This window comes from Cryptomeria japonica, chromosome 11 (assembly GCF_030272615.1).
Source record: "Cryptomeria japonica chromosome 11, Sugi_1.0, whole genome shotgun sequence".
Classification (NCBI taxonomy): domain Eukaryota; kingdom Viridiplantae; phylum Streptophyta; class Pinopsida; order Cupressales; family Cupressaceae; genus Cryptomeria; species Cryptomeria japonica.
This window is the reverse complement of record NC_081415.1, coordinates 482,500,163-482,644,341: the sequence shown is the minus strand read 5'-3', so window position 1 is coordinate 482,644,341 and position 144,179 is coordinate 482,500,163.

The window sequence follows — 144,179 nt, the reverse complement described above, 5'->3', positions numbered from 1 at the left end:
CCTAACCCAGATTAGTTCTTAACATGACTTATTGTAAAGATTTAACAGGCTTGGCTCCTAACAGGGAGAAGTTCGAAAGAGTTCAGATAGCTATCCTTGTGAGTCCCATCTCATTGTGGTTTTTACCTATTTGGGTTTTCCATGTATAAATATTTGTGTCAAGTGGTGAATGCTTTTGTGGTTATGATCTTATTTTGTTGATTTGGTTAATTTCTGATAAGGCATGTTAAGTAGAAGAATTGAGAGATGAATATTGTGAGTTATGATTAAACATTGTTGATATTTACAAGATTGAAGTTGTTTACTATTAAATTTTTTATAACAGTTAAACCTGTTGATGTCAAGTATTCTTATGAATATTGATCTTGACTGAGATATGTTTACTTTGTTTGACTGAGTTTGAGTTTGGGAACTTTCTATCAGTTTTTCAATATACTTATTCACCCCCCCCCTCTCAGTAATCTGTCGGATACTTATCCTTTCATCATACCATCACCCTAAACCATAAACCTTGAACTTTGACAGAGGGCAAAATAAATCCAGAATGACCAACATTTTGACTCAAACATAAAAATTCTGTTCAATCATTTTTAGGACTATCAATAGCTCTAGTTGGGGATGTTCATTGCTCAGGAATGAAATGAGAATCCAAAATATTTTGTGAAGTAGACCATTGGAGAGCAAACCAAAAAGAAGTTACCTGGATAGGGCAACTTCAACAGAAAGGAAACTATACTACTTATTTATAAAACTTAACTAATGCTCAGGGATAATAACTACTTTAAGAAAAGTAGAGCTTCAAAAATTGTCCATGAACAGGAAATTCAAGAGTATCACCATTTGTATCTTGGAGTAAATACAAATCTTCTCCCTACATGCTTTGGACCAGATATGGGCCTAGCCAAATGGCATCAAACTTGCCATGTTTTCCCTTGTCTTCTAATCTGGCATTCCACATCAGAACCAAATGAGTAATTTTAAAAGTTCTTGTAGTTGTTCTTTTGTCATACAGGTTTTTAACCTGCATATGTAATTTTGCATTCTTGGTATTAGATTCTCTTCTAGTTTCATCTAGTTCCATTAAAGCCAAAATCCCCAACTGCATGTCATCATCTATATCATTGTCACAAGTTTGGACAAACTTATACATTTCCATCAAGTTATTTTAGGGTAACCTTGCATGCATACCATACACCAAATAAAAAGGTTCACATCCAATTTCTTTCTTAACTATTACCCTGTTTGCCTAAACTACTAATCTTAGCTTTGAATCCCAAGCCTTCTTATTTTTCTCTAGGATTCTTTTGATAATCTTCATCAAGCTCTTATTGCTTGATTCAACTTTCCCATTTCCTTGTGGGTGGTAAGGTGATGAGTATGAGATTTGGATACCATATTTGTTGCAAAATTTTTTCATATTCCTCTGACCTAAAACTCTTGGCATTATCAGAGACTATTCTCTTCGGACATTCAAATCTAGTCAATATATTATCTATGAGAAAATCAATTACCACATTACTTGTTTCTTTTCTAGTAGGTTTGGCTTCAACCCACTCAGTGAAATAATTAGTGGCCACCAAAATCCAAGAATGACCACTACTAGATTTACATGCTATCTCTCCAATAAAATATATACCCCATTGCTGGAATGGGGCCTGCACATTTACAGGTCTCAATGGCAGATTCCCTAAAAATTTCAATTTTCCCAAAAACCTTTGGCATGGATCACATTTTTTAACTAATTGATGTGCATACTTGAAAATTGTTGGCCACCAAAACCCAACCCTTAATATCTTGTGTGTAGTTTTTTTGGCCATATAATGCCCTCCACAAACTCCACTATGCAATTCAGACAATAACTTTTGAGCCTGGTCCTGGTCAACACATTTTAGCATGACACCATCATTGTTCCTCCACCAAAGTTTCCCATTAACTATGGCATATTTGATAGCATGCAATTTCAATATCCTCCTTTTATTATCGCTCATGTCTTTAGGAAATTTCATCCTCTGCAAATAGTATATGATATTATCATACCATTCACAACCATCCATGTCAGAAATATAAGATCCGTGTTCTTCTTCTAGAATATTTATTTGATTGGCATCCAAATTACTCTAAGCCATTAGTTTAGCCAATCCTTGTCCTCTCACTAACTTATTGATTTGGATATCAATATTAAATTATTGGATCCTATTGATCCATCTACATCTTCTTCCAAACACTTCCCATTGTGTGAAAATGTCTATGATTGCAACACTAGGCACATATGCAACCACTATTGCTCCCATCAGATGACTCCTAAAATATTTAACTTCCTTTACTAGTGCATAGGCTTGATTCTCATTCAAATCATACTTCAACTCTATAGCTTTCAAGGACTTACTAAAAAATACTATATGTTGTTCAAAACCCTCTAAGTTCTTTTGCGGCAAGACAACAACAACATTATGAAAAGATGCGAACGAGAAAATTTGCATAGGTTTTCCATAATCAGGTGTCTTCAAAACATGTGGATTCTTAATAGTCTACTTGATCTCTTGGAATGTCTTTAATGGCTCTCCCTCCCACTCTATCTTTGCGGCTTTCTTCAAAATCTTGGATATAGGCCTACTGATTTCAGCAAAATTTGTTACAAACCTTCTGAGAAAATTAATCTGCCCAAAGAATGATTGGATACCTTTCATTGTTTTGGGCTGAGGGACCTTGTCAATTGCTACTACCCTCTCCGGGTCAATCCTTACACCATCTTTTGAAACAATGTGACCCAACAACTTACCCTCAATAACCCCAAAAACACATTTCTTTGGGTTTAAAAATATTCCATATTCAACAGGCTTGTCAAAGATTTTTTCAAGGTGACCATAGTAATCACTTTCCTTCTTGGAATAAGCTATTAAATCATCTTGATATACCACTAAGAACACATTTATAATGTCAGAAAATGCAACATCCATGGCTCTTTGAAATGTTGCTCCTGTATTTGTTAAACCAAAAATACATTCTTACATAAACATAGGTTCCCCAAGGTGTAGTGAATGTTGTTTTGTACTGCTCCAATTCTTTGACCATTACCTGGTTATACCATGAAAATACATCCATCATAGAAAAAATATCACATCATGTCACCCTTTGCACCATTGCTTCCTTATTGGGAAATGGATAGTTGTCTTTTAATGAAGATATATTCAAATTCCTAAAATCAACACACAATCTGATATTTCCATTCTTTTTCCTCATAGGTACCAAGTTAGACACCCATGATGAATGTCTGATAGGTTTTATAATCCCAACATCCCTTAACTTGACAAGCTCTTGTCACATTTTAGGTGTTAAGGTTGGATTGATAGGTCTCTGCTTCTGTATGAAAGGCTTAGCATTTTCCTTCAAAGGAATTTCATGTTGAAATAAATCTTCCCTATAAGCCTTCAGGTCATTGTATGACCAAGAAAAGACATGCTTATATTTCCTCAACAAATCAATCAACATTTTCCTTACCTTGGGTGACATCTTTCCAATATACACCTTCCTTGGGGCTCCTTCTATCCCAAGGTTAACTTCCTCTAAATCCTCAGGGTGCGGGGCAATGGTAGCAACCTTGGGCTTATCCTAACTATCAAACAACCTTTCTAGGACAACCAAACCTTTGGGAATTTTGTTTATCTTCAATTGAATCACCTCCTTCCCAAAGATTGTCTCTTTTCCATCCTCTATTTGTACAAAGGTACCAAAATCAATCTCCTAATTTTCATATTGCTCTACACAAGTCAAGAACCTTAAAATATCATCGCCATCATTGAAAACCTGGCATCTTTCAATGTTATCAGAGACTGAAGGCCTCATTTGAACCTCAACTTTCGAGATTCCAGCAAAAGTGATATCCTCTTGCCTTAAAGCTATATTTGCCAGTAGATCTATCATTCTATTATGGCTTCTTTCCTTCCAGTCAATAGCAAATGCGTCAAAATTCTCAATTTGATCCCATACAACATTTTTATACTGCTTCAACATTTTATTTTTTGATGCACACTTAGATCTAATTTGGGATATGACTAATTCAGAATCTTTGATGACTTTGATATTCTTTATCCCATGTTGTTAAGCTAATCTTAACCCCAACAACAATGCTTCATACTCTGCCACATTATTTGTGCATGCAAAGGACATAATAAAAGAAAATTTAAAAGTTTCTCCATGGGGTGATATGAATAATGCACCTGCACCCGAGCCTTCCTTAGAACTGGCTCCATTAAAATACATTCACTAGTACATTTGGGTCAAGATTTTGACGGCCAATCGTCGGAATTCCGACCACATTTCATCGCACTACTGACAAAAAAGGTCATCGAAAACTTTGTGTCGGAAGTTTCAACTATCCTTGTGGTTGTTGCAATTCCGACATCACCTCCAACCTTTCTGACGGCCACCATGGATGCTCATTCCATGAAAGATTAACATCGCCATCTTGGGCTGTCATCGGAATTCTGACTCCAAAGTATAAAATTCCGACAGAGGAGTGTCGTCGGATGCACAACATCCTTGTCGGGTGTTTCATTAGTTGTTGTCAGAATTTTGACGGTGAGAGATGATGCAGGTTAAACGGCTTTGCCGTCGATGCATGAAAGCATTGAATGGGTTCTATTTTTTAAAATTGTATTAAACATTTTAATTTATTTGATTCAGTGTTATTTGCAAAAAATGATTATCAATGATGTTTCCTTTCTCCAAGAATTGTCTAGGACCTTTCCGTCAGATAATATGTAACATCGAATGACTAAATTTTTTCTTTACAATTGCTTATTTAATTTAATTATTATGTGAGCGTGAATTAAAATTTATATCTGTATGGAAGCAGAACATACAAGTTGAAGAGTCTCTTGCAAGCAAATTTCCTAAAAGAAAGCAAGCAGGCATTATCTTCAATGACATGGAAATAAGCTCATCAGCTGCCTAGAAGAGAGCAATTGGAGAATGGTAGAGGAAAGTGTTTAAGGGTGATAAATAGATAGATAGTATGCAATACAAACAAACAATGTTTGGAGTGTCTGATGTGATGTCTCTAATTTATGTTCGGAGGGACTAACTAGTTTTGGAGTTCCTACGAAACCTATTGGGCCGCACTTGGAGGAAATCAATGTGTTCATGCAAGGAGCACCTTTTTTCTATTATGAGAATGATACTTTTGCACCGAGGGATATTTGGAAGTCAATATCCAAAAATTTCTATAGTGTGGAACAAGAGTTGGCGGACTCGAAGTATAATTGTCAGCTTTCAGAAGACCAAGAGGTTATGTACACAATCTCCCAATAGAAGAGAGATTTCAAGAATTACCTCTCCCCCCCATGACTATTCAGGAAGCACTTCCTCAAACAGCGGACTATTGGCCTCCATGGGATCAAAGAAAAAAATTGAAGAATAGACTCTAGACGATGTGGTGGCATCCTTCGTGAAGAACTCTACACTATAATTGAAAATTCATGAGGGAAACTGCAAGATAATGAAGAGAAATACAATCTTGAAAAGTGGGAAGAATGGATCTTGGTTTGGGTGGGGCCAAGTCAGGTGGCTCCTCTAGAGGTTGACGAGATAGAAATCATATTAGGATTTAAAAAAGATCACACTCGTGGAACTTCGTGTGCGAGTGATCGATTGTGGTGTTTGGGTAATGCATTCCAAATAGATATAGTTGCATGCCATCAAGACATTACCCATTTTGAATGCAATTGTATCTATTTGGAATGCATTACCCAAACACCGCAATCGATCACTCGCACATGAAGTTCCATGAGTGTGATCTTTTTCAAATCCTAATATGATTTCTATCTCATCAACCTCTAGAGGAGCCACTTGACTTGGCCCCACCCAAACCAAGATCCATTCTTCCCACTTTTCAAGATTGTATTTCTCTTCACTATCTTGTAGTTTCCCTTGTGAATTTTCAATTAGAGTGTAGAGTTCTTCACGAAGGACACCACCACATCGTCTAGAGTCTATGCTTTAATTTTTTTCTTTGATCCCATGGAGGCCAATAGTCCTCTGTTTGAGGAAGTGCTTCTTGAATAGTCATGGGGGTGAGAGGTAATTCTTGAAATTGCTCTTCTATTGGGAGATTGTGTACATAACCTCTTGGTCTTCTGAAAGCTGACAATTATACTTTGAGTCCGCCAACTCTTGTTCCACACTATAGAAATTTTTGGATATTGACTTCCAAATATCCCTCGGTGCAAAAGTATCATTCTCATAATAGAAAAAAGGTGCTCCTTGCATATTAAACACATTGATTTCCTCCAAGCGTGGCCCAATAGGTTTCGCAGGAACTCCAAAACCAGTTAGACCCTCCGGACATAAATTAGAGATGTCACATCAGACACTCCAAACATTGTTTGTTTGTATTGCATACTATCTATCTATTTATCACACTTAAACACTTTCCTCTGCCATTCTCCAATTACTCTCTTCTAGGCAGCTGATGAGCTTGTTTCCATGTCATTCAAGATAATGCCTGCTTGCTTTCTTTTAGGAAATTTGCTTGCACATGACTCTTCAACTTGTATTTTCTGCTTCCGTATAGATATAAATTTTAATTCATGCTCAGATAATAATTAAATAAAATAAGCATTTGTAATGAAAAGATTTAGTCATTCGATGTTACATATTATCTGATGGAAAGATCCTAGACAATTCTTGGAGAAAGGAAACATCATTGATAATCATTTTTTGCAAATAACACTGAATCAAATAAATTAAAAATGTTTCATGTAATTTTTAAAAGTAGAACTCGTTCAATGCTTTCATGCACCGACGACAAAGCCATTTGACCCACACCATTATGCATAATAGAACAAATCAATATAATAGGCTATTATAAAGAATATATACAAAAATATATTAGAACATTAAATTACCACAAACCCATAAACCATTAAATAGAGAAAATAGATATAAATTTGTAAATGTCTCCCTATAAACACCACAACCATAACCAAAACAAAAAAATTCTTACCCACAAAAACTTAGCTGGTGAGTTGCAAGTCTACAACATCTCTCAGATGATCAAACCATTTCTTAATTTTGTTCTTCTGGTTAGTCAATGGATTTAGTTGCATGTTCAAGTTTTCTATTTGAAGCCTTCTATTTCCCTATATTTGAGACATAATAAAATTCTTGTGAGTAGGAAATTGATTCAGGAGTTACGTGTGAAGAATTTGGCAAAGTAAATGATGACAATCAAACTCAAATTTTATCTGTCTTGATTAAAGACTTTTATCCTGATGGCATTAAATTAAAGTTCTTTCTCTATTTTTTGGTGATCTCTGGAGCAGAGGTTGCTTTGCATCGACCTCGGATACATTTAACTTATGTTGTATCTGCGGAAATATGTATCCTAGGACGATGCAATGCAACCTCTGCTCCACCAATACCAGATAGAAGAGAAAGTACTTTAATTTAAAGCCATCACAATAAAATGATTTCAAGACATATATTAGGTATAAAAGGAAGCCTACCCTATCATTTGAAGGGGTTTACCTACAATTCAAGTGATCTCTTAATTATAAAGTCAATTCAATTCCAAGTGAACATGCAATCAAGCATTCATCAAGAATTGAAGGAGAAATCAAGTTAATAAAGATATCATCTTTTAAATTAAGAAATGGGCAGGAGATTAAGAATACAAACCTTCCATATTGCACACTTCAAAGTATATTAAAATCAGTTTAAAGTGTATTCATTTAGGGACCTTTCATAAAATATTCTCAACTTACATATCATAAAAGGATCTGCTCCACCAATACCAGATAGAAGAGAAAGTACTTTAATTTAAAGCCATCGGGATAAAATGCTTTCAAGACATATAAAATCAAGTGATCTCTTAGTTATAAAATCAATTCAATTCCAAGTGAACAGGCAATCAAGCATTGAAGGAGAATTCAAGTTGGTGCAGGTGAATTTGGAAGACAAAAGGACTCAATGAAGCCATTAAAGACTTTTTAAGGTCTTAGGAGTGAAGAGCCAATCAATTATGATGTCTTAATGGGGCAGCCTTAAACAACACACACTAAGCTTTGATTGCTTAGGTGTGTTGTGGGCCCATTCCTTCCCTTGACATCCCTTCCCGTCTGTTTCCGTTAAAAAGACAATCATCATTAGCATTTGAATTCAAATAGTGTTCTCGCGTTTGACTACATAGAACAAAGAAAATGGCATAAGAAACTCTCATCTACCTCGCAACTGTCATAGAATACCTCCCCAAGGAGGTATTCTCATGTCCTTTCCTACTTTATGTTGTCAATGAAATACATAAGCATCCTCACAATGCAGTCAATGCAACAAAAAGATTTCCATTTCAATTAGTTTTATTTGCCAACATACTCTCTACCTATGCCAAAATGGGAGCTTTGGAACAGAGTATGGGCTTCCATCAAAGCAAAAGGTAAGGGCAATTAATATTAGATGCTTACAGTTGGAAATGCTCTGTTTGACATGTTTGGAAAATGTGGAAGTATAGATTGTAGGATATGCACAAGATGTGTTTGAAATGGATTCAGAAACTTCCAACCAAATGTGATTAGTGAGTATAGATGTTGTAGTGCAACTGCCCAGGTACACATGCATGCAAAATATGTAAGCTTAGATAAGGCACATGAACTATTTGACATAATGCCTCAAAGATCACCCAATATCCAATGACGGTTGGGAGAAAGAAAACATCAATTTTTTGATAATCTTAAATATTTCTTTATTCATCACTATAAATCTATTATGAATATAGTCTCAATATTGCAGAAATTTATTCTATTATGAATGCAATATTTAGGGATGTAATCTTTATATTTTTTTTTTAATTAGGAAAAGGTCCTAATAGAATCCCCAACTAATTAATCTACAGAAAGATACCACTAAAGAAAGAAATTCATGTTAGGCCCAATATAGAAAGCTAATGTACTGAGAGGGGAGGGGTGAATCAGTACTCCAAAACATTTCTCAAATAATAAATTTACTGTTATGCATAAACCGAATAGTGCAGTAACATAAAATAAAGCTAAAACATATAGATACCAATCATACATGATTCACTCCATAACACATATATTTTGGTTATGCAGAAACTCTTGGTTAGAGAGAAAAACTGTGGTGGGGATGGCACCCACAACTTCACTACTGCAATAATAAAGATTGCTCGGTTAGAGCTACATTTAGCTATTTCTGATAGCTTACCCTATTAGGAGTATTAAGATCAGTTAGATCTACCTTACTAAAGGATTTTACAACACTATATAAGTGTAGCACCTGGTTAAAGGATTTACAATTTACAGACTTGGTTAGAGTCTTTTACCCTGTTAAAGGTTTCTCTTACAACTTCAAAATATTACAATATAATCATTACAAATATCTGCAACTTTACATCTGAAATGCTAAAGCAGATTCTATGTGCTCAGAATAAGATTACCTAGCTTGTAGCATACCTCGGTAACCCATATTGTAACTCGGTAAACCCTTCTATTTACTCTGTTCTTCGACTATTCACTGATAAGCTTCTCGATGACCTCTCTGTGTCTCTGTAACAATCTTCCTTCATGCATACACACTGATATCTCATTGCATCTCATATCACATCATATCATCTCATATTTCTAACCCTAGAATCATGTTGTATATAAAGATCTCTTACAGCGGTGATCTGATTCATTGCTTCGATCTTACAAAAAAGATTCTTTGAATGAATAACTAAACACAATATCTCATAGGTTAGATTGGCCTTGTAATCATACACAATCTCATAGTGCAATTTCCAATGCAAAAACAGTTAGATGTGCCTCGATCTTGTAACACGTTTTCATGTGCATGACCAGATTCAATGTATCTGGTAAAACATTTCACTCGGTGAATGTCAACTCGGTGAGTTAACTTTACCACTCGGTAGCCATGAAACTTTACTCGGTAAACAACTCAGTGAATACTGTGTTCTATGACTGCTTTCTTCAGTAACCGACTAGACTGTTCATACCGACTTCTCTGTGTGTACCGACTGCATGATTCGGTAATACTAACTGACTAGAATATATAATATGACTTTGGATATAAAACTAATGGCAATTTGATAAGTAGTAACAATCTCCCCTTTTGACATTAGTTGAGATGTTTGACAAAAACTACTTTCAAAGTCATAACTCAAAAACTATATTCTTGCAAAATGACTATACTTGAAAATATATACAATAGTCAATGAAATAGTATATGCAGATATACTCCCCTTATCATTATTCTGTACATAACTCTGAATTTTGCATGTTCAGTTCTGTTCTATGCTTGTGCGCTCTGAATGCTCTATATATTATGCTCAGTATACTCCCCTTGTATACAATACTCAAAATTGTGATATCAAAACTATACTACTCTCTTAATATAGCATTACTCCCCCTTTGCTAGGTATTACGTTCCTCTATGTAGTATCATAATATTACTCCCCCTTTTTGACAAACATCAAAAACTTAATTTCTATCAGGAGGCGGTAACTGATCAAAAATAGACTTATACTTAGTCTGGGTGTCGGTGAGGGCGACTGAGAGTGAATCCTTTACACTTTCCATTAATGAATTTTGTGCTTGAATATTAGCTAGGAGTGATATTAAGCCATCAAGAGTGCTTCCCTCTTGTGTAGTTGATAAGTGTGTAGCTCAGTTGATCTGTTCCTGTACTGATGAGAGATGAGGAAGAAATAATGTCCAAAGGGTCATTATATCCATCTTGATTTTATGCTCTTCATTCCTCAGTGCTAACTGTTGAGCCATGAGCTATTGTAGCTTTTTGTAAAAATTTTGAACTGAATTAGGCTCAGTGGTCAACTTGGATGAGAGATCGGTGATCTCTTTCTCAATTGCATCAGTTTTATTTTTGACATCTTTAATGAATAAGGAAAATGTACACAATTTATGGAATAAATAAAGAATGTGCTTGAGTTGAGGGGACAACTCAGCAATGAATTTGACAAGTTTTACCTTGCCAACAACAATTGATTTTTGGACTTCCTCTATCATTTTTGCTATGAGCTCTTCAGCCTTGAGCCTGCTTAGGTACTCGGATGCATCAACTCCAGATGTTTCAATCTGATTAAGGAGTTCATCCAACTGAATATGGATGGCTGCATCAGTTGACACTGTTGTTGATGGTAGCATTTCTATGAGCAGTGTCCTAACTTTTTGAAGTACCTTGTTCTTTTTCTGTATGGCCATTTGCTTCTCCTATTCGACCTTTGCTTTGCATAGTTCACTGAATTTAGTGAGTGCTTGCCCTTTTAATTTGGAAATGTCGATATTGGGCAACATGATCGGTTTAGATAGGTCAAATTTAAAACCATGCTTTCTCACCTTCTTCTCTTTTCCTTTGGTCTATGGCACTAAGACAAGTGCTTGTGAGGCTTGTTGTCCCTCGGTAGGTTGCTCGGTAGATGCAACACTTTGGTCTGTCCCTGTAGCCATTGTAGGGTCCTTGGGTGTCTCAGTGCTAGGGGTCTCAGCTGTGACATTTACAATTCTTGATGGTGCTTGAGACGTCTGATCTTTGGTTGTATCTTCTGCTGCTTTAGATTTGGTACCTTCGGTGCCTTTCTCAGTGTCCTTGGGAGCTTCAGTTGAGATAGGTGGCTTCACCGGTGGGTAAGGTTGAACTTGTTCTAAGACAGATTCACTAGAGACAAGTTTTGCATAGGTAGTGCCTTCAATCATTTCCTGCTCCGGTGCGGCTTCATCTATTACATCTTCATCAATTTGTATTGTGTCAACCGGGTCTGGACCTTGCTCGGTGACATCTAGATCTTGCTCAGTGACATCAACAATTTCAATTTGAGATTGTTCATCGACATCCTTGCTTTTGAAAATTTCCTGCCACTTTGCTTTTGTCTCTTTTTCCACATCAATGTAGAGCCCATTCATCAGTTTTAGGGCGCTTTGTTTGACAAGAAACCTTGAATTGTAGGTTGTCAAATGCTCCTTTATTTCTGCTATAGACATATTAGGAAATAGATGGACAAGACTTCTTTCTCTAATTTGTTTCTCTGAGTCCATTGCATACTTCCACCTATTATCAATATGTGCATAAAGTTCATCTGGAAGTGACTTTGCTAGTTCTACTAGAACTAACCAAAACTTTAGAAGCATGCAGATGTCAGCTTCTTCAATTTGTCTCTTCTCATCATTATTCTGGGTTTCATACTTCACAATTCTAAATGAACTAAATCCACCATATTCTTTCAGATTTGCACAGAAGTTTTCTACACTATGTATATTTACCTTCTAGCTTTTTACAATCTGGAATTTGTTTGCATCTTCAGACTCTGTATCACTGGACTCTTTTTCTAAAATGAGTCTCTGAGTAGATTTCTTGTAGGTCTTGGTTACCTTGGGAGCAGTAACATTCTTTTGTCTCTTACTCGGTGATGCAGTTGATGCTCTCGTGTTAGGTCTTTTTGTTGGTGGAGTCGGTAGGGCCTTGGAAGTATCCTGTTTCTTTCTCTTCAAAACTTTACCTTTAGGAAACTTGGTGCTAAGTGTTATGGCTGCCTCTTGGGCTTTTGTCTCCTCTTTGGTAATGGCAAGAATGCCTTTGATAGGTGTAGAGGAGGATTCTTCTCTGAATTTCTCAAATAAAACCTTTATCATCTTTGTAGCTTTTCTCGTAGCCTTAGGTACTACAATGCTCATTTTTACTTTCTCCTTCACCTCTTCATAGGTTCCATACCTTAGTTCAGTTGCATGCCTTGGCAATGATAAATAGGCATCAATTTGTTGCTAGGTTTTATCATAATCAATCTCATAACCCATTGGTTGCAATGATTGAGTTCTCGGTTCAACAGCATTTACATAACAATAATCATTGTTGACCTCAAAACATATATTCTCTTTGTATTTTTCTACCAGCTATGGTGGAATCCTGTACCTGTTGTGCATTTTCTCTTGAAATTTACTAAAGTAGTCATCCATGATATCATTAAAATTATTTCCCAATTTCTTGATAAATTCATTAATTTGATGGGTGATCGGTTGGTGTAGCTCCCAAACTACTTTACCGACTGTTGGAAAAAACTTCTCAAAGTAGAAAAACATACATACAAGAAGTGAACCAAACTTCAGAGTATTTGCCGAATTGTTCTTCTTTGGCTTCCTTATTGTGTTCAGGTTTTCAAACAAGTTTTTCAACAATACTTCACACAAGTCAATTTTCATGCCTTTCTTAACAATTTTGTATGCTAAGTCCACTGCTGCACAGGGTACACTGTTTTCCCTTGTCGATTGGAAGAAATAGTAACCAATTACTCTAATGGAAAATTTGAGTTCAGGATCAGTGACATTGTTTAACTTCAGTCCTCAGTAATCAGATTCTACTCTAGTTAAACTGATTACTCCTTCTGTGATATCATCTTCTGTGCTCTTGCATGATCATAGATGGGATACCCGATGATCAGGTGAATGACTTCCTTAGTGATCTTGAATGATTGCTCTTGTAGCCACATGAAATCATCATGTACTCTACTCAAGACAAACTTAACCCACTGGGGTTTGAACACACAGGGATAGGCTTGGGCTTCAGTTAATCCCTTGATTTTGATATGCTTGAATTTGCTATCCATCTTGCCATTAGTGCATAGCTCATCATATGCATCTTTGATCTCAACATGACCAAGTTCCTCAACTCGAAATTTGGTGAAGAATCTCACATCTTCCACCAATAAGACTTGATCCGGGATGAGTGAAAATGCAGTTTTATCATCCGGTTCTAAGGCGACTTTAGGAGTCAAAGAATATTTCAGTGAGGGCTTCTCCACATTTTTGACAACTATGGGATTTTGGATCTTGGGCGCCATAGAAGGTTTTAGGTAAAATAAAAATTGACATAGGAACCTTAGGGTTTGATAACTTAACAAATGACAGATGCTTCACACTCAACAGATAATAACGCTCAATATGTTCGGTAAACCAGCTTAGCAATTTGATGAGATTTGATGTAAATACCTTAAATTTCGCTTTGAAGGTGGTTTGATCACCTTGATTCGCTCTACTTTGCTTCTCAAAAACTTGGTGAATGTAAATGACCGCGGAAATACCTTTAAGTACACAAAATGCCTTATCGGGCTCTATGTGGGTTAGGTTAAAACATTAAATGCACTCGATTCACCTTTTAACCAATTTCCTCCTTTTTGTTTCTTTTTAACCGAGTAACCAAATTTCCTTCATTTACCGACTAGATAGGCTTCTTGTATAGATCGACTTAACAGGTTTCCTGTAAAGTACTTTTGATAGAATTTCAAACTTACTAATGCATCTTGACTATACGGATTTTGAATTTAGTACATAATAGAATAGGAACTATTATGATTTAACTTTTAAAGAATGCAGTCACTTCATACCTTTTCTTGACTAATTTGAAATAGGTGCACCTAACTTGGTAGGTAAGGTGCTTTCTTCATCAAACATAATTTCTATCTTTTTCCAAATCATCTTAAATTTCTCTTTTATTTCCTCAGTGTCTTCTCTAGGTTGATTTCTGCAATCTCCAGCTAAATGTCCAGCTTTGTGACAATGAAAACATGCCATACCAGGATTTCTCCATGATCTTTGGTTGTTCATTCCAAACCTTATAAAATAGTTGGCACTTATATGTCCATATCTTCCACAACATTCACACCATATCCTTGTATTGTAATCCCATGGTACTGCTGCATATTTTCGGTAAGGATCTGTGTGAGATCGGTAACCTCTAGTGTTTTCTCGATGTGGATACTGCATGTAGTTCTTTTGCTTAGATCAGCACTTCTCGGTACTATGTCCATATCTATTGTAGTTTCTACAAAATCCTTTGAATTTTGCCTTCTGATAGTTGTTAACAGACTTTGTCCTACATTGATTAGATGTATGACCATATTTATTGCAATTATAACAATATCCATTGGACTTAGAGATATTCGATTGCTTACCTTTTCTGATCTGGCATATGTTGGCAGTATGACCTTGATTTCCATAGTAGTAGCAAATAGGCTTCTTCCTTTTGATGTTATTCCTTTTTCCATCTTGTTTTGATGATTCTCCTCTCTCAGTAGTATGAATTCCTTTCTCGGTAGAGTCTTTTCCTTTGAAAATAAGTCCTCCATCTTTGTAGAGTCTTCTTGTATTTAGTTGCTCATCCAACATCTTTGATGCTTCATAACTTTTCTCCAATGATTCTTTGGATTTCTTCTCTATTTCAAGTTCATTGGTCAATCTTGATACTTCAAGTTTTAATGCTTGATTCTCACCATCTTTCAGAATTGCTTCATGATGTGCATAACCTAGTTGATCTATCAAATTTTGTTGAATCCCAGTCAATCTTGTGATTTCATCATCCTTTTCAGATACTAGAGCTTCAAGTTGTTGTTTCTCTCTTTGTAGATCTCTTGCTTTGTCCTCAACTATCCTTAATGCATCTAGATTTTCATTCATTTGTGTACTGAAATGTTCATGTTCTCTTTTCATTGCTTTTAGTTGATCAACCAATGCTTTGTTCTTTTCTTTCAACATTCCAATCATTTCTTCAGTCTCTTCAGATATACTATTCTCAGATGATGTCTCGATTTGTTCCACTAGCTCTTGAGAATCCTGCAAGTCATCAAATAATCTTCTCCTTACTTTTAGACATTTTTGCATTTGCCTTTGCATGTCTGCAATCACTTGATTAGCATGATCCAGCTCTTCTTGCAGATATACAATCATCTAAGATTGTTTGTAGGCTTCCATTGCTAAGATCTTTCTCTTTAGGTAGTTAAACCCTTTTCCAAGATTCAAGCTCTGATACCAATTGTTAGGCCCAATATAGAAAGCTAATGTAATGAGAGGGGAGGGGTGAATCAGTACTCCAAAACATTTCTCAAATAATAACTTTACTGTTATGCATAAACCGAATAGTGCAGTAACATAAAATAAAGCTAAAACATATAGATACCAATCATACATGATTCACTCCATAACACATATATTTTTGTTATGCAGAAACTCTTGGTTAGAGAGAAAACTGCGGTGGGGATGGCACCCACAACTTCACTACTACAATAATAAAGATTGCTTGGTTAGAGCTACATTTAGCTATTTCTGATAGCTTACCCTATTAGGAGTATTAAGATCAGTTAGATCTACCTTACTAAAGGATTTTACAACACTATATAAGTGTAGCACCTGGTTAAAGGATTTACAATTTATAGACTTGGTTAGAGTCTTTTACCCTATTAAAGGTTTCTCTTACAAATTCAAAATATTACAATATAATCATTACAAATATCTACAACTTTACATCTAAAATGCTAAAGCAAATTCTATGTGCTTAGAATAAGATTACCTAGCTTGTAGCATACCTCGGTAACCCATATTGTAACTCGGTAAACCCTTCTGTTTACTCTGTTCTTTGACTGTTCACTGATAACCTTCTCGATGACCTCTCTATGTCTCCGTAACAATCTTCCTTCATGCATACACACTACTATCTCATTGCATCTCATATCACATCATATCATCTCATATTTCTAACCCTAGAATCATGTTGTATATAAAGATCTCTTACAGCGGTGATCTGATTCATTGCTTCGATCTTACAAAAAGATTCTTCGAATGAATAACTAAACACAATATCTCATAGGTTAGATTGGCCTTGTAATCATACACAATCTCATAGTGCAATTTCCAATGCAAAAACGGTTAGATGTGCCTCGATCTTGTAACATGTTTTCATGTGCATGACTAGGTTCAATGTATCTGGTAAAACGTTTCACTCGGTGAGTTAACTTTACCACTCGGTAGCCATGAAACTTTACTCAGTAAACAGCTTGGTGAATACTATGTTCTGTGACTTATTTCTTCAGTAACTGACTAGACTGTTCATACCGACTTCTCTATGTGTACCGACTACATGATTCAGTAATACTAACCGACTAGAATATATAATATGACTTTGGATATAAAAACAATGGCAATTTGATAAGTAGTAACAATTCAATCCTCACCACTATGGTCTTGAAGGCTTTTAAGACACTTGGATTCCTATTTTGGCCCGCTTTTCCTTGACCCTATGTTAAGATAGTAAACTAGTTTGAGAGAATCTATTGGGTGGGAAATTGTGTATGGTTGCAATTATTTTCATGCATGGAAAGTGATTTAAAGTTTGGACCAATAGAGGATAAGTATTTCTTGAACCTTCAAGGACATGTGTAGAGCATTGCATGGATGTTTCTCCATTATTGAACTCTTTGAATATGTAAGTAAATTAGTTTTGGTTGATGACACAGTAAGTGTGGTATTTGTCTTTTCGATATGTTGTGGATAATATTAATCAAATATGGAATTTTTTTGATGCTATATACACTATGTTTTGGATTAAATTTAGGTAAGCCAAGAGGTAATGGAAGAATAAAAGAGGTACACAAAGGAAGAAGAGTGAAATAGGTGGTTTGGGATGGAGGTTACAAGTATATATGATAATTCGTATGGATAATTTGTTGTCTATAAAGAGGAAAATAAGCTATCACAACTTCAACATGAATGAATGCCTCATCTACAGAAGTAAAAGGTACCTCTAATGGTTTCAAAATTTGTCAAAATAGTTATGATATACCAAATAATCAAGTGGAATATCCTTTAGGTAACTAATATTATCTTCAAACTATTTATTTTGATTTTCATCATATCCTTTCCATGTGCATTTCCCTTGGTTTTAGTCCCATTTTTTCTTTATTTTATATATAATCAAAACAAAATTTATAGATGCCTCTACTTGTCTCACCACTCATTAATTGTTTGGGATTTTCATTCCATTCACCAAGGTTGGCATCTATTCTAAGACTTTGTATCATGGCCAAGCTAAATTATTTGCCTCTAGTTTCTCTCCAATCTAGTCACCTAGTAGCATGTGAAATCTATCTCTTCCTAATTATTATTCTCTCCATCTTGTTAATGACCATTTCATTAATGAATCCTTCCTCATAATTTTGGATAAGTGAGACAATGTTAGCTCAAGGAATCTTTTCAATCCTCTTTCAAGATTCTTTCCCAAGTACTAATCTTGCATATTGGAAAATAAATTATGCTTCTATTTTTCCAAGCTACTCTTCCTTATAATGTTTAGATTTATTCTAAAGTGCTCATTGTGACTCATGTTTACTACTCTTCCTATTAGTCTCATTCCAATATCTCCTACAAAAATGTGGAATGATTACATTTATATTTTATTTGTGTCTCCTAAATATCCACAAAATTTTGAACAATAATACAATTTTTCAATAATACTATGAGCATCACTTTGATGAAATGAGTACTAAGTGATCCATTCTTATGAGGGGTTCATGTAAACTACTCATGAAAATGGGTCAGCTTGACTCTAAAACTATCCAAGTGAATCTTGATATAAATATCATAGTATGAAAGTCTTGTGAAAACACTCATTCTTCTAGCATTGAAAGTTGTGAGAGAGTTATTAAGGGGATTCTCGTGTGTATAGATTCAATGTATAAGTTCAAGATAGATTTTGAGGTGATATTTCTTTCCTTTTGGTACATCTATCTTTAAATTGGATGTTCTTTTGCCTTCATGGTAGGGAGTAAGTAATTTTTATGTGGGTTCCTTTTTTCATTCTTGGATTATTAAGGAAAACATAGTTTGTGAAGAGGAGGTTTTGCTTGTTATCTTATAAAAAAATTGGGTATTAGCTATTATAATAAATGATAGACAAAACAATGTCCTCTAAGGCTATTGAAAATAAATATCTATATGATGGATTCTCTTCCCAATTTATCTTCAAAGTTATTTAGTAAATATTTGGGAAACCAAAATAGGGTATGTTGATTTGCAAAGGAAGAACTAAATCTCCCAAGCTTGTTCCAACAACCATAAAATTTTATGATTGGGATGCAAGGGAGATTAGTGGATTTGATGGGTTGTCTTTGGCTAGATTCACCTAAGACAATTGATGATTTATTAGGCATTGTTGTCGTCGATGTATTGTTAAGGTTATTATGGTTGATTATCAAAGCTAGTGGGATTCAAATATAGGGGCGTGTTTAAGATAATTCTTATCATTGGTTGGTTAATAAAAATATGGTTTCAAGATTGATGCACAAACATATTAGAAGGGAACTTTTATGATGTATGTGAAATAATCACATTATTAAGCAAAATAATAGGTAATCTATAGGCAAGAATACTCCATATATAGATATTCTATATGAGGGACATGACTAATTCCACAAACTATAAGATTGACTAGGCTTTTCTCATTAGTGGAATGATATAATAGCTAGTGTGTATTGTTGGCTAGATGTATGAATTTGTAGTTTCCATACAACTAAGAAATGATAATGTTTCTAAGTACAAACCAAGTGGGAACTATGGACCCACTAATCTTATTTGTAACCACTCGCCACGACTATATTATAATAACTCTCTTATTGATAATAGAGAGTATCTAATACATTTATTAAGACCTTGATTATGGTCATGGTAGACCACACAAAGAATGGCTTCCATAGGAGGCTAAGAAGGTGATCCATGAACAAGAGTTTGTTTCATTCAATCCTTAACATTAACTATCATTAAGGTGGAGAAATTTTTGAGGTGAGAAATTTAGTGAAATATTACTTAATATTCTAACTGGAGATATTACATACTAATCATGAAGTGTGAGTTCATATGACTCACTGATATATAATGATAAAGTATTACATAATTAAAATTGTAAAAAACACTACCTACTTGATATTAAATTTATTATTATTCTAATGTGCAAAGAATAAACAAGATTATCTAGGAATTAAATCTATTATGGTTTCATCATTAATAGATGGATGGACTGAATGAGTGATCAGTGAAGTAGTTGAATTTGTGCCTATAATTCTAGAGTTTGGAGAGTTTAAAAGCATTGCATGTACATCGATCATTGACAGCCAAATTAATGCATCTACTTGTGCACATAAAAGGCCCACATGAATGCATCTTAAAACTTACTCATTGGATATGCTTTCTACTATTGCTTTGTCAATCACATCCACAATATTTCCTCTCGCAAAAGATTTCCATACCTAAACAAGAATGACTAATACTCATCTTGATGAGATATATAATATAAAAAAATTGTTTTATCTTGTATTTTTGCCACCAGCTTAACCTCGTTTAGAAATTGCTCCTTTCCTTGTGTTGATTGAATGGAAAGTCTCTTTACTGCTATTTGTATTCCATTTGGCATTGTCCCCTGACAGAAAGACAACACAATAATCTTATGATTATATCTCACTATGAATTTATAACTGATTCTAGAACTATAAATTGAGTAAAATACTGCTTGAAACTTGTTCTGATAAATTAATCGAGATTAGAAAAGAGGACCACTAAGGAAAACTCATTAATCCTATGTTTATATCTGACTATAAATTTATAACCATTTCTGGAACTATAGAAAAGAGGGCCACTAAGGATTATGTTACCTTGTATACAACGCCAAATCCTCCCTTTCCAAGCTTGTTATTTTCATGGAAATTGTTAGTTGCGGCCTTGATATTTTCTAACTTAAATATTATCTCCTGCTCCTGGCCAATCACTATGTCTACCTCTCTATCTGGATTCTCTAGATAAGTATTACACAGGGATAAATGGGGGTGATGGGGGAGGAGATTACAATCTTGTATCAGGATATAGATTTATTTTCCGACCATAATGTAATGAAAATGAACCAAAAATTTTCTTGACTATGTTCTAATACCCTAACTAGCAAGGAATTTTGTTGATACAACTGTAGCACAAGTTCAAGAAAATTTCACCACAAAAATACCATTCCTTGGGAGCGCTCACATCCATAATTCTTTCTCAAAGATGACTTCTTCCTCCTTCTGTAGCTCTTATTTTTGTTGACGGAGGCTCGGGCGTCGCCATTTACACAACCCATTTTGGGCTCCCTTGCGGTTGTCCTCATTGGTTATGTGCTAGCCCTTGGCACTTTGTACCCATGGCACTTCGTTCCCCCGTTCCCCAATACGACCGTGTTTGTCACACCAATGATCGCTACAGAGGCAGGATGAATGAGAGGCGGGATTTATGAAATGACTTGGTCTTTTCTTTCTTTTTTAAGTAATGCACGCGGTCATCGGAATTTCGACGAACACGGGCACTTTTTCTTAAAAAAGCCTAATCTCATTACATTATCATCGGAATTCCGATGAAATCGAGCATTTTTTCAAAAAAAAATCAAGTTTGATCACAATATACCTTCTTCGTCGGAAACTCTTGTCAAAATTTTAGGCTAAATGTATTAGTGATTGTCCATAAATTGTCACTGCCTGATGATTTCGCTACTTCCTCATCCAATAGTGTAGGTTGTTCTTTTTCCTTTTGTGGAGAATCCTCAACTCTGAATGCATTGATTTCTGTGTCCACAAAACAAGTCATGTTTTCATTAGAGTATGCTGCATGTACCATCATATATGGTACCCTAGATTCTCTTTCAACCTTTACATTTCTACCATCAATACAAAAGGTAGCATAAGATAAGTCGCACTGCAAACTTCCACCAATAGATGCACTCCACTTTCTTGACAACAACATCCCATAAAACATCATCCCTGAGGAGTATCTACTTTTGAACCCATGGATTGCATTATCCTCACTGGAATGACACTATTTGAGGCCCCTAAGTCAGTCATACAATTCTTTAGAACTCATCTATTTATAATAACACTCAAAAAGAAAGGGTCCACATTATCAGGGCTCTCACCCACTATATCTTCAAGATAAATTTGGAGAATCTGAGAAACCATTCCCTCTAACTCTTTATCCTTTGCCTCATTTTTATTCACTCATTCCTTTACATTATGAGAAACATTCTCATGTTCAATCTCAACAGAATAAGAAACACCCATGACCCAGGCTATGGATTTCTCTCTATGCTCTTCAATTCTTATTATTTCTTGTAAAGGGACTTTAACTGTAATCTAAGAAAGCAACTAAAGCATATCAACAAGTGTGTAATTTGGGATTTCAAAAGACATACCTAATTGTTCTTCATGTTTCTTTGGTTTGTTGCCTCCAACATTATGTTTCTGCTTCATGTCATTTCCAACAAGTACAACAGACCTTTCGATAATCTTTGTCTTCATTTTGAGTGGAACTATTTCCTCACTGGGCTTTACAATCTCAGCTTTCTTAGCCCACTCCTTTTTCTCGACCTCCTTAATTTTGATTACATCTTTCCCTGACTTATCCTCCTTGACCTCCTTGCCTTTATTTTTTAATTCTTTAATAAATAAACCAGAAGGCTTGCTCTAGTCTTCACCGACCATTCTGTTTCTCAACTAATAATTGCTTTTAACTTGAGCTACCATGGCAGCTAGTATTCTAGTAATCTCTTCATCTGAAGGTCTTCTCAAGGATACAAAACTCTCTCCTTGTTCATCATTACACATTCGATCATCAACACATAACTCATCATTAGAAAAAACTTGCTGATGGTATGATTTGTTCTCTGCCTCTGGCGATCTATATCTAGATCTTGAGTCTCAATATCAGAAAATATTCTGTCCCTTCAAGGTAAGAAGTAGTCATGAGACAATCAACGTTATCATCCTCAAAGGTTCCTTCTCCTTCTTCATGTAACTCATCTTTGGCAGAAATAAATTATGCAACAACACAATATTTAGGTGAGTGGGGTGATTGACAAGCAACACACCAATGTGTATCCTCAACAATATTCACTGTGTGTTTTTGCAATGGATCAGGAGTTTGATGCTCCTGCTTATTCTTTTGCTGCTGAACTGGTTTTCCATCCTTCCAACTTGTGTTGTAAGGATAATCCTGTAATCTTGGTGGTCTATTAAATTTATTAAATTGTGGCTTTTCTGGTACATGACCTTTATCATTCTTCGCCAAAGTCAATTTTAAGTCCTTCAAGGTATTAAGTACCTTATCCCATTTGTCTTCCTCTTTAGGTTTTGACCCTAAAGACTTTTCAACTTTGTCCTTTGCACTCTTAGAAAATCTAGGATCCTCTCTTCTTCCAAGCTTACCTAAAGCTCTTCTATTCCCTTCAATGTTAATAGCTATCCTAATCTCTAAGAGTTTGAGGATCTTTATCTATAAGGATGTACGCCATTTTTGCATCAAATGCATTCATATATGTGGTCAGACAAACATTATCATCCAACCTTAAAACCTAAAATAGGTTAAATCAGCCACATCCTCATTTAATGACTTCTTGATGTTGTTGAGCTCATTTAACATGAATCTTGCATTTGTTTTATCACCATGCTTCTCTTTGAAACACCTCTCAAATTCTTCCCAGGAGCTAATTCTTGTAGTTGGCAACCCTTTGTACCAATCCCTAGCATCCTTTGTCAAAGATTGCACAAATAGTTTCATGACAACATCCTCATGCTCCACTTCATAGTCATTTAACTTATCAGTGAATGCCCTCAGATGTTCCTCACCAGTAATAGCATTATTGTCTGCAAACTTACTGAATTTATCCCTTAAGTCATTTGGGATTGCATTAGGATATCCTGGGACCCCATCGAAATGCAATTGCCTATATCTTTCTAGATGAATAGGTTTTCTTTGAAAGCACCCAACAATAGCTTGTCCTACAATGTTTGTTGTGGTATTAGTCACAATAGTATTCATTCTAGTGCTAGCCCCAACAATAGTATTAAAATCTTTAGAAAGTTGGAGATGACTAATGCTTTGAGTAGCCACTTGACTTCCCTACCCAATAATTGAAACTCCAACATTCTGAGAAAGAGTATTTGCACTGATATTTCATGTTGCTGTAGAAACCATACCAGAAATATTCAGAGTTTTAGATGAGCCAACAATGAATGAAACATTATTTAATATCGACAACTTAAGGAAATCAATTTTCCTTTTCATCTCTGCATTTGAGGCTTCCATTTCAACTCTCTTCAATGCTTTTGTAATAGTTTCATCTTCTAGCCTAGCTCTTTCTATCTCAATGTCAACTTGAGATAATTCTTGACTCAGATATGGGATAGTTGAAGATCTTTTATCATCTATCTTAATACCAGATACCTTTTGTTTTCCTTTATCCAAATCTAATTTAGGAATCCAAGCACTTGACTGACTAGAATCTACTAACCTTTGGTTTTCCACATTACTCTAAGCCTTTTCTTTTGTAATGTTTTTAGATTTTTTTTTATCTCAAATCTCTCTTAGAACATGAGTCTCAACACTAGCCTTAGCATTTTCCCAAGTTAATGCTTTGAGTGTTGCCAATTGTCGTATTAGACCATCTCTTTCTATTACAACTCTAATGACTTCAGAATCCTTTTCCTTTTCTATTTTATTTCTCAAATCTATTTGTTCTTGGAGTTCCCTTCTCAATGTGTCTATGTCTCCAAAAACTTCTTTAGGATCTAGTAAAGTTATCTCAGATCCAGAAGTTTCATCTAATTTAGTTAAGTTCACACTACCCTATTCTTGAATTGACTCATAACCATGAGAAAAATCTATCGTGAGACCCAGAGGAGGAGGTACACCAATAGAATTTTCACTTTGGTGAATTCTACTTCTACTTCGGCCTCTCTTCTTTTCTGAATATTGAACTTGAGTAACTTCTTTTCTATGTGGTTGCACCTCTTCCTGAACAGGTGTATCAAACAAGGAATTGAAAAATCCTAAACTATCTGATTCATAAATTTTAGAAGACAATGTATGAACTTCAGGAACATGATTTAAATGTCACTTACTTGTATTCTTGTGCTTAGGTTTCCATGACGAGAGAGCGGTGCTAGTTTCTGCATTTCTTCTTGCCCCATTTCTCTACGGAGCTCCATGTAGCTCTGCCAACTTTTCTTCAAGATGCCACCTCATGTAACCTCTGGTGTTCTTTTCTTTACTCATAGTAACAAAATCCTTCAAAATTTTGCTAGAATTATTCAAAAATATGCACATTGGCGCAGAGACCTCAGAGTCACCACCCAAATCGCTTTAGGATACCAAATAATACACTACTTGGTAATCTTCGAAAGAAATTTGTGAGCCTTTCTCACAAATAGGAATGTCTTTTCTCACAAAATGTAGAGCACCTTTTTCATCGAAAAACATGAACCAGAAACAAAAAATTGTGGGCTCAAACATCAAATCATAGAAACACGATGAAAATTTAATGCAATTTCTCAAATGGATGATAAGACTAACTGTAATTATGCATTAGTCCCTAGCAGCGTCGCCATTTTTGTTGGTGACTTGGGTAGGTCAATGTAGAAAGTAATTACAGCTCAATTCTTTTCCAGAGATTCCAGACAACAAATCCCCAACACAGTCACCATTTTTGTTGGTGCCCAAAAATGGGTTTACACTGCGGGAGGCAGAAACCAAGTTGATTCCTCAAAATACCTATGGAAAGCCACTTCCAACTATCAATATCCTTTAGACTTGGACCAACTGTGACAAGGATCTACAAATCCTTCTACACTTTGGGCTCTGCAAGACCCAAGAGGGTGATCCCTTAGCCAATTTGTGATCTTTACACCAGATTCATAAATTATGCATAAAACAAAGTAGATAATCTCCTATAAAGGCTCGATAGAGAGCGAGAATGCTTAGAAATGGAAAATTCCTTAGTGATCCTCAACCAATTGGAGCATGAGATGATTATGTGCACTTAGCAACATACATGAAAGTAAAATATACTCTGATATTCAACCAATTATAGTAAATTGCTGGTGATTTTGAACATAAAATTGTCACTAAAGATAGTTACAATTTACAATCAGTGCCTTACTCCATTGAGTACATGAATTCATATGACATAAAATGAATTCTGACAGAATTTATTTAACAACATATAGATCTAAGATAGTATTGCCTTACAATGTATCACATCTGCAACCCCAACCCAAACTACTTGTCAAAATCCCTGCAATAGCCCTACCACTTTGCAATTCTACTCAAGCATTTAATTGACCCCTTAGACCAAAGCATGAATAGAAAATACATACACCACAATAGTGCAATGAATGAGAAAATCCTTGATTTTATTCATTCAAAATATGGTAGAACAATACACTGGAGAAATATGGTTTTGAATTATATTTCTATTTAATAAATCAACTGTCTCTATCAAAACAATTTACATTTAACTCCTTCAAGAACCTGCAAAAAACCAGACACAAGACTCCTTCTATTTTCTCTACAAATGACTTTACAATTTGCTTGTTTTACCTAGTGTTTGCTACTAGAACTAGAAATTTCGGAACACTAAAGGGACCAAAATCGGAACCCTGTCTCATAGCCTTAAATTCCCTTTTATAGAAAACAAGGGAGCTAACAAGCTTCATGCCAGAGGAGACACCTATCATCTTAAAATGATCACATATAACTGCATTTTGTTACAAAAATATTCCATCCTTAATAAAGATATAACCAATATCAAAATCTTTTGCCGCTTCTCTAAAACTCATGATGTATTTTACCACCATCGCTGTTGTTCCAGTTCAAAAAGATATCCACCACTAGAAGACAAAAACAATTATATCAAACTGTTTACAACCCTTATTCATCATTTAGATACATCCTACTCCATCCATTATACTCTTCATTAGATGTCCATTCATAACTCATGACTTCATCCTAATTCTCATGTTCAGACCTATTGGGCCTCTGATATTTTCTCTCGTCAGTTCTCTTCTTAAATTCTTTAATTTTCATCTTAAACACTAATTGCAAAAAAGCCTGGCTTCTCAAAAAAATATCATCCTCAACAAATTTATCACATGCCTCCTTCCTTGCATCCTTGAAATCTCTACCCTGAATATCTAATGGAGTGAGGTCCAACTCCAAATTAGGGGGCAAAGGAGGAATACCAATTTGCATCTATGCACTTGTTGCTACAAGCGTATCTTCCTCCATTTGTTCTTCATCCTACCTTAAAGGTGAAAATGGCATGGGTGGTGGTGAAGGAATTCTATCTGAATATTCAAGATCAATGATCTTGACTCCTTTAAAAGGCCTGATTTGTACCTTTGGGGAAGGCTCTATCTTCATTATCCTTTTAGATTTTCTCCTCACTAATCCTCCACTGTCGCTGCTACCCTCTTCTTCATCACTTGTTTCTTCTCTTTCTCTCTTTTGAGAAGACTCATAAACATGTCTCTTTTCTATCAGGCCATCTGTTCTTTGAGGTAGAGGAGGTCATGAGCCTGACTGTTGCATTCTCTTTTGATGAATCAAAACTGATTCCTCCACTGTGATGGGAGTTGGATGATGTACATCTATTCTTTCAACTTGCCGGTCATGTACCTCTTCAAGTTTGGCCTTCTTCTCCTTCAATGCAAGAGTCAATTCATCAAAATTGTTCATAACAAAATCGACTTTAGAACCAAATGGAGTAAAATATTTTGTTGGATCATAGCTTGGATCCATTTTCTGAATTGTAGCCCATAACTTCCTGAAAATTATCCTTCTCTTTCCTCCAATCATGAGTCATGGAATCAAACTCATTTCTAATTATATCATCAGGAAAGTTATGCTCATGTGGCAATATACCTCCTTTTATTCTTGTCTTGAAAATGTTGTAAAACCACTCCGGGTCATTGTGTCTAGCTATGCTAACCCCTAAATGATATGTTGCAAAGAATTTGTCAAAATTCTCATATCCTCCTTTCAAAATCACAAAATATGGGATGATAGTATAATGAGGGAAAATTGTTCCTTTGCCTTTTCCCTTTAATTCCTTATCATGGATGCAACCTATTTGCCATATTACTTCAACAAAACCCATTCTCAAAGGAACATTAAAAGGCAATACATGTGGCTAACCAAAAAAACCATAGATCCTAATAACAATGCTAACATGATAAGGGATGAAATCCCCCCAATTGTGCTAAATCCTCAAAAGTGGCAACCTCTCTTTAGGCCTTACAAAATCATGCAACTCCTTGGGGATCCTTGGTGGGTTCATTGTCAATTTTTGTCTCATCCTAGAAGTAAAGTTGTTATCAAATCTCATAAAACTAGCCTCCTGTTTGTCCCAAGACATATCCGTGCTCCAAAACTACATTGGAGTTTCCTTATTGTCAATTGTCCTCTTGAGGTTCATAGTACCTTCAAAGTAATATGTGTTCCTATACAAGAACATGTGCATGAGAAGGGAATACCAGTAGAATTTAGTACCATCCACTTTATTTTTAATAACCTGCAACCCCTCATGAATCTTATCTTCAAGGTATGGGACGAAGTCAAAAACTACTATATAATCTGGATGTTGATTTTACAATGGCCATATACATGAAATCAAGTGGCATAACTATAATTGGATTGAAACCCAAGATCTGACACAAAGAGAAAAAGGTAGCCTGGAAATAAAGAGCAAAAGCACCAATGGGGAATGGCTCCTCTGAAATAGGGCCAATGTATTACATTGTCTCTCTTGCTCTAGCCAAATGTATTGGAAGAATATTAATTCTAATGAAATATTTCATTTTATAATACTCTATCTTTAACTCATTCAAATCTACTTGTACCAAGTTAGCAGATGGTTCATATAAGTCAAAAATCTCCTGGAATTCCTCTCTTCTGATTGTCAGCAGAGTTTCTCCTTCATTTCCCCTTATAACTCTTGAGATAGGGTCATATATGTTTGCAACTGCCTTAAGAAGGTCGACATCCATGAACACACTTGGCACAACTAATTTACTTGAATCATATTGCAAGGGACTTGAGAGTGGATAATGCAAATTTATTTATCCATACCATAATTTGAACATCTCTAACCCAGTCATTGGTACCCTAGCATCTGCCAAGCGGTTTGCTTTATCAATCAACCCTTCTCCTAGGGTTTTTCCATGAACAAATATCTGCCCTTGGTACCTATCATTTATCAAGGGCTTTAATTGATCGAGAAAATCATCAAAAAGATTTCTCTTCAAATATTTAGTCTACACTGAATCTTTTCGTGAGGGAGCCATTCTACCTGACTAGGGTTTCTTCGAATTGGGAAAGAAAAGACTAGGGCTAACACAAAATTTAAATTACAATAGTAATTCAAGCAATTTTCACTTTTCTCTGTTTAGCTTCCAACCCTAGAATAATTAAAACTCTTTTCCTACAATTGTTTGCACAATTCACAACATCAATTGCTTCAAAATAGATGAAAAATATCAGACGAACTTATTGCTTTGATTACACCAGAAAACCTTAATTTTGTACTATGAGAAGTTGTCAAAATCTCCCTTGGCTCCGGAAACACTCTTCGATCTTTTCTGAATACCTTAGCAATTCAAAATGACTAAGAGAACATTTAATTGCCTTCAGGAACAAAGAATCACTGTCATATCTACCATAACTACTCACATGAGTAAAGAAACGACTCTTACTTGCATTTGAAAAAGTTTAAAACCCGACAGTTGATTATCTTTCACGCTGGCAAATCTCTCGAACCAGACCAATCAATCTAACATTGACCCTCCAATGTGGAAAGCAGGCCCTCTAGAGGCATGATGTAGCACATCCAACTCACCACTTCTCCACTTTCAGTGATCCCTCTGTCGAATTTTCTTGGGCCGTCTTGGACACATGGCATCATCTCGTGATGTTGTGGTCCATAATCTCCTTGCATCTCTTGATCGTGGGGTTACAAGAACCGTTGGATTTGTTCTCACTTTGCCTTGCGACCATAGTGCCTACCCACCTTTGCAAATTAAAAGTCGAGCACCTTTTCACCCAGATTATAACATCACCATCATTTGAAACACATGCAAATTGATGGAATTGCTAGTAACTTGTGTTTTACCTATTGGGAACCGGTAACATCAAAGGTTTGAAAGGTCAAATCCACCGTCTCACCCTTCTCTGTCGAGGACACGTGGCATCATCTCGTGATCCCGTGATCTTTATATTTCTTGCATCGTCAACCATGGGGAAACACAAACCATCAAATCTGTTCTGCCTTTATCCACATGCTGAAGTATTAAAATTTTAGACTTAGGAAAAATTTATGGGCGGAGGCATAAATATTAAAAGGGGCAGTCCATAGGGAAAGCTTTCATGCAACTTAGGAAAGAATAATGAAAGGGATGGGTCAAACACAACTTAATGCTTAGGAAAGACAATGGCCTCGCCAATGGTAACCAAAGTGGAAAAAGATAATGACAGAATATAACAAGCTCAGGGTTTTTCCTGTACAAGACTTAATAAAACCTTGAACTTTGATAGAGGGCAAAATAAATTCAAAATGACCAACATTTTGACTCAAACATGAAAATTTTGTTCAGTCATTTTTTGGACTATCACACAACCCTTCTTCCCTTCTTTTCTATGTGTAGGTTGCAGGTGCATAACTGTAATTGAAGGATTGGACTCCATTGACAGAGGAAAAAAACCCTTTTCGGCGTTCAAATTTTTTCCGAGGACCGTGCGTACTTTCAACACGGCCCTGACGACTTTTCTCCAAATTTGTAGGGCAGATCCGTATCAGTCTAAATATCTCAGATCTGAAATTACAACGCGATCCCGAATTGGTAGCTCCCCATTTCATTCATTTTATCTCCTTTTTCTACATTATCAACAAGTCAACTTATCTATTTACAAAAGGGGGCAAATCACTTTGAAACCCTTGCAATCCACTTGGAATTCATATCCTTGTTCCCCTTGGATTTGGATCTAGTGGATTCAAGTCCCTCTTTTGAAAGTAAAGTTCCTCCCAAGTGAAAATCATCCTAGTGACTTCCTTTCTCTCTACTAGGTGGGGAGTCACTAGGGTTCAATTTTGCACTTTACATTTTGGTGAACCCAACGTCTTACACTCTAATTCTGATTTCTTATTGTTAGATTTGAATTATTGCATTTTAAATTTTAAAATTTCATTTTCAAGTTTAATCTATTGGCATGGTGGCATAACTAATGGAGATGTCATGTACCGGTAAAAGACTATTGGTGATGATATAATTATGATATGATGCTTAATGATCAATTATTTGTGTTGTCATTGATGGCAACCATATTTGTCCATGTTTGTTTATGCTTGGTATATCATATAAGTCTACTAGTTAAGTCTAATTGGTAATAGATTGAATTGGATTGAGTTGGAAAGCAAAATTGCCAAGTGACAGTGAACTGGTAAGTAGGAACAGAGAAGGAGATGGTTGTGGTAGAGATCCATGTTGAGTCAGGTGTTGCAGTTTGGAACGTGTGCTTATGACATCATAATGAGTCTATGACATGAACCACATCATGTTTGGAGAACTGGAAGTCATGTTTGTAATTGACTGTTATATAATCAACTATGGTTTGAGAACCGGTATCAAGATCATTGATCGGTGATGATTTATGGTTTGGTGGTGATTCTTTTCATGTTCATAAGTTGATGATGACATGTCAAAAACTATGTGAAGAGATAAGATGTTGTTTTGATGCATACAAGGATCAAATTTCTTGGGAAGCAATGAAGTGCTTAGCAAAATGTGATAAGGGTATGACAACTTATTAGATCGATGTGCAATGATTAGTTATGATCATTCAACGACTATAATTGTCTTGTAATTGTTGTAATGATCTGATATGATCTATGATGTAGATTCATTATAGATTAGGGTTTTGTAACCGACCTAATTGTAAAGGTTATTTAGGTCAAGTTTTAGAAGGTTTATCATGTCGATGATCAGAGAAGTGTGTGTGTGTGTGTGTGTGTGTGTGTGTGTGTGTGTGCGCCGAACCAGATAGAGATGTCTGCATGAGTGAAGTAGATTGGAGCTGACAAGGATTTGTATTATCAAGAAGTGCATTGATCAGATCATTTATCTATTGTTTCCTAACAGTTGTAGCATCATTTAAAATCCCTTAATAGGGTAGGTCCTAATAGGCCCGATTGTATAAATCCCTTAACCAGGTAGCTCAACAACTTGAGTTTAAATCCTCCAGCAAGGTTACTCCTAACACAGTAAAGCTCCTAACAGAGCTAAGTTGTAAAATCCCTTGACCTGGTGACTCCTAACATGGTTTTCTCCTAACTAGGCATTGTCATAAAGCTCCTAACCGGGCTAGGCTCCTAACAGGGCGCATTCTGAAAGAGTGCAAATTTTGTGGGTACCAATTCCCACCGTGGTTTTTCCCATTTGGGTTTCCACATGAAAAATCCTTATATTCATGTTGTGGATGGATTATTGAGTTATGCATTTAATGTCTTTACTTTATGATGAACACTTAAGTTTCTACCAGTAATGTTTTGGTAAATGTACATTAAGTGATTGTTAGATTTTCTACCGGTACTGGTTATGAACTATTTTGTGAAGTTTTGTTTAGGTTGGTGAATGTTTGCATTTTATTATTATCTCTGATTCACCCTCCCCTCTTAGTATTAACTAGATCCTCACATTAACAATTGGTATCAGAGCATTAGGTCCTCTTTGTGTAGGAGCTTAACCATTTGAGGAAAAGATCTGAGGAAGATGATGAAGAAGGAGGGTCCCAAATTCACTAAGGACAACTACAAAATATGGAGTGATAGAATGAAGATATATATAAAAGGTATGGGTGCTCAATTCTTGCAGCATGTTGTTACTAAGTATGTACCTCCTACCAGTCCTCTAAGTGCAGATCACTTGGAGCAGCAAGAAAGCATTCAAGCATTGGAAGCCATTGTAAGTGCACTATCTGATACTAAATATATTGATGTCCATGGTTTAGAGACTTCTTTTGAAGTTTGGGATAAATTAGAATTAATCTATGGTGGTGATAAGAATGTTCAAAAGGCTAAAGAAGAGAGTCTTAGAGGAAAGTTTGATGATATGAGAATGATGGAAGGAGAAAACATTACTCAGTATGGACAGATGATTAAAGAGTTTGTCGGTGGAATCAAAAGTGTTGGTGGTACTATAGAAGAAGACACCATGGTAAGTAAGATACTTAGAACCCTATTGCCTGCCTATGTAATTAGAGTGTCTGCTATTCAAGAGTTGAGGTCAGTTACTAAGGATAAGGTTACTATTGATTATTTGATTGGTAAACTCGCTGCTTTTGAGTTAAATAGTTTTTATAAAAGTGTACCTAAGACATAATCTACTTTTAAAGTATTTGTATCTAGTGTACCTGTGAGAAAAGGAAAATATGTTTTTCAAAGTCATGAATGCAAGTCAAGTCATCATGGCGGTAGTAAAGCTGATATGGATGATGAAGGCAATCTGATGGAATTTGAAGCTCTATTGGCTAAGAGACTTCCTAGAGGCACTGGTAAGTACAAAGGTAAGTTTCCTCTCAAATGTTTCTCTTGTAACAAGATAGGAAATATTGCTACACACTATCCTAATAATGATCAAAAGGAAAATTTTAGAAAATCTAAGGGAAAAGGAAATAAACAGTGTTATGTTGCAGTTGATGAAGGAATCACTGATGAAGAATCTGAGGATGAAGACAATGAGGAGATTTTTTTTGTTACTATTAAGGAAGATCTGTCTGATAAAAAGGCTTTAGTATCTTGCATTGACAATAGTGATGAATGGATTATTGATAGTGGTTTATCACACCACATGACCGGTGATAAGAACATGTTTATTTCTCTTAAAGAATTTGATGGCAGTGTAGTAAGATTTGGAAACAATTCACCTTGTATGGTTAAAGGTAAAGGTTCTATCTTTTTAAATGGTACAAGTAATGTTGATGATGTATTTTGGGTTGAAGGTTTAAAACATAACTTGTTGAGTGTTGGTCAGTTGAATGACAAAGGTTATCATCTTGAGTTTAAGAATGGAGTTTGTAGGATCCTAGGATGCAAAGGAGAACTGATTGCTACTGGTAAGAAAACTAAAGGTAACTTATTCCATCTGAATGCTAATGTGAATAGTTGTTTGGTTGCTAAGGTTGAAGATAGATGGTTATGGCATATAAGGTTTTGTCATGTGACCTTTGATAATGTGATTAAGGTCAACAAATGTAGTATGGTGAGAGGTATGCCACAACTAGTTAAACCATACAATGTGTTGTGTAAAGAATATCATTTGGGTAAGACGACTACATCTTCTTTTAAGAGAAAATCTTTTTCTTCTGAGCATATTCTTGATTTGGGGCACACTGACTTATGTGGTCCTATGAGGACTAGAACTTTTAATGGTGATAAATATTTCATGTTCTTTACTGATGATTTTTCTAGAATGATGTGGGTTACTTTTTCTGAAGGAAAAATAATATTTTAGCAAGTTCAAGGCATTCAAGGCCTTAGTAGAAAAGGAAACCAGTAAGAATCTTAAGTGCCTAAGATCTGATCGGGGTAGAGAGTTTACAACTGACGAGTTTGCAAGATATTGTGATAAAAATGCAATAAAGAGGTAGTTATCTTCTCCAAGGATGCCACAACATAAAGAAATTATAGAAAGGAGAAACAAGACCATTGTTGAAGCAGCTAGGACTATGTTGATATAGGGAGATGTACCTAAAATGACATCTAAAAATGGTCAACGCTTGTGGAGTCATACTTTAACATTTGCGCATTGCCTTATTTTAGGGTTCTTGCATTGCATTAACATTTCTTCTATGTTGCACACTTGGTCTTTATCATTTGCGAGCATCGAGTCCTTCTGCATTCCTCATTTTTCTCACTTTTGAATTAGGTCTTGTCAATAGAAATCTTCAGTCATGATTTTGGTCGATCCTTGTCCTTGTCAATCTTGTCATTTTGTGATCGATTTGTCATCGATCCTTGTCCTTGTCAATCTCGTCATTTTGCGATCGATTTGTCATTGATCCTTGTCCTTGTCAATCTTGTCATTTTGTGATCGATTTGTGATCGATCCTTGTCCTTGTCAATCTCATCATTTTGCGATCGATTTGTCATCAATCCTCATCCTTGTCAATATTGTCATTTTGCGATCGATTCATCATCGATCCTTATCCTGGTCAATCTTGTCATTTTGCGATCGATTTGTCATCGATCGTTGCCCTTTTCAATCATGTCAATTTGGATCAATTAGTCATTGTTCCTCATCAATTGGCGCCTATCAATTTGATCTCTTTATCAATCTTGGTCAATTTTTCAATCAATCTCAGTCATTTATCAGCATTGGTCCTTTGTCAATCAAAATCATGATCGAATCGACATTAATTTCTTGTTGTCTTGACCTAATTCCTTGTCCTCTTATTTCTAGGGTTTTATGATTTGATCATTAAATCCTTTTCTTCTTCTTGGTGGGTTAAATAAATCTATTTATTTAGTCCTAGGTCTTTTCATGAATTAATTAATGGATGAAAACCTATTAATTAATTCACCTAATTTCTATTTCATCTTTTTCCTCAATTTTCCAATTTACTAATTTCTCCTAATTCCTAATTTCTATTTCTCCTATTTTTCCCCTAATTTTCTCCTATGTTTATGCTTCCATTTGTTGCAATCATGGAGGCTATTTTCTCTCTTCCCTTTTGTCATGGGAATGACATTTTAATCTTGTCATAATTTGTCATAATTTTGTCAATCAATCAATCTTGCATGTCAATCTCATAAGGCCTTCCCCAAACCAAGCTTTGATTTACTTAGTTGACCCTGTTTGACCTATTAATAAATGCTTTATAATTCAATAGAATGGACTGTGTTAGGCAGATAGGTTTGTGAGAAAAATAATTGAACCAAGTTATAGAGTTATCGCACCTAGTGGTGTACTTTTGATGTGTTATGAAGTTGAAATCCTAAAAGACCCATTGATTGGATAATCTTGATTTAACATATGTCAGCTATGTCTGGATGAAGAACTTATATGATTCTGTGATTGGGTAACATTTATGAATGTGGATGCTTCATTTATATGCTTTATAGATACAAAACTCTAGATGATCCTAGAATAGGATAAATTTGAGAGGAGGTATGTCATTATTGAAATTGCAGGACTTTACTATGAATATAGAATTATGATGTATGGTTAAGTTTATGTGAATTGGGATGAAATTGCTTATGTGAATTTGCTTGATAAAAGATGTATTTAATCTATGTAGATGAAAATTGTATGCAAGTGATGATGTGTATTGTTATTCCTTTGAATTACATTATATGTGGATATTTGAAAGTACTAATGTGTAAATTGAGATGCGCAGGAAATTTACCATGTGACCATGGAAAATTACAGAGAATCAAACCTAGACTTATGTATGTTCGTAAGCCAGGGTTTGTCTATTTGGAGAGACAACACCCCGTTTGTGTTGTATTTTATTCGTAACAGTATATGTTGCATGAGTGTTAAGTGTTATTTAAATTTATTGTGTAAAAAAAAAAAACCACAAGAGACAATTTCATGTTTTATTTTTGTAAAAGTGTTTTATTTGTGTCACTTGACACATGTGTGGATTTAAATTTAAATGTTTTACTTTGTCTCTTGGTGGGAAAGTGTTTAATTATAGTTCTTCTTAAATAAAATAATGTGTTGTCATAAATACTTTGGGAATATAATATTTGGGGTGGTCAACTTATGTTTGACCCGAAAATAAACTTCAGAGGGGTTTAAAATGGGTTAAATGAACACCTAGGGGTAGTTTAATAGGGTTTCCTAAAGCCCATAAGGTATACCTAGGGGTTAGGGGTAATTTTAGGCAAGTTTCTACTTTTAAATGATCTTTTTAACGCTTTAAAAATTGGCTTTTTTGAGTTGTGCGAAAATTGAAGATTAGAAGTTTAAATCTAATTAAGATTTTTCCTTTTGGGATGAGAGTCTTTTTGCATTCTGCTTTTCTTTCTTTTTTTTGGGTTTTTGGAAACTTGTGAGAACTCAGAGAATGAGCTTCTTAAGCAAGATTTTTGGGAATTGAAGGGTAATCACCCACTCTCCATTTTTGGAGACAAGAGAAAATTTGAAAAGAAAATAATGTTATGGAATAGAAAAATTGATTAAGGGTAGAAGGAAAAAGATTCGTGGATTGGGCAGCTCTTCATCAAATATCATAATACCTTTGGGCAGATTAAGGTTGGTTTCAGTTATTCATTATAATGTCTTCTTCTTGTTTATGTCTGGAAGTTTGTTGGTGTAAGAAATCTATGTTCTTGAAAGTTTTTTTTTGTTAGAAAATCTTTTGGTATTTTTGCATTATGATTTGTTTGTGTTTTGGGAGTTTTCTCAAGACCTCTTACTCTTGGGAGAGAAGAGGATCTTGTGGGTGGTAGCAGTGACAACCCTCGAGTGAGAGACTCTCTTTGAGAGCGATCACAAGGGATCTTTGTTGTGACCCTTGCTGCATGGCCTGTTTGTGCAATGGGGGTCATAAGGAGGGATATAAGGCTAGAATGCCTTTGGGGGGCATAAGGAATAAGGGGTTGAGATTCTTGATATTATTATTGTGCCATGAGGTGGCTTCTTGTTTATTTCATACTTGCAGTTCTCCTCAGGGTATTGGTCCACTACCACCCTTTGAAAATGTTCACCACCAAAGTGTGGTGCTGTGAAAGGCAAGTTGGGAATGTGTCTGGAAAATCTGTATGCATTTGCTTTCTATGTGTTTGCCTATTTGTTACCCGTTTAGGAATTGGTTCTCCGAGCTCGGGGATGGCTACCAGTTAGCCTAGGCTGGGAGGTGAGCACTCCGTGGTCATATTTGTGTTTCTATTATGCAGGAAAGTCAGGAGAAGAGGATAGGTGCCATGAAAAGATACAGAAGATTATTGTTGAAGATACTTTATTTCATTTGCAAATATTTGTTTAAAGTTGTTACAGGAGTGAGCCCTCATTCTTAGAAATGAGAGGCAAGTTGTAATTCTTGAAATTAGACTTGGGGTTATTGTTGTAGCTAAACAAAGAAACATCCTGTAAAATTTGCAGAATATCTTAGAGTTGCAAAAAGAAAAGCTTGTTTTATTTCTACTTCTGATTTTTAGAAAAAGAAAAGTCATTTTGAGTTGCATGCAAAAGCTTCTTTGTATTATGAAAAAAAAAATAGTTTACAATTAAATTTTATCTATATTCTACTTGCTGAAAATATGAATTTATTTTTTACTGAAAGATCTTATGTATTTTTTAAAAAAAAGAATGTTTTAAGTTATTGCTAAATTAGTTGAAAAATCAATGAATCTATTTATTATAGAGAAGTGTATTGTATTTCCTAAAATATATTTTTAAATTGTTTTTCTAATTAGAGATGATTAAAAAGCTTATCAATAGATTTAGCTTCATTCTTTTATCAGCAATTAAAAAAAAAACAAATAAACAAAAAAAAGGGCCTAATTCTATATATATATATATATATATATATATTTGAATTTACATAATGCTTTTCCTTTATTAGTTTTGTTTAAAATTTTTGCATGTAAATCTTATTACAAAAAAATATATATTTATTGATATATTTTTTCACCCTCATAACTATATGATTATATATTTATATAAATATATATATATATATTTATATATATATATATTTATATATATATATATTTATATATATATATATATATATTTATACAAAATATATTTTAAAAAAAAAAAAATTTTAAAAAAAAAAGAAGTTTTGGGTCCACGCAGACCCCACTGTGTGTATGCACAGCGAGGGCCGCGCAGAGCCCACTGTGTGCACACACAGTGCGGCCGCTTCGGCTCCCACTGTGTGGACACACAGTGGACAGCCGCGGCCGCCACTGTGTGGCCACACAGTGGGGGAGCCGCTAGCGGCGCCCACTATGCGCCCATACAGTGGTGCCTCGGCCTTTCCTAGTCACCCTCCTTCGAACCTGCAGTAAAATCATGGCCGCCGCCTTAGGGGTTTTCGGCCCTGCTAAAAAGAATACTCAGTGTTTAACAAAAAAAAAAAGGATTAAACCCTAGACCGGGTAGGGCTAGGGTAAAAGAATTAAAATAATATTAGGTTCATAGTTATTAACATATTTATATAAAACAAATCATATGAATCCTTAATTAGGGTTGGAGAGAAAATTAACTATTATTTTGGGGAGATAATTTTAAAAGGATTAAAATCTAATATATATATATATATATATAAACATATATTCTGGTTATAAATTGGAGTAAGTATATAATAAAGTTTAAAATATTTAAAAGTATTTAATGGAGTTTTTAAATAGTTAAATACCTCCGTATGATTACTCATAAGAAGTAAAAAGAAAAGTGAAATAAATAAATTATCAGAAGTAAGCCTAGCTTTTATAATTTTAAAAAGTATTCAAGGTAATAAATACTTATTTTTGTCCCAGTTAATTTAATTAGAGTATTTAGATTTTAAATTGGATATTTAGACTATATGTCTTAATGGGATTTGAAATAAATTTCCTCTCCTATTTTCCTTAACGTGATTAATTTAATAAACCTAAAGACTAGGTATCTCGTGGAGAAAAAATTAAACCAGTTAGTTTTCCGCAAATAATATTTAACAAACTATCGATGCTTGGTTCGTCTCAGAACTAGTTCGAATATAATTATGGAAATTTCTTTAACGCTTGTCGTGTGAGTGAACTTGTTAATTAATTAGTATGTGTTTTTTTTTTAAAAAAAATTGTTCCGTTTTTGCCCTAAATTTTGGGCATGACAAATCTTGTCATAATTTGTCATAATTTTTCCATTCATGATTTGAATTTCCATTTGAATCAATTTCATGCTAATCTTGTCCTCTCTCCAATTTGTCTATAAATTGGATGAGTTTCTTCAATCAAAGGAGAGAAAAACCATGCTTCTAGTATCCTTATGCTACCATTTTTATACTCATCTTGCTTTCATACTATGCTTTTGCACTTGTAGGTGAGATCCACAAACACACTAATTTGAAGGAGAAAGAAGGACAATGGAGGAACAATGAAGGAGATACATGCTTTGGTTTGCATTTTATTTTAGTATTTCATCTTCATGCCTTTATTGAATGTTTTTAGGATTTCTTATCATTGCAATCTAGTTTTTGTGGTTGAGCTAATATCTATTGCTTTGATGTTTTCCCAAATTCCTATGCTACAATTTTCATCTTGTCAACCCAACATGAAATAACCCCCTAACCATGTTTTTGAGTGCTTTTGAGCTGATTTATAAGTGAAAAACTCAAGAAACAGGGCAACTCAGAGCTTTCTGGACACTTCTATGTCTGTGTCAAGGCATTCTGTGCCTGTGTTGATGAGATTTGCACCTGTGTTGATGAGATTTGCGCCTGTGTAAAAAAAAAAAAAAAAATTAGTTTATTTTCATTCTATTTTCTGCATTTTGGTTTTTCTTTGGTACTAATTCTCTATGCAGCATTTTGGCATTACGGGTGACGAAGACTAAAAAAACAACTACTAACAAATCTTATGCAAGACGCAGTCAAAGACTTTCACTAAAACATCTTGCTTGCAATTTTTAAAGTAGTTGCACATTTCATTTCTTAAAGGTTAATGAACACCATGCATGCTTTGTTTGTTTTTAATTTGATTGCATGTTTTAACCCTTAGAATTGGGTCTGCCTCTCGATTTGCCTGGCACTTCGCACAGGCATTGGTGAGAAGGAATGACCCTAAGTGGTGATGGGCTAAAGCCAAGCTCTTTTGAACCACTCTAAATAATTGTGGATGCAACGAAAGTTGTAGACAATGGGTGCTTGAATGGTATTGTGATGATTTATTCGCCAGATCAATACCCACCCGAATGGATGCCCTTACTAGAATCTCTTGTTTTTAGATGCCAAAATCCTTCTATCTATTGGCTCAGGTGTTGTGATACGTGCATGCTGAAGACACCTCTCATGTACTCCTTAGTTAGAGATAGCAAGTTCTTGGGAAGTGATGCCCCTTGAACTCGAAGCTTGGTATGCCCAAGAAGTGAGTGCACTGTAAGGCTAAGTGTTGTATTTTATGGTTAGAGGATTCAACAGATATTATCCTTGCCAGCCATAGGATTCGTTGTGAATGTGCTTGATTATCTTGAGTCAAATTCAAACAAACATTTTGTCTTTCATGATTGTCAAAGGTTAAATCAAAAACAAACTTTCAAAAGTGCTCATAATCAACTTGGGTTTTCAAAATCAACAAACTTCAATTCAAAACAAAATCCAAACAAAAGTCCAAATTTGTCCAAGTATTCATCCAACATTTGAACATGGCTTGTCAAAATATTGAATACCTTTGTTTCTTTGTTTCAAAGTTCATGTCACTTTAGGCTAGGTTTTGCATAGTCCAACTTAGGTCCTAGGACATATTGTCATCTCCCTTCATTTTAGTCCTTTTCATTGCAAGCATCCTCATTTTGCACTTAGGTTCAAAATCATTTCCCTAAGTTTGCATTTCATTGTCATATCCAAGCTAGATTTCCATTTAGGTGACATTTGTGCATTATCCTTGTGATGCTAAAATTAAGTCTTTCCTAGGTTGCATTTTGCATATTCCAAGTCATTGGTCTTCGCATATCCTTATCATTGTATTGTCATCTTGTCCTAGCTTCATCTTGTCATATCATATCCTTAGATCATTTTCATGTCATATCCTAAGTCATTGTCATAATCATTGCCTTCTTGCATTTAGTCTCAAAAATTTTGTTTGTCAAACTTGAAAAATCAAAACTTTGGATGATACCCTAAGTTGTTGTTAGGGAGTCTTGACCTTGTCTAAAATTTGTCCTTTCATTAATATCATTTTTGTCAAACCTAGCTTAGTATCCAAGCATATAGGTGAGACATTGTCAATTTTTCCTATTGTCATTTGGTCCTTTGTCCTTTAAGGTCTTGACTTCATTTCAATTTCCCAAGGCTGTGTCTTTAGCTTTGCATTTCAAAAGTTTGTCTCCAAAAATTCAAAAGGTACAAAAACATTAAGTTGCATTATTATCCTTTTAGGTTACATTTGTCAATCCCATTTGTTGCATTTGCATAGTGACATGTTTGTTGAAATGAGGTCTCAACCTTCTTACGAAGCCATGTCATCACAATTGAGAAATCAATCATGTCAATCCAATCTCTACATGTCTCAAAACTTGGATCAAACTTATCATGATGATGTAAATGTCCAAATACAAAAACTAGAGGAGAAACTAGCTCAAGAAAAGGAGATTTTGGAACAAAAAGTGAAAAACATTGAGAAGAATAGATCACAAATGTCCAAAACATTTAAAAAATTTCAAGGGCCAAACCCAAAATTTGAGCCAATTGATGTAAAAGCTCTTACCGAACGATCAGACATACCAGCTCTCATCTCTCAAATAGAGATGATGAAACAATTTCAAAAAACAAGCACAAATTTCAATCAAGTCCCAAATCAAAATTCATTTGGTCAAATTTCATTCAATCAAATCTCGAATCAACAACATATCCAACAGACACAACCAATGGTCCAACATATACAACCAACACAACCAATAGTCCAATTTCAACAATTTGTCCAACCGACTATCAAGTATCAACAACAAACTCAATGGACAACTTAGTATCAACAACTACAATTACAAATTCAAAAACAAAACTTTCAACATGCACCAAGCCAAATTTTGAACATGTCAAACCAATTTGATCAACATCTAGTTCGAAATAAAAACATGACATCAGACCTGAACCAACTCCTTTCCAAACAAGTTCAAATTCCAGATACAACTATGTCAAAACCTCGAAAGAAAGGTGGCCTTATTGCAAGGATCTTAAGGAAATTACCAAGTGAGTTCTTTGAAGAAAATCAAGATAATACAATTATGTCTAGCAATGCCTCATCCCCCCACAAACAAATTGACTCTCCAGTGGCATCTATCCCTACACCTTTAGAAGTTTCACAAGAACCTTCCATATTGTCCTCATCAAACAATACACCCAAGGATGAAATTATCCAAGGGCTATCCATAATTGATTGCCAAGATAATCCAATTCATGATGCACATCCTTGTCATGTTTTAGAAATACAAGACCCAATGCCACCATGCACTTTATTGCCATTACCTATTTTAGAGGACCCCATTCGAAGTCCCTTTTCCTCATGTTCAAGCATTGATTCCTTGCCAGAATCCATCACAAATGTTCAAAGTGCATTTCCTTCATGCTAAAACATTGATTCTTGTCAGAATCCCCCATGCATATCCAAAGTCCAACCTCATGTCAAGAGGATAATTTAGAGCAGGAAGAAACGTGTCTTAAAAAAGATCAAGATCAAGATCCTGAAACCTTATCATCCCATCCAATTGTTGACTAGGACCCCATGTTCCCAGACACTCACAATGATTCCCCTATCCTTGTCCATCCTATCCAAAGTCCTATTGACACTCCATTCCCCAAGCAAGATCAAGATATCCCAGTCCATCCAATCCCAAACGATCCCCTTCCATTTCGTGATAAAAATGTCCTTTCAAATCCCATTGGCATTCCACTTCCTAAGAAAGATCAAGATATCTTTTCCATCCTTTCCGATGATCCCATTAAAAGTCAAGAGAAAAGAACCTTTAAAGAGGATTCTAATGATCTTCCTCCTTTTCAAGATCAAATTATTCCTTTAAATCCTCCACAAGATCCTTTTGTTCCTCCATCTCCTTGTCTTAATGCTCCATATACACTCCAAGATCGTATTTCTTTTGATGATCCCATTATTTCTCCCATTCCATCTCTTGGAGAGCCTGTCATTGAACCATGTCCACTCCATAATCCTAGTCCCCCTCATGATCCTAATCCCCCTCATGATTCTAACATGTCAGTGCAAGATGTTCATGAACCCTCGACATGCATAATGGGTTCTTCCACTTTGGTGCAATCCGATCCACTTCAAGATCTCATTATTTCTCTCATATCATATCCACCTCATACTGGACTCGCATCTTCTTCCCAAAGAAAAGAGTATCCTACGAGTCAAGATATTCATAAAGGCCAAGGGGTAGACCTTCATGAGATAGAACCCCTCCATATCAAAGAAGATCTTAAGGGTCATGTCTACACAACTCACTCTCAAGACGTTGGTATCCCTCCATCAAAATCCAAACATATCCCTTCCCCATCATACCCTCCATCCATCTTAGGTCCTTCTATCCCTTCCTCCTCTATGCAATGTCAGCAAAGGCACACATCCTTGAGTAAATTTCATCAATCCAAAAGAACTCCATTTCATTCATATCCATCCATGCATTCCTTTCCCCCTCCAAGCAATTTGGATGCCAAGCATAAAATTCATAAGTCTAGCAATCCACATGTATTCAAGGATCAACATGTCCAATCTAATCAACATGTCAAAGCAAAGAAAAATATGATCCAAAAAGAAAAGGAAAAATCCAAAAGGTCACAAAGGTCCATTGCTCAAAAACAAAAGTCAAAATATATATGGGTTCCTAAATCCCTTGTGCAAGAAATGCACTCCAAGGAACCACAAAAGCATGAAAAATCAAAAACCATGTGGATCCCTAAGCAACTCCTTGAAGCATAAAAGACTAAAGAAACATCCAACTTGGCATCCAAAGCTGATATTCCTCCATCCAACCCTCTCAAATTTTTTCCTCCATCACCTTCTTCATCCATTTTGGGCCCTTATGTCCCAAAATCCCAAGCTATTCCTCCATTCAAATCTCACAATCTGAGATCCATTTTTCCTCCATCAATCCACCACCCATCAAGGTGTGTTCCAATGTTGATCTTGCCTTCATTTCCATCCATCAAAGCCCAATTCTTCCAATACCCTATCCATTATCCAATGCATATTTTCCATCCTTCGATCCCTTTGATCCCATCCTTTGCATAAATCCTTGCCTTAGTTTCATCTTATTTTCCATGTCCTTATCCTACCAACGTCTTTGAGCATACTTTTAAAGGTCATGGTCTATTTTTTTTCAAGGCTACTATCCAAACAAAAAGATGTTTGAGTCCTTCTTCCATCCCCTATCATGTGTCCATTTTCGACTAAAATGTCAAAATCAAAAAAAAAAAAGTGAGAAAAAAAAAAAGACAAAAGAAAAAAGTAAAGCAAAAATAATTCATCCATTGGTGAAAACCTAGCAAACAGGGACCTTGGGCAAGTACCGTGATGAAAACCTGGCAAACAGGCATCATGCGTAATCTATGAACTTCTTGCATACCGTACTTGGGGATAGGTTTTATCCTATCATATCCTTTTGTCCTTCATTGTTCCATTATCCTATCATGTCCTATTACCCTTCATATCCTATTGTCCCTCATGCACATATCCCCTTTTCCACATTTGATCTTGACAAGGCTAAGGATCTTCATGAGCATCATGCATCTTATTCACAGATTTCAATCTATCATAGCTTTTGGTCATTTATCCATTTGCTTATTACAACCTTTCATCCATATTCCTTGGCTTATTGCAACTTTCTGCCACTATCCCTTAGCCTACCCTGACCTTCAGTCCATGTCCCTTATCCATTCTTGGTCTTGCTTATCCTATCCACATCTTATCACTATCCATACATTCTTTTTCATTCCTTGATCTTGATCTGACATAAGGACGCAAAATTTAAACATAGTTTCAAAAACCTCTTGACATGTCTCTCATGCCATGTCACTGCTTTACATTGTCATATCCAGTCTCTTGTCCCATCACGCAATAGCCCTTGAAAATTGCATCCGTATTGTCTCCATGATAAAAGGCCTTTGTCTTCCCTCTATCCACCATCATTTCAGCAAGCCTATTTATTCACCTGTCATATTCCTTTCCTTGCTAGACACTGGGGGCAAAATCAGAAAAATCCCTAAAAATCAAATAATGTCCTGAAATAATCCAAAAAAAATTGAAAAATGTCCTGAAATAAATCCAAAAACATTCAAATAATGTCCTGAAATAATCCAAAAAAATCAAATAATGTCCTTAAAAAAATCCCTAAAAAGTCAAATAAAGTCCTGAAAAATGAACGAACAAAAAAATTAAAAAAACTCGAAATTCCTACAAAGTGAAAACATCAAAATCCAAAAACAATTTCTTTGGCATTTTTCATTTTGTCAATAAATGGTCCCCTTTGTGCATAGATAGATCACTGAGCATACATCCAATGACAATCTATCAAACATTGTGCTAATGAAATCACACATTAACAGATGAACTGTTCGACCAAGCAAGCATTCGACCTGATCATAGTTGTCACATCAATCCAAATAGCATCAACATTACCATTGGTCCTTGTCAACATTATCATGGGTCTTATACAGGGTGTGGTATACTCGAAACCAGACTGTGTCCTGTCTTAGACGGGGTACCACATTCCCTGGAACCAGACAGCATGGTCATTCTTGTTTTCCACTTTTGACAATGACGATCAGACTATTTATTTGACTTGGTTGAATTTGTGCGTCTTATCTTTTTACTAATTTATCTTTGGCTTCGATCATGTTCCTATGTTTCTTGAGGATGTCATTGAGTGATTTAGAGTGACTGGGATGGTTCATGGTCCCTTTCCTTTTTTGTTGTGTTTGTTGTTTGTGGAATGTTTGTCACAAACTAGGGCAACTATATCATTGGGTGTCTATGATAAGTATGTTTGCTTTGTGAATGCCGCACATACCTCAACCCTTGATGTATGCACCCTAGGATGCTTCACTCATTCCTTGTGTGCGATGTGTTTGTCTTTTGCAAAAGGGGTTGCGTTCTAGCTCTGGCCTTCAATGCCATGATGCTCTGCATCCGCTTTGCTACAATAAATAAAGGTTCTCACCTACTTATGTGCATTTGTGAAAGCAAGTTTTCCTTCATCTCTAACTGTCCTCTGTCTAATTTCTTCTTACTAACATTCCTTTCATCAGTCTTGGCAGTTCATTTGATCCATTTGAACCTATCATCTTTTGTCATTCTTATCGATCACTTGGCCTCTTTTCTGGATTTTTCTAGCCAATTCCTCGAGGGGGCATGCATATGTCATTGTTATTGTCTGGGGCATTTTCATTATTGTTCTTTGAAACAACGCTTAGAATCACATTGTCTCAAAGAGGGGAAAAATGTAGACATCTAAAAATGGCCAACGCTTGTGGACTCATACTTTAACATTTGCGCATTGCCTTATTTTAGGGTTCTTGTGTTGCAACATTTCTTCTATGTTGCACACTTGGTCTTTATCATTTGCGAGCATCGAGTCCTTCTTTTGCATTCCTCATTTTTCTCACTTTTGAATTAGGTCTTGTTGATAGCAATCTTCAGTCATGATTTTGGTCGATCCTCGTCCTTGTCAATCTTGTCATTTTGTGATCGATTTGTCATCGATCCTTGTCCTTGTCAATCTCGTCATTTTGCGATCGATTTGTCATAGATCCTCGTCCTTGTCAATCTTGTCATTTTGTGATCGATTCGTCATTGATCCTTGTCCTTGTCAATCTCATCATTTTGCGATTGATTTGTCATTGATCCTTGTCCTTGTCAATCTTATCATTTTGCGATCGATTCGTCATCAATCCTTGTCCTGGTCAATCTTGTCATTTTGCGATCGATTTGTCATCGATCTTTGTCCTTTTCAATCATGTCAATTTGGATCAATTAGTCATTGTTCCTCATCAATTGGCACCTATCAATTTGATCTCTTTATCAATCTTGGTCAATTTGTCAATCAATCTCAATCATTTATCAGCATTGGTCCTTTGTCAATCAAAATCATGATCGAATCGACATTAATTTCTTGTTGTCTTGACCTAATTCCTTGTCCTCTTATTTCTAGGGTTTTATGATTTGATCATTAAATCCTTTTCTTCTTCTTGGTGGGTTAAATAAATCTATTTATTTAGTCCTAGGTCTTTTCATGAATTAATTAATGGATGAAAACCTATTAATTAATTCACCTAATTTCTATTTCATCTTTTTCCTCAATTTTCCAATTTACTAATTTCTCCTAATTCCTAATTTCTATTTCTCCTATTTTTCCCCTAATTTTCTCCTATGTTTATGCTTCCATTTGTTTCAATCATGGAGGCTATTTTCTCTCTTCCCTTTTGTCATGGGAATGACATTTTAATCTTGTCATAATTTGTCATAATTTTGTCAATCAATCAATCTTGCATGTCAATCTTGTCATAATTTGTCATAATTTTGCCATTCATGATTTGAATTTCCATTCGAATCAATTTCATGCTAATCTTTTCCTCTCTCCAATTTGTCTATAAATTGGATGAGTTTCTTCAATCAAAGGAGAGAAAAACCACGCTTCTAGTATCCTTATGCTGCCATTTTTCTACTCATCTTGCTTTCATACTATGCTTTTGCACTTGTAGGTGAGATCCACAAACACACTAATTTGAAGGAGAAAGAAGGACAATGGAGGAACAATGAAGGAGATACATGCTTTGGTTTGCATTTTATTTTAGTATTTCATCTTCATGCCTTTATTGAATGTTTTTAGGATTTCTTATCATTGCAATCTAGTTTTTGTGGTTGAGCTAATATCTATTGCTTTGATGTTTTCCCAAATTCCTATCTACTGGGCATTGCCTTATTTTAGGGTTCGTTGCATTAACATTTCTTCTATGTTGCGCACTTGGTCTTTATCATTTGCGAGCATCGAGTCCTTCTTCTGCATTCCTCATTTTTCTTGCTTTTGAATTAGGTCTTGTCGATAGCAATCTTCAGTCATGATTTTGGTCGATCCTCATCCTTGTCAATCTTGTTATTTTGCAATCGATTTGTCATCGATCCTTGTCCTTGTCAATCTCATCATTTTGTGATCAATTTGTCATCAATCCTTGTCCTTGTCAATCTTGTCATTTTGCGATTGATTCATCATCGATCCTTATCCTTGTCAATCTCATCATTTTGTGATCGATTTGTCATCGATCCTCATCCTTGTCAATCTTTTCATTTTGCGATCGATTCGTCATCGATCCTTGTCCTGATCAATCTTGTCATTTTGCGATCGATTTGTCATTGATTGTTGTCCTTTTCAATCATGTCAATTTGGATCAATTAGTCATTGTTCCTCATCAATTGGCGCCTATCAATTTGATCTCTTTATCAATCTTGGTCAATTTGTCAATCAATCTCAATCATTTATCAGCATTGGTCCTTTGTCAATCAAAATCATGATCGAATCGACATTAATTTCTTGTTGTCTTGACCTAATTCCTTGTCCTCTTATTTCTAGGGTTTTATGATTTGATCATTAAATCCTTTTCTTCTTCTTGGTGGGTTAAATAAATCTATTTATTTAGTCCTAGGTCTTTTCATGAATTAATTAATGGATGAAAACCTATTAATTAATTCACCTAATTTCTATTTCATCTTTTTCCTCAATTTTCCAATTTACTAATTTCTCCTAATTCCTAATTTCTATTTCTCCTATTTTTCCCCTAATTTTCTCCTATGTTTATGCTTCCATTTGTTGCAATCATGGAGGCTATTTTCTCTCTTCCCTTTTGTCATGGGAATGACATTTTAATCTTGTCATAATTTGTCATAATTTTGTCAATCAATCAATCTTGCATGTAAATCTTGTCATAATTTGTCATAATTTTGCCATTCATGATTTGAATTTCCATTTGAATCAATTTCATGCTAATCTTGTCCTCTCTCCAATTTGTCTATAAATTGGATGAGTTTCTTCAATCAAAGGAGAGAAAAACCATGCTTCTAGTATCCTTATGCTGCCATTTTTCTTGTCATCTTGCTTTCATACTATGCTTTTGTACTTGTAGGTGAGATCCACAAACACACTAATTTGAAGGAGAAAGAAGGACAATGGAGGAACAATGAAGGAGATACATGCTTTGGTTTGCGTTTTATTTTAGTATTTCATCTTCATGCCTTTATTGAATGTTTTTAGGATTTCTTATCATTGCAATCTAGTTTTTATGGTTGAGCTAATATCTATTGCTTTGATGTTTTCCCAAATTCCTATCTACAGTTTTGGAGAGAAGCGGTTAGTACTATTGTTTACACATTGAATCAAGTACTGGTGAAGAAAGGTAATGATAAAAAACCTTATGAGCTATGGTATGGTAAAACTCCTAATGTTAGTTACTTCAAAGTTTTTGGCAGCAGATGTTTTATAAAAAGATATGATTATACTAGTAAATTTGATGCTAAGAGTGATGAAGGAACATTTCTTGGCTACTCCACTAAGAGAAAAGATTTCAAGTGTTACAACAAAAGGAAAAATAATATTTTGGAGAGTGTGAATGTAAAAGTTTATGAGTACTCTGATGAAACTGATGATACCAACAAATCTGATCCAACAAATGATGAACAAAAACTTGTGTTTATTGAACCGGAAGTGCAGAAAGATGTTGAGTAGAATAGTGAAAATGAAGATGCTCAACTTGTAGATGAAGAAAAAGAAGAGGTTGTTGCACCGGAATAGGTAATTCCTAGATATGTAAGGCTAAATCATTATGAAGACTAGATCATAGGTGACAAGAATGCTGGAGTGCGGACTAGAAGAAAAATCAGAGATAGCTCTTGTCTGATTTTTTACAGTTGAACCAAAGACAGTTAGAGAATCTCTTAAGGATGATGACTTGTTAAATGAAATGAATGAAGAACTTGATCAGATTGAGAAAAACAATACATGATCACTTGTTCCTAGACTTTATGATAAAAATGTAATTGGAACAAAGTGGGTATTTAGAAACAAGCTGAATGAAGATGGAGAAGTTGTTAGAAATAAAGCAAGACTAGTATGCAAAGGGTATGTAAAAGAAGAAGGTGAGGATTATGGAGAGACCTTTGCACCAATTGCTAGGCTTGAAGGAGTTAGGATGCTACTTGCATTTGCAGCATTTAAAGGCTTTAAATTTTATCAAATGGATGTAAAGTCAACATTTCTGAATGGTATTCTTGAAGAAGAGGTGTATATTGAACAACTAGATGGGTTTGCATTGATAGAAGATAAGGATATGGTATGCAAGCTATATAAGAAATTATATAGATTGAAGAAAAGACCAAGGGCATGGTTTGAAAGACTTCATGCACATCTGATAAAGATAGGATTCCAAAGAACTAGTGAGGACAACAATATTTATTTGAAGACTGAAGGAGACAAGATGTTGATTGCAAAATTATTTGTTGATGACATTATATTTAGAGAAATTGATGATATGAGTATGAATTTTGCAGATGAGATGAAGAAATCATTTGAAATGCCTCTTATAGGTGAGAAAAAAATTTATTGGATTGCAGGTCCAACAGCTGAAAGGTGGTATTTTTATCTGTCAGTCTAAGTATGTGAAAGAAGTGTTAAAGACCTGTTGACTCTTAATTTTACCTTAAATGTGAACAACCTTATGGGAAATTAAGTGATGGGGGACTTGTTGTGTGAAAATCATTGAATGACCTCTGAGTTTAAGAAGTTGACTCTTCATACATTTTGGGGAGAAAAGGGGAAGGAGAAAACTTAAAGAAAAATGGTCTACACTATTTAGGCGATATGCTAGAATATTTTGGAAAAGCATTAACAACATATAAAACCTAGAAACGTATGGTTTTAAAGCTCATTCAACAATCTACATTCTCAGAACCATTCAAGAGAATAATTCAACACAACACTCATTCAACATAAAATGATATTAACTATTCATCCAACAGATAAAAAGTCTCAAAGCATAGTTTAATCCGTGAAGTCTCACAACAAACATCATAGAAGTTACTAAACTTGAAAACAACACATAAGTCAATATATTAAGCTTCAAATAAAACCATCACAAAGGCCATAGGCACAATCTGATATGTCTATCATTCACAAAATTAAATCAATATAAAGGCTTCTTCAAATGAGCCAAAGTCTAAAATATCTCTGAAAGTTTTTACCCCCTAAGAAAGGAAAAGAAACCATAAATATAGCCCATGACTACTAACAAATAGCTTGTGGCATCAACAACATCCTAGCAACCACTCCTGACAAGAAAAACTGGCATGGCATACCGTGAAACACTACCCAACAAAACAACCTTCAAATTTGTTATCTTCACCATATTGTGGCGATCCCTGCACCTGCCCAACAAGAAAACCACAATGTGAACTGCATCCTAGTTCATGAAATACCATGGAAGAAACGCGGCAGCTCGGGGGACACCCGAAGATGAGCACAGAAAGAGAACCAAATCGGGTAACGCGGAGACACCAAGTGTCTTTTCTTTCGCATGATGGATGGTGGGGCTGAGAAGCATACCATGCTATAAAAACCAAGCCACACAACAACCCTGCATTCTCTTAACTTTGAATGAAAAAAGTGAGCGCCTAGAGGCCATGCTGAAATGCCACTTGGCACAAACACTGACGAATGGGAAAAAATGGCCGAAGATAAAATGAAATACTGCCACTTAATCAAAATGCCGCCTACAAGAAATCCTAAAATAATATTAACATTTCTTGGCAACTAAATGGGGAATTCTATGTGCAGAATGCTAGAGCCCAAAATTGCTAGTTCAGAGACCAAACTTCATGCTAGAATAGGGTAAAGCAGATCAAAGACCTGCTGCAACAGAAACCATTCGTCCTCAGAGGGAAGAACCTGTGCTTCTAGACTCTGGTAGTGTTGATCTAAACAAATTACTTCATTGAACAACAAGTTCGCTGGTTCATCATGGACGTCTTTCAACAATGCATAGAGTTGGGTTAGGGGATGTAGGAGATGCTCAACCTCCTCCACTAAGATAGAATTATTCAGGCGTTGTAGGAAGGTCCTATATTTCTATAATTGATCTATTTGGCTCAACAATTTTTCAATCTCTAACACATAACCATCTTCAGGAAAGGGAGAAGGAAGACCCAAGGAAACAAACCTCTCTATGCATTGTTTGATATTTGGAATTGAAATCTGCAAAGGCTCAAGCATTACTGATACATGCATGATCACCCTGTGTTGGTTGATGAAGACATTAGTTTTCCTAATTACTTTCTTGCAGTTTGTAATCCCCTTTTCTCTCAACTCTTCATCTTGAGAAGCATACAACATCTAAATTAAACCTTGGGATATGGGGAGATTAGGACCAATAAAATTCATAGAGTTGTTAATGAGAGCACCTGCTTCAACACAGAGGGATTGCACTTCTCTTAGAAATCTCAGCACGGGTTGAAGTGAAGGGCAATACTGCTTAATTCTTTCCCAATGGGAAACATACAACTCCACCAAAAATGGAGAAAAATGATGATGAATATCCACGGGGGGAGGAGTGATTGACAGTCATAAGATTTATTTGTCCTTTGCTATTATTTCATGTTGCAGCTCTGTGCACTTGTCTTTTTCAAAGGCCACTTGACTTTCCAAAGTGAGGATTTTGGCGCTTCCATCATGCATAGCTTGTTGAAGTCGTGACACGAGATCTTGTTCTTGCTGCAATAAATAATCCATATCTAGGAATTTCTTCTTTGCTTTCCCCAGGATACTCCATTTTTCTCTCAACTCTATTTCAAACCTTGCCTTCTCTTCCAAAAGCAAGACCTATGCATCACTCAGTTGCTAAGCATACTCTTCTTTTAGGTGGATCTCCTCACGTAGCTGTGTATGTGTTTGGGTGGAATCTCTAGAAGTTGCCTTTAGCTACTATATTTATTGCTCCTTCTCCTATAATTCTTTCAAGGCCACATTCCTCATTGCCTCCTGCCCTTTCAACTAAGAACTCACATTATTCAGGGTAGATTGCAACTTTCATTTTTTAGAGATAGCTTGTGTCAACAATCTTTGCAAGTGATTGATTTTATCATTCCTAGCTTTGTCTTATTTTATCTATTGATCCAAAGATTCTCAGAGATTTGCATTCTCTGCTTGCATTTTCTATAGGTGATGACTCTTCTTGATGAAATCTGAAGAGACAACCTTCAAAGTTTCTTCCATCATCTCAACTTTATCAGATGTTGTAGCATTCAGATGGTTGACCCTGACATCATGCAAAGTGTAATCATTGGGTCTCATTTGGGCCTCCAACTTGTCAACCTTGGAGAACACGGTCACAAAGAAAAGACTATCCTTTTCCTCATTGAAATGTGTTTGTACTTGCAGATGAGCTGGCCTAGCACCATCCTTCTCCTTTCTTTTACTAGTTTTTACAATACGTGTAGTGTTGGAATAGGTAACCTGTTGTTGATAAGCATATGGGTTTGCAATATCTTGGCCTGCAAACACTGCACCAGGAGGAATTGCAAAGGGAAATTGGGAAATAGGGCTAGAAAAAGAGGTCTTGATGGGATGTGCAAGTGTGGGTGGAGAGAACAATGGGATGAAAGGAGAGGCTCCTGAGAAAAATGGATCACTGGGCATTGCCCCCAAATTTGGGGGAGTGGACTCTCCAAAAACAAGCCTACGTGAGATAGCGACTGCATTAGGAATCTACAAGGAAAACACTACAAGGATAAAATCAGGGGCAGGGAGCGAAACAAATATTTGTAAAAACACAACTTGAGGGTCAACCAAAGCCCTGGTGGGTGCTAATGTGAGAGCAGTGGGAATTTGGGTAGGCATAGATGCAAGATGGGGAGAAACAGATACAACTTGTGCAGAGAGAAAGAGAAAAGAAGGGTGTACCTAAACCGTGGAAGTCACCAGCCATTATGAGACTGAGGGAACCTCTAGGACTTGAGAAGAAGAGCCTTTCTTTACACAACCTAGAGACTGCTTCTCAGCCAATCTCTTGCTAATTTGGGAACAGGGTCTTTGGACTGAACCAACAAGAGGAAGATGAATATTAGGGTCAGTCTCTTGCTCTTCTATACTTATAACCTCTACTTCCTACTGCTGGGCCACCTTAGGAGATGAGTCACCATGTGGGGACTCATTGCCTATCTCTTTGTCTAACTTGTTGTGCTGATGCCATTCAATCTCAAAATGATCATCAAAAGGAGCATTTCCAATATTAGCCCTAGGTTGATTCACTTCCTGACGGTAGATCTAGAAATATTCTCTTTTTTCTAGACCACAAATCCAACGTCATTGCTTCAAGCATACTTTGGGGAATGGGCTTAATTGGATTGTACTTTTGCATGATAGAGTAAAACCTCAACCATGGGGGTCATTTTAAAATAGGAATATCATTGAGACCCACATAGAGATTTGGGTCATCCACCTGTAGATTAGTGCACTCTTCCCATGAGCTCCGTGGTTCATGCTTAATGACATTCTTCCTCTTAGATAGGCACCCGTCTGGGTCATAACTCCACATATCATCAATCACCACTAAGCCAAGTTGCACTAGCTTGGATGTCAAGACATTTTTAGCGATGCTCCTCCTGACGAGAGTAATGGGGCCATTGGCTTTATGGTCCTCTGTAATTGATGTATCATGCTTTCCTGCCCCTATAGCTCTGTCAATCCGCACCAACTGTCATGAAATTTCAAGGGTAAGGGTTCTTTCTGTGACATAGGTAGGTAGGCAGAAAGGCTCTTCAGAGTAGCCATGCACTCAGATAAAGGAAAAGTCACTACCTATAAACCAGTCACAAGGAGGGTGCTCATTATACATCTAATTCATCTATATCCGAGAAAAGTAGGCAAGAGGCTCCTCAAGGATTAAACCAAGATCTCTAACAATAGGAGTCAAGAAACAGTCAGAAAACTGGTAGGCATCGAAAGAAGCCAACAAGAGGAGTGTCCAGGATGATACAGGTATTATGTTCCCTGACTCGTCATAAGTAGCCAATTACATGAATTGGCTGAAAAAGACTTCATTTTGGTAAAAGAAAAGATGAGCTAGGACTGACATGAACTTGAACCATCGAAAATGCTAGAATTCAGCTAGCTGCTTTACCATCTCTTTGACTATAAAGACAAAGAAGTCAAAATGAAATGGCCCTTTCTATTTTTGGCATTTGAACAGGAAGCCCATCACAGGAGCAGTGATCTTTTGGTCGTTGTTGCGGTTGCATAGCCATGCAAGAGTTGAGGAAATATCATTGAGGTCATCATGCCTCAAGTCACTATAAGACAAAGGGATTCTTGGTGGTCCAATGGATGGAATTCAATTTAGCGCACCATGACAGAAAGAGATAATATCTCTTCTAGTGCTCCAATATTCCTCCATGGCATTTTCAAAGAACACCTCCATCCCATAAAAAATGGGACAACACACCATGTCCCTCACAACCTTTGGGGTTATAACTACTTTCAAAAAGGAGCCCTTAATTGAAAAATAAGTGGGGTCAAACCTAATAGCGCACGTGACCACAAACTGTAGATAATGCGGGACCATGGGGACCACGAACTGGGGAGCACCACTATTCTAGAAATTAACTATTGTAGATTGTGGATTCGTTCTATGGTTTATCATTTTGTTGCAAGCAGCCTCTCTGAAGTTCTTGGGCTCTTGTGAAGTTTTGGCTTATTAACATTTTCCAAAGAATCTACCATGACAGCCGAGTTGTGGGTGGTCATTTTCAATTTAGCTTTAGTCCTTTGGTTCTCTAGCTTTGGGGGAATGGCATGGGAAGAATATGAGAGCTCCCCAAATATATCCACCCACAATATTTCTTGGACAAAACCTGAGGGGGCTACTTCCATCTCCATCTTCCGTAGGAGAAATTCTCTTTCTGATACTTCCAAAGCATTTCGACACTCTAAGTTGTAAAATGAACAATATGATGAGCACTTGGTGACCTTCTTCCTTAAATGCGTCACATGCCTAGATCTTCATGAAAGAAGGCATTTAATGACGAGTGCTCATTTGCACGTATGCTAGCCCATTTTTCAACTACAATTAATTCTAAAAAAGAGGAGCACCGCTATCTGCGATTCCCAAGAGAATACTTGTTCAACCCGCTATTAATTAGAGCCACTTGAGACGATTTGCTTGTCTAGAGAAATCTCCCCATTAAGGAGAGAATCAACAGCCAGTAGGGCTCATAGAAGTTACAATAGATTTGTGGGTGTTATGGCTTAAACACAATGTACCAATACATATGTGTGGCATCTAAGGACATCGTTACTCTTTTTGAGGCATAGGGTAGGACTGTAAAGTTCTGATGCCAATAGTTAATAAGATGAGAGAGGGGGGGGTGAACTATACAAACCGAACTTGTTCAATATATTCAATAGATTCAACCTAGGAAGCTTATAATTCAGAATATATAACCAAAACTGTAAAACATTCAAACTCATGAACAAATAACATCACAACACATATAACACCAGATTTAACATGGAAACCCAAATAGGGAAAAACCACTGTGGGATTTTGGACCCACTAAGAAATATACCCTTCTAGAGTATGCTTGGTTAAAAGCTAATCATGTTAATGATTACAAACACATTGCTAGATGTGACCCGGTTAAGGGATTTCCCTCAGACTTGTTAGAGTCTTGTACTTTGCTAGAAGTGACCTTGTCAAAGGATTTAAAACACTCATTTAGAATGGTACCTTGCTAGAGGGTTTACAAATAAGACTGTTAGGTCCACTCGGTTAAGAGATTTCCTATCACTTACAAAATAAATAATAGTAATAAATTATATCTGCAACTTCACATATGAAATGCTAAAGCAGATTCTATTTGCTCAAAACAATCTTGTCATAAGACTTATCTTGTCTCTTGTTGGGTTTGCTGGGCTTCTCAATCTATTCTTCAATCAAATCTTCAAGCTTCTAAGCTCGGTAAACATTCCTATAGCATCATTGTGCATACATTTGCCCACATACATTATTTATCAACAATTCCTTATTTATAAACAATTTCTAACTGCTTAATCTCCTTGATCACATTTCCCATGATCAATCTTAGCCATCAGATCATCAAACTTTGACTAGGTTCAATGTATCCTTTGATCTGAAAAATGTTTTACCTTGCCTTGGAACTTGCATTCCTTCCTAGGAACTTGTGCTAGGTTATTGCGGTTCAAAATGTGTTGTAGATCTTCCTCTTAATTTTCCATTGTCATAGATTCCTAACAATCTTCTTGCACGACATACCAATCATTTATTCATCTCCAGCTCATCAGCATCCTTCATTAAATAATGCTTTTATCCATCCAATGTGATCTATTATAACTTGGTTGTTACTCGGTTAATACTGAACTTCACTCGGTAGACATTCTGCCTTCTTTAACTGATATCGATAACCTTAGGGTTTACCGACTAGGTTATTTGCTCGGTGACATAGTACAATATTAAACTTATAATCAACAACATATGTAGGATATCAAAACAATAAAAAGCAACATGATCTCATCATTGTCTAACTTTGTAATAGTTACCCATTGAATAACTTATTTCTCCCCTTCATTATCACATTTTTTCTGTGTCTCTTACCCACCTCTTAATACTCATCAAAACATACTTCTCAAGATATGGCAACATCACACTGAATCAGAAAATCAATTTCTTGACATCAATGACAAAATAATATTATTAAGATAGTAATCATCCTTCTTCAGTTATATCAATAATCTCCAACAACCTTCTCAATATCCTTATTGAAATACCAACAATCTCCTTTCTATTGTAATGCCAACAATCTCCCCCTTTGGCATTGATGGCAAAACCAACTTTAAATGGAAATACCAGCTTGATTTGTTACAACTGATTCGGATTTAGATTGCTATTAGACTTATCCTATTATCCTTGAACTGTTTAAACCTTCTCCTGAAGTCTTCTCCCCCTGTCATTAGTCTTCTATTATTTTCTCCATTTAGTCTATCTCTCGCTTTGACAACAATGCCAAAAAGAAAAAGAACTAATTCATGATTTCTTCCTTTGTGAAGTAATTTCCTTCTTGTGTTACGCATGTATCATCTCAGTCTTGGTCAGAGCAACTTGTCTCTATTCACTATTTCCTACACATCTTTAGAAAACCTCCTAAAGTGCGTAAATCAGCATCAATCCACAAATAATATTCTATAGAGTCATCGAATTGATGCTTTCACCGAACTTTGTCAGTGAGTAGAAGATAGGGGTAGAACCCCTAACTTGCTTCTGAGATACTCAAAAGTGTCCCTTGGTAGTGGCTTTGTGAAGATGTATGCTATTTGCTCCTTTGAACTGATATATTCCAGCACAACTTTCTTCTCTTGAACTTCTTCTCTGAGATAATGATACTTTATAGAGATATGCTTTGTCTTAGAGTGCATTACCAGATTCTTTGAAATGTTAATGGCACTAGTATTATCACAAAATATAGTTACTGGCTTGATAGCTTTCTCATTTATACCTTCCAAAAGTTGCTTGATCCATGCTATATTGGTACAATTCAATGCTGCAGCGACATATTTAGCTTCAGTTGTTGATTGTGAAATGCATCCTTGTTTCTTGCTAAGCCAACTTACTAGTCTATCTCCCAAAAAGAAAGCTCCACTACTTTTTCTTTTCTTGTCATCAATGTTTCCTGCCCAATCAGCATCAGTATAAAATTTTAAATCAAAATCATTCCTCTTTTCATATACTAAGCCATAGTCTTCAATGCCTCTCAGGTATCTGAAAATTCTCTTGATTGCTGTCATATGGGTTTCTTTGGGATCTGCAGAAAATCTTGCAACTATTCCTACTGCATGTGCTATATCCGACCTACTGTGAACAACATATTGCAACTTTCCAATCATAGATCGGTAAAGTGTCTCATCAACAGATGTAGATTCATCATTCTTTGATAGTTTACAATTAGTAGTCATAGGAGTACTTATAGGTTTAGAATCCTCCATTCCAAATTTCTTCAAGATTTCCTTTATGTACTTGGATTGAGTAATGAAAATCTCATCTTTCATTTGCAGTATTTGTAAACCTATAAAATACTTTATTTCACCGATTAATGACATCTCAAATTCTTTGCACATTTCATTTCCAAAGTTCTCGCATAGAGAAACATTTCCACAAAAAATAATATCATCAACAAATATGGCTGAGATCAGTATTCCATTGTCCTCATCATTCTTCATGTACATATTGTTGTTTTCACTTGTCCTTATAAATCCAATCTTGATCAAATAAGAGTATAATCTTTCATACCATGCTCTAGGTGCTTGTTTTAGACCATAGAAAGATTTGTTCAATTTACATACCTGATCTTTATTCTTGTCTTCAACAATTCCTTCAGGTTGTTCAATATAAACTTCTTCTTCTAGTATACCATTCAAAAATGTAGATTTAACATCCATTTGATATACCTTGAAATTTTTGAAATCAGCATATGCCAACAATGTTCTTACTCCCTCAAGTCTAGCCACAAGTGCAAAAGTCTCACCATAATCTATTCCTTCTTCTTGAGCATAACCTTTGCAAACTAGTCTTGCTTTGTTCTGAATGACCTCACCTTTTTCATTTAGCTTGTTTCTGAAAATCCACTTTGTACCGATTACATTTTTGTCCTTCGGTCTTGGGACCAATGTCCATGTTTCATTCTTCTTGATTTGATCAATCTCTTCTGTCATAACATTTACCCAATCTTCATTGTTAAATGCCTCTTTTACTATTCTCAGTTCAAATTCAGATATCAGACATGTGTTCTGTCTCAGTTTGTTCCTTGTCATCATTGGATCATCCTTATCTCCTATAATATAACTTGATGCATGATTTCTTCTGACATATTTGGCTAATATAGGCTTGGTGGGCTCTGTATGATCTTCTTCATCACTCGGTAACTGGATATTATCTTCATTATCTTTAGCAACTTTCTTGGTAGGATTTTTTGGTTGAACATAAACAAATTCTTCATAATTTTCTAGTTCTTTGGAGTTTCCTTCATCGTTTCTTTCTGTAAATTCATCAATTTTCACATTTGCACTTTCTACTATTTTGTTAGATGATTTGATCAGACATTTAAATGCTTTACTTCTAGAAGAATAACCAAGAAATGTTCCTTCCTCGCTTTTCTAATCAAACTTTCCATTTCTATCATCTTTGTGAACATAACATCTACTTCCAAAGATTTTAAATTAACTTACATTAGGTTTCTTGTCATACCAGATTTCATATGGTGTCTTCAAAGTTCCTTTCTTCAGTTGTACTCGGTTTAGGGTGTAAATTGCAATGTTGATTGCTTCTATCCAAAATGTTTGAGGTACCCTCTTTTCTATCATCAAGGTTCTGGCATAGTCTACAATTGATCTATTTCTTCTTTCAGCTATCCCATTTTGCTGTGGAGTTCTTGGTGCAGATACTTGCCTTTTTATACCATGATCATTGCAGAATAGGTTAAATTCATCAGAAGTGAACTCTCCTCCTCTATCAGATCTAAGACATTTTAGCTGTCTTCCCATTTCATTTTCAACTCTTTCCTTGTACCATTTAAACATTTGAAAAGCTTTTGATTTTTCTTTTAAAAACATAACTGGCATCATCCTTGAGTAATCATCCATAAATAATATGAAATATTTATCACCATAATGACTTTGAACTTTCATAGGACCACAAAGATTAGTGTGTACAAGATCTAAAATTCCTTTAGAAGTGTAGAACTTACTTGTAAAGCTTGATCTTGTCATCTTACCCATCTAGCATCCTCGACACATAGCATTCTCAGGTTTTTCCAAGCTCGTAGACCTCTTACTCGGTGCTTTTTACTTATTTTGATCAGATTATCAAAATTTACATGACAAAACCTTTTATGCCATATCCAGGTATCTTCTATTTTTGCATATAGACATTTGTTCCAAGTTGAGTCAAGATGAAATGTATTACCTTTTGTTTGTGTCCCGGTAGCAGCCAACTTTCCATGTTTGTCATGAACTTTGACACATCCCTTCTGGAATTCTATTCGGTATCTTGTATTGTTTAGCTGTGCTACACTCAACAAATTGTATTTCAAACCTTCAACCCAGTATACATCATCACATTTAGCATTGTCAAGAAGTGTTATAGATCCTTTACCTTTCACTGGACATGGTGCATCATTACCAAATCTTACATATCCTCCATCATAGTCTTCTAATTTACAAACTTGTGTTTATCACCTGTCATGTGATGTGAGCATCCACTGTCTATGATCCAAGAATTATTTTTATTTATGTGAGATATTAGGGATTTTTCTTCATACGTTTCTTCATCTGATCCATCTTTAATAGCCACATAAACAACTTCCTCTGTATCAGTTTCATCGGATTTATCATCGTTGGATTCCTCATCAGCTACTAGGCATGACTTTCTATCTCTCCTTCTGAAGTCTTGGTGTCCTCTGTAGTGATTGTCTTTCTGTCTATCTTCTCGGTATTCTCTCTTTTCACTAGATTCTTTGTCAGGGTAGTTAGAAGCCATATGTCCTATTTTATCACAATTGAAACATTTCAAAGGTAGCTTTCCTTTATACTTACCTTAACCTTCTGGCCAATAGTGCTTCAAACTCTTCTTGCTTTCTGATTTCCTCATACATTTTGTGTAATTCTTCCATGTTTTTACAAAATCTCTCACTTGCTCCACTGTGATTTCCTTCAGAATACTTATTCATTCTATCATTATAGTCATCAGATTCACCAATATGAAAAAACTGAATGCAGATTCAACTTTATTTACCGAAGACCCACTGTTATCAAAATTACTTAACTCAAATGCATGTAGCTTACTGATAGTGGCATCCAAAGAGACTGGCATGTTTGGTATAGACCTTAATTCATTGATTATAGAGACTCAAATGGCATAAGCAGGTAGAAGGGTTCTCAACAACTTACTTGTTACATCCTTTTCTTCAATAGTTCCTCCTGCTCCTTTAATTTTATTGACAATTTCCTTTAACCTTGTATTGTATTTGGTTATGTTCTCACCTTCATTCATTCACATGGATTCAAGTTTTCCTCTTAGACTATCTACTTTTGCTCTCTGAACATGTTCATCACCACCATACATAGATATGAGCTTGGTCCACATTGCTTTTGCATCATTACAACCTTCTAGATCATTAAACTCTGAGTCGGTCAATGCTGATGTTATTTCAATCATAGCTTGAATATGTTCTTTCTTTGCCTTTATCTCTTCCATGGTCATCAAGTTGATGCTAGGTGCTATGTAATCATTCTCCAAATAATATGTTGCATATTCTCCAATTCCTGATAAATGCAGCTTCATCCTTTTTTGCCATGTGGAGAAACTTGACTTGTTTAGTTTTGGTGCATCCCTTTTATACATCTTTGGATCTTTGCCTCAAGTACATTTAAACTTTTCTTCCAGAGTCCAAAGCTCTGATACCAATTGTAAAGTTCTGATGCCAATAGTTAATAAGATGAGAGGAGGGGTGAATCATACAAATTTAACTTGTCCAATATTCAACAGATTCAACCTCGGTAGCTTATACTTCAGAATATATAACCAAAACTGTAAAACATTCAAACTCATGAATAGATAACATCACAACACATATAACACCAGATTTAACGTGGAAACCCAAATAGGGAAAAACCACTATGGGATTTTGGACCCAATAAGAAATATACCCTTCTAGAGTATGCTCGGTTAAAAGCTAATCATGTTAAAGATTACAAACACATAGCTAGATGTGACCCGGTTAAGGGATTTCCCTCAAACTTGTTAGAGTCTTGCACTTTGTTAGAAGTGACCTTGTCAAAGGATTTCAAACACTCATTTAGAATGTTACCTTGCTAGAGGGTTTACAAATAAGACTATTAGGTCCACTTGGTTAAGAGATTTCCTGTCACTTACAAAATAAATAACAGTAATAAATTATATATGCAACTTCAAATCTAAAATGCTAAAGCAAATTCTATTTGCTCAAAACAATCTTGTCATAAGACTTATCTTGTCCCTTGTTGGGCTTGCTAGGCTTCTCAATCTATTCTTCAATCAGATCTTCAAGCTTCTGAGCTTGATAAACATTCCTATAGCATCACTGTGCATACATTTGCCCGCATACATTGTTTATCAGCAATTCCTTATTTATAAACAATTTCTAACCGCTTAATCTCCTTAATCACATTTCCCATGATCAATCTTAGCCATTAGATCATCAAACTTTGACTAGGTTCAATGTATCCTTTGATCTGAAAAATATTTTACCTCGCCTTGGAACTTGCATTCCTTCCTAGGAACTTGTGCTAGGTTATTGTGGTATAATCTGTGTTGTAGATCTTCCTCTTGATTTTCCATTGCCGTAGATTCTTAACAATCTTCTTGCATGACATACCAATCATTTATTCATCTCCAGCTCATCAGCATCCTTCATTAAATAATGCTTTTATCCATCCAATGCAATCTATTATAACTCGGTTGTTACTCGGTTAATACTGAACTTCACTCGGTAGACATTCTTCCTTCTTTAACCGATATCGATAACCTTAGGGTTTACCAACTAGGTTCTTTGCTTGGTGACATAGTACAGTATTAAACTTATAATCAGCAACATATGTAGGATATCAAAACAATAAAAAACAATATGATCTCATCATTGTCTAACTCGGTAATAGTTGCAGATTGAATAACTTATTTCTCCCCTTCATTATCACATTTTTTCTGTGTCTCTTACCGACCTCTTAATACTCATCAAAACAGACTTCTCAAGATATGGCAACATCATACTGAATCAGAAAATCAATTTCTTGACATCAATGACAAAATAATATTATTAAGATAGTAATCATCCTTCTTCAGGTATATCAATAATCTCCAACAACATGCTCAATATCCTTATTGAAATACCAACAATCTCCTTTCTATTGTAATGCCAACAAGACGTTTGCCACCTTCGAACCAGACTTCGCCTACTTGTGTGAATTGATGAGGGAAGATAGATGCATCAAAAATTGTGAGCACTAATTTTTACTTTAATTATCATTTGAAGCTGAGAATCCACTATAAATATGTCTTTTCAGACATTCCTTTTGTACAATATCCAGCTTCAACGACAGTGTTTCTTGAAGAAATGGATACTCCCATCAGGCTCACCAATAGTAAGGTAGAGGTCACTTTCTTAGGCAACATTTTAGACCAGAGGCTACAAATGATGACACGACAGAAAAATCCCTTGATCATTGCTGCCATCAAATGGGTGCTTGGCGAGTATTTTATTGATGACGTGGACAAATATTGTGTGAACACGGATATCTGCTCGCATTTTGTAGCTTCATTACTAGATACTAGGATGACTGGGTACCTGACCTCAGAGCTAACCAAAGTGCTCTTCTCCCTGGATTATATGGTGGCTTGGAAGATGTGGTGTATTATGTCCCTTTCAGAAGCCTTCCTCTAGCCTCATATTTATGACATTTCATCACCTTTGGAGAGGAAGTGACATGGCACCCACTTATCGGCGGTTTGAAGACTATGTCGCTATTAGCTCATCACTTCTGAGTGGAGCCTACTGCGGAGTTCCTCCTCCTGGTCCATCTGATAATGTTCATCCCGACTGGCATTGAATGGTATACTGAGTTCTGGGACTACATATTTCTACGGATCTTGACGCCACATGTCCAACCCAATCTAGTGCTTGTATCAATAACTCAGGAGCCTGGTGACAATTCTGACCATGAGTGGGCAGAGGGAGAAGATGTCGAAGACAAAGCCGATGAATCATATTTTTAGATGGATGAGGATGAAGATGAAGAAGATACTTGAAAAAGCACCACCTTGTCTTCAAAGAACTTTGTCTCTTTCTTCTTCTTGAAAAATAGGTCGTAGGCCTCATGTATATATTGTAACAAGATACCTATAATATAATAATTTCTTTTTGTTTAATCAAGGAGTATTTTGTGATTCATTTTTGCTTGGGGGATGCATGAAGAAACATAATTAGATAAATAAGGCACACAAGAGCACTATTTACATTATGTACATTAGAGAAAAGATGCTAGTGAAAAGGTTTAAGATGGAACCCATTGACCCAGATCCTGAGAGAATCTCCTTGCATATGTTCAAGATCAAAAGAATTGAAACCTTTGCAATTTATAATGCGGAAGGGTCCCTCCCATGACCCATCAAATTTGGCATGTTGACCAGGCTTGGCCATCCTTTCATTGTATTTCAAAACAAGGTTGCCTTGTTTGAATCCAGGGTCAAAACTTTTCTTATTGTCAAACCATTTCTTGATGGTTTGCTAACGGTTTTGAAGAGATGCAAATGCATCTTCCCTTGCCTCCTCTAGTTCCATATTTTCCACCAATCTCACCTCCATGGGACCATTCTCTGCCACCTCAATAGAATTGAGTAATTGTAAGGCGAGGATTTCCAGAGATACGATGAATAACGTGTCTTTGCCATAGACCAGCTTGTATGGAGAATTATTTAAGACTTGTTTGGGTGTTATCTGATCTACCCATAATGTGCTCCTCAAGTGGTGATACCACTCCCTTTTGTGTTCAGAGCCCATCCTTTTAATGAGCCTTATGAGATTCTTATTAGTGAACTCGGCTAGGCCATTTCCCTATGGATAGCAGTTTGAGGAGGTCTTTAGGTAGATACCTCTATTGAGAGAAAACTGGGTGATTTGTGAGCCTATGAATGCTCATGCATTATCTGATATTATGGTCTTTGGTGGATCATATCGACACACTAAGTCTTCTAGAAAATTTAATATATTGGTCTTTGATGAATTCCTCAGGGGAACAACCTCAGACCATCTAGTGAAGTAGTCAATCATAGTTAAGATCCACTTGTGTCCAGCTGAGCTTGGAGGGTTGATCATCCCTATGAAGTCAATACCCCACTGAGTAAAGGGATCCTCTACCATGATGGGCATGAGTGACATTGCCACCTTTCTGCACCCGCTATTGTATAATTGACATTCTTTGCACTCTCTTACCAAGGTGTGCACATGTTTAAACATAGAGGGCTAGAAATACCTGACACGAGTGATCTTGATGATGGTAGTTTGTGCCAAAAAGTGTCCTCCTAATGAAACATAATTAAATTCATGTAAAATCTTACTAGCTTGGCCTTGGTTCATGTAGCGGAGCAAGATTCTATCAAAATTTCTCTTAAAAAGTACCCCATCCACCAAGAGGAAGCCATTGTTCTGTAGTCTATAAAATCTCCACTTTTTAGGAGGGAGGCCTTCAGGAAAAATCCTAGTCTTCATAAAATATTTTTGAGTCTCCATCCAACATGGTTTTGTTGGTTCGGAGGTGATCATTAAAACTTCCCCTGTAGCTACCTCATCTTCTTGGGGTTCAGACTCCTGGGCTATGTATTCACACAAACCTTTTCTATGGATTACCTTGGTGGGTCTAACATCAATGTCATATTCTAGGATTTTGGTAATCTAGTTCACCCTCTTCTCTGTAATGTTGCCTTCCATGATATATTCTTTGACCGAAGGATGAGAGACATACACGGTGGTCTTATTATAGGTGATGAAATGCCTAAAATTTTTAAGGCCTTTGACAATGGCCAAAGCTTGCTTTTCAAAAAAAATTGTACTTAGCCTCATATTCCTTTAGAGTCTTGGAATGAAAAGCTCTGGATTTCTCACCCCTTTTGTCTACATCGTTTTGGGTTAGAACCACAACAATGCTATAATGGCTATAGAAAACATACATTATAAAATCCTTAGACATACCGAGATTGGATAGCATGGGGGTTGAAGAGATAGCATCTTTGATCTTCTCAAAAGCCTCTTTAGCTTCAAGAGTCCATTTAAAATGTGTTTTCTTTTTAAGCATTAGAGTGATAGGCCTCACCATCCCAACAAAGTCTGAAATAAAGTGGGTAATGAAGTTAACCTTACCTAGGAAGGACTGGATGCGCTTTTTGTTGACAGGAAGAGGAAGCTCCTTTATTTCCTTCACTCGATTAGGATCGATGGAGACTCCTTCCTTTGACACTATGTACCCTAGATTTTCCTTGCGGGACCCCAAAGATATATTTCTTTGGGTTCAAAAAGATGCCAAACTCCAAACACTTCTAGAACACTAGCTCAAGATGATCAAAGTGATCTTCTTTGTGTTTTGAAAACATGGTCAAATCATCTAAATATATGAGGATGATTTTGTTAATGAGCTCCTTGAAAGCTAGATCCATATCTCTTTGAAAAGTTGCACCAGTATTTGACAATCCAAACGACATTTTCTTATAAGTGAATGTTCCCCATTTGGTCGTAAAGGTTGTCTTATATTGATCTTTTGGCTTCACCAATACTTGGTTGTAACCTAAGAAACCATATAACATTGAGAACATCTCTGACCCTGCTATTGTGCTTAACAGTTGTTCCATTGGTGGCAAAGGATAATGGTCTTTTAGAGATGCTTGGTTCAGGTCCTGAAAATCCACACAAAGTTGAATATATCCATTCTTTTTCCTGTCTGGTTCTAAATTAGATACCCATGTACTATGCTTGATGGGGTAGATGATCTTTGATTCTATTAGCTTCTTCAATTCCTGAGCCATAAGGAACTCAATTTTTGGGATGACATGTCTCTTCTTTTGCCAAACCGACTTGGCTCCATCAGTGAGCTCAATGATGTGTTGAATGATGCTAGGATTATACCATTTCAAATCTTCATATGACCATGCTAGCACGCCTACATACTCATCCTAATATCGAGCTAGTCTCTCTCAGTCTTCCGAAGGAACTTCCTTTCTAACCTTGAGTATTCTCCCATCCCTTACTGACATTTCAGTGTAGTCTCCCTTCTTGGCCATAAGTTTTCACCTATCATTTTTGGCATCATCATGGTCGAACAAATTTTCCAGGGTGATCAATCCATTTGGGAGCTTTTTGGATTTCAGCTGAATGATCTGATCCACGTAAGCTTCCTTTACCTTAGGTTGTAGTTGATCAACAAACTCTCCTAATTTTTGAATGAACAAAGTGATTTTCTCATCGCTTTCAAAAACTTTCTAGTGGGTGTCATTATCAGGAATAGCTGGTCTAACGATCACACAGACTGCCTGGGGATTGGCAAGTAGGTCCACAACAGGATCAAATTGTGATCCAATAGTAGCCATCCGATCAGTGGAAGCATTTGTTTTTTGGGGAATTTTCTGGATGTTGAAAGCATCAAAGATTTTGATCAGATCCCATGTCTTATGGCAGTAGGAGCTCATACAAATGTGTTTGGCGCTAGAGATTCCTCAAACCTAGTGCACGATCAACTCAGAATCACCCAAAAATTTCAATTTCTTTATACCCATTCTTTCTGCCAAGCTCAAGCCTTGGATCAGTCTTTCCTATTCTACTTCATTGTTGGAGCAAGCAAAGTGTAGATGAAAAGGCTTCAGAATCTATTCACCCAAGGGTGAAGTAAGACAAATCCCAGCTCCTGAACCTACTTTTCATCATGTGCCATAAAAGTGTAAGGTACAGAGCATAGAAGACAACTCCTCTTTGGTCAACGACCCTTTAGTAAGTTATGGGATGACTTGATCTTCATAAAAAATGCATTAAGTACCAAGATCTATGGCATGATAGTTGGAGTATGGATCAGAATTTATGAATTCATTGAGAAAGACCTCCTGATCTAGTGGAATATCCCTAGTCACTTCCTCATCCTCAAGAAGTTATACAGTTTTCCTCTCTTCATTGGAGATAGAGGTATGAGTTGGCTCAAAATTGATCATAGCTTGATCTTCTATGTGCTTTATGTGAAGGGGTTCTAAATAATTTTGAGTTTAGCACCATGTTGGGTTCGAAGGATGAGGTGGGACCAGTCTAAAGATAGGTAACCTCATATTTTGGCAGTGAAGTCTCAAGAAAGGCAAAGGCCAAAAATAGGGGGGATGTCAATAACTAGCACTTCTTGAGGAACAATGATACTAGGGCACGCAAACAACGTCAACGGAAGGCTTTTGATAAGACCCACAATCTAGACCTTATTCCCATCTAATTGCATAACACCCCTATTTAAAGGCTCATATTTTATATTCAAAACCTCAACAATTTGCTTAGACATGACGGTGGTGTTGGCACTAGAATCTATCATAGAATTGTGCAAAAGCTTATCCCCAACTATGAGGGTCAAATAGAAAGGATTTGGTTTATGCTTACCTTTTGTTTGAGATTTAGGAGGTATGGCCTCATTTGTCAACACAGTTGGTGAGCACGATCTATCCGTGGAGGGCTGAAATCTTTCTTCGCTGATCTGCAGAGACTTAGCAGCATTTCCACCTATAGTTTTCCCAACCTCAGAAAGGGCTTCTGTCAACTGATTCTTTTTCTCTAGAATACTAAGGAGATCCCATAAAGAGACATTGGTCGGGGATTTCTTTAGCTGCTTCACCATGTCTAATACTAACGACACCGACGCCTTTGTCTCTCTTGGATTATAAGGGATAAAATCCTTCCTCAGGTATGTGGTAGCAACTACAGGTTGTTCAGGAGCTTTATCTATTGTAAATCTCTCATGTGTGCTTATATTCTCTCCAGTGAAGTACCTTTTTGACCGGAGGTTGTAATCTAATTGCACTTGAGGAGCCCCTGGGCCTGATGTGGCCATGCCATTTGTGAGAATGACATCTTTGTCCTCCATCCAAGAGAATAGTGTGTTGTTCAGAGCTATCTCTGCTTCTTGTTCCATTGACATACCTTGCATCTGGGCAATGAGAGATGCACTATCTATGCCAAGGGATGCGTAAACCAAATCATCTCGAACCATGCCTAGGTTCCATTGGTCTACAATTTTTTGTTGCAAATTGCCTCTTAGATAATTTCTTGGGGCGTGAGCATTTTTAAAGGAAAAACACCAAGAATTGGTATCATCTGCTAGAATATTTTGTCCCACAGTCAACTCTTTATCGATTTTAGGGTAGATAGTTTGCAAAGGATTGGGTACCTGAACTATCTGGCCATTTGGCTAACTTGGGGAAGTTCGGTTGTTTGCATACTGGTTCTGTTGATATACAAGTCAATTCCCTTGAAAATTTTGTTGGAAAGTGAGTCTAGCAAGTGGGATTTGAGACCTTTTCAGATTGATGATTTCATTCGAGAAAGTTCTCAAAAAAAATTTCATATCGCTGACCTCCATAGCCAAAGACAAGGGTGGAGGTGGATGTGCTTGCTGGGGTCTAGGGTACATGTACATAGATTGAGGAGTAGATGTGCATGCAATGGCCAGTTCAACGACTTGACTTGATATCTCGGGAAAGACCGACATGAGTGGTCATGGCGCAAGCTTCCCGACATCGATTAGATTATTTTCTTCTTGGACTGCCAATTCAAATGCTTGAGGGAGGGTCTTGCCTCCTAATGATTGAATCATTACTGATATATCAAAGTTGAAGGCCTTCAGATAAAAGACAAACACCATATCCACAGGAGGGCGAACGAACAATGCTATTATTTTCCAGGTCCTTTGGAACCTTAAATTGAATTCTGTCACTGCTTCCTGAGGGGATCTCTTTATTGTAATCAATTGGTGCATCAAGGATGACCTATCAGCCTTGCCAGAGAATCTTTGAAAGAAGCGGTCACCCAGCTGATCCCAATCGGCTATAGTATTTAAACCAAGGGATTTGTACCAATCTAGAGCTCTCCCTTTGAAAAATGCCACGAGCAATCTCCAAGCTATATTTTTCTTAGTGATGTTATGGATGGTGTAGACATTGGCTATATCTTGTAGGTGCTCCTTAGGATCTTGTGACACTCTTCAGTGAATTTAGGGACAACCTTTAGCGGGTGGAGGGAATCGACCCCCATAGTATAGGTGGAACAAGAAGGATGAGAGGGATTTCGTTGGTCCATGGCACAAATTTTCTAGGAGGAATTTGCACCATTATTATAGGAACGATTGTAGAGAAGATAGGTGTTTTCTAGGAAGAGGAGGTCGCAACCGAATGGATGTTTACTAGGGGTGAAAGGAGTAAAATGGGATTTAAAGCTGTCTGACTCCTGGTAATGGGTCTATGGCTCATAAACTAGCTTAGGCTTATTCAAAATTTGGGTCCCACTGGGCATGCCAGAAAAAGAACCGTTGACTCTTAATTTTACCTTAAACGTGTATAACCTTATGGTAAATTCAGTGATGGGGGACCTGTTGCATGAAACTCACTTAATGACCTTCGGGTTTAAGAAGCTGGCTCTTCATACAATTGGGGGAGAAAAGGGGAAGAAGAAAACTTAAAGAAAAATGGTCTACACTATTTAGGTGATATGCCATAACATTTTGGAAAAGCATTAACAACATATAAAACCTAGAAATGTATGGTTTTAAAGCCCATTCAACAATCTATAGGCTCAAAACTATTCAAGAGAATAATTCAACACAACACTCATTCAACATAAAATGATATTAACTATTCATCCAATAGATAAGAAGTCTCAAAGCATAGTTTAATCCATGAAGTCTCACAAAAAATATCATAGAAGTTATTGAACTTAAAAACAACACATAAGTCAATATATTAAGCTTGAAATAAAACCATCACAAAGGCCATATGCACAATTTGATATGTCTATCATTCACCAAATTAAATCATAATAAAGGCTTATTCAAATGAGCCAAATTTTAAAATCTCTCTGAAAGTTTTTACCCCCCTAAGAAAGGAAAAGAAAACATAAATAGAGCCCACGGCTCCTAACTAACAGCTTGTGGCATCAACAAAATCCTAGCAACCTCTCCTGACAAGAAAACCTGGCATGGCATATCATGAAACACTACCCAGCAAAACAACCTTCAAAGTTGTTATCTTCACTACATCATGACAATCCCTGCACCTGCCCAACAAGAAAACCATGATGTGAATGACATTTTGGTTCATGAGCTATCATGGAAGACACGCGGCATCTCGGGGGACACCCAAAGATGACTGCAAAAAGAGAACCAAATTGAGCAGTGCAGAGACACCAAGTGTCTTTTCCTTCACATGATGGATAGTGGGGCCGAGAAGCATACCATGCTATAAATACCGAGCCATGCAATAGCCCCACGTTCTCTCAACTTTGAACTAAAAAAGTGAGCACCTAGAGGTCACGCCGAGATGCCACCTGCCGCACACGCTGACGAACGGTAAAAATTTGCCGAAGATAAAAAGAAACACTGCCACTTAATCAAAATCCCACCTGCAAGCAATCCCAAAATAATATTAACAAGACCTTTGGAATGGAAGACTGTAAACTGGTTGGAACCCCTATGGTTACCGGTTGCAAATTATCAAAAGGGGATGATTCACCCTTTGTGGATGAGAAGGAATATAGGTCTATGACTGAGAAATTACATTATGTTGTTCATAGTAGACCGGATATTGCCCATAAAAATAGATTAGTAGCAAGATTTTAGAAGAGCCCTAAGGGGACACATATGACAACAATGAAGAGGATATTCAAATATCTTAGAGGGAAAATTGAGTATGGATTATGGTATCCATACAAAGGCAATTTTTCTTTGCAGGTATTCACTGATGTTGATTGGGAAGGGAATGTGGATGACCGGAAGAGCACAATCGGTGGTGCATTCTTTTTAGGTGGTAGAATGGTAGCTTGGATCAGTAAGAAACAAACTTATATTTCTCAGTCTACAATAGAAGAAGAATATATAGCTGCATCCATGAATTGTACACAAGTCATATGGATGAGACATGTCTTGGAAGGATTCAAGGAAGATATGACAGAACCAGCAATTATAGATTGTGATAACACCAATTCTATAAACATTTCTAAGAACCCGGTACTGCATGCAAGGACTAAACATGTTGAATTGAAGTATCACTTTCTGAGAGAAAGAGTTCAGGAAAAGAAAATGAGATTGGAGCATGTGTCAAGTAAAGAGAAGTTGGTAGATATATTCACTAAGACGTTACCTAAGGCTACCTTTGAATATCTTAGAGGTAAGCTAGGGGTTATACCCCTACCCAAGATCAACTAGAATGCTAGTGAAGCATCAATCCAGTGGACTCATTGAATATATTTCACCATTGATTGATGAGAAGTGGACTACTCCTCAGGGGGAGCAACTGAGATGATGATAGAAGATGCCTTTGCACCTTTGGCATTGCTGTCAAAGGGGGAGAAGAAATGTAACAGTCATGGAGAGAAAAAATATGATAGGAGAAGAAGAGAAAAGGAGAAGAACTAATGACCGGACAATGATGTACAATAGACTTAATAGGTTTCATGATGAGATTTTTGTGTTGCAATTTTTTGTGCTACCATCAATGCCAAAGGGGGAGATTGTTGGCATGTTGGCATAACTGATGGAGATGTCGTGTACCAGTAAAAGACTGTTAGTGATGATATATTAAAAGATTGTTGATGATGATATATTGATGGACTGTTGGTGATGATATAATTATGATATGATGCTTAATGATCAGTTATTTGTGTTGTCATTGATGGAAACCATATTTGTCTACATTTGTTTATGCTTGGTATGTCATCTAAGTCTACTGGTCAAGTCTAATCAGTAATGGATTGAATTGGATTGATTTGGAAAGCAAAACTGCCAAGTGACAGTGAACCAGTAAGCAGGAATAGAGAATGAGATGGTTGCAGTAGAGATCCGTGTTGACTCGGGTGTTGTGGTTTGTAATGTGTGCTTATGACATCATAATGAGTCTATGACATGAACCACATCATGTTTGGAGAACCGGAAGTCATGTTTGTAATTGACTATTGTATAATCGACTAGGGTTTGATAACCAGTATCAAGATCATTGACCGGTGATGATTTATGGTTTGGCGGTGATTCTTTTCATGTACAAGGATCAAATTTCTTGGGAAGTAGAGAAGTGCTTAGCAAAATATGATAAAGGTTTGACAACTTATCAAATCGATGTATGGTGATGAGTTATGATCATTCAATGACTATAATTGTATTGTAATTTGTTGTAATGATCTGTGATGAATTGCAATGATTTGTAATGATTTGATATGATCTATGATGTAGATTCATTGTAGATTAGGGTTTTGTAACTAACCTAATCGTAAAGGTTATTTATCATTTCGGTGATCAGAGAAGTGTGTGTGTGTGTCGAACCAGATAGAGATGTCTGCATGAGTGAAGTAGATTGGAGCTGACAAGGATCTGTATTAGCAAGAATTGCATTGATTAGATCATTTATCTGTCGTTTCCTAATAATTGTAACAACATTTTTTTTTTTTTAACCGGCTAGGTCCTAATAGGCCTTGTATAAATCCCTTAACCGGATAGCTCAACAACTTGATTTTAAATCCTCCAACAAGGTTATTCCTAATAGGGTAAAGCTCCTAATAGAGATAAGTTGTAAAATCCCTTGACCAGGTGACTCCTAACAGGGTCTACTCCTAATCGAGCTAGGCTCCCAACAGGGCACATTCCAAAAGTGCAAATTTTGTGGGTACCAATTCCCACCGTGGTTTTTCCCATTTGGGTTTCCATGTGAAAAATCTTTGTGTTCATGTTGTGGATGGATTATTGAGTTATGCATTTGATGTCTTTACTTTATTATGAACACTTAAGTTGCTACTGATAATGTTTTGGTAAATATGCATTAAGTGGTTCTTAGATCAGCTACTGGTACTGGTTATGAACTATTTTGTGAAGTTTTGTTCAGATTGGTCACTAATACATTTGGTCTATGATTCCGACAGAGAAGGTATATTGTGACCAAATTTGATTTTTTTTCAAAGAAATGCACGAATTCGTCAGAATTCCGACGATAATTTAACATTTCATTTTGACAGAGAAGGCATTAGCAATGAAATTTGTTTTATTTTTTAAAAAAGTGCCAGCATTCGTCAAAATTGCGATGACAATGAGCATTATACTTAAAAAACAAAACAAAAGAGGCCAAGTCATTTGTACATTTGCAATCCCGGGTAGGCTTCCGCGTTGAGCTCAACCCCTGGCAAGATCAAATGACACACTCACCATTCGAGGTAGAATCTTCACCTTCATTTCGGATTTGCATAATATGAGGAATTTTTGAATCTTCACCTTCATTCATTGAATCTTTGGATTTGCATAATATTTGCATGAGGAAATTCGGATTTGCATAATATTTGCATAATTTATGGAATTGCTTGGATAAAATCTTCACCATTCGAGGTAGCTAAATCTTCACCTTCATTCATTGATTTGCATATATGAGGAATTTCTTGCATCCCACCCATTTCTTGATCTATCCACTGCATTTCACAACTACCCATGCTTTGTCATTCCTAGGTCAACATCATCAAGAGTCTTTTAATGTTGCCCCCATGCCTTGGTTGTCGATGTCTAGTCTTTCCCTTTCACCACCATGAATTCTATATGCCTCGGAGGGCAATCGACCTCTCTTTCTCTTTTCTCTCTCTCCCACACTGCCCCTACCATGGCACTAGGATGTATACATAATGAAGAACGAGCTAACTAGTTCTAGGGAGGTATCTAGCAGAGGAATTAGATATGCCTAAGTCTGAGAGCATACTATAAAGAATCTAATTTAAAGATACTTGATAATTACAGTCATGATCAAACACAACATGCATCTTTCCAAAGAATTAGTTTCATGAAGATGTATCTAGGCCTAGAAGACAAAAAAAGTAGCTATAAGTTACAATAGTCAAAAGCACAAGGATATATACCTATGAATAAGAATTAAAAGGAGTAAACGATAGTCTAAGTCAGATTTTATAGTGAAATGAAGTGCATGTTATCACAATAGTCTTATCAATGAAAATGATTGTCATTCATCATTAACTTCAAATAAAATAGTGACATCATCACCATGCTAGATCACATTTAAAATAGTTTTAGATGGGAAGTTATTTTAACTATCACAAAGTACACATTCATGAAGTATTAAATAGAATAGCCAAGACAAAGGTCCTCATGAGAGGAATACAAGAAGTTCATTGTATGTGTAAATAGTCTTTAGGATTACAACACACAAATTTTTATTTACAATCAAAGATCACAATGATAATGAAGACCTACACAGTCCTAGAGGAAGTAAAGGGACAACCCAAGCTTGTGATTTGGGTTCAATATCAGAATCAATGAGTACCATAGCAGTAGTGAGAGAAAAAACAATGATCACCCCATACCCAAAACATGGTGCTCTTGCAAGCTAAGGATTAGAACAAAGATGGAAATATAGTGCACAATTAATTCTACAAGAGCCTTCATCATCATTGAAAAGACAAGATAGAGTTGCAGACCAAGAAGACTGTTCAATTATCCCAAAGTGTTTTGGTGTTTTGAGACTGCTCTCTTTCCTGTTTGATAGTGAACATCTGTTTTACTACTTTATCTCTAATTTTAGATTTGGTCTGAGTCTTTTATGTTTATAATTTGACAATGATTTAATCATTTTGACTATGTTTCCAATGAAAATCATGGGCCATTTTTATTTCTTTTGAAACATCGAATCTACAATAAATATTATGAAACACAATAGCTAGTGATGGCTCTTTTTTATTGTGTTTGCCTATATGTTGTCGTCTTACCAGCCAAATATATAGTCTCTCTACTTGAGGATTCTTCATGACTTATCTCACTATCAAAATCAACTTTTGGGTTTTCTCTTCATGGTATTAAGGTTCATAATTTGAGTTGTTCTATGATTTATACCATGGATTGATATATCTTATTGTGTATATACTACTTGTTACTATTTTGTGGCTATCTCTTTTTAATAGGCTTTGTCCTAACTTTTTCTCTTTGGTTGGGTTGTCATTGAGATTTACATTTCAAATCTTTGCCCATGATCTCACTATTATTAATTTGGCTAGGACTGTTATCACTTGTACTTTGCCATATGTATTTGGTTCTTATTGTGTATCATCTTCTCATGACTTCTTTAGGAGGCTTTGTGTTTTCTCTTAACACTATCCTAGAAGATCTTTACTATATTTTCAATGAAACTTGGCTTTTTTTACTTCTTATTCACTATTTTGTTGGTGTAGCTATTCCTTTCTATGTCTTCTTTTAATGTGTGCTTCAAAGTGATGTGTTGCTCACAATTCTTTTCCTTCGACCTATACATAAGGCTTGTTATTGTCATTGGCATTGTCATCTACATACCTTAGTTATACTATGCTCTCGGACTTAGGCATATCTGTGTTTCCTTGCACATTTACAAATGTGTGTGAGAGTCATCTTGAACCAGTTCTAGGGAGGTATCTAGCAAAGGAAGCTTCATAACATTACAGTTTGTGTTAATATGTTCCAAACATAAATGTAAATAAAAAATTGACAAATATACCTCAATTTTGAAATGCTTTAATGTTTCTAGAACATGTTAGTGTATGCTTTCATCATGGAAAAACATAATGTAGTTGATCATAACTGATGTAACAAAGTTGTATCTTTGAATGCCTTATTCCTTGATTATATATCTATGCTCAATTGATTTGAATTTCTCGATTGAAAAATTGGTAGATGTGGGTTGGAGTTTATAGGGGTTTGAAAAGAGAAATAGACTTGTATCTATATGCAACTTGCACCTTTTCAAATTGAACTTTTGGAAAAGTCCAAATTTGGAGAGGAAATTCCTACTATTTGCGAATCCAACATTCATCTTTCAAATTTTAGGTCCAATTTCCATGAATAAGGATTCCCAAGACCCTAGTCCTAGAAAATTGAGCCATGAGGAACATCATGAATAAGGGAATGAACCAAATTTATGGAATCATTTTGAAACCTAAGTACAATTAGGCATAAATAAGGCACAAACACTAAAGTGAGTCCAAACCTAGTGTATATTTATAAAGAGATACAACTTATGATGCAATATTTAGCCCCCTCTTAGCAAGAGTATGAAATTATGCTCATGTACTCTTCGGAAAATATGGAGAAACCAAATATTCTTTCACCAATATATTGAAGAGTCAAGATAACTACAAGTTTGGAAAGGTGGTAGCTCCCAAGACTTATGATATTGTCAATCTACAATATTGAGATAAAAGGGAAGTACAAAGTGAGTAATATGAGTAACATTGGTAATACACATGGAGCATGCAAAACACAAAGTTATGACATCTAGAACTAGTAAGATTCATATATTCTCACTAGGAACCATATCAAAAAGACAAGGCATAGGTCTAGGACTAGTAAGATCCTTATATAGTTACTAGGAGTCATGTCAGAGACACATAAAAGCATGATACCCAAGTTAGTAAGATCCTCTAATACTTAGTCATAGATCGCATTCTAACAACAAATAGAAGGTCATATCTTGTAACCTAACTTGTCCATGAGTAGTAGCTCAAAATGTTATCAAAGCTAGGTTAGGTTAGGAGCTCCAAGAACCTATAATGTGTCTTATAATGGGTGTTGAAAATAATCTACACTCAAGCCAACAATGGAATGGTAAGAAAGGGGGCAGTAGCTCAATGGTAGAGAAATTTATTAACAAATAGAATGCCTTAAGTTGGATTCCTAGCTATTTTATGAGTATTAGCTTAACATTTTCATGTTTGAATAAAATCTACTCCCATCTCTACTATAGATCCAACTTCCACCATTTCTCCTTCCACAACCTCTAGTCACCTTCATGTACCAAAGCCACTAGTGCCACACCTTTAGTACTTACATCCTTCACTTATCATCCACCATATGGCCTATTTATCAAATGTATTTCTTCTACATGTAAAAGCCATATGCACAAGATGGAATGACAATTGGTAGATGTAAAAGCCATATTCCACAACCTTTCCTAAAATACTTTCTGCTAGTGCCAAAATGTGAGGTTTGTAACAAGATGCGACATCCGTCAAAGCATAATAGAGATGAGATTTCTAACAAGATGGCAGATCAAACAGTGTAGGAAAGCATCGATTAAAAATAAATACAAGATTACAGTTTATAGAGTTAACTTCATTTTGTCTTTTTGTGGCATTGAATTTCATAGTGTTTTAAAGAAGACATCATAGTTTTTTCCAAAAAATGTCAAAACCCTGGCTAATGTTTACCGAGAGGAGTAAATAATGTATAGTTTGGTCCCCTATGCATATAAAATCACCCAAATGTTTGGGAAGACCTTTGTTCATGCTATGTATCATATTATGTTGTGTGCGGGGCTCCAAATTAGATTTGGTATGTGTTTGGGCATGAGGACAGTCTGATATCTCTATGTATCAAACAATAAAAGGTAGTAAGAGTGAAGAATTTGGTGGGAAGACCAAGCGATTGGTATTTTGAAGTGGTTGATGATAGAGAGAGGGGTGAGGGGACCCTATGCAACCTTCGGAAGGGTTTGTGGATCAAAACCAAATGAAATAGATTAAATTTCTATGATTGTCGTAAGGGTATTAATTGTCACAGTCATAGTTTTACTAGTGATATTGTTTTTGTTTTGACAGAGTTGTGTTTGTAAACCCAAGTGTGGAAATGAAATGGAGTCATGAGATGTCTTAAGAGTACATCAATACTTAACAACAACATAGTGTGTAGGCACCTAAAATATGAAAGGACTACATATTAGAAGGTGTGTGTGATGATGCCATGAAAGGTCTGATATCCCTATGTATCAGACTAAGAAACCCAATGAAAGACAAAAAAAAAAATGCATTGAGAAGGCAAAAGGTTGAATTGCCTAATGTTTGGTGTTGAAGTGATGTGTGGGGACCCTGCCAAGTCAAATACCTTGTTGTAGTTTCGAAGGGTGGAAAAAGAATAAGCATTTTATTTACCGTCCTAATAGACCATCCATCATAACAATGATTACCAATGATGTGTGCATTGCAAACAAAGTTCTAGAGGAAGGCTCTTTGTATTGTAATACCAAGTGAGTGTTCATAGACCTTGTGTAGAGTCCTCCAAGCCTAGAGTAAAGAGTTTGAAGCTTGGATACATTGATTTGGCCTTGTGGCCATCAATGAGTGTTGACCCAATAGGAGAAGTCTTGAGACTAACAATTTTGGAAGTGTCGCATTGTTGAGAGCCAACACTTCTTCACGTATTATGATTAGTTTCCATGATACTTGACCCTATCCTCATGGTGTTGGCTCAATTCATATTAGTGTGTTTTGTTGAAGAAACATGATGTGAGAAGTTTGATGCAGAGGCAAGGGTAGAGCTCAATATTTCATATTAGGACAACAACCACATTGATTAGGTAAGTCAGATAAGGTCTCTCCAATGTTTAGGATACACAAGGGCAACATTAGTCATGTAAGTATGCATGAGCATGGGAATGGATAGTTGCTTTCCTTTTAGATTAATTTGGATAGTATTGAGAGGATCATATAAGGATGACTATCACCATACTCTTGATGACTTCACAACATTTATAATGAATTCACATTAGACACTCAAGGATTACCCCAATTAGACATTAGTCAACTTAAGATGTGATACAAGGATTGCATACCACAAAGCCATTAGATATGTTTTGAGATGAAAAAGAAGAGTTAAATGGTTTTGGTTAAATTTGCATAATTTCTATGTTCAGGTAATCTAATTTGGTATATTATACTGAAACATGATTTCATAACTAACATTTCAACTTCTATATAACTAGTTCTATAGCACGATTTTCTTGCTCGTGAAGAAAGACCATGTCAGACAATATTAGCTAACAACAAAATAAGGAGACAATTGCTAGATTGTGGTCTAACTTGAAAAGAAAAGGTGATGGAAAATGTTATTGTACCTGCAAAATTTATAAGGGGTTAAAGACTAGAAGACTTCTAATCAAAACAACTAAGAAAAATTGTAGGCTGCATGGTCACATTGAAGGTGGACATGTTATCATCCATTGGTAAGTTTTTCATTATATCATTTTAACAATTTATATACATAAGAAATCACTTGATGATGAGATCATGGTCATGGTTTATTTATGTTCATCAATTTTATATAGGTCAAGCACCCCGGAGCACATGATATGGATCAACACAACCTAGAGAATATGGTTTTCAAAGTGGATGAACATGGAGGTGTGAATATCGAAGTTGAAGATAATGATCCCATGGAAGATGATGATCATGAGCCACAAAACACAATTAAAGATGATGGTACAAATACATTGATCCATGATACATTTAGTACTCACGCAATTGATCATGATGATGAAGATGACCTTGATGTTGTTCATGATGTCCCTCTACTTGAGAAGACATTTGAGGCCCTTTTTGAAGGCTCCCAAACAACTCTTCTCTCCATTGTATTGTTGTTGGTGAACTTGAAGGTTATGAATGGTTTATCCAACATAACAATCTCATGCATGTTAAGGTATGTCATATATGTCGTAATAAATGGTGAATCATGATGTACCATTAATATTATTTATATTAAAAAATTATATTTTTTGCTGTAGATTGATATGTGAGTTTTTGTTACCACCATCAAATATTCTACCTCGCTCATACCGAGAATTATCTGCCATTATGAAAGATATTGGAATGGAGTATCAAGCAATAGATGCTTGTCCCAATGATCATATTATATATCACAAACAAAATGAATTTCAAACTGAGTGCCCTGAATGTCATATTAGTAGATATCGAATCGATGAAATAACAAAAAGGGTTCCTCGCAAGGGTCTTCGCTATATTCCCATTATTCCATGTATGCAACAATTATTCAAGTGCAATCGCTTGGCACAATTTATGGATTACCATGCATGCAATAGAAGTCAAGATGACATTATTCGAATGCCTACGGATGGTTAAACATTTATGGACATAGAGGAAAAGTGGCCACACTTTATTAAAGAACCTCATAATATCAGGCTTTCATTGGAAGCAGACGGTGTCAATCCATTTGGAGAGATGAGATTTGTTTACTCAGTGTGGCCTATTTTTGTTATCAACAATAAAATTCCTCCATGGATGTCAATAAAGAGGGAGCACATAATGTTGGAAATGATTGTTCTAGGTCTTTTATCATTTAAATATAGTCGTCTGCATTTAATTATAAATATTGCAGTAAAATGGTCATAATAATTATGTAATGTTTTTGTTCATTCGATTAGGTAAGTACCAAGTTAAAGATATGAATGTATATATCGAGCCTCTATCGATGATTTTATGGAGTTATGGAATGGTGTCACTATGTATGACATCTCTAGACCAATAGGACAAAGACAATTTCAATTCCATGCGATGCTTCTATGGACAATACATGATGCCCCAGGGCTTACACATTTTTGTGGTATGTTATAGTGTTCAAGTTGCGCATGAACATTATAATTCAAAAAATTAACATATTTAATCCAATTATACATTATCTTGTAGGTCTTCAAACAAAGGGAAAATTTGCATGTCCAGTTTGTGGTCCAAAGATGAAATCTCGTCATTCAAAAAGTTTAGGAAAGCAGGTGTTTGATGAGTATAGGCACTTTCTCCACAAAAATCATAAGTATCGAAATACTGAAAAAAACATCTTTTCAATGGGAATGAAGAGAATAAATCAAAGCCACGAAGAATGACACCTCACCTATGAAATTTGGAATATAATAGAATTAATCATCAAGTTAATGTCGTTCCATCTAATGGTTTATGTCATAAAACATCTTTTCTATTGTGTTTTGTTTACTGATGATGTGATTGATGACCATGAAGGTCGTGAAGGCATAAATGATGACCTTCCTAAGGGACTAAAAAGTTATCCCCGACAATTTAGTAGGTTTTCCTACTATGAGAAGTTACAAAATGTGCATTTGTTTGATACTATGCACATTGGAAAGAATATAAAAGAGACATTATGGAATATATTGGATGGAAGGCGTGACAAAGAAAAAATTGTCAAAATATGTAGTGACATTCAGGATTACAATCATGCAATGATAAATGTCATTCAATCAAATAGCCATGGAGACCAGATTAATACAAGTAAGCTTCCTTGGTTATTAACAGACCAACAAAGCAATGCTATAAAAGAAGTCATACGAAAAATTCAATTTCTTACAGGATTTGCTGCGAACATAAACAATCTCATATCAAAGAAAAGTGAATTTGGGCCAGGGATGAAAACACATGATTGGCATACCTTCATTAAGGTAATTCATGTTCTTTTGATTTTAGTATATATTTAAGTACCACACATGTACTTTTCATTGTATTATGTTAGAAAAAAATGGAAAGATAATTTTATAATTGTTGCAGTACGTTCTACCTCTATCTCTCTCAGACGACTTCGACAATAATGTCAAGCAAGTCATATATGATCTTGGAAAATACATGAGGTAAGTAGTGATATTTGTTCAGTTTGTTGTATAGATATTATATTTGCAATTTTTTTTACTTGTTATGTAATATATTTTTTTGCATCTCGAATATCTTGTAGGTGGGTGTCATGTAAAAAAATCCATAAAGAAGATATAAAATATTGGAAGAGAAAAAATCCTCATGTAATGTGTGAAATGCAAAAGTGTCTACCTTCAGCTTTTTTCAATGCACAAGAACACTACCTCATACACCAAGTTGAGGAGATTGAATTGTGTGGACCTATACACACTAGGTCAATGTGGATGGTTGAGAGGCACTTGAAATTTTTGAAGGCTTTGGTTTGACAAAGAGCACATCCTGAGGGTTCTATGGTGGAGGGATATATGGTATACCAGACTATGGTGTACATTTCTGAATATCTTCCTAAGTTTGTAGCAAAGATCCACATGGATCGCATTTGGGATCCTAACCCCATTAACAAATTCGAAGGGGAGTACTTGATGGGGAAAGGTAGATTGAGGAAAGTGAAAGGTAATTATAAGATGTTATTGTAGTTAATTAATTCTTAATCTTCAAAATAAATTGGTTGTAAGACATCTATTTATTTTTTGTACAGTTGGTCGAGAGTGGGATGCACTACATTTGTATATTGCAAACAATCTTGATTGGATGACGGTATGGATTGAATGTTGTCAACATTCTGGTCACTCATTAACATGGGAAGGTGTGGCTTCATTGGTTAAAGAAGCTCATCATAATGGAGATTCCATTGTTACGCAAAGAGAAATTGATTTAGCATATGGTTTAAGAGATAAATAGGTACGTATAAATTTATTAATCACCCATATGTTTATCAACTCACAATGTAATAAATTTTTCATGTTTGACATATCGCAGGTCAAACACCATAATGCTGTGTGCTGTAATGGTCATAAATTTTGCATCAAAAAGTTGGATGACATGAAGAAAACTTGTGATTCTGGCATTACTGCAGTCTTTGAGGTGACAAATATTTCATCGAGTAACGACATACATCCTCAATAGTCTCAAAATCGATACTATGGAATTCTGGATGATATACTTGAGTGCGACTTTAATTCCTTCAAATTAGTTTTGTTCGTCGTCAAATGGTACAGGCTACGATTGAATAAAAATGATCCTGATAGAACTGTTATTGAACATGATAATGGTTTTACAATAGTTAATACAAGGTCATTTGAATCAGTTGGGGATGAGCCCTATGTTCTTCCAAGCCAATGTGAGTAGGTATTTTACTCAGAGGTTCCACATAAACTGGGTTGGTCATTTGTTGTTAGACGTGATCCAAGAGGAAAGCCGATAAAGTATAATGTGATGGAAGAAGAAGATACTGAAGAAGTAGAAGATGAAGTAGATAATGATCATGATCGACAATTTCTCGATGATGATGAAGAAGAAGAAGCTGATGATGATGATGATGATGATGATGGTGGTGGTGGTGGTGGTGGTGGTGGTGGTGGTGGTGATGGTGATGGTGATGGTGATGGTGATGGTGATGGTGATGGTGATGGTGGTGATGATGGTGATGGTGGTGATGATGATGACGAAGATGATGATGGTGGTGGTGGTGGTGGTGGTGATGATGATAATGATGATGATGATGATGATGATGATGATGATGATGATGATGATGATGATGATGATGATGATGATGATGATGATGATGATGTTCATGATGATGAATGAAATGTATGAGGTATGCGATTACTATATTATCTATTTAATATTGATTTCTTGATAGAATTTTTTTGACTTATATGGTTACATAATTAATTCATTATGTTTTGAATTCTAATGCCAGTACATAATTAATTCATGATGCACCTTTTAATATGGAGATGGAGATAGGGAGAGTGACTATTTATGTGACATTTTTTAAACTTTGTGTTTATTTATGGAATTTGGATTGTTTATTAGCTATGTGATGGATGTTGATTTAAAATACATATGCGATGGATTAAATATTTATGATGATACATGTGACATTTTTTGAACTTTGTGTTTATTTATAGAATGTGGATTGTTTATTACATATGTGATGGATGGTGATTTATGATACAAATGTGATGGATTACATGTTTATGATGACATATATGTGATGCTAATTATGATGCTCAATTACATATATGATGATACATCATGTGATGCTTATGATGCTCAATTGATGGTGTTGATTTCATGTATAGTCCCTATGTGATGTTGTCACCCTTGGCAGGAATAGGTCATTGACTACATACATCGTCAACCATTTAGTTGAGGATTCTACATAGTCTACATAAAGTAAAGGTAATAAATTAAAAAATTTACAATAATTTTGATGACAACATCTTTTTATTATTTAATACGCTTTTTGTCTACAAAGTTCATGTTGTTCATATTGTGTACTATGTAATTTTTAGCTAACATAAGATAATTGAATTACATGTGCAGGAACCTGAACCCCTTTGACGAGGATCCTGCACAGTCTCATGGATGGATAGGTATAACTAGTCAATACACCCTATAGAAATAGTTTATTTTTAAAAAATTACTTGGAAAACAAACTTCCTTAGTTTTTCAAACCTCGACATTAGCAACAAATCTAATACAGTTATCAACACTTGAGGCCCCAGTTGGACTTATTCAAATTTTAATCCCAACATCAACTTTAGGGCCGACTTCTTCATCAACATTACCCTCATTTGCAAAATTTGTCTCTCATTACCAACCAACTCTCTCATTTCATGGAGTGCAGGTACCACCAAATAGGTATTTGTCAGATGTGTCTTCCTCGAGTGAGGAAAATACAGGAATAGAAAATGAAAGTGAGACATGTAGTAGGTCTACAATAGGGAGATCAGCTAGAGGTCAAAAGATTAGAAGAAAATTCAATAAATGCATGAAATTTTTCCTTGCTCAAGGGGGGTCATATTCTTATGATGATGAGACCAAAGACGACATTGAGGTGCCATTGAGGTATAAACATCTACAGAAACAATGGGTACCCAAGGAACTTCCTCCAATAAACACTGATTTTTGTGTTAACGATAGGATATATCGCATAACACCTTCGTCATTACATGGTTTCGGCCTATTTTCCATCAATGGCATAAAGGTCTATTACAATAAAGTTGCTGAATTGATGGAGTTTGTCAGACCTTGTTACAATTACAATAATTGGATGCAGATTGTTTGATATAAAAAAAGTTTGTGTAGGTATGCACTTTTAGCAAATTATATACAACAGAAAGATGATGATCAAAGTAAACGAGTGGCTGTATACATTGATGGTTGACCAAAAGCAACAAGGAATATTTTAAGTTTTATAAATAGTACGCGACCTGGGTCAACTAATAAAGAAACCCAATTACATATTTGAGGCTCGCGAGGGAAATCATGTATTCGTATGTGCAATAAAATCAATAAGTGCAGGCAAACAGCTTCTAATCGATTACAATTTGAATTGTATAGATACAAACAAAGTTAATATCATGGGGGTGGTACATACTATATACCATTTAAATTAACCAACCTCCAATTAATGACTCCAATATACCATTTTATTATGAAGTTTTTTTGCTAAGTCTATTGGTTTAATTTCGCTAACGTTTTTTATATTTTTTCTTTGTCATAGGGCGACATGGATCCATCACATAGCACAGACAGGGATGTAGGTTGTGACACTTCTACCGAGTAGGTAAACCTCATTGTTATTGTACAAATTAGATAGAAGCAAACTGTTACATTATTATGTTCTTTTTTTGAGTGTTTTAGACTAATTTTATAATTGTTAATGATATTCTTGACACAGACGGATGTTCGGGGAAAGGGAAAGGGAGATTGAGTACCTGAGCACCTCTCTAGGGATGTGTAATCAATAGGATTAAGCGATGATGACCCTAAAAAATTCCACACACCCTATGGAATTCATTAAAAAACCTCTTAAAAAAATTAGTAAAGAGATTGTTGTTTTGGCATCCATGTATTCTATGACTGATGAGATATGAGAGAGGGTGCAAGTATTGATTCAAATAATAGAAAACTTGCAAGTAAGTAGTAATGAAAGCTTTAATTATAATAGAAGTTCAATAATGGTTTATATTTTATTCTCTTTTATGTCATTAACTAAAATATGTACGTGTTGTTTTTATAGCAATTTTTGCGCCCTCATGAAACTGGTGGCCATGATCAGGGTGTTGCAAGTACTTCAGGTGATGATGATTTTCTTGGATTATCACTTGCTTGGCTTATCACTTTGAGTACCCAAAACACATCATACTTGATATTGTCAATGTTCATAATAAAGGTTCATCCTTGTTTACAATTCTTGCACTTTTGATATATTTAATGTATTATTCTCCAGGTGTTGTTAATGTTCCTGTGCAAATGTCGCCTCCGCCTAATCAAAGGTTAGCTCCATTTGTATTGCCGACTATAATGTCAGAAACACGTAGCATGCAAAAATACTATATTGCACATCATATTGGCCCGCCCATTGTTGGTAGATCCCTCCTTTGCTCTATCTTCTATTATGTGTTTATTTCCCTTCAAGTGTTCTTTCTTGGAGGCATTTCATAGTGGATTGATTTTCTGCAGTAGGAGATGCACATGAGGATGCACCAGAGGCGACTACTATTGATAACATACCATCATTTCCTAGATCTTCTCGTATTGCTAGTATGGGAATGTTGTAGGGTGGTGAGTGACAAAGAAATTATTCCCTTAAAGATACAGAAGGTTCTAGGTACTTTAAAATTATTATTATATATAGTCTAATTATAATTTAATTTATGATCACTCATTTTGGACTAATGATCCTATGAATTTTTTGCAAGAAATGATATTTTTTTATAAACATCTTAGTGACATTGCATTGCAGATATTTGGGCCCACCATACATAAAAGGTGGTACATCATATGTAAACTAACCCTAATCCACTATTTTGATTTCATATCATTGCTAGAATAGTTTTCCTTTGATCCATTTCTTGAACTATAATAAATGTAGCTTCATTTCATTTCTAAATCTAACAGGTTTGTTTTTGCTTTAAAAGGTGGAATGACCAAGAAAAAAGGTTAAAAGATGAGTTGACAAAACAAATGGTTTAGTGGTTTGGAAATGACACCTTTGACAAAACCAAGGTCCTTGAAAAAGCTAGCACATATCTAAAGTATGTGAGGGACCAATACAGGACCCATTTAGAGAAGAACCTAAAGTACGAGCGTCCCCCCATGATTCCAGAGAGGGAGTGGAAGGACCTAATTTTGGATGCCAAGGAAAGAATTGAAAGGAAAAAAGGAAATACACTACCAGACGACAAAAGAAGGTACAGGATACTATTAAGAATGTAATTATGTACTAATTAATTACTCTTTATATTTATATAATCTAACATATTTTGAATTTTTTTATAGATTGAGTGACACGTCAAAGGCAACCAAGGCAAAAAAAGAAAAGCACAGGCAACAGAAACTCGACTCTAGTGGTTATATGAAACTTGTTGCATGAATTGTAAGTATCTCATGTAAATGAAATATTGCATCAAAATATTAATAAATTGCAAACGATTTTTTTTTTTATCAAACAATGCAAGCAAAATTCATGATACCAAGAAAAACTGTAAGGCTTTGAATTCAATAGAGCACCCACAGAAGATGACAAGAGAATTTCCTACCAGCAAGGCTATGCAGCCGTGGCTAATCGGCTATGAGAATTGAGTGGGCATACACAATATTCGAGTGCATCCGTCACACAAGTAAATATGCTAAATGGAAATTATTTCAAACTGAATACTTTACCAATAATCTAATTGATGTTGAGTTCCAACATAAAGTGACTATATTTGTTTTAAATAAGCAAGCAATGATAACAATGTGCATGACATTGGAATGTAGCCTGCTAATCGTGAAACACCACCTACACATGAAGGTCCGAATGTGCATCCCAGTAGTGGAGGTATTCATTTGCTATTCAAATTTATTTGTGTAGTTATTAATACAATTAAACATCTTAATTTGTAATTAGATTAGTATTTAATGTAACATTTTTTGTTAATATTTTAGAGCATGTAGTCAGTGGTGACCAAGTGGAGAATGATCTGGGTACACAACATTAGGAACGTGATGTTCCCCAATCAGGTAAAGAGGACCACTATTATTCCTTTAAACAAATATAATTGCAATTGGTGTTCAACATTAATGTAACCTTTAGTATTTCAACTCTAGATGATCTATAGGGTGTTCAACATGTTGAGGTTGAGGCTAGACAAAATTATGTGGCCCCATCAAGTAAAGAGCGCAATAGTTATGTTATCTAAATTAATGAAATACTTCTAACAATAATAAAAAATATTTTGAATTTAACCCATTTCTTTGTTATTGCAGAGGACCCCCCTTCACTTCAGTGTCCTTGTCCTCAGTATAGGACTAGGCATACATCGAGATCATGAGCAGAGGGTGGAGCAACTACAGAGGGGGGAAATGATGAAGAAACCGATGTTCCACTTAGTCTTTTCATATCTTCAAAGAAAAAACAAAAGAAGAAATGATTATAATATACCTTATTTGATAATGATTGATTTTTATGTGTTAATGAATGTAATTATGTGCTAATGAATGGTTATGAATGATATGTGTTAATTAATATTGATGAATGTTGCATGTTAATTAATGTTAATCAATGTTATGTGTTAATGAACATTATGTGATATTAATGAATGAATGTTATATTTTATTAATGTTAGAAATAATGAATGAATGAATGTTATAAGACGTTAATGGGGAATTTAGAGTGATGTTAGGGGGGGGGGAGAGGGGCCAAATGAGCTTCCACCTTCATGTGGTTGGCCCTGTTAAGTAGAGAATATTAAAATATTCTCGAAACCAAGTGAAGCTCAACAAGATAACACATTTTTCAATATTTCATTATGTTTCATAGTTAATCTTATTGAATAATGTATATTGAATCTTAATTGCAGGGTCCAACAGAGCCAACACGAACAACAACACCACAAGTTGCTAGGTATAATGAACTCCCACATTGTCTTATATGTACACTAACAGTATGAGTTGCTTCTAGTGTTGATACCCATGGCGGGACTACAAAATTTATGAATATGCCTCATCCTTGTAAGTTTTTTTATTACTTGTCATTTTCTTTAGCATTTTGTTACTTCATGAATGAAATGTTTTCAGATGTCTATTCCATGAATACCTCTCTATTGTATGCTTCATGATCGATGTGTCTTCAGCATGTCCACTTCATGAGAACCTTTCTCATATATGCTTGTATCTTATGTGTATTTATGTATTACTTCATGGTTTACATGTATGATTCATGCCTTGCATGTATTCATATGTGTGGTTTGTGCTTTACATAGCTCCTTCATGCCTTATGAGGATTACTTCATGCCTTGCATTCTTCTCTAAATATTGCAAAATCATTCAACAAGAAAAAGAGTAGTAGAGGCTACATACCAAAATAAATTAGATCTCTCTCTTTATTTTTTCACTTTCTTCCCTATTTTCTTCCTCTGTTCTTTATCACTTCCCTTTTTCTTTATTTTTCCTTGATATAACTAACCTTTTCTCCTTAGTGTTCTTCATGAATCCAAAGACTCCTTTACACTCCCCACTTTACATCCATGGAAACTACCTCCATAACCTCACTTAGTGTGAAGTAATTATTATCCTCTACCATGGCCTTCATATATCTTTCATATATCATTTCATATATTACCATCCATATATATATCGACCTCATTCTAAGACTTTGAATCTGCCTATTCTACCTCATTATGTGACAACAAAATGTGAGGATTTAAGAGAAGCTTCAAATCATAATAGCCCTTAGCATTGGTTAAGAAATAGTCTCATATTATGCCTCCTAGATTGGTTGGCTCTGATCCTCATCACACTATTCATCTTTGTCCTCCTCACTAGATTGTTTGCACTCATGATGACAGAATTGTGAAGATTATATTTCAACAATTTTTTTTCTCGCTTTTGATTCAACTCTTTATATGTCCTAAAATTGTATGAGCCTAATAGCTTCTACTCTTGTTGATAGTTTGGTGGCTTTGAACAATGGCTCCTTCAAAGAAGTGTGATCCTTGTAATTTTGGCCTTCCATGATGTGAAAAAGAGGTTATGTTATGAATAATGGTCCAGATGATTTAGTTATTTCTTATTATGTTGAGTATGAGTAATTTGGGCTTCCTTGGCTATGGTCACTATTTTGTACTAACTATTGTCATTTAGTATGATTTCAACATGGACTTCAAGTAATCATGAGGGTGGAAACAATCTTCAAGTGTTAGGGGGTACGTGGCCTTGACCAAGGGATGAAAGTATCGGGAAAGTACAAGTGATTCATGTGTAGATCAATGTATCATTCACCTATTAATTCCTAGCAACATTCTCAAATAAACAAGCAAAGAGGTATGTTGAGTGCACATATACATTTTTTGTTGCCATGATATAAGTAAGATATCAAACATGTAACTTAGATTGATTTTCAATTTCATTCATAAATATTAGATCTTCCTTGTGGATTTTTGAATACATAATGTCTCGTTGATTTCAATATCTTTATTGCAAGTACTCTTTTCAACATGGAACTCCACTCATTGAGGTTTCTTACTAAATGCAAGTCAGTTATCTTATTAACGATGATACGTTTTGCATGAATTTTATGGGGAAATATTATTAATAGCTATGGTTGGGTTGTTCATTGTTTTGTGAAAATATATACAAGTAGATTGGGACATTAGAGTTATAAACATCGTAAATTATGTTTGAGATCATTTTCCTAATTGTAACAGTCAACCACCATTTTCCCAAGGCCACACCAACACCGTTGTGACACCAAGTTTTGTGCATACTGGTGTAGGGGTTACTCTTAGGACATTTTATTACCATTACATATACACACCTAGTGGGGTTTCCAAACACAACTTGTTTGAGTAGGCAGTATCACTGGTAAACTTGTGATTGTCACGATTGGTACCCTTAGGACAACCATTAATATTTGGTCTATGGCACTTTTTTATGGCTTCTAAATGCTTCTATGGGGTGTGAAAGGGTCCCACACATCTCTTCCAACATTCTATCCAAGGCACTTCACTCTCACTTATCTTATATTCCACTTTCTCTATGCTATTATCCTAGAGGTCCGATACATGAAGAATATCAGACCAATCAATCAAATCTAGCATGTGTCTGAGAGGTTTTGTAGACCTGCAAGAAAGAGAAATAAAAATAAATATTTACAAGAGCCTTTCCAACCAGTGGTGTGAGTTTTTAATGGTGAAAAGGCCAAAAATACATTTTTTTCCCACTCATTGGAAACCCTAGTGAGTGTTTTGATAGTTTTTGGAAAAATAGTGATATCTTCTTCAAATTTAAATGGATCTCAATGATAAAAAAGATGAAATGAAGTTAATTCAATTCTCTACCATATCCAATTGACTTCTAATGAAAATATGATAAATTTCACAATTAAAAATAATGACAATCAGACTAAAACATTTTTGTATGAACAAAAATCTCCAAATTCATTTAGTAAAACTTTAAAAATTCAACAAGACAAAATTGGGTGGTGTGACAAAGGCCTATTTATGCCCATCCAAGTGAGTTACAATCTCAAACCACCAAAAACCAACCTCCCAACCAAATTTTTAAAAGTTGTTATGACAATAATGACAACTTTTTACAATTTTTACAATTTTTGCCCAATGGACCTCAAACTTTCCCAATTAGGTCCAAATACATCATAATGGAATCAAATGGCCTTATTTACATGAAATAACACAATAAAAACTAAAATCTCAAATTTTGACCATTTTGGCCAAATCTAGGTCCCTAGGGTGCTTCTGCACCATCAAACCATGTGAATTATCAAAAACAAATGTGTTTTGGAAGTTTTAATGAGAGAAGATATAAATATTTATACCTCTCACTAAAGAAAAAAATACCACAAATCTCATTATTGATAAGAAAGTGTTCAGTGATTCATAGAGTTCCCCCAAACCCTTCAACAAATAAATTTAACAATCACCCCATTGGCCTATCCTCAAGTGACAAACATAATATATGAATTGAGAAACCATTCTATACTATGAAATAAAAATGCATACCTTTTGCATTGGTGAGATGTGAAATTGGGCTTGTAAATTGTTTTGCAAAACCATCCCATGTTTTCACCTTTATTTATTTTGTGAATTGGAGCTTGGTCTAGGAGGTTAGACAAGTTGTTTTGTAGGTTGTAGTAGTAATAAAGTGCTAGATGAATTTAGAGAGAAGTATTATTATGAAAAGAAAAAAGAAGAACAAGAACAACTAACTTAGATAAAGTAGATAAAGTCAGAGCCTAACGATCAAGCCTTCCTACCTTTGAAATTTTCTTTATGTTTGAATTTTTTTTATTAATCAATCCTAAAAATATGTATATCTAGAATATATATTTTTCGTAACCTTTGATTCATTAGAATTATTCTATAAGACCTAACTTATAACTTTTTTTCATATGCTAATTTTACTCTCTTTGCTCAATGACATTAAACTTTTTGAAAATACTATATGTGTTTACATATCTATGTTTAAGATTCTACCCAAAAGTTAACATTGCTTTGATAACTCCAAATTCATAACTAAGCTCATCCTAAGGTAACATGTTCATAGTCAATCAATAAGCTTTCTCTATGTGATTTCAAGTAAGATATTGATCTATATAGTTAATTTTGTGATTGATTTGAGGGATACATCCATTGTCAAACCTTAAGAAAATTTTGTTCCATATCCTAGATTTATTTTTGTTTTAATTCTCAGTGAGTAATTTTCAATAGTAATAAAGTGGTATATATCCTTATATTTCAATGACAAAAGATCAGTTATTTGAATAAATACATATAAACATAAAACATATTTTTTGAATCTTATCTATTACAATTAAATATTTAACGATGCCATATTATACATATCCCCATTTATACAATGAACAATAAAGACTTCTTTACAGTATTATATATTCATTATAGCTGATAATGCTTACCAAAAAAACAAAGATAAGAGTTTATATGTTGAACTGTTCTTAAATAGATATGGTTGCAAATTTCTTTGATATATTATGTATAACAGATTGCTATAACCGAATTTTTGTGCTATACTCTTGGGTCCAATACTCATGATTTTAGATTTTAGATAACATGCCTTGCTAGATCACTTTGGACTATAGGTGTAGATTCATTGTGGCTTATGCTAAAATAATTCAATCAATTGTACATAGTTTATGGGTAACTTCACTTAAGAAACTCACGTCTCATCTCCAAGGGTTGAGAACGTTTCCATCAGATCATGTCCTTTTTGGGTAACGCTTGATCATGTGTTTCATGTTGGTTAGAAAGTTACAAACCAGAGAAAACAAGGATGCAATCTTGTATTTTATAGTAATGCAACATTTCCAAAGCTATATCAACATGAAACCAAAAGAACTGGTTTCAGTTAAAAGCTCTATCAAATTTTATTGGCCCTTGTTAATACATTTATAATGATTAGTTGGACGCTCTGGATATTTTGTCATCCTCAACATGGTGACCTCATCTCTGATTCTTTCTGCTTTTAAATGCAATCAGCTCCTAAATAAGTGGGTTGTATTATTCGGCAAAGTTGATGTCTCCATGGGTGAAGAGCTATGTTGGCTTAGAAGTTAACTCTAAGAATATATACAAGGTTCTCATATAATTTTTGATGCTACCAATAATATTGGTGTAATAAATACTTGATGGTATCCAAGGGAGAAAGGAAATTTTTTTCCAAACGTTGCATCTCCCCATTAAAGTCCAATAAATGGTAGGACAATTTGAGGTTGTTGATGCATATTTGATGAGTGATCTATCACATAATATATTATAACTTCATTTGCCTTCCTTGTGCTAAACATTTAAGGCATTATTGCACTTGATAGACAAAATTTTGGGCATCCACATTAAGATTGTGGGTGATTTTGCAATTGACAAATTATTTCAATAGGATTCGATTTACGACTGTTTTGCACCTTATATAAGTGTTGTAGAAACTTAAAATTAAAATTATATTCACTCTTTGTGTATGAGGATAGTCATGGAGTAGCAACGTATATAAGTGTTGATGATAACACTTGATCTTCTTAGCTAAAATTGATTTATAACATGGTTTATGTTGTCGAAACTCATCCTAAGTATGCCATTAGATGGGTCACAGGTTGAAAAGTTAATCATCCTATCTCCAATGAAGAGGCACTCGCTGAAAAACACCTCCCTTGTGATTGTGGCAACCAAAAGAATATGTAGGCCTTCATGTCTTCTATTTCAGCAACTGTTATAATTGTAAATATTGTCCAAAACATTTTTCTCTTTGCAGCCTTATAATTTCTTTGGCATTCAATCCTTAATTAGAAATCTCAATCTCTCTTTCATCAACATCCTTGACGGTTCCAGCAAGGGCTTTTGCCATGGATTGAGGTCTCATAACTGCTCCTCTTTCATGAATGAAGAAATTACCTTACCTAAAATGCTTCCATTTTGGGCAGAGAAGTTTTGTCCTTCTAGATTACCCTTTTCTTAATAGATATTTGACCAGACGGTGGGGCTTGTATCCAGTATTTTCTCTTTAAATTACTAAATTGTCAAAGCATTCCTGTTGCTTTCACTTGAAAAGACATTGTTTCCACCCTTTGCATGAAGTAATGATACCAAATGAAAAGAAAGAAATATAAAGTTAGAAGACTATAGAAATGAAAAAGAAATATCTAGATTATTTTTATTGTTTATTTTCTGAAGAGTATTCACACCATATTTGAAAGGATGGTTTTCTTCAAAACTGTTTCCTTAAAATCAATTTGGGATGACTATTGAGCCTTTACAATATTTCATTTTATATATTATATTATATCCAAAACCACTAGAATGTGCTTAAGATGTAATGAAATGTCAATTTAGATTTTCAAGTTGGTACATATAAGAGATTATATAATTGGATAAAAGATTTTAAAAAGTATTCTAATCTTACTTAAAAAAAAAAAAAAGATTTGTACAATTTCTTAACAAAAGAGTATCCTATCCTCATCATATCAAAATGAACAAAATAAGTTTACTCCCTTTTACAAAGGAAAAGGATGTCAAGGTAAAAGATAAGATAAGCTTATTATAGATACTACTATTGAACATTTTAATATTATTGATCACACATAATATAAAATACATAAGAAATTACAACAAAAAAATATTTTTTTGATTCCCTTTGTTTCTACCATGATGAGATCTCAAACAAACTTGAGCATAACTTTAGTAGTGTTAGCTAGCACCCTATTATACTACAAATTTCTCTTAGTATCATGTCAATTAATTAATATTGGTTTTGTGTCTATTTTGAGAAAATGGCTTTACTATGTTTGGTATGTCTTTCAATTTGAGATCATGATTTCTTATATGTGTCAATTTTAAGTATATTATGGGCCCATAACCCATAGGTCCCAAGATCAATTTCATAACTAGAAAATAAGATATCTAAATGAGTTGAAAATTTTTAGGAGTAAACATGTGGACATGTTGAGCTATACAGGGGGAGAGATGACCTTTAAAAAAAAAAAAAATTATACCAAAATTTAAATTCAAATACCCTAGTTACTTAAACAAAAGAAAGGTTGGAACTATTTTATATCAAGTGTTTTGTGGGTGGTCATAATGCATTTCTGTTTTCTTGTAAGATGCTAGTAACATTATTTTTAGTACTATCTTTACCTATTGTACTTTGCTATTGGACTCTATCAACCCAATAACCTTGTACATGTGATTTATTTTATTAAAGAGGATATTCATGTAGTCCGAAATGCATGATTATCGTCTTTGAATATATGTTGAATATATAATAACGAGTGACTACTTAGTATGAGATATATACATGTCATTCAATAGGCATATGTCATGTATTGACATAGGATGACACTTTATATGAGATTATCAATTTGGGATATACTTATAAGAAATATGTGTATATATAGTAGATAAATTCATTTCATGTATATATATAGTAGATAAGTTTTGGTAGCTCCCAAGAACAACTAACTTAGATAAAGTAGATAAAGTCATTTCATCTCCCTGATTGGGTTGCTCTTATTCCATTGGTGTTGTCCTTTCCTTTTCCAGATAATTGGCTTTAAAGGCTCTTCTATTTGAGTTAGCTAATTCCCTATCAGCACCACTTTTAATAGGTTTACCAGTACTTAGTGGTTCATACAGTCCTCTTAGGAGTTGGAGCATCTCAACCATAGTGCACCTGATCATATTAGCTTGAAACCAATGTGCCTCATATTAGCTTGAAACTAGTGTGCCTCATATTAGCTTGAAATTAAACATATGCCCCCTATTGGTAGCTGATGGGGATAGAATATCATTCGTTGTACATATTAATGAGGTGTGCCTTACATCTAGATAATCATAATTTTTTAAAAAAAATTTTAAAATAAATATCTGTCGGAATTACGATGGGAACTAAACTTTGCACTGACGATGAAATCGTCGGACCAACAACATTCTCGTCGGTGCAAAGTTTCTAGTTACCATCACAATTCCGATGCCAACTAAACAAACATCCAACAAGGATGTTGTATGTTCGATGACACTTCCTTATCAGACAATCGTCGATGCATATTACTGGACCAACAACCAAACTGTCAGACCAACAACATTCTCATCGGGGCAAAGTTTCATGGGGCCATCGACATTCCGACGAAAAACTAAACAAACCTCTGACGAGGATGCTATATGTCCAATGACATTTTTGACCAGAAAAGCGATTATGGCCACCATCGGCAGAGTTCATGGTGTTGTCATAATTCCGACGTTCAAAGGCATCATCGGAAAGTCCGACGATGAGTTTTTGACGACTTCATTTGTCGGCAGTCCAACGAAATGTAGTCGCAATTCTGATGATTGACCATCAGAAATTAGCCCCGAATGTAATAGTGGGTGAATGTTTGCAGTTTATTATTATCACTAATTCACCCCCCCTCTCAGTGTTAACTGGATCCTCACATTAACATAATCTTTTTTAAAAATTTAGAGGTTAATTGCATAAAAACCCTAATTTTTCATTCTGATAAAATTAAGCTTGTGAAGTGATAATTTTAATTGCTTGTTTGAGATCTGATTTCTATTTCAAATTTTCAATTCAAATATATCTTTTCATTCTGAAAATTAAGTGGTTAAAAAGAAAAACCTTAATTTTTTAAGAATCTCTTATTTTTACCTTTGACTGCTAATTTGACCGATCTAGACATCTCCAAATCAACATTTTTTTTGGATTCCACAATAAAATCATAATTTCTATCATCCTTGAAAATTTCAAAAAAAGTTGGTTGGACCGAGTGCACTTTGCACACGGTCCCTAGCTTTTTTCTCGGAATTTCGGGAGTCGGAATTGACTGTATTTTTCTACTTAAATCCAAAAAATTGGCGTACTTTATCAATTTTTTCACCCCTTAAGGTTGAATACAAATTCAAATTTCCACACTTTTAACTTTTAAACTAATTTTCATAAAAAGGTCCTAATTTTAGATCTTCTTTTCAGGAAAATTAAGATTTTAATTAAGTGACTTTCAATGGCAATCAATGGATCAAACTTTTTTGCTATTTCACATATGATTACATTGTTTTTAACATATATTTATTACAATCATATGTTGGATAATGACTTTCTTCATTTCATGTTTCTTGTTTTCATTCATAGCACTTGGTCATACTGTGTTGCTCGGATTTCAAAGTCATTTCCTTTTCAATTTGATCTGAAAGCTTTCATGTATCATTTTTGTTGCATTATGGTGATGTTATTAACAAAATGAATTTCATGTATTAATCACCTTAAGGCTTTTGCAGATCACGACTCGAGAGACTCTAATCCTTATACCTCTCCTAGGGTATCTTGTGTGAATAAGATGAAAGCTAATATTCTAACCAATGTTCTCTTTACAAAAGAGAAAGTATTGGACAGTGATATAGATCCATCTTTTTTTCATACACATACCCTTGAGAAAGAAGGGCAACATCAAATTATTAATATTCTTGCCTCTTTAGACCCTCCTTATTCTCATAAGACCTATCTTCAACACCAAAGTATATGTAGAGAGGATGATGTTATGCATTTTATTCATGATCTTTCCCCTCGCATAGAAATGAGTAAAGATGAACCTTTAGATGATGAAGATGTTCATCCCAAATCTCCCAAAAAGGATAATTCTGACAAAGGAAAGAAGGTTATCCTTTCCCATGGTATTCCTTCATCTACAAAACCTTTTATTCCCCCTTACAAATTAGGCTTCAAAGAAATTCGTGATCTTATTCCCCAACTTCTCATTTGCAACATTTTTATAGTTGTGGCTTTAATATAATAACAAAACAAGGTTTTAGAGGACAAGGAATTGGGAAATTTTAACAAAGAATTCGTGTCCCTATAAAACCTCCTATGCCTGCTACTAAAAAAAGTCTAGGAAGCGATACTCCTCTCTCTAAGGATGAACTCCTTAGGCTTGAAAATTTTAAGAATTATCTCAAAAGATCTCGCAAGAATGTTTCTTCTTCAAAATGTCCTTTTTGCTCATTTCATCAAACCCATGATCATAATGCTAATGATTGCCTTGATTTTCAAAAATCTATTCAAGATGGCATCAACAGTGGAAAAATTAGAATTGTGGATGATAAACCTTCTTCTTCTAATAATTATCCTTTTCCATGTCAAAAAAATGACTTAAAACACATTTATTATCTTGATAGACTAGCTACGAGAATCTATTGGAGATTAAAATTTGATAAGAATATTTCCTTTCCTCCTAAAAATCCAAACAAGAATCTTAAGCAAGTGAAAGGTGAGGAATATTGCATTTTTCATGATTCATATTCACATTCTCTTGGTAAATGTCATGCATTTAAGAAATTTGTTCAAAAGCAATATGATCATTCACGAATTTCTCTTACAATATATTTAGCTATCTTCCTTGACATGAATATAGTGCCTTAGCACTTATTTTCTTCTCATGTTTCTCTTCACCCTATGACATACTTTGGGGTAGCAACATGAAGGCCATTTATTCTTCTTTTTTCCCATTAATTTATCTTCATGCGTTATTCATTATTAGATCTCCTTTCTTGCATAAAGTTATGTGAGCATATAATTGTTCTTTGGTTTTTCTCTTTGCTTGAAGAGGAACATCTTTAATGAGTAATACACTTCTTCTTCTTCTCTTAATTCTATTGGAAAACTTACCTCTTCCATGGTTTCGATTATTTACAAATATGATATGCCCTAGCATGGAATGGTCTCCTATAAAGTACATGACCCTTCCTTGAGAGGATTCATTTTGTTAGGAAGGCATATCGCTTGAAAATGATCTCCATTAGAAGATGTGTAATATTTCTCCTTGTTCTTCTCACTTAGGGGGCAAATATTTCACTAATTTCTCTTCATTTTTATCTCATTTATCATTATTCAATTTAGGGGCTCCATTTTTCATATGTGATTATCATTTCTTACAATGGTACATTCTTATAACTAATCCCTCTTGAGGAATATGTGATTTTCTTTCTCTCTTCTCTTAGATGATTACCACTTCTTGAGACGCGTATTTGACATTTACTAATGTCTTGTCTTGCATGCGTTCATGTACATTGTGCATTTTCTTATGTTTAATCTCTCTCTAGAAGATTGTTTAAGCTCTTCTCATTGTCCCTACACTTGGGGGGAAATGATATCTCTTTCTCTCTCTTTCTTTCTCTAAGGATCCACTCTTTCCTATTTTGTGGATGGTGTGAGTTTTTATTACTTGATGTCATTCCTTTGTAAATTTTTGGTTGTTTTCTCAAGGGTTCTCTCTTATACAAGAGGTGTAAGTCCTTGACTATAACCTCTTTCACACTTGGTAATGTACATCTATAATAAATTCATCCATCCCCATTGGGATAAAAGTGAGTCATACTTTATCAAGAATCCCTTTCACCTAGAAATAGGAGGAAGGATTGCATTCTTGTTATCTTCTTTTCTTCGTTCTAGAAGATTTTATATTTGTCTAAGACAAATCCTCTTGGGGGTAGATGTCTTTTGAACAAATATATCTTCTCCTCCAAGGATATCCTTTACACTTATAGTAAGATATCTCTTTTCAACTATCTTACCCTTGCTTGATGAGTATTCCCTCTCTTGGTTAGATTTATGACATTGTTGCATAATGGATATCTTCTTTGTGTTGAAGGTAGGTATCCTTGTTCTATTTTCCTTAAGATATCAGCATAAAATTATGTTGACATCTTAAGGGTAGGGCACCCACACTGCTACTTTTGTATTATATTTCTCTTGTGCATCATGTCTCTTATACAATAGGATATTCTTAGAACTAGAGTATAACCTCTTAGAGAGAGATGTCACCACTTTTCCCTTATACAGTGGGTCATTCTCAGAACCAGAGGGCAGCCTCTTAGAGTGAGATGTCACCACTTTTCTTTTATATAGTGGGTCATTCTCAGAACCAAAAGGCAACCTCTTAGAGTTTGATGCCTCCACTTTTCCCTTGTATAGTGGGTCATTCTCGAAACTAGAGCAGAGCCTCTTAGAGAGAGATGTCACTACATTTTTCTTTTATATAGGGTGATTATTCGCAGAACTAGAGCATGGTCTCTTAGAGAGAGATGTCACACCTTTCTTGAAATTTGTACTATACATATTATATAGGTTTTAGCATACTCGGGCATAGACTCCTATGAGGTGCTTCAAACCCCACGTCATTCTGACCTTCCTCCCTTACATGGATCACCTAGACAAACTCTAGGGCCTAGTTTTCCATGTCTCGTTTCTCCACGGATCACCTAATCCTAGGGGCAAGATGTCCACGGTTTCCTCTTGTTCACCTTTCTTCTCATGGATCACAAAAATGTGTATTCATGTCCTCTCTCTCCTTCCTCTCATGAACCCATAGTTTTACTATTGATAGTTCATGGATGATGTCAACTTTTCTCTTTTATGTGATTATTGGTATTTATGTGATGGCATTGGTCTTTGTGTTTCAATTAGTTGTTTGACACATTTGTATCAAGGTCACTTTGGCTAACTGATGTGTGGTCTTGTGTGTTTTGTCTTTGTCATGTGTCTTTTGTGTTTTGTGTTGTTTTGTTCGGTCTTGTTCTTTTGGTCTTGTACGCTCTTGCATATGTTTGAGTGAGTTAAGACCCTAAGATTGGGGGCTTTGTTCCTCAAGATTAATGATATCTTATACTCATTATGGTATTTCTTCATATCTCTCATCTTTATTTCTCTCTTTCTTCTACTTTACCAATAGTATTGGCAAGAGCCATACTCATGCTAAAGTGGGGGCTAAATGTAGTGTCCTAAAATTGCGACCCCCACAATTTTGACCACATCTTAAGCCCTCACCTTTGTGAGAACATCTTTCTACTTAACTAAGACCCCTCTCTGTGCTTTCTGTAGCATCCTAAAATTGCAACACTTGCAATTTCGACTGCATTTTGGTCTTCATGATGGCGACGCAACACGCAACCTGAATGGAGACCCCAAAACTTGCTCACGACACCAAAAACTGCATTTTTCAAGCACCTTGGCCTGAACCTCCTTGCACCCCGCTGTCCCGGAGGTGGGACCAAAGCACCTAGCGCCCTGGTCCCTCAGGACCAGAGCGCCCAGCGCCCTGGTCCCTCAGGACCAGGGCGCCCAGCGCCCTGGTCCCTCAGGACCAGGGCGCCCAGCGCCCTGGTCCCTGGGTCCTATTTTGGGCCCGGTCTCCTAAGTGATATCGGGTCTTTTTTATTGCAATTTGGAAATATACTTCCCTGGTCAGCCTAAGGTCGGGAAAATCAGTCTATCAGCCCTAATTGACAAGTATATAAACTACATTTTTCTCTCTCATTTGGGCATGAGGAGGATATGTGTACAAAGCGTGGAAACTATACTCAAGCATTCAAGCAATCAATCATTTCAAGTCTCCATTCAAGGCTAAGTGTTGCATTCAAGACAAGGATTCAACCATTGAAGAGGAGATCACTTACTACATGCTACATACAACATACTACATACTACAACATACAACATCTAAACCTTCGCACATAAGGATACCAACATCCTTAGAACAAGGTATTAGTACTTGTTTACATTACAGTCATTTACATTTACAGCTCTTTCTCATTTCTTGGTTAATTCCAAAACCGGGGTTTGACCTAAAGGCAAACCCCTAATCCCTAACCCCCCATCGTCTTCGCTTTTCTGTGTGTAGGTTGCAGGTACGCGGCTAAGATTGAAGATCTGGAATCCTTGTGCAGAGACGAACCGATCCCCCTTCGTTTGACGGATTTTTCGGAGGACCGTGGCGCCGGGCGCCATCGTCCTGACAACTTTTGCTCAAATTTGCAGGACAGCGCCGTATCGACATTTTACTGCTAATTCTAGGTCCGCAGCTTCATCCTATAACCTAAACTCAGTTTATAAGCGAATCTTTATGACTTTCTATGCATGTTTAGCTTAATTCTTCTATGCACATTCTTTACAAAAGAGGGTAGTCTTGCTTTCCTAACCCTTGAAATTCATTTAGCATCCAATCTTACATTGTGTGGGATTGAATCTTATGAGTTTCAACCCCTCTTTTGAATGTAAAGTCTTCCCCTTAAGTGAAAACCCATCGAATCCTAGCGAACCTCCCTTCTCTCTCCTTGGAGTCAGAAGAGGGGAGAACAACTAGGGTTCGACCGCGATTTTCCGCTTTACATTTTGGTGAACCCAACGTGAACATCCTTTCTGATTTTTCATGCTTAGATCTGAAAAGTTGATTACATTTCCATCTTTGATCTTTTGCAAAATTTTAGAGGTGATTGCATAAAAACCCTAAATTTTCTTTTTGAACATTGAACTTGCGAAATGTTTAATTGTTAATGTTTGTTTCAGATTTGCCCTTCTATTACAAATTATCAATTCATGTCTGTACTTTAATTTTGAAAATTAAGTGGTTAAAAGTCAAAACCCTAATTTTTGAAACCCTCTTGATTCAACCTTTGTCTGACAATTTCACTGATCAAAACATCTCCAAATCAGCTGTAACTTTGGATTCCGCAATAAAATCACATTATCCTTCATCCCTGAAAATTTGGAAAAAATTTGCGAGGACCGTGTTGCACTCCGAGCGCCATCGTCCCCGACATTTTTTCCGAAATTTCGGGAGCGACATCTTACTGTGTTTTTCTGCTAAAATCCAGAATTTTGGCTGATTTTATCAATTATAACACCTTCAAAATTACAGTCAAAGTTGGTCTTGCGATTGCTTGGTCTAAGGCTCCTAATCATTCAAAAATTGTTGAAATTAAAATTTTGTGTCAAAATTGCGTTTTTATTATCATAAATCTGAAAAAGTGTGTCTACATTCATTCGAAATTTCAGTGCTTTATTCAAATTCTTGCAATTTATGACTTTTGAAATTAAGTGCTTAATTACAACAACTTTGATTTCCGCTTTCAAAATTGAATTTTGCGTGAAATTGAGTCAATTTTTAATTTTCAAAATTTGCATTGCTTTTGACATTCCCTCTAAAATCATAAAATTCAAAATTTCAGTTTACCTCTCTTTTTCAAAAATTCAAATTTTGCATTTTTCGACAATCTTGATAGGGTTCAATTTTGAATTTGCAACTTTAATTTGGCCTATCTACAGATCGTAAAATCCCTCAATATTTTTAGATTAGCTCTAAAATCATCATACCTTTCATCCCTGCAAATTTCGAAAAAAGTTGCAAGGACCGTGTTGCACTCCGAGCACCACGGTCCTGGACATTTTTTCCGAAATTTTGGGAGACTGTTGTGATTGTATTTAACAGCTTAAATCTAGAAGATTGGCTGGTTTTACTGAAAATTGCTACCTCTAAGATCAAAATCTTTTCTCTCTCTCTAGTGCATGAGTTTTACAACAATAAGCCCTACTTACACTATTCCCATTAGACAAAGCCGTAGAATTAAGTCCTTCCGAGGTTTAACTACCGAGGAGATGGAACCTAATTTGAGTAGCCTTTTTAACGAGGATATGGGTAATTCCTCTAATCCTCCTAATGATGAAGAAGCTCCCCATGAAGTTTCCGTTGAACAACTTTCCAAATTGGATAACCAATTTGACGATTTTCACCAATGGATGTCTCATGAGTATCCCGATAGTCAAGCTCTTCCTTTAATTGAGGGTCTAAAACGCATGCTTCAAAGTGATAAGAATGGAATTGATGTTTTGCGTGGTATCGCACATATTGTGGATTCGAATATGATGCCTATGAAGAGTTGTGCTGAATCTTTAGGTTATACACAACCTCCTACACAAGTCAATCATTCTATTCCTTTGACCACTCCTATTGCTAGTATACCTACCTTTACATCAAACATCATGGATACCTCTATACAAGACATTCCTCCTGTGATCACTAGTCATGGGGGCAATCCTCCCTCTTCTTCAATTAATCCTCTTTCTTCATTCAATCCAACTTCTTCGTACATTCCTTCAATGAATGTTCCTATTACATATTCACAAATGAACATGACGCAAGGGGGCAATTCATTTAACCATTCCATTCCTCCTTGTAGTGTTCCTCCTATCCAATCATCCCCTATGGTTGACTATCATAGGGTCCCACCACCTTACTCTTTACCTTCTTTCAATAACATCACACCTCCATCTCAATCTAACACACCTAATATGAACTCTTCGACTGAAGCGACCATTAACAATCTTGCACAAACTATCTCTTCTTTACAGTAACAAATTGCCTCTATGAATCAATCTAAGTTTAGTGTGCCCACATTTGATGTTGCGAGCCCACTTTCTCTTGATATTGTTCAAGCTATCCCTCCTAAACATGTTGAAATTCCGCATTTGGAGCTTTATAATGGTAAAGGAGATCCTCTAACACATGTTAAGACTTTTCAAACAATATGTACCGATTTTGCTTATGACTCAAGGTTGCTTGCAAAACTGTTCACTAGAACATTAAGAGACAAAGCCTTACAATGGTATTGCTCGTTGCCTTCTTATTCTATTACTTCTTTCGAACAACTTGCAAATGCTTTCATTCAACAATTTCAAAACAATATAAGTCCTAAAGTTACTTTGATTGATTTAATGCATTGTAAACAAGGTGTTAAAGAAAAAGTGACTGATTTTATTGGTAGATATAAGCATTTGTATGCTCAAATTTCTTTTCCAGTGCCTGATAATGATATTCAAAGAATCTTTATTTCTAATTTACAAAAAGATATTCGAGACAAACTTCTGTTTTCTGAGTTTACTTCTTTCCAACAGTTGTGTGCCACTCTTCACAATTATCAACTGACTGTGAGTCAAATGGAACAATCACATCCTATGGCTCCGAGTGATAAGGGTGATAGCAGTCAACAACCATTTGGGAAGATTAAACCGAACAGAGATTCCATCAAATTCAATGAAAACATCATCAACAACAATGTGAATGCAGCATCAGGTGTGCCTCCTATTTCTAAATTTTTTAGGAAAGAAAGAAAGTATACTCCTTTGAATGAATCATTGCATGATATTATGAATAAGTTATTGGGACAAAATGTGCTTACTCTTCCTCCTGTATGACAAATTGATCCTGCAAAGATTACTTCACCTTATTTTGATCAGAAAGCTTTTTGTCATTTTCATCGTCAGCCTGGTCATGATACTGAAAAATGTTTTTCTTTAAAGGGTAAAATTCAGGATTTGATTGATAATAATACTATTTCTGTTTCTGGAGTGAATGATAAAGGCAACACATCTGTAGCTCCTCCTAACCAAAATCTTCAGATTTTCACTGATCCATTGCCTTCTCATACCTCTAATGCAATTGAGGCTAATGATTCCTCTCTTTCATCTGATGGTCTTGTGTCTATGACTCTGAATGTGATTAACTTTGTAGAGCAGCAAGAAATCCCTAAAGAACCTTCCATCACATTTGATTCTAGTGAAACCATTAGAGCACCTGATGGTCCTTTATACATAGTTGCAAAAGTCAAGAATACACCTTGCCGTGGAGTGCTTATTGATCCTTCGTGCATGGTTAATTTTATTACTGAAGAATTTCTTTTTACTTTGCAATTGAATCAAGTGATCTATGACAAAACAGATGTGATTGTGAAACTATTTGATTCATTTTCTTCTCCTGCAATTGGTTCTATTACATCGCCTATTGAGGTCCATAATAAATCTCTTGATGTGAACTTTGCTATTATTCCTTCTTCTGAACAATTTCGTGTGAAGCTTGGCTATCCTTGGTTATCTTCCATGAAGGCTATTGCTTCTCCTATACATAAGTGTTTGAAATTTCCCCATAATGGTGAAGTTGTTACTGTCAATCATAGTCTCTTTAAACCAGCTGAAAGAACCTCTAGTGTTCCTATTGATTACTTTTGGCCTAAATAATTCCAATCTCTTCCCCTGCGAAGTGATCATCTTTTCAAATCTTATCAAAAGTGGAAAACAGATATCATTCTATCTCTAAGTGAACCCAGAACACCTAAACTTGACATTCCTATCATTCTTGAGAAGGAAATTCTTCCTTTGAAAGATAAAACTAATATCTTTCCTCAAGAAGATTCCCAACCCGTCCCCATGGATGTGACTATGTCTATGCCTGATAAATCTTCTAAGAGTAGACCTATACCTCCTCGTCATGATGGACTTGGTCTTCTCCCTAAACCAAAAATTCCTCCTTTATATGGAGCAGTTCCTCCTCCTGCCTTTTATAGAGAAAAGAGACATTCTTCTTCTCCTATTATCCAGCCTAAGAGACCACAACCTAAACACCCAAGTGCTAAGGATGAGAACATTCCTCCTCCTCAATCTTCTACACTTCCTACTAAGACTAGACGTAATCGTTCTGCACGCGAACGTCGATGAAAACGTCGTCTTAGGGCCCAAGCAGCCGCTTCTCAAACTTTACAATCTCCAAAAACACCTTCAACAAGCATTGTTCCATTTTCTCCTCAGCCGGATATTGAGCCTAAATCTCCTAAACATAAGATGCATGATGGTCTTGATCCTGTGCGAGTTAAAGATCCTATTTTTATAAATCTTGATGATGATATAGATGAAAATGTTATTCATGATGAAAATGTTACTCCTCTTGCTTCTGATAGTGAATATGAACTTGTTGATGTTGATAACCATTTATCTAATGAATTTTCTAAAGCACTTATCCTAGCTCCTGGACAAGAACAATGTGGCTTGGAACATGAACACAACCCTTGTTTGGACCTTGTGATAGCTCCATCTGCTGTGTTGGATGTTCCTCCTCTAGCGTGTTCCCTGCCTTCCCGAAACATTGATCAGCAAGATCGGGGGGTAGATGACATGCTAGACTAGTTACATTAGCATGGCAGATTCTCTCCCCCTCCCTTTTGTTACTTCTTCTATATGTTATTCTCATTCTTCTATTTGTCGTCCTTAGTGTTGTCTACTTGAGGACGATGCAAAGCATTGAGATCTCTTTGGTCTCTCTCATGTTGACTCAAAAGACACATGTGTTCCCTTCTTCTAGGTGACCTTCCTTGATTGGGGAATGAAGAACAATTATGCATACATACATATGATATATACATGAATTATCATACAGCATACTGACCCCGAGGAAAGCGAAGTCACCTCGTGTTTTGTGTTTTGTGTCTATTATCCTTGGGTTTATCTCACACTTGGGGGCTAAATCCTTGCGATAACGTGCTCCTTCCCTTTCTCATTTCTTATGTGTATCACTACGTTAAAACAATCACCCCCGTTGAGGTGCGTGCGATCGCTTTAACGTAGGAGGGCATACACCCTGACTATCCCTTCATGATACTTGAAAATTTCTTGGAGAACTTAGCTTTGCCTTGAAAATTTTCGGTATTTCTCTTACATGACTCATAGTGAGGGAACCTTACTACTGACAGTCATGGTTCTCCCTCGTGATCTTCCCTTTTACTTTGTCAATCGAAGTCGTAAGATCCTTAGTCCACTGGGGGCTTGGTGTGTCTTGCCTCCTTGACGTGGTGAAAGTCTTTCAATGTTGTTTCCTTGTACTTTACCGGAAGTATGGGCATACATACTCCCGCTAAAGTGGGGGCTAAATGTAGCGTCCTAAAATTGTGACACTTGCAATTTTGATTGCATTTTGGTCTTCACGATGGCGACGCAACACGCAACCTAAATGGAGACCCCAAAACTTGCTCACGACACCAAAAACTGCATTTTTCAAGCACCTTGGCCTGAACCTCCTTGCACCCCGCTGTCCCAGAGGTGGGACCAGAGCGCCCAGCGCCCTGGTCCCTGGGTCCTATTTTGGGCCCGGTCTCCTAAGTGATATCGGGTCTTTTTTATTGCAATTTGGAAATATACTTCCCTGGTCGGCCTAAGGTCAGGAAAATCAGTCTATCAGCCCTAATTGACAAGTATATAAACTACATTTTTCTCTCTCATTTGGGCATGAGGAGGATATGTGTACAAAGCGTGGAAACTATACTCAAGCATTCAAGCAATCAATCATTTCAAGTCTCCATTCAAGGCTAAGTGTTGCATTCAAGACAAGGATTCAACCATTGAAGAGGAGATCACTTACTACATGCTACATACAACATACTACATACTACAACATACAACATCTAAACCTTCGCACATAAGGATACCAACATCCTTAGAACAAGGTATTAGTACTTGTTTACATTACAATCATTTACATTTACAGCTCTTGCTCATTTCTTGGTTAATTCCAAAACCGGGGTTTGACCTAAAGGCAAACCCCTAATCCCTAACCCCCCATTGTCTTCTCTTTTCTATGTGTAGGTTGCAGGTACGCGGCTAAGATTGAAGATCTGGAATCCTTGTGCAGAGACGAACCGATCCCCCTTCGTTTGACGGATTTTTCGGAGGACCGTGGCGCCGGGCGCCATCATCCTGACAACTTTTGCTCAAATTTGCAGGACAGTGCCGTATCGACATTTTACTACTAATTCCAGGTCCGCAGCTTCATCCTATAACCTAAACTCAGTTTATAAGCGAATCTTTATGACTTTCTATGCATGTTTAGCTTAATTCTTCTATGCACATTCTTTACAAAAGAGGGTAGTCTTGCTTTCCTAACCCTTGAAATTCATTTAGCATCCAATCTTACATTGTGTGGGATTGAATCTTATGAGTTTCAACCCCTCTTTTGAATGTAAATTCTTCCCCTTAAGTGAAAACCCATCGAATCCTAGCGAACCTCCCTTCTCTCTCCTCGGAGTCAGAAGAGGGGAGAACAACTAGGGTTCGACCGCGATTTTCCGCTTTACACTTTCATCCTAAGTCTCCTCCTATTATGGCCCTTATGCTTCCTCAAGACCCTATCTAGGCTTGAAGATAGGGCAAGACAGGGGCATGGCACCCCTGTCCTCCCTCTTAGGGTGGCCCTAAGATGGGTCTATTGGGCCCCTTAAGCTTAATTTTCTCTTCAGGGGTTTCACTCTTTGTCGATCTTTGATAGATGAAAATTAATCCTCTTAGGCATGTATAAAAGGAGATCCAATTTCCTTATTCAATATAAGGATGAAATACATGAATAGACAAAATACATAAGATATACTCAAGTGAAGGGTCTTCATCAACAAGTCAAGTCTTCAAGCATCCACCAAGTTCTCTTCTTCATGTGTCTTCTTCATTCATCCATTGGATAAACATTACAATATTCATTTACAAACATGTGTGTGTTAGGATTTTGTCATTTTACATGCCATTTCATACAACATTTGTGATTACATTCAAGAAGAAAATCAATCATCATCATCAATTGCAGATCTACAAGGTATACATTTCCTACATTTACATTTAAGTATTTGAAATTACTTTCTTTCAAGGTTGATTCCTCAACTGGGGTTTGACTGAGGAAAACCCCTATCCACAACCATTCTTCTCTTCTTTTGTGTGTGTAGGTTGCAGGTGTGCAATTGTAATTGCAGGATTGGACTCCACTTACAGAGACATGAAAACCCTTTTCAACATGCGGATTTTTCGGAGGACCGCGTGCACTTTCAGCACAGTCTCGTCAACTTTTTTCCAAATTTGCATGGAAGATCCGTATTAGTCTGAATATATCAGATCCAAAATTACAGCACAATCCCGAACTGGTAGCTCCTCATTTTATTCATTTTATCTCCCTTTTCTACATAGTCAACAAGTCAACATATCTATTTACAAAAGAGGGAAAATCACTTTCCAACCCTTGCAATCCACTTGGAATTCATATCCTTGTTCCCCTTGGATTTGAATCTAGTGGATTCAAGTCCCTCTTTGAATGTAAAGTTCCTCCCAAGTGAAAATCATCCTAGTGACTTCCTTTCTCTCTCCTAGGTGGGGAATCACTAGGGTTCAATTTTCCACTTTACATTAACATGATTCTATATCCAAGATGATATGTCATTTTATTTCGTTTGTATCTATATGTGATGATTCAATGAAATGTAATGCAAATGATATGCTATGACATATTATGATATGATTATATTCTAACATGTGTATGGATGCAAGAGAAACTTGGTTTTACATGTTGGAGTATCATGCCAAAATGACTGGATGGAAGAATAGTTAGTGAGAATAATTAATAAATAATAGTGGGGAATGATTAGGGAATAGAATTGATCGACGGGTAGAATAATTGATATAAGGACGTGGAACTATCATGAACTCTTGTGATTCATTGGTGGTGCAATAATTTGATCATAAATCATTATGATGTAATAATGGAGGTTTGTACACCGAGGTATGAAAGACCAGGTTGTAGAGGATTTCCCATTGCATTAATAGAAATTTAGTAGACAAGGAGTGTATCCATCCATTATAGGATTTTTGTACTAAGGGCCAAGGTGTTAGCCCAGGTAGAAAATAACAATCTGGAATCTCTGTTAGCAATAGAGAAAAAAAGAATGGAAAGAATGGCAATCTGAATATAATTTGTATTCAAATAAAAAAACTGTACATCCAAAATAAAATAAACAAGCAGATATAAAGAGGAGGCAAAAACAGTTGTAAATTTTTATACAAAACTGCCGGAATAGAAAAACCTAATAAATAAAGTAATGAAAAATTAATCTGAATAAAACTAAACCCGTGAAGAGAACTAAACCCATGAAGAGATATTAACATCCCCCCCTTAAACTGAAGGGGTTAAGCCAAGCATTTCTCTGAACTTCTCAAACTTTTCTCTACCCAAAGCCTTGGTAAGAATATATGTTGGTTGATCTGCAGTGGGGCAATATTTAAGGTATATGGTGCCATCTTTCACATAATTTCGAATCAAATGAAACTTTGTATTGATGTGCTTGGTGCAATCATGAATACTGGGTTTTTAGCCATTTTGATAGCAGATTGATTGTCAATGAAGAGTGGAGCTGATGAAATCTGTGGTGTCTGCAAGTCTTCAAGAATTCTTTGAAACCATAAGATTTCCTAAGTATCTTCAAAGGCGGCCATATATTCAGCTTCAGAAGAAGAGGCGGCTTGAACAGATTGCTTTTTAGATCTCCAAGAGATGAAAGCAGATCCAAGATACATTAAATACCCAGATGTAGATTTTCCATCTATGGAATCACCTGCATAATCAGAATCGGAATAGCCAACCAAAGAAAATTGTTTTGTCTTGGAGTATTTGAGCCCATAGTGTTGAGTACCTTGCAAATAGAGAAGAATGCGCTTGGCAGCTAACCAATGAGTTTCTCTAGGTTGTTGCATAAACCTTGAAAGAACTCCAACAATAAAAGAAATATCCAAACAGGTAGTTGTAGCATAAATCAAACTACCAACAAGTTTCCTATAGATAGTTGCATCAACCAATGCTGAAGGGTCATCTGAAGAGAGCTTAAGATTTTGCTCCATAGGAGTACTAAGGGGTTTACAATCAGCCATGCCAAACTTATGCAAAATTTCACCAATATATTTTTGTTGGGTGATAAAAATAAAATGAGGTGTTTGAGTTACCTCAATACCCATATAGTAATGAAGATGGCCCAAATCAGTCATATCAAAACCTTGCTTCAGTTGTTCTTTCAAATTTTGAATATTATTCTCATCAGGACCAGTAATAAATAAATCATCCACATAAACAACAAGATAGAAAATAATCTTATCAAGTTTTTTAACAAAAAGTGTTGCATCATCAAATTCAAAATGCTAGAAATTCAACTTTAAGAGATACTCGGTAAGTTTTACATACCAGGCTCGAGGAGCTTGTTTCAAACCATATAATGATTTGACAAGCTTGCATGCCTGATGTTCTTTTCCATTGACTGCATACCCATCTGGTTGAGTCATATAAACTAATTCTTTGAGATCACCTTTTAAGAATGTTGTTTTAACATCCATTTGGTGAATTTTCCACCCATATTGAGCTGCAAGGGCCAACAAAGCATGAATGGTGGTCCATTTTGCTATAGGTACAAAGGTTTCATCATAATCTATGCCCTCATTTTGAGCATAACCTTTGGAAACAAGTCGGGCTTTGTGTTTGTCAAGTGTACCATCTGCTTTATATTTATTCCTGAAAATCCACTTTCGGCCAATAGGTTTACAACCAAGTGGAGGATCAACCAACTGCCATGTGCCATTTTTCAAAAGAGCATCATACTCATCTTGCATAGCTTTCCTCTATACTATAATATTTGTGGCTTCATTATAGGATGATGGTTCAGAGTCAATTATGAGATTGAGTTCACCAATGGTCTCCAAGCTATCTGCACCATTGGTTTGAGCTTGGAGCCTTGCTTTGTAAGAGCTTCTTGTATCTATTTTACCTATTTCATCAGGTCTTAAATCTTTTAATGTTTGTTGGATTTATTTTTCCCACTTATGAGAAGACTTTGGTTGCACAAAAGATGTGACCATTTCATTACTAGATGTTGTATTAGTGGTTAATAGTTCAGAGAGTTCAAGCACATCATGATGGGCTTCTTCTTGGTCATTTATTGATGGAGCAACATGAATTAGATCACTTGGAGATATAGATTCTATATGTGGAATCACACAAGAGTTTTCTATCAAAGGAGAAAAATTTGTAATTGTATCAAGTTGTTTGAATTTACATTCATCATTTTTAGAAATGTTGGAGGTTTCACCAAATACAACATCACATGTAATAAAGAAATTTTTGTTGACTTCATCATACAACCGATATGCTTTGGAAGATTCTGAATAACCAAGAAAAATACACTTAATACTATGATGTTGTAACTTACTTTTTTTGTCCTTGGGAATTAAAGCATAACAAGTGGAACCAAAAATGCAAAGATGTCAAACAAAAGGAGGATATCCAAACCACACTTCATATGGAATAGATTGGTGTAATGCAAATGATGGAGATCTATTACGAAGATAAACTGCAGTTCTTGCTACTTCAGCCCAAAAATGTAATTTGATTCCTTTAAAATATAACATTGCACGAACCATATTCATGATAGTTCTATTTGTATACGGTGAAAATGGATAACAACAATGTTGAAAGACTAAATGAATTCAACCACAAAACCCTAGCCTAACAACAACAAAGATCCACCATAATATATGAAAATTACCTAAGACAATGCAAATCAAATGAAATCACAAAGATTATACCATCACATGTCCAATAGGGTTTGGATCTCCATTCTTCCTATCTCCATTGATCTTGATTGATATATTTGCTCTCAGATTTTATGCATGCACAAGAGCTCAACAAAGAATGGAAATATGGTTGCAAGTAGGATTGCATATGAAAGATCGAATGTTAGGTTGCTTGAATAAAATGCATAGAATGTGTAGGGTTGATAATGAAGGAAGCATCTCCTTATATAGAAGACACTATATGAAATGGAGGGATAAGATTGAGAGGTGTAAAAGATAAATGGTCGGCTATTATTAGAGGGTAGGTAGAGAAAATAAGAAAATAATGAGAGGGTAGGTAGTGTATGAATTAAGAGATGAATGACATGTGTCATAGGTAGAAAAGGTTAATGAATTAATTAAATAAATAAAGATTTATTTAATTAATAGAGGAAGTGGGATAATTAAATAAATAAGATATTTATTTAATTTACGAAAAGGATAATTTAAATAAATAAAAGTATTTATTTAAATGAGAAATAAGGCTAGAAGAGGATAAATGAATTAATTAAATAAATAAGGATTTATTTAATTAATAGAAGAATTAGGCTTAAAATAATTAAATAAATAAAGATATTTATTTAATTAGACAAGGCAATTTTAGGTGTCTACATTTTGCCCCTCTTTGAGACAATGCAGCTTGTCGCGTTGTTTCAAAGAAGATAAGATGAACTGATACAAAGTTGCCCCAAGATGGGAATGGTATGCCCCCTCGAGGGATTGGATGAAAATGTCTGGAAAGATTGTAGACAATCTCTCGATAAGAAAGAAAGGCTAGAATGGACTGACCAGATAGGATAAAGTGACAGAGTCACGGGATAAAGAAGACTGACTCGAGAAACGAGGGCTAGGGCTAGGGCAGTCTATAAGATAGACCATGAGGGGAAAACATCCTCATTGTCATCCACACATCCAAGAGCTTAGAGTGCAGAGATAGAATAGAGTAGCAGCAGTCAACAACGATGGCATTGGTTCAGATATTTGATCGCGTTTGCCAATTTCAGAGGCCAGCAGATGCAGGAGAGTCGGTGAGTACCTCAAAACCTCCTTGTACTTTGTCACAATAAATATTGTCATTAATGCATTTTAGGTAGCACATTTAATGCATTTTAAAATATGTCAAACAAGGTCAAAAAAATGTCGAGGCACATTTGTGTTGATGCCAGGTGCGTCTAGGTTAGCTAGGCTCATTTGTGTTTGTGCTAGGTGCGTCTGTGCAGAAAAGGCATCTATGTCCAATGTGAGTGCGTCTATGTTGTGCAGGCGCATTTGTACAATGTGGGTACGTCTATGCAAAGTAGGCACATCTGTGTATTTCAGGTGTGTCTGTGTAGAGCAGGCACGTTTATGCAATATGTAAGCGCGTTTATGTCATGAAGGCGCGTTTGTGTCAAAAATGTGCATTTATGTCTTCTAGGGCAAATCGGCAGTTCTGTGATGAACATGCATTGTCGATTGGATAAGCTGTTAAGAGGATACACTCAAGTACGTCCTCTAGGGAAGACTAGGATAGATCGAGGCACTTTCTAATGAACAGGGAGTACCAAGACATAGTACTTTGTGATGAACAGGGAGTACTAATATGAGCAGCACTTTGTGATGAACAGGGAGTGCAAATATGAGCAGCACTTTGTGATGAACAGGGAGTGCAAAAAAATACGTAGTACTTTGTGATGAATAGGGAGTACCACTAGGATAGAAGCAACACTTTGTGATGAACAGTGAGTGTCACTAGGATAGAAGCAACACTTTGTGATGAACAGTGAGTGTCACTAGGATAGAAGCAACACTTTGTGATGAACAGTGAGTGTCACTAGGATAGAGGCAACACTTTGTGATGAACAATGAGTGTCACTAGGATAGAAGCAACACTTTGTGATGAACAGTGAGTGTCAGTAGGATAGAGTATCATATGATAGATATAAGCACTAGGATAATAAGCAGCATTTTGTGATGAATAGTGAATGCCACTTTAACTGACATAGTTGATTTGCTTGACTGCAGGAGTATCTACCTATGCTGGAGTCACGGGAGAGATTCCCATCGACTCGGAGGTTACGACCAGAGCTGACATTTGAGGACAGAACCACAATTGAGGTTATGGGTTTGTGATTCATTCTGTATGTGCCTGAGTTTTGGGTGAACATGGGATTGTTGACTGCACTTGCTGAGAGATGGCACTCTGAGACATGCACGTTCCATTTGTTGATGGGTGAGATGACAGTCACCTTGGAGGATGTGTACAGGATTTAGAGGATATCAATCGATGGGGAGTTGATACCCTATGATCAAGATGGAGATAGGGATGCTCTGAGATGAGTGTTTTAGGATCTAGGACTCCAGATGAGGGCTGGACATGTGGCATGGGATACCATGGCACAGACCGGATTGGCGCTACCAGTGGTACTAGGAGGAGTGATCAGTGGGTTCCTGTGTCCGGATAGGGTGACACGAGGGTTGTCTATGGGCTAGGGGAGCACATTGGAGACATTGGTGACATAACATACCAGATATGCCTGGGGACCGTGCATGTTGGCACACTTATATTATGAGCTTCATCAGTTTGTATACCATGGATCCGTAGGATTGGGCTGCGGAGTGACATTATTGCAGGTATGGGCTTATGAGCATCTGCCGGTGACCCGACTGATACATTTTAGAGGCAGGGGCCATGGGCGCAATTTTGTTCATTTATATGACATGATTACATCTCAGCCGCGGATCGGGAGACTGGAGCACTGGTGCAGGGTCATCGATGAGATTGACACTGTGGTATGGAGGCCGTACCAAGAGTTTGAGGAGTGGGAGGATGATGCAGTCGAGCTGCCATACACCTTCAAGAGAAGGTATATGATTAGGCAGATGCCCTATGTACTGGAGAGGTAGGTGGTGGATAGGGTTTGCAAGCATTTCGATAGGATTCAGCGGATGCCACGGGGTTCTGGGATGTATGCTCGGATAGTCAGGGATCAAGCACACTTTGGGCCATTGTTATCATATGATCAAGTAGTGATGCAGTTGGTAGAGATGGTGCCCATGCCTTGGGATATGTGGCTAGAGATAGAGGATGCCAAGATGGATGCAAAGTATACTGCATATTTGGTTGAGCATTCATTTCCTTGACTGACAGACCTAGGGGAGCAGATAGATGGAGATGGTGGGGGGATGAGGATGATGATGGAGATGGCAGAGGTAGAGGCCAACAAAGGAGGCAAGGTGTGATAGGAGAGAGGAGAGTGGCTCCATGGAGAGAAGGTGGAGAGGAGAGATAGGCTCAAGTAGTGAGAGGCCAAGGTGGTTTACCATTACAGGTGCCAGCAGCATAGGGTCCCAGGCAGGTACAGGGATAGGGATGAGGATAGGAGCAGGGGTAGCCACATGAGCAACCACAAGTATAGGCATAGGAGCAGGTAAAGGGGTAGGAGCAGCCATAGGTACAAGGGGGAGAGGAGGAGGATGAGCTACTGGAGTTGAGGGATGTCTACCAAGGATAGGCAGATGAGATCCAGGATCTGGAGAGGGAGACAGCTAGGCTTAGGAGATAGCTGAGGGACACGAAGCGAGAGTGGGATCAGGCCATTCAATGCTAAACAGAGGTTGAGATGGCATTAAGGGCAGGGAGGCAGGCAACAGAGGACATAGGAGCTGGTTATGCTTATGTTCTGTGAGCCGGGGAGGAGATAGGCTACTGGAGAGACCTATACTATGGAGTCATGCGACCAAAGTATCAGGCTAGGAGCTTCCATAGACCATCACGGACAATGATGACCACTGGAGGGAGGGATAGGAGACAGGCATCCAGCGGTGGGGTTATGGGTCCTCCACCACCACCAGATAGAGGGGATAGGAGAGATGATCCTGGGGTGGGTCCTTCCAGGGCTCAGACTCTGTTGAGGCCAAGCGACTCTGAGGGAGGGAGTTCATCATAGCCTTAGAGGGGCTCCCTATGTATCAGTTTTGTACCATTTTTGTATGATGATGTAGACACCTTCAGGTGATTGTAGCCATATGATTTTGACATCATTGTATCATGACACTTATGATTTTGATAAATATGAGATGATTCATCTTTGCGGCAGCTATATGCATGTGTACCTATGTGATGTATGTTTCTATGTGATGCTTATGATATGGATGCAAATATGTACATGATAAAATGCAATATTTTTTATTTTTTATGTTTTATATGTGTTATGCAAAATGCAAATGTGAATGTATGAAATGCAGATGAATATGATAATGCAAATGTAAAATGTGCTAACATTTGTTGTCTGCAGGATGTGATGCAATTGTGATATCTATATGTATGTATGAAATGCTTATATGTGGTAATGTAGATGCAAAACTACATGAAATGCAAATGTTTTTGGTGTGTCATTATACTCAGTCATGTGATAGCGAGCTACATGGACTTAAGAAGGATGATGAAGGTCAATAAAGAAAGGGGGATGGAAGATAGAAGATATGAAAGTGAGAGAGCTTCTTGTGAGTTATCATCATTGAGCTTTATTATGGCAAGTAGATTATGACAATCAAGGCATATATTCAACCCAGAAAGTCATTGTACTTGTTTGCATGGAGATAAGATAGTCTCAAACAAGGAATGCCCAAGTTCGCACTAGACTCACAGTGTCCTCATATCCTTGGACAAGTCATAGCATTACTAAGAGACAATCCACATACAGCAAAGAAAAATAGGTGATGATACCCCATCCTCGCCTTTCTAGTCAAAGACATCCTGGAAAACCTAAAAGACATGTCACCAAAAGATAAAATCAAAATAAAACCAAGACTCGACACCAAAATCCACTGAAGTCCTCAAGTTTAGTGTCTCTTGTCACTTGCATAAGTCTATTTGATTGTGGTCACAATGTTTACTTTCACAAAAAGGATAGATAGCACTGAACCATATGTTGTCTGAGTCTGTTGAAAGATTTGATTTGTTGAAGCCCATTGTTTCTACTGTGTCTCATCTGAAACTGACTGAATCCATGAAACTAATACTTTATTACGAAGAAACCAAAACTTTATTGCGGATTGTGCACGGATAGACTGAAGAAAAGTGGAAGAAACTATACTCCTCGAAACATGTGATGCTCTCAGTTCCACACCCATCACTAGACGTAGGATTTGCCTTAGCCACATATAGGAGTTGATTTATTATGGATGGAAAGGGGTGAAAAGGAATGTTTTTATTATGGGTAGCAAACCAATCTTGGGTATATTAATAACAAGCCATGATGGGAATGGGTAAGTTTATTATGAATGAATAGGTCGTGAGTGTGTGCAAAGTGAAAGGATGCGATGGAATCCTGAAGGAGGGAGGAGCAATGTCTCTACGCATGGCACTAGTGACCCAGTTTTCACCATGGTACTTGCCCAAGGCACCACCAAAGTGGTTTTTACCACTGGATGAAATGTTTTTCTTTACTTTTTTGATATTTCAATTTTTTTGAGTCACAAGGCGCCTGTTTGCTAGCTTTTCACCAAGTAACGATTTTTTTATTTTTATGATTTTTTTGTCTTTTTGAATTTTTTGATTTTTTTGTATTTTTAAATTAGGATACTCTGAAGAGCTATGTGTGAAACTTGTGAAGGTGCATGTTGTTGATAGGATCCTCCAAAGGTTCACCCTCTGTGGTTGAGAGCTGATATGCACCAAATCCATATGCTATTGTGATGATGTAAGGACCAAGCCAGTTTGGTTCGAATTTGCCCTTCTTCTCTCTATCTTGCTGATTTTTAGGATTTTCTCTGAGAACCAAGTCACCTACCTCAAATGTGCAAGGCTTGACTTTATGATTGTAGTTGTGACTCATTCATTGTTGATAAGCCTTGAGGTGATTAAAAGCAGTTTTTCTTCGTTTATCCAATAGTTCAAGTTCTTGTAAGCGAGAGACCCTGTAGTCTTCATCACTGATAATGTTTTGCAAAGAGACTCGTAAAGAGGGTAACTCGACCTCAATAGGAAAGATAGCTTCAGTGTCATAAACAAGTGAATAGGGTGTAGCTCCTGTAGGTGTGCGAACGCTTGTGCGGTAAGCCCAAAGTACGGGATTAAGTTGGATATGCCAATTGCGGCCAGCATCATCGAGTGTCTTTTTTAGGATTTTAAGGATTGTTTTATTAGACGCCTCAGCTTGACCATTACCTTGGGGGTAATAAGGTGTGGAAAAATGATGGGTAATATGGAAGCAGTCACAAAGTTCATGAACATCCTAATTTTTGAAGGGACGCCTATTATCGGTGATGATGGAAACAAGAATACCATATTGACAAATGATATAGTTGAGAATGAAGGTAGCAATTTGTTTTCCAGTGACTTGTGTAAGAGGCATGGCTTCGATCCATTTTGTGAAATACTATGTGGCAGTGATCATGAATTTATGACCATTTGAAGAAGGAGGGTGAATCTTGCCTATGAGATCGAGTCCCCACTAACAAAAGGGCCAAGGAATCGCAATTGGTTGAAGTTCTTGTGCTGGCACATGAATGAGGTCTCCATGAATTTGACACTGCTTACATTTCTTGACAAACTGATATGAGTCTTTTTCCATATTGGGCTGGTAATATCCAGTCCTAATGAGTTTCTTGGCTAAGGTGGGACCACTAGAATGTGCACCATATATCCCTTCATGAACTTCACATAACGCAATCTGAGCTTCATCCCCTTCTAAACATCTAAGAAGAGTGCCATCTAGACCTCGACAGTATAGGATATCAGCTAAAATAACATATCGAGAAGATTGGCAAATGAAAGTGCAACGTTGGTTATTGGATAGGTCAAGAGGAAGGGTATTGTCACGAAGGTATATGAAAATGGGACCATATAACTGCGACTCAGGACCGACGACACATATCATCTCAGTAGGAGTGATCTCATATGAGGGAACCAAAAGGTTATCCACCAAGAACACACAACAGGTCTCATTTTGTGGTAGATCGATTAGTGAAGCAATTGTAGCCATGGCATCTGCGGCTTGATTTTGCTCTCTTGGTATTTGCTCAAAGTCTAACTTCATGAAATGTTGTTTCAGGTCATCCACCATTCTTTTGTAAGGAATTAATTTCTCATCCTTTGTTTGGTAGTCATCAATTGCTTGATGAATTACAAGTTGGGAGTCCTCAAAAACATGAAGTTCCTGGATCTTCCACTGAACTGCAATCCATAATCTAGTTGTTAATGCTTCGTATTCTGCTATGTTATTAGTGCAAGGAAATGATAATCGATATGATTTTGGTATGGAATCCCCTTGAGGAGTTATGAAGAGGATACCAGCTCCTTCCCCATGCTGTGTGTATGAGCCATCAAAGTATAGTTGCCAAGGCTTTGCGTGTGATACTGTCAAGATGGATTCATATGGGAATTCTAAAGTTAGAGGAACATCATCTATCATGGGAGGATCTACTAACTGATTTTCTATAGCTTGTCCTTTTATTGCTTTTCTAGTCCACATACTCAATGTCGAATTCACTCAGGAGCATCACCCATTTGGCTAGTCGACCAGTAAGCGTTGCCTTATTGAGAAGGTATTTCAATGGATCGATCCTTGCAACCAACTTAGTTTTATGAGTTAGCATGTAATGTTGTAATTTTTGTGAAGCAAAGACCACAGTGAGACACACACACTCGATTGGTGTTTAGTTTAGCTCATATCCCACCAATGTGCGACTGATGTAGTAGACTGCCTTTTCTTTGCCCTCAGTGACCTGTTGTGCTAAGAGTGCCCCCAATGTTGTTGAAGTAGTTGATATGTATAGTAATAGAGGTTGATCTAGAACTGGTGGCATCAATATTGGCAGATTCAGAAGATAATCTTTGAGTATCTGAAAAGCCTGTTGACAGTTATCATCCCATTTGAATTTGATGTTTTTATGTAGCAAGTGTTGAAAAGGATTACATTTATTCGCAACTTGTGCTATGAATCTTCGTATGGACTGGAGTCTCCCTTGCAAAGATCAAAGTTGACTAATGTTTCATGGTGGTTGCATCTCTAGGATGGCCTTGACTTTTGCTAGATTGACTTTGATTCCTCTTTTTGATACAATGAATCCCAGGAGCTTCCCGGAGGTTACTCCAAAGACACATTTCTTGGGGTTTAATCTTACTTTGTATTTTTCCAACCGATCAAAGATGACTGAAAGTATGTCCAAATGTGTATCTCTATCTATTGATTTTATCAAGAGGTCGTCAACATAATCTTCCATAGTAACGTGCATGAGATCATGAAAGATAGTAGTCATGGCTCTTTGATATGTAGTGCCTGCATTTTTGTAGCCCAAAGGGCATGACATTCCATCAAAAAGTTCCCCAAGGACAAGTGAATGTTGTTTTGTGTTGATCCTCGGATGTGATTTTTATTTGATTATACCCAGAGAATCCATCCATCAAAGATAACATCGCATGACCTGCTGTGAGATCTACAATCAAATCTATGTTCGGTAATCTGAAGTCATCCTTAGGACAAGCTTTGTTGATGTCTCTGAAGTCTGTACATATTCTGATGCTACGATCTAGTTTACTAATGAGCACTAAGTTGGAGATCCATTCAGGATAATCAATTGGGCGTATGAATCCAACATCCAATAATTTTTCAAGCTCTACATTGACTAATAATGCCACTTGTGGATGCATCTTTCTCAATTTTTGTTTCACTAGTTTTGCCCCCGGTTTAACTGTCAAATGATGCATTACCAAATCTGGATCCAATCTAAGCATATCAGCGTATGACCAGGCAAAATTGATTTGTTGCTCTATGAAGAAACTTATGAATTTGGATCTTTCTGTCTCCATCAGAGATTGAGCCAGGAATATGTTATGTGGACTTTCTTCTGTACCAATGTTTGTTTTGATGGTTTCCTCTACCAACATAGATGATTTTTCTTCATAGGATGCTAGGAGAATGTCGAGACTTCCATCCTCGGGTGCCTCAAAGAGGTTTTTGCCCTCAGATACATCCTTTCTTTTTACTTTTTTGGGGTCAGATAGAGCCACAACGTGGTTTTTGCCATAAGACCCTTGATTTGTTTTTATTTTTATGTTTTTGCGATTGGAAGGTCTGACACCCTCACCAAAATATGCCACGCTGTTGAGTTCTATAGTGTATCCTGCTTTATGGTCCCCAGGGGGAAGATCATCTCGTATGCCTAGATAATCAATAAAGGCTTTATCATTTCGGAATGTGTCAAACTATGCAAGTCCTTCATGGTCCCAGTCAATAAGTTGGTGGTGAACAAGGGGAAGGCCTTTGATGTCTTCAAAGTTAGTGGGGCTAAGAGTGAAAATGCAGTTATACTCAGGTATGTCAAGGTAATCATCAAGGTCATCGTTGGCACTCTCCTCATCTATCTCAATCATGAATGAATCCAAATTATCATCACTAGTAGTGCATTCTGGGACAAGTGTTCTCCTTCTATGTGATTTCGACCTAGAACCTAGAGGCAAGGACTATATGGGGTCATTAGGGGTTATTTCTTGACCAACTTTGAATTTTCTATAAAATTCTTCTTCTTCTGTGGGTTCACCTAGTTCTCTGAATGTCTCAATGAGTTCATAGTCACTGGAGGATTTGTCTAAATCCCATTCCCATTCATTGGAGTCTATGGAATAGCGATTCTCTTGTTGAATTATAGCAGCTTTGATTTGTAATGATTCTCCTGTCTGTTGAGTGTTTACCTTAGAAGTCATGAAACCAAGTCCTTTAGAGCGTTCCTTTTTTAATGTCAATTTAGGTTGTAAAGGTTCAATGATGCCTTCCTTTCTTAAGCCAAGATGACTTTTGCCATCATACCCAAATTTTTCCAGGATCTTGAACCCTTTGCCATACTTTTCACATGGTAGGCTGATGTGATCTTGTGTATCCTTTTTAGGGTCTTTGTAGAGCATTTTGTATAAGTCTTCTTCTTCCAGTTCACCCCATCTTTGAAAGATAGCAGGGTCCCATTTGAGTATAATGATAGATACCTGCTTATTAGGATGTGGTCTTCCATATTCTTTTGGTGAACTCATAACTTGTTGTAAGCACATGGTTTGATTCAAGGTGTATTCGCCCATGCCCTTGTCCTGAAATTTCCCTTTAAGTTCACCTTGTTTTGACATCGAAGGTTTTAATGATTTAGGATCAATGTATGTAGAAGAAGGGACAACTTCCCTATTACTCAAAATGATCATCTCAGTTTTTGGTCTCAAGTTATTGCAGTATATGAATGGATTAGGATCACCATTAACTGTTATTTCAACTCCGTTGTGAGGAAACTTAATGCATTGGTGATATGTAGATGGGACTACCCTCATTTCATGAATCCAAGGATGTCCTAGTAATATATTGTATGTGAGATCCAGGTCTAGGACTTGACAAACCACATCCTTTTTAACTAGCCCAACTCTGAGAGGCAAGGTGACTGTGCCTTTGGATGAATGCTCTTCATCATCATATGCCTTGATGGTATTTTTTTTGTAGAGTTCACAGCTTTATCAGAATATCCTAATTGTTTAATAGTGCTCAATATACAAATTTATAGACCTGCTCCTCCATCTATCAGGACTCATTTTATTTCATGTTTATGTATGAAGGCTTCAATGTGCAACAGTGCATTGTGTGGCTGACTTACAGAGGCATCATCAGCTTCTATGAATGTAAGGGAGTGTGGAATGGAAAGGTATCCCACCATGGCTTGAAATTGGTCCACATTTAGATTAGTGGGGACAGCAGAGTCTCTCAAGATTTTGTCAAGAATGGCTTTATGTGTGGGGGATATGCGTAAGAGCTCAAGGATAGAGATGAATGCGGGTGTCTTCCCTAACTATTCTACAAGGTCATACTCGGGTTTGATTGATGAGGAAGCAGTGTTTTTAGCTGGAGCACCTTGCAAACTGAATTTACCTTGATGGGTTGTGACATTACATTCAGAGGTAGGTTCGGAAGAAGATCCAATGCCTTTTAGGACAATCTTGGGTCTTTGGGTAGAATTCTCAGGCATTTTGTCCTTGATCATAATGGTAGAGACATAATTGTCCATCAAAATGTGATTGACGGTTCAATCATAGTTATAAGATGCTCTGGTATAGTTGGTTTGGTCATCTTTGGCTGTAGCTTTTCCCTTGTCATGTTTTGGGAATGGTTCCTTAAACATCTCATGTTCTTGATTGGATGAGTGTCCTTCAATCTCAATGTCACCTCTATCAATGAGATCTTGTATGATGTTCTTCAGTCGACGACAATTACCTATTTTATGACCTTTTCTCTTATGAAATTCACAATATTTATCATCATTCCACGAATTTGGTTTGACCTTTGGCTCATATGGAGGAAAATCTGGAATTGTGATTATCTTGTTTGCCACTAGTTTTTTGAAAATGGACTCAAGTGGTTCTCCCAATGGAGTGTACTTCCTTCATGACTTGGAAGTTGTTTGAGTAATCACTTGATTGTTTGTAGAGCTTTATCCAAAAGAAACAATTTTGTGTCGTACTGTATTGGCATCCACAACACCATCATTGACTGTATTGGCATCCACAACACCATCATTGACTGTGTTCTTGTTTTTATTCCAAAATCTTGGCTTATCTTTTCCTTTAAAGTCCTCTTTGTTTTCTTTGAATATCTTAATGACTCCTTGTTCAATTAGGACCTTCTCTATTGCTAAGCCTTTTTCAATGACGTCCTTGAAGGTGGAAAAGCAAGCTTTTCTTAGATCATAACCAATATCTTTGTTAACATTCTGGGTGAACATCTCTACCATTTGTTTTTGTGGAATTTCACAAGAGCATCTGTTGGCTAGATTTCTCCATCTTTGTAAGAATGATGAAAAATATTCTCCATCCCTTTGCTTGGTGTTGCACAAAGTAGTGACTGATATGTCTATCTCTATGTTGTATGAGAAATGTTGGATTAAAGCCTCTGCTAAGTCACCCCATGATTTAATTCTAGGTGGGAGTTGGGAGAACCATTCCATAGCTTGATCACCTAAGCTTTGTGGGAATAATCTCATCAAATATGTCTCTTCTATTGCTACCTCAATGCAAGCTGTGAAAAATTGTCTTATATGTGCCTTAGGATACCCTTTTCCTCTATACTTATCAAACTTAGGTGTCACAAAGTGTGTAGGAAATGGAGGCATTGGAATGCTTTTGTCAAATGGATAAGGACATATGTCTCTCATTGTGTAAGTTGGCTTCGGTGTATTTATGTCCTCCATTTTCTGTTCCAAATTGTTCTTAGGTGGAGACCGACTTCTTGGACCATACCCTATGTCTGAACCACCAGGTGGAGGAGGAGCATGTTGCATATATGGATGATATTGATCATATACATGTTCATATGGAGGAGGTCTATAATGATGTTGTGTATATGGACCACTTGGTATAGAGTCATGATGAGGAATGAAATATCTGCTTTGTCCTTGTATACCATACTCTACAGGCATGTCATGAGTTTGTTCTAATGTGTTGCCCCCAAATTTGACATGAGGTTTCCTTGTGTCCAAATTTTGAGCATGTCTTTGGATATCCAATTTCTTTGGTGGTTGATCCTTAGAATTGGCATGTGATTGAGTGTATTTTTCTGCATAAGACTTCCATGATCGTCTACAAAGGTGAGTGTCATAAGCTTGACCATGTGTGTATGGGACCTCAGGTTTTTGAAACAAAGATGATGGTGATTCAGGCACAAGATGTGGTCCTCTATTGCCTCCGCTATTAGGCCTCCTTTGATCCATGTTGAGGTGAGGTTGTTGCAAAGGTCGATTTTCCATTATTTGAGATATTTCAAAATCATGAGGGATCTTGGCTCCACTTTTCGCCATCACTTGTAAGAAATATTGTCTATCTCTCCTCATTGTTTCCTCAACCAATTGATTGAAACAGGGATCCATAATGGTGTCTTCCACTTCTATTGAATGTACAGAAAAGTTGTCCATATTGTCATTGTGTGTATAATTGTTGTTTGTAGTGTCCATGTGCTCAACATTTGGAATGTTTCTATAAGAATCCATGTCAGGTAATGTAGTATGATCAGAATTCAAAAAGATATCATTGTCATACTCATAGGAACTCATGTTTGCGGACTCTTGAGCCTCTTTAGTTTCTCTCCTAGATTTTTGGGAATGAGTTTCAATGAGTTTCAACCATGAACTAGGTATTGACGAAGATGTGAGAGACTAGATGAAAATGGAAAGAGTATGGAATACCAAGAGTTGGATGGAATGTAAATGAATCTGAAGTGTACTTGCAATGTCCAAAGTGTAAGACCAAGTATGTATGTAGTAGAGTAGGTGTGGCTTCCAAAGAGATGATAGTTTCTCTTGATGAGCTAAGTTAACCTTGACTCTAAGAAAGACCAAATGAGACCCAAAGGTGATAGACCTTGATGAGGGACCACTTAACAAAATGTTGTTGTATGTAATATGTTGACAAAGTATGATGAGGACAAACAAGTGACCTTTTGACTCAAGTTTAGACAAATGTGAATGTAATGTAAGGTGTAAAGCAATGATGGACTTTGTGAGACCCCAAAATAGGTTGAATGCTAGATGAAAACCCAGAGAGATACCTAGGAAGCTCAATAAGTTTGAAACTGACTGTTTCTTGTTTGCTAGACTGTAAAAGTTTTTCAATTCAGAACACAGATGTGTCAGTATACTTCACAGATGCACTCAAATGACACAGAAGCGCTTAAATGTCATAGATGTGGTTTTGTCAGACACAGACGCATTTCTGAGATGTTGTAAGTGCAATGTTGCTCAAGAGACATAGACGTGTTTCTGCCCTTCATAGACGTGTTTATATGATACAGACGTAGTTCTGTCAGACATAGACACGTTTCTGAAAACTTTGTGCAATTTTTCCAATTTGTGAAGTGACTTGTTGTGACCAAATCTAAATGTTTGACTATTTTCTGTGACAAGAGGACACAATGTTGATGAGGACTCAATGTTTGCAAGTGTTTAGACTCAAAATGACTCAAAAAAAAGTGTGTTGTTTGATGTAAAAATGTTTTGCATACACTTGAAGACACAAAAGACACAATGTTTTGATGTTTGGTCTTGAATGTTTGACTGTTTAAAATAAGTCAAGCACAATTCTTATAGCTGGCCAGGATAATAGTTGTTGATTCCCACATGAGGCTATGTTATTCAGAGCGGATACGTAGATGCTTTGACCCCACTGGCTCCACCCTTGGCACTCACTTCTTAGAGCAACCAAGCATCAATCCCCATGAAAACTTCTCGTGGTGAACTTTGTATCTCTACTAAGAACCGTATGTGTGTGGGCCGCTCCAGAGGTCCGACCTCCTGCCCCAACAACTAGAAGGATTTTGGCTTCTAAAACAAAAACGTGCTAGTAAGGGCATCCGCTCGTGTGGCCATACATGCAACACTTTTAGCTCTATAAATACAGAAGGCTCCCAGCCGGTAGGAGTTACACCCTACAACTGATCAAATAAATTTGATCAAACAGGTTTATGAGGAGACATAGTGTCGATATGAACTAATCAGCACATGTTATCCATAGTTTTCACCATGAATACAGTTATTTATAGTGGTTCAAAAGAGGTGGGTTTTCCTCACTACCACTTGGGTCGTTATCTCCTCACTAGTAGTCTTAATGACCACATAGGGAGACAGACCCTCTAAAGATTAAACAAAAAGAGCCTATTGCCCAAGACACAAAAGACACTCATTCAATTTTAGTGCACCAATTGAAGTGTTTGCTAATCTATGAAAACAAGGCACACAATAAAGATCAAAAACCCTTGCTAAAATCCTACAACAAAGATCTATTAGTAGTTTGGATTGTTTCAAATAATCTCCCCTTCCTGCAAGCACACAAGTTAGGTAAATTTTAGATCCAAAAGACTTTGTGAAAATAGGGGCCTTCAACAAAACGATTTTGCTTTCAAGACAAACTGCACCAATTTTGTTAGCTAGATATGAAGATGTTAGCCCAATATAAACCAGATTTGAAATCCTAAATGACAAAAAACCAAAACAAAGAAATCAAAATGCAACAACTGCACACAGAAGCAATTCCCATAAACACAAACACGATTAGATCTGACACATATGCGGTTCTTGAACACATATGCAATTAGATCTGACATAGACGTGGTTCCTGGACACAGACATGATTAGATCTGACACAGACATAGTTCCTGAACATAGACACGATTAGATCTGACACAGATGCAGTTCCTGAACACATACGCATTTCCTGGAATCTACAAAAAAGAATAAAATATTGTCGAAGGTGCAGACACAATTCCAGATGTCACAGATGCGGCAGAAAATCAAAAATGTGATCTAAAAGTACGCAGATGCAAAAATATCAAAATGTTGCCAAAAATGTCAGATCTGCAACTTCAAAAACACAAAATCTGCAACAAAAGATGTTAAATGCGAAAAAAAAAAAGAAAAAAAGGACAAGTGTCCCACTGGGCGTACCAAAATGTATACGGTGAAAATGGATAACAACAATGTTGAAAGACTAAATGAATTCAACCACAAAACCCTAGCCTAACAACAACAAAGATCCACCATAACATATGAAGATTACCTAAGACAATGCAAATCAAATGAAATCACAAATATTATATCATCACATGTCCAATAGGGTTTGGATCTCCATTCTTCCTATCTCCATTAATCTTGCTTGATATATTTGCTCTCAGATTTTATGTGTGTACAAGAGCTCAACAAAGAACAAAAATGTGGTTGCAAGTAGGAATGCATATGAAAGATCGAATGCTAGGTTGCTTGAATAAAATGCATAGAATGTGTAGGGTTGATAATGAAGGAAGCATCTCCTTATATAGAAGACACTATATGAAATGGAGGGATAAGATTGAGAGGTGTAAAAGATAAATGGTCGGCTATGATTAGAGGGTAGGTAGAGAAAATAAGAAAATAATGAGAGGGTAGGTAGTGTATGAATTAAGAGATGAATGACATGTGTCATAGGTAGAAAAGGTTAATGAATTAATTAAATAAATAAAGATTTATTTAATTAATAGAGGAAGTGGGATAATTAAATAAATAAGATATTTATTTAATTTACGAAAAGGATAATTTAAATAAATAAAAGTATTTATTTAAATGAGAAATAAGGCTAGAAGAGGATAAATGAATTAATTAAATAAATAAAGATTTATTTAATTAATAGAAGAATTAGGCTTAAAATAATTAAATAAATAAAGATATTTATTTAATTAGACAAGACAATTTTAGGTGTCTACACTATTCATTCGTTCAACAACACCGTTTTGTTGAGGATTACCTGGAATAGTAAGATGATGTTGGATCCCATTTTGACGTAGATAGTCCTCAAAAACTAGAGAAGTAAATTCTCCACCATTATCTGTTCGAAGAGTGCCAATTTGAGATTGAGCTTGTTTTTCAATCATAACACGAAACCTTTTAAAATTTTCAAAAGCTTCTAATTTTTGCTGCAAGAAATAAATCCAAGTCATGCAACTATAATCATCAATAAACAACATGAAATACTTAGATCCTCCCATAGAATTTACTAGTAAAGGCCCACATAAATCAGAATGAATAAGCTGCAATTTTCTTTGTGCTCTCCAAGTGGAGTGAGGAAAAGAATTTCTATGTTGCTTGGCAAGAATACATGCTTCACATTTTTCAATTGTTTTAGGCAAAACAGGTAATCCATCAACACCATTCTTTTGCAAGATATGAATGTTATCATAACCAATATGCCCAAGTCTTGCATGCCATAAAAGAACAGGAGATATACTATCTTCTTCAGTAAGATATGCAAAAAATTTAGAAAAAGAAGTGCCATTTAGTTTTAATAATCTCCCATCCTCACATCTAGTGAATACAACTTGATTATTTGATTGTTATGTAACAACAACTTGCCCATCTTTTAACAGAATAGAGTAGCCTTGTTGTCGAATCAATACTAGTGATAACAAATTACGTTGCAATTGAGGAATAAACAATACATCATGAAGCACAAAGTCTAAAAGATTAGGCAACTTAAATGGAATAGATCCTTTTCCAATAGGTTTGAGACTTGATTTATCAGCTAAATAAATTGGACCACATGCACTTTCATGAAATTCCTCAAAATAAGCACGCCGGAATGTCATATGTTGTGTGGCTCCAGTATCTAAGATCCAAGAATCATACCATGAGGAATTAGATGCAAAGTCAAAAATAGAAAGCACATATTGATCACCATCACTATCACAAGAAAATTAGGTTGCTCCTGGAATTTTATCATCTGAATGTTTATCATCATTATAAACTTTTGTTTTATCTTTTTGCTTAAAAGTATTTTCTTTAAAACTTTTTATCTTATCCCATGACAACTTGCATTCATGTGCTTCATGACTTCCTTTTCTACCACATCTTTTACAATATAAATGTTGCCTATCATTTTGATTATCATTTTTCCTCCATTGACCTCTACCTTTGCCTCTATCATTATAACCTCCTCTTGAAGAGCTCTTATTTAGAGGTTTTTCTTGGTGAGCAAAACAAACATTTTCATTAGTATTATCTATTTTCCTTCCAAAAGCTTTTTCACGTTCAGCCAACTTTTCAACCAATAAATCAAAAGTAATGGTTTTCAATTGGTTACTTGCTTGAAGGGACTCTAGATAAGTAGAATGTGTTGGAAGGAGTGCCTTAATAAAAGAAGTGAGATAAATATCAACTTTCCCACCAGCAGCATTAACATCTTGTTTTATGGCTCTAATTTCAGAAGTCAAACTCATAACATCACCATTTTTTAATTCAAGATTGAACAATTTTAATTGTAACTGAATAAATTCTAATTCTGAATGAGAATCAAATAATTTTTTTAAATTGTCAAGGGCTTCCCAACCAAATTTGCATCCTTGTATATGATGATATACATCTCCATTAACTGAAGCTCTTATCAAAGCCACGACTTTTGAATTTTTATAATTCCAAATTTCTTTTTCTTTAACATCTGTTGGTTCTATAGGTTGGGTATCTCCATCACATATTTTATACCATAAATCATTAAAAAAAAATTCACTTTTGTATGCCATTCCAACCAAATATCTTTTCGAGTTAATATTTCCCCAATCAATGAAACAATAGACTGCATTGTAAACTAAAAATAAATGTATATAGAATTTGCATAGTTTACAAATTTATAGGATTACTCAAAATCTCTCGCCAAACTTTACCAAATATAACAAGATATAAAATTCTTGTACAAATAAATAAATTTATTTCACCTGAATCAATTTTTGTTTCCATATTTTGATTCTATAGAAAGCTGCAATCTTCAAATGCTTCACATAAAAATATACTCCAAACTCCAAAACCACTATTAGCCTAGGCAGGAAATAACAATCTGGAATCTCTGTTAGTAGTAGATAAAAAAAGAATGGAAAGAATGGCAATCTGAATATAATTTGTATTCAAATAAAAAAACTATACATCCAAAATAAAATAAACAAGCAGATATAAAGAGGAGGCAAAAATAGTTGTAAACTGTTATACAAAACTGTCGGAATAAAGAAACCTAATAAATAAACTAATGAAAAATTAATCTAAATAAAACTAAACCCGTGAAGAGATATTAACACAAGGTATGTGTGATAATCACAAGCATAGTCATCACTGAATTCATTTTTGCATAGGATACTTATTGAATGAACATACAACCACAAACACCAAAAATACATATGCCTTAGAATTAAGAAAACACACCACAAACAACAACAAAAAGAAAAAAAGGACCACAAATCATCCCAACTCCTCTAGTCACTTGTGAACATCTTTAAGTAGCATAGGAACATGACCTAAGACAAATCAATAAAGGACAAGACTATCTTGACCAATGAGTTAGCAACCATACTGGATCTTTCTCCATGTTGATTTCTTGTGTGATGATAATAATGATAATGTCTAGTTCCAGAGATCTAATATCCCTTGTAAGACCAATCTGTCTATTTTGAGTGTACCTTTCTCTGTATAAAACAAGCTAATTAATGAGGGGTCCTTGTCCGTAGTGTGTCGATTTGGAAACCCTAGAGGTAGTTTATGTCTATTTTCTTAAAAACCTAATCAAAGAAGATGATTGAATCTTCTAGCTAGGGAAAGAGGAAATTCTCAAAGGAGATCATTGCACAACTTCTAGGATCAACCAAACCTCAGAAAAGATCCAATCCTAGTGCTAGGCCAGATGGATTCTTGGTTGATTATACAAGTGTGTACAAGGACCCCATAACTAAGCCTTGGGGTTCCAGTCTCTTGAGAAGATGTTACAATAAGAAGAAGGACAAGGTACCTATATGTAACATTTGGAGTGTCAAATTTGGGAAGGTTGGTGGTCCCAAATGTCTTTGTGAATATTGATCTGGCTGCTGAAATTGCTCACAACCATAGGCCAGATGTGAAGTAAACTGTGGCCAAGGATGGAGGAAGACTAGTTACTATAACGAGGGAGGTGATTGAAGAGGTTTTCATTTTGAATGTCAACACTAATTGGCCTATACATTAAGAATAACTAGACAAGGAATACAAGACACATGAAAGATTGTATAGAAGAAAAATTTGAGCCTTTAGGCTAACACATTTGAAGAGAGATGAGAGGGTTTAGACTTCAAATGACATACCACTCTATGATATTAACATGTTCGCTAAATACTTCAAGGGCACATACTATGCTTTGTACCAAGTCTATGGTGTTGATCCTGAAAATATGATCCCTAATTGGATGCTTGTCTTGTGCATGGATATTCAGAACAGGGACATAAATGGGCCCTTTGATTATGCAAGTCTATTGGTCGAGGGACTTCACAAGGCCCTTTGTGATTTAAAGAAGGGACCTTCTCTAAGTTTTATGTATTACTCTAATCTAATGCATATTTTGTTGTATAAAGGCCTTAAGGTTTGGCATCTTGATTTGAAAGTTTTACCAGTTCTTAAGGGTCAACCTCTCCTTATCCAAGAATGGAATGTGTTTAGGATAAAAAATTACAACAATCTAGTTATCTTGCATTTAAGAACCATTTTGTTAGGAAACTGATGAGTATTCTCCAAGGGGAGGTATGGTGGGGTCTGAGTAAAGAGGCCCAAAGGAGTTCTTGAGGCCTAAAGACCTTTTTCCTAATTCAAGCATTGGCCACAATTGGGGGTCATGGTTTTATTACAAAGACAACACTATTATTAAGATTTTTTGTAGCCCTATGCTTCCAAGGCTCCTTCCCATAAATGAACTTGATAAGGTTTCCTTTTTAGAAATTATGCATCAATTGGTTGAAGTAGAGAGATTCCTTATTTGGGGAGCTCACAAGAAGGTTTCGCTTCTTCCTTCTTAGGTTAAGGTAGGAATGCATCACTTTACTAATAGAAAGGCTTATGATATTTTGGATAGTATGTTGAATAGATACAACCTTCATATAGATTCTGTTAGCCTTGAAATTTTGGCCCCATTAAAACTCATCAAAATCCAATAGAATCTTTTTTAAAATTAGACTAACGGGAAAATAAATCCTTCACAACTCATGTCAGAGGTGGGTCCTTAGTCTTATGATCTGATTAAACAAACTTGACTTTTCTAGGGTGTCCCTCAGGAAGGAACTCGACACTCGACATAATATGTTTTCCATTTTGGATGGGTCCCAAGTTGTATGGTAGAAAGTTGAATATTCTTCCTTCATTGGGTCCTGCTTTGTTGATTGGGCAAGCTCTGTGTTCTATAGTTGTGGATGTGTGGGACCACTTGATACTCGACGGGAATGTCTTTTCCAATTCAGCATGTCCCAAGCAGATGAGAGAATGTGTGTTGTGTGATGTCTGAGTTGGAAACTCGGTACTCGGTGAAGTGCCCTAATTAATTTCACCAAGCCCTTGAGTAGAAGGAGGAAGTTGGTCGTGTATAAAGTGGAACATGAGTTGTCAACTCAACACTTGGGAAGATGCTAAAGTCAACTTCAGTGAGCCTCGAGTACATGGATATTGTGTGTGATAATATGAAGAAAATATTAAGGATATGACATGTGTCATTCTCAAATGCCAAGGCAGGTTATATGAATGGTCACAGACAATGATCAAGTCAATAACATAGACCAAAGTTGGCACAAGTGAAGTAGAAGTGCACTGAATTCCTAGGTGTGAAATGTATGACCAAGAATCATGAAGATTGTCTTTTCATAATGAATCTCAAATGGATAAGTCATAAGTTGTTTACAGATGATGGGACAGGGAGATCATGGTGACGATAATTAAAGATTTGCATGGATAAATATAGTCATGATTTTTAAAAGGAAAAAGGATGATTAAATTGGCGGTGGAGATAAAACATGGATAATTTTAAAAGAATAAAGCAAGAAAGATAACATGTATGAGTAATTACATGAGAATGAGCTATTTTAAATAATCCCAAATCTTTAGAAAAATAGGCATTAAGTTGCGACTTAAGAAACTAGTTGTCACAATAGTCATGCATGTTATCATGAAAATGGTTGCAGAAGAAGGATTCTCATTTGCAAGGCAATATTGTACGTTCATGAGTTTTAAGTTCTATGATATAGGATAAAGAAAAATGAGACTGATTGTTTTACAACCAAAGGGGCCTTGAAAATGTGTTGGACAATCGAAGGGGAATTGAAAAGCCCTTTCAGTCACAAGGATTATCCACATTTTCCCCTACACCACCAAATGGCTCAAAGGCAATGAAAGAGGATTGATGAAAGGCAGCCAGGGGACGTGGATAGCTCAAGTGCAACTTTGGTATAATGTTGCATGGTTATGGAAACTGAAACCCCTCCCCTATTTACAATATTCATCATTAAGCTTCTCCTTCTACTTTAATTGTTGTTAGTCTAGGATTGTGAGGTATTCCTCTAATTTTGAGGGTACTCCAATATATTCATTGTCTAGATTCTCTACTAGTTTGGAGTCCTCTTTTCTAGTTGGAGTGGTGCTCATTTTTCTTGCATGGAAGCAATGACCTTATGATGGTGGCATGACTCAAATAAATTAGGCTATAATAGGATTTCACTTTCCATCAGGCGGTTAGGACGTGCATGCCAGGTTTTTTCTCTTCTGAAACCAATAGGGTGGTCTCTTTTGCAACAAAGGAATGACATCAATTTTATAATTAGCCAGTTGTAAGCAGCCTGTAGCTTGTGCATTCCTTATGTTATAAAAGAAATACCAAGGCTGTATTGGGTGTTTTGAGTTTTTTTAATTTCCTGGGTAGTTAGAGTAGGGTTGTGTATAATCTTTTATTAGAGGAAAAATCTTGAGAGAATGAATGTACAAAATTTTCAATAATTTTAATTCGTATATGGGTAGACTGTTGAATTATTACAAAATTGTCTCCATTTGTATTTCTAGATTTCATATGAACCAAAATATTAAGGATGTTTTCATTTATCTTGATATAATTTTATGTGAATGTGTGACTATGTATATGGGTTTCCTTTAAGGAAGGAACTAAAGTCTGTATACAAATCACTGTGAATCTAGGAAATAGTTTATGGATTAATAAGAATGGTTTATGTAATAGTAGAAGGAGATACATTAATGTAAGTCATTGATGTTTGAAAAGATCACTAGTTCAAAGTCAGTTATTGTTAGGATTTACATTTGTGACCTAGGAATTGACTCTGTGCCCTGGATAGACACTAGCCTATTATGGTCTAGGATTTGTTTCTGAAATGTCTCTTTAAGAAATCTTCCCTTTAACCCTTTCTTTTTCTCTTTAATTTTTCTATTCTATGTGTTCTCGGATATTCCCAAAGGTAGAGCAAGTGGGATTTAAGCTCAAGTCCAAAGCAACACATGTAATGTCCTTATGTATTTGAGAACATTCCATCTTTCATAGACATGTAGGTAGAAGTGTTGCAAGTTCATTAATTATATAGGCCCAAAGTAGGAACACCCTCCTGAGCATGATGGAGCTCAAAGTGAAGAAGGCTATAAGAGCGTTGTTACAGTTGGAATTCCTTGTCCTTAATCTATTGAGAGTATATAGACCACATTAAAAGTTTTATTCCCGACTCGAGATGTGATGAAATTCTTAGGATTGAGGGTAACAAGAAAAAAAACCAATAATATGGCGACTTTGCTGGGGACGAATGAGTTAGAGTCTCTGGTGATAACCTGCTAAATCCATTGAAGAAGAGTCTACAAGGTTGGTGAATCTGAAATTTATTTCAGATCTAAAGTTTCTATGCCTGGAGAAAGTTCTATTTGCAATTGATTTGAATAGGATGTTGTTGGAGATTGTTGGATATGGTTGGTCATTATTGTTGCTAGGATATGTTTTTGTTATTGATGTCAATATATTCCTGTGATTTATTCTAGTGTGTTTGGGAAGATTTTCTAAACCGGTTTTGTAGTATTGGTTTTGCTGATCACTGTTTTGCAAAGGTTGATTTTTTCTCAGGTATATTCTAGTGTGATCAAATCTGGTGTTGAGAATTTGGGATATTTTTTTGGTTGATCTTGTGTATCTTCATTTTAGATGGTTCATGATTTGGTGCTCCACAAGTTATCTTTCTTCGTGACAATTGCTGATTGGTTATGTTCTTGAGCTTCTAGACATTGGTAGATGAAGATTTAAAAAGTGGTGTTGGTACAACTGTTTCGAATGATTCTAACATACTTGCTGGTGTTTCCTAGTCATGTCCTATTTTTTTGGCAATCCACATTGATCTTCGTACGAGTTCTTGGTCTTTTTCATCAATTGTTATTGACTTTCATTTTATGCAGTATTTCTTGTGGTGTAGTGTGTTACGATTGATATTGGCATGATTTTTAGTGGAGTTGATCATTTGGGAATTTGAATTAGGTCCATGTTATGTCATGTAAATCATTATATTGGTCTGATGGTCAATCTTTGTATCGTGTGATGTAATTTTGTAATTGAGGGTTGAGGGTTTAGTCGAGCTTGTTATCAAGGTTGATGATTTGTATATATAGGTGAGTTATTCATGTTGTTTGGGTATCAATGATGTGCCTGCATTATCAAAGAGAGATTTGTGTGCGAACAAGTGATTTATCATTCAGTGTTGAGTTTGAGGTGAGATTGGTGTTGTAGGGCAGACATCTATTCTTAACTGGAACTGTAATTAGGCATTTGGAGATGCTATTCTTTTAGTTCATTTCTTCTAGATTGTACTCTTAATCTTATTATAAGTCAGTGAGACTTCCCTAAGGGTTGTAGCCTTCTGTGCAAATATCTTTTGAATAGTGAGCTCTAGGCAGTGTGCTTGAATGCATGTGCATTCCCCATTGTAAAATTTCACATACTACTGCAGAGTATCATCTTACTATGGGTAGGTTCCTATAGTATCATAAAATAGTGACCCTAGAAATTTTTGACTACATAAGGGTCCTCACGCATGCAAACTCGAATCCTCTAGCCTGATCGGAGACCAAAGATTGCTTAGCTTGTGGAAACAACTTCTTCCTTGGCCTCTGCATCAAACCCTCTGCACTCTGCCTTGGAGAAAGGGGTAGGATAGGGGCGTGGCACCATTTTCCTCCTAGGACAGGGGCGTGGTGCCCCTGTCCTGCCCTATTTTGGGGCAGGACCCTTGCTAGGGTTGCACTGCTGGTTGTGCCTCGGGTAGGAAACTCCCCCGATGTCGGCCCGTGATGAAATTAAAATCCACAAACATGTATTTAAAGGGGCATTCACTCTCTCATTTGCATAAGTTGGATGAGTGGGAAATTTACAAGTGATTAACATTGCTACTACAACCTCCCTTGAGGTGATTTACAATTCACTTTCATTTACATCTACTTGAAAGTACTTTCTTTCATTACTTGGTTAATTCAAAAACTAGGGTTTGACCTAAAGGCAAACCCCCAATCCCAACACATTTTCCTCTCTTTTCTGTGTGTAGGTTGTAGGTGTGTAGCTATACTTTCGAATTCGAGCTTCATTTGCAGAGGCAGAAAAACCCTTTTCATTTCATGGATTTTTCGGAGGAGTGTGTACATTCCCGCCACAGTCCAGACAACTTTTCCTCAAATTCACCGGATAACTTTGTCTCAACATTTTACTGCCAGATCCAAGTGCACAACTTCATCCCATATCTGATCTCAAGTTATAATAGACTCTTTGTCACTTTTGCACTACATAATTCAATCAATTTCCTTTCCAAATCAAACAAGGAAGAGGGGATCAACTTAACATTCCCAATTCATTCAGAATTCAATCTACCATCTTTGTGTGGAGAGATTGAATCTAGTGAATTATCCTCTCATCTTCCTAATGTAATGGTGAAAACTACTTGAGTGGTAATTGATAGCAAAACTCTCATCTCTCTTTGAGGGAAAGGGTAGTTTCCTTCTTGATTTATCATTCACCATTTTGCCACCATTACATTTTGGTGAACCCAACATCTTGCATTCTTTCCTTTCAACACAATTGCATATTTTTCATTTACAAGTTTCAAATTTCTGTAGACTTAGTGGTTAATTCATTCAAAACCCTAGTTTTTCAATTTAAAATTGAACTTGTGATTTGTAAAAAATTTCTTGTGGTTATCTTAGATCTAAAAGTTGTTTGTTTGTCAAATTCAATTTCCTCTTTGTCTTGTTCAATTTGCAATTAAAATTTACAAAATTGAGAGGTTACTTGTTAAAACCCAAATCTTCAAAAAACATCTTGAACTTGTGCAAAAATTGGATTTCAATTTAATTTTCAGATTTCTTATTGTTCTCAAATTTGTCTTCAATCCTACAATTCAAGTTTTCAATTTCCCCCCTTTTTCCCAAAATTCAAATTTCAAAATTAAGTGGTTAAGTCATCAAACCCTAATTTTTAAAATTAATTGGATTTTGTGTGAATTTCAAATCAATTTCATTTACATTCAGATTTCTAAACATTTTCCAAGATGTCCCTATCCATTAGGTTTGACCCTTTTCAAAATTGCAATTGCAATTCCTCTGTTTTTTCAAAACCATAATAGGGTCCTATTTCACATTTGCGCCTTCATTTCGCCCATCTAGAGATCGTAAAATTTGTGAATTTTTTGGGGTTAGCTTTAAAATCATTATAATATCCATTTCTGAAAAATTTTGAAAAAAATTGGTCAGACCATGTGCGTTCTTGCCACAGTCCTCAACTTTTTTTTTGAAATTTCTAGAGATTGTTATGATTGTATTTAATAGCTTAAATCCGGAAGATTGTCTGATTTTATGAATTTTTTATTCCTCTAGAATTGGAAATACTTTCAAAATTCAACATTTCAACTTTCAAGAAATTTTTTAAAATTAAGAGGTTAATTATAGTTTGCCCCGATTTTAAAAAAATTTAATATTTAAAATGAAGTGGTATTCCCCTGGCCCTAATTTTAAAATTCCTATTTCCTTTCAATTTTGGAAATTGCGCCATTCCTCTTCCTCCAACAAAGTTCAAACTGTGTAATCATTATTTCCTTACATTTTGCATTACTCAATTTTGTAAGCTTTGTTCCACAATTCAAAATTCAAATTTTCCCTCTAGTGCATGAGTTTTACCACTATTAGCCCTACCTATCCTATCCCCGTTAGATGAATCATTAGAATTAAGGCTTCCCAAGGTTTAATTACTGAGGAGATGGAGCCTAATTTGGGTGACTTCTTTAATGAGGATCATGCTAATTCTTCCCATCCTAATCATGTGCCTATTCAACCCATTGATGGATCCCATGATGAAGAAGCAACTTTAACTAGGGTTTCTTTAGATCAACTTTCCACATTGGACAATCAATTTGATAGCTTTCAATAATGCATGTCCCACAAATACCCTAATAGTGAAGCTCTGCCATTAATTGAAAGACTTAAGTGCATGCTTCAAAGTGATAAGAATAAAATTGATATATTGCATGGCATTGCACATATTGTTGATTCTAATGTCATTCCTATCAAGAGTTGTGCTGAAACCCTAGGTTACTCACAACCATCAACACAAGTCAATTATTTTCCTTTGACTAATCCTATGACTAGTATTCCTACTTTCACATCCAACATCATGGCTAATTCAACTCAAAATGTCATCCCTACAACCATAGGTCATGGGGGAAATCCTTCTTCTTCATTTATTCCTCCATCTTTACCTATGTCTTCCATGAATATTCCTATTATTCCTCAACCAATCAGTGTGACACAAGGGGGCAATTCCTTCAACAACATTATTCCTCCTTTAAGTGTCCCTTTTCCTACCCAATCATCACCAATTACTACTTATCATAATGTCCCACCACCTTATTCTCATTCCATGCCTTCTTTCCACAACATCACACCACCTTCTCAATCACCTATGTCTGACATTAATTATTCCACCGAAATGTCAATAAACAATCTTTCTCAAACTATGTCTTCCTTGCAACAAAAAATTGCTTCCATGGGTCAATCCAAGTTTAGTGTACCCACCTTTGATGTTGCGAGCCCACTTTCTCTTGATATTGTTAAAGCCATGCCACCTAAACATGTTGAGATCCTTTAACTGGAACTCTATAATAGAAAAGGTGATCCTCTTACGCATGTCAAAACATTTCAAACCTTGTGTACTGATTTTGCTTATGATCAACGATTGCTTGGAAAATTGTTTACAAGAACACTAATAGATAAGGCCTTACAATGGTATTGTTCTCTGCCTTATTATATCACTTCTTTTCAACAACTAGCAAATGCTTTCATCCAACAATTTCAAAATAACATTGGTCCTAAAATCACTTTGACTGATTTAATGCATTGTAAACAAGGTGTTAAAGAAAAAGTGACCGATTTCATTGGTAGATATAAGCATTTTTGTGCTCAAATTTATTTTGATGTACCCGATAATGATATTCAAAGAATTTTCATTTCTAATTTACAAAAAGATATCAGGGAAAATCTTCTTTTGTCTGAGTTTACTTCCTTTCCATAGTTGTGTGCAACACTACACAATTATCAACTGGTTGTGAGTCAAATGGTGCAATCCACTCCTATGGCTCCAAGTGATAAGGGGGAGAGTGTTCAACAACCATTTGTGAAGTTCAAACCAACAAAAAGCTTCATCAAGTTCAATGATCCAATCAACAACAACCATGTCAATGCTACAACAGGTGTGCCTTCTATTTCTAAATTTTTTCGAAGAGAAATACAGTTTACTCCTTTGAATGAATCTTTAAATAGTATTATGTCTCATTTGTTGCACATAAATGTTATCAAACTTCCTCCTATAAAAAAAATTGACCCTTCCAAACTTGCATCTCCTTATTTTGATAACAATTCTTTTTGCCAATTTCATCATCAACCTGGTCATGATACTGAGAAATGTTTTTCATTGAAGAATAAGATTCAAGACTTGATTAACAATAATACTACATCTGTGGTAGGTGTGAATGATAAAGGGAATAAGTCAGTAGCTCCTCCTAATAAAAATCTTAACTTTTTTATTGATCCCTTGCCATCTCATACCTTTCACGTTATCGAGATCGTGCCTAATTCTCTCTCTTCTAAAGAATTCATTTTTATGGCTCCAAAATTGGTTAATATGGTATAAACACAAAATACGCCTAAGGATCCTTGTATTATATTTGACCCTAGTGAGACCATTAGAGCACCCGATGGCCCTTTATACATCATTGCAAAGGTTAAGGATATCCCTTACCGTGGTGCCCTGATTGATCCCTCTTGCATGGTTAATGTCATAACTGAACAGTATCTTTTCACTTTACGATTGCATAAACTAATATATGATGCTTCTAATGTGGTTGTGAAGTTATTTGATGGCTTCTCTTGTCCTACCATTGGTTCTATCACTCTTCCTATTGAATTTCATGCTATATCCATGGATGTTGACTTTGTTATCATAC